The sequence below is a fragment of the Quercus robur genome, chromosome 3 (genome assembly GCF_932294415.1).
Source record: "Quercus robur chromosome 3, dhQueRobu3.1, whole genome shotgun sequence".
In the NCBI taxonomy this organism is placed as follows: domain Eukaryota; kingdom Viridiplantae; phylum Streptophyta; class Magnoliopsida; order Fagales; family Fagaceae; genus Quercus; species Quercus robur.
In genome coordinates this window covers 18,628,881-18,773,059 of record NC_065536.1, presented here as the reverse complement: position 1 = coordinate 18,773,059, position 144,179 = coordinate 18,628,881, and the positions used below count along the sequence as shown (strand labels likewise).

The 144,179-nt window shown below is 35.0% G+C and overlaps 7 protein-coding genes, 2 long non-coding RNA genes and 2 pseudogenes across 16 annotated transcripts in view; 7 read left to right on the top strand and 4 right to left on the bottom strand.

Annotated features, from left to right (window-relative positions):
• LOC126717388 (probable aldo-keto reductase 1) overlaps window positions 1-3,195 on the top strand; it is a 5,702-nt gene extending 2,507 nt beyond the window's left edge. Inside the window, exons 2-7 of the mRNA XM_050419071.1 lie at window positions 51-218; window positions 422-625; window positions 822-994; window positions 1,252-1,348; window positions 1,921-2,074; window positions 2,814-3,195. Coding sequence (XP_050275028.1) covers window positions 51-218; window positions 422-625; window positions 822-994; window positions 1,252-1,348; window positions 1,921-2,074; window positions 2,814-2,992 — 975 coding nt within the window. The 3' untranslated portion in view covers window positions 2,993-3,195. The remainder of the gene's footprint in view (window positions 1-50; window positions 219-421; window positions 626-821; window positions 995-1,251; window positions 1,349-1,920; window positions 2,075-2,813) is intronic.
• Window positions 3,196-13,479: 10,284 nt separating this feature from the next.
• LOC126717375 (disease resistance protein RUN1-like) lies at window positions 13,480-18,367 on the top strand. The gene is made up of 5 exons (XM_050419050.1): window positions 13,480-14,102; window positions 14,923-16,024; window positions 16,238-16,507; window positions 16,605-17,393; window positions 17,474-18,367. The coding sequence occupies exons 1-5, from the start codon at window positions 13,621-13,623 to the stop codon at window positions 18,248-18,250; spliced, it is 3,420 nt and encodes a 1,139-aa protein (XP_050275007.1). The 5' UTR covers window positions 13,480-13,620; the 3' UTR covers window positions 18,251-18,367.
• A 1,734-nt stretch (window positions 18,368-20,101) lies between these two features.
• LOC126719353 (protein FAR1-RELATED SEQUENCE 5-like) lies at window positions 20,102-22,300 on the top strand. The gene has a single exon (XM_050421920.1). It carries the CDS (start codon window positions 20,102-20,104, stop codon window positions 22,298-22,300), a length of 2,199 nt encoding a protein of 732 aa, XP_050277877.1.
• Window positions 22,301-27,870: 5,570 nt separating this feature from the next.
• LOC126717390 (uncharacterized) lies at window positions 27,871-29,321 on the top strand. The gene is made up of 3 exons (XR_007652542.1): window positions 27,871-27,891; window positions 28,230-28,335; window positions 28,979-29,321. It is a non-coding gene; the product is annotated as an uncharacterized LOC126717390 (long non-coding RNA).
• Window positions 29,322-33,180: 3,859 nt separating this feature from the next.
• On the top strand, window positions 33,181-135,789 carry LOC126717382 (probable aldo-keto reductase 1). 8 transcript variants are annotated; one of them, XM_050419067.1, is made up of 7 exons: window positions 33,181-33,307; window positions 34,702-34,869; window positions 35,088-35,291; window positions 35,418-35,590; window positions 35,935-36,031; window positions 39,313-39,466; window positions 40,144-40,546. In XM_050419067.1, the coding sequence occupies exons 1-7, from the start codon at window positions 33,248-33,250 to the stop codon at window positions 40,320-40,322; spliced, it is 1,035 nt and encodes a 344-aa protein (XP_050275024.1). In that variant the 5' UTR covers window positions 33,181-33,247; the 3' UTR covers window positions 40,323-40,546. The 8 variants fall into 8 exon arrangements, with proteins under 8 accessions (XP_050275024.1, XP_050275022.1, XP_050275018.1 ...); XM_050419065.1 differs by lacking the exons at window positions 34,702-34,869; window positions 35,088-35,291; window positions 35,418-35,590; ... (1 more) ...; window positions 39,313-39,466; window positions 40,144-40,546 and adding exons at window positions 132,391-132,558; window positions 132,761-132,964; window positions 133,147-133,319; ... (1 more) ...; window positions 134,584-134,737; window positions 135,407-135,789 and having other exon boundaries at window positions 33,226-33,307; XM_050419061.1 differs by lacking the exons at window positions 33,181-33,307; window positions 34,702-34,869; window positions 35,088-35,291; ... (2 more) ...; window positions 39,313-39,466; window positions 40,144-40,546 and adding exons at window positions 92,352-92,559; window positions 117,010-117,177; window positions 117,382-117,585; ... (2 more) ...; window positions 119,325-119,478; window positions 120,238-120,701.
• On the top strand, window positions 43,844-79,329 carry LOC126717389 (UDP-D-xylose:L-fucose alpha-1,3-D-xylosyltransferase MGP4-like; annotated as a pseudogene).
• Window positions 62,582-64,983, bottom strand: LOC126716475 (probable RNA methyltransferase At5g51130; the record flags this gene model as incomplete). Its single annotated transcript, XM_050417297.1, has 4 exons — window positions 62,582-62,743; window positions 62,899-62,986; window positions 63,516-63,777; window positions 64,929-64,983. Coding segments are annotated over 4 exons (552 nt in total), but the record flags the coding sequence as incomplete, so codon positions are not given.
• On the bottom strand, window positions 66,681-67,190 carry LOC126717391 (uncharacterized). The gene is made up of 3 exons (XR_007652543.1): window positions 67,150-67,190; window positions 66,956-67,048; window positions 66,681-66,810 (listed from the first exon to the last, which is right to left on the bottom strand). It is a non-coding gene; the product is annotated as an uncharacterized LOC126717391 (long non-coding RNA).
• Window positions 67,268-69,218, bottom strand: LOC126717377 (serine/threonine-protein phosphatase 7 long form homolog). The gene is made up of 4 exons (XM_050419052.1): window positions 68,914-69,218; window positions 68,723-68,813; window positions 68,148-68,546; window positions 67,268-67,905 (listed from the first exon to the last, which is right to left on the bottom strand). Exons 1-4 carry the CDS (start codon window positions 69,213-69,215, stop codon window positions 67,534-67,536), a joined length of 1,164 nt encoding a protein of 387 aa, XP_050275009.1. The 5' UTR covers window positions 69,216-69,218; the 3' UTR covers window positions 67,268-67,533.
• LOC126716474 (mediator of RNA polymerase II transcription subunit 27-like) lies at window positions 70,816-72,309 on the top strand (annotated as a pseudogene).
• Window positions 135,790-135,849: 60 nt separating the features above from the next.
• Window positions 135,850-139,809, bottom strand: LOC126717376 (protein ECERIFERUM 2-like). Its single transcript, XM_050419051.1, has 2 exons — window positions 139,206-139,809; window positions 135,850-136,920 (listed from the first exon to the last, which is right to left on the bottom strand). Exons 1-2 carry the CDS (start codon window positions 139,626-139,628, stop codon window positions 135,961-135,963), a joined length of 1,383 nt encoding a protein of 460 aa, XP_050275008.1. The 5' UTR covers window positions 139,629-139,809; the 3' UTR covers window positions 135,850-135,960.
• Between the last annotated feature and the right edge of the window lie 4,370 nt (window positions 139,810-144,179).

Below are 144,179 nucleotides of genomic sequence, written 5' to 3'. Positions count from 1 at the left end.
TATAATTTTTTGTTCATTTCTCTGTAATCTTTGACTCTTTTTTTCCCCAGGTCTCAAAGTTAGGGTTTGGATGTATGACCCTGAGTGGATTGTACAATTCCCCACTCCCTGAGGAGGATGGAATAGCAGTAATAAAGTATGCTTTCAGTAAGGGAATCACTTTCTTTGATACATCAGACATTTATGGACCCCATACTAATGAAATTCTTCTTGAAAAGGTAAATGACACCAATTTTAATTTGACTAGCTCCAAAGTCAAATGGCCATTTTCCCATCTGGTAGTAAATCTAAAGATGGTCACTGATATGGAAATGTCTTTGTCAAACTATTTTCTATAAGTTCTGTTGTTAGTGAACTGATTACCAATCTGGACCATGTGAAAACTCTGTTATATTAACTAAGAGAAGTTCATATTTTTCAGGCCTTGAAGCAGTTGCCAAGAGAGAAAATTCAAATAGCCACCAAATTTGGTATCAAAAAAATTGGATTTCCTCAGATGGAAGTGAATGGTAGCCCTGAGTATGTTCGCTCATCCTGCGAGGCTAGCTTGAAGCGTCTTGATGTGCAATACATTGATCTGTATTATCAGCATCGGGTAGACACAAATGTACCTATAGAAGAAACTGTAAGTCATTCTCTTGCTCTTTCAACCACATGACAGCAATGGTTGGCCCTTTTTGAATTATTTCTTGTTTTTAACTTGAAATTGTCAAATTCTTTGCAAGTCTAATTTGCAGAGAATTTCAGAAAAGATTATTTCATTGTAGTGATGGTGAGATCTTGGTGGCAAATTTAATTAGATACATCCTATTGGAATGTAGGTTGGTGAACTTAAGAAATTGGTAGAAGAGGGAAAGGTCAAGTACATTGGTCTATCTGGTGCTAGCCCAGACACAATAAGGAGGGCACATGCTGTGCATCCCATCACAGCTTTACAAATGGAGTGGTCTCTCTGGAGTCGTGAGATTGAAGATGAGATAATTCCACTTTGCAGGTTTGTTCAGTTCAAAGACGATGTTTTTCTATAAATTTTGGTGTCTTCAATGCTTCCATGTATCCTATATCTCTCTCCATTTTTTTTTTTTTTAATTCTTGCGTTTGCAACACTACTGTTCTTTTTGAATGATTGTTGCAACCAAAAAAAAAAAAAAAATCATCCATTTTGTGTAGATTTGATTTCAATATAATTTAATTATCTTATCCAGAAGCATGAGTATGCTCTCTTGAATTTTAATATTTTTGTACATGTAGGGAGCTTGGCATTGGAATAGTTCCATACAGTCCTCTTGGTCGTGGTTTTTTAGCTGGCAAAGGAGTTGTGGAAAACTTGGCTCCAAATAGCATATTGGTACATATTTCACCAATATTTTGTGTCATTCATTTGTAAGATACAAAGATTTTTTAGGAAACAATGATATTTTTCTTTGAGCAACGATTCATCAAGTTCATTGAATAAAACAGTACCTATTTTAGTCCTTGCAGTTTACAAGAAGTTCCAATTTCATCTATAACATTTGAAAAATTGCAACCAAGTCAAATTTTGAAAATTTAGCTATCAAGCTTTTCAATTTGCCACATTATATTCCATTCAATATTTATTCTGTTTGTGCTTTAAAAGAGTTACACAGTGTAACATCTACTATTGAATTTTTTTCTTAAAAACAGACATCAATTAAGAATGTGACAGATTTTGGATATGACAGAATATCAAAGAAGAATACACAGACAATCGCAATTAGTTTGTTAAGGATCCATAGCCAACTTCAAAGTTTTGGGGTTAAGCCTTTGTTGTCATATTTTAAGAACCATCTGCATAAGGATTTCAAGAATTTTGGCCTTTCTCCTTAATATTATCAACAATAGTAATAATAACAATAAAGATGCTTTAACTAAACTGACAGCCGGCTCTTTTTGTTTAAGGACAAGCACCCTCGGTTCCAGGGAGAAAATTTGGACAAGAACAAGGCCATTTTTAGTCGAATAGAAGGACTTGCAAGAAAGTACCAATGCACTCCTGCTCAACTTGCACTTGCTTGGGTTCTCCAACAAGGAGATGACATTGTGCCCATACCTGGTAATTGCCTTTCTTAATCTTTTCTTTTTCCCTTATTAATTGCATCGGTTTAAATGAGCCGCATATTTAAGTTTTCCTCATCTCATCAAAAATATTGAAATTTTCCTCACAAAAAAGAGACAAAACAAGTGGCTGAAGTTCTACTCAATGTTATTAATACTATTTTCATTTTTGTGCTACAAATTAAAATTAATTTGATTTTAATTATGAAATGCTCTTCTCCCTATTAAGCTGCAACATGTAGAATGAAGAACACCTGCATCTTATAGAGACAAAACATCAAATTAGTCATGAAGGGAAAATGTCAAAAGTATACGGATCCAATTTCCATAAGGAGTTCCTGCCTCAAGTTTCAAAGTTTGTCACATAAATAAACAACCCATTTCATGGCTGGAAAGTATATAGATAATGCCTCCTATAATGTCATAACAGCCTTAGAAAAACTCAGATTTTAGTTAGTATTACATATTCATAAACAAAGTGTTAGGTTGCAGTCATAACTAAATAAGAGCTTAGTTTGGGTTCATGTTTGTGGCATAATTTTTGAAAGAGTGGTAGTTTGGTTTCGTGGAATTTGAAAATCAATGTTCACTAATATGCTCATATTCTCTCAAAGTATCTATGTAGTATAAAAATTTCCTTTTGATTTAAGATCCCTTTGGAATTGTTTTGCCAGATTTTATTTTCCAATGTGCCAAATCTTGTATATTGTTCATTCATTTTCCTTGAACTTTTGCAGGGACTACTAAGATCAAGAACCTGGAGAATAATGTTGGCTCTTTGAAGTTGAAACTTACGGAAGAAGAGCTCAAAGAGATATCTGATGCTGTACCAAAGGAAGAGGTAGCTGGCAGTATAAGCTTTCAAAACATGGATCATTTTCACTGGAAGTTTGCCAACACTCCTCCAAAAAATTAATTCTCTACTTACACATGGATGATGTCCATTCCACTTAAATAATGCTATGTTTTGGTGAAATGAACGGCCAGATTTATATTAAATAACTAGCTATGTCATTCACACTGCAAAACTAGCAACATTATTATGTAAACCTTTTTGAGAATGGCACCAATGTGCTTTGGCAGTTTGTTCTGTTAGGATTAGTGCCTTTAAATCCTATTGTATGACATTATGTATGATTTAATGTTATGATTAATAAAGTTTTTTATTATTATCTAAAATAATGGTAACATGAATATTTGGGCATTATCATATAGTTCATGAGATGTATAGTATGTGATTTACGTGATTTAGTTACAGAAGATATGGATCGCAAGTTCTTTGTAAACTCAAAATTTTAGTTCGTAGTCAGTAATAAAATTCGACATTTCATCTGCAAAGACTATAACATATTAACTAAGATGATTTGCCTTAATTATGGAAGTGGAGACTTCTAGTTGATATGTTGATATGTTTTAAGAGTTAAGACAAATTGAACTGGATGGTTGTGAGATTTATTATTCTTTTAACGACTGTCAAATGAATAATAAATCTCACGACTTTAATTTATATAAACTCTCAATCCTGAGAGGATAGTGATCTCGATCATGAAATGTAGGCTGTTTTGATATATCAGGAATGAGATCTAATTCAATGGTCAAAACTTCAGTATGTTGGACAGCCACACGTAGTGCTAAAAGAACATATATCCTTAAGATGGAATTCATTGTCTCTTTATAGAGATATAAAATATTCCCTTGAGATAATTTTAATGAGTTTGGTTATTTAGAGTGTTAGGCCTAACCACTTTAGTAAAGAGTTACTAAAGTTTATATTTTATGAAATTTGATTTCATAAATAAATATATATATATATATATATATATAATTTAAAGGATTAAACAGGGTACTCAAGAATTAAAAGGTAGTAATTTTCAAAGTGGCAATTATATATTATGACTTTGTATTATTACGAATATTTTCATGAATGGGTTAATTGTTTAGATAATAAAGTCTTGAGATTTAATTTTATTAATAAAGCCTGGAGTGCAATTATATTTATAAAGTGGTATTAAATATAATTAATGGTAGTTTTGAGTTTGTCAAGAGTTGACAGATAAGTCCGAAACCCATTGGAGCTAGAGTCTTATTTGTCTCTTTGGTCCCATCCCAAGTCACACACTTTAGCCCAATTGGGCTGGCCCAAAAAGTTAATCCAATTAGATAATCAATTATTTATTTAATAAGAGTTATTAAATAAAGTAACTACCAAGACAGTTAAAACATATGTATGATTAAAAGGAAGATAAGTCAGTTTTTTTTTTACAGAATCTTGTAAATACACTTTTCCAAAGGAAAATCAACGTACACAATAATTGATTGAGAGACCACACGTCTTGGGCATCTGTGGAATTGGGGTGAAGAGTAAAGGTTTTCCCAAGTTCGTTCTTTTGTTTTGAATTTCACTCCATCAAGGTATGCATTTCTATTCTTTGTTTCTAAAATTCTAGATATTACATATTATCTTATATGAATGAACAAGATACTTGTGTTGCTTCCGCCGTGTGTTTTGTATGAGACGCAAAACCAGTTTTTCCAACATGTTCATTAGTTTTCGTTATTAGAATTTTTTTGGAGTTTGTTCTTTAATTTTTATTTATTAATTAATCTTGTCACATAAGGCTTCTTCTTTGTTATTATAATAATGTTTTTCCAATGTGTTATAACTATTAGAAAACAGATAGAAAATTTTTTCCAATGCTCACAAATGTTTAAATATCATATCAAGTGGTACAATGTTTGGCCATTAAAGGGTAAACACCCCCTATTTTTGCATAATCTTGCATGACACTCACTTGAGCGAATTATGCAAAATCTCAAGTCCAAAAAGTTCACCCCTCACTTACATGGTATCTCAATTGAGCAAACTTCAGACATAGAGCAACAGAAAGACTCACCTCTCGTCTCGATCAATCCAATTCTTGCCTAACTCTTGTGTCGACCCTAATTTCATGCCAACTTCAATGATCTTGTTTTTTCACATGATTATTTTTTTATTTCAATTTTTTTTTGTTTTTTTGTTTTGGTTTCTTTGACTCTAACTATACTAAAGAGATTATAACACTTTTTTAACTTTCTTTCAAAGTGGGATTACAAGGCAGAACCAAACCACTAGACAAACTAGGTAATTACCTAAGGCCTATGTGCAACAAGATACCCAAACCTTAACCAATAGAGCCTCAAGTACTAGGTAATGGATAAAATTAAAATTTTTATCAAATAAAAAACAGAAAAAGTAAAAAAGAAAATGCTAAAACTATTATAAATTTTACTGCATAAAGCAAAGAAACTAACGTGGCAATAAATGAGATTTGTGAACTTCAATAATCTAATAAATGCATATTTTAATTGTTTTATTATGATTTGTGACAAATCAATTTATAAATTTTATGTAATCCAATTTGTAATATATCTTCCTCTCAAAAAAAAAAAAAAAAGGGTAATATCTCTAATATCAATATATCACTCAATAGAAAAAATTTCTCTTCATGAGTGTGCTGATGGCTCGTTCCTGCCACAAACATAAACAAAAAAGATCTCTCATAAAAGTAGGACTTTTACTTTGATAAAACCTATAGAAGTAGTACTTGGAAACAGCTACTCCTTTTTATTTTCTTAAAATAAAATTTTACCTTCTAAATTTGCTAGTTGCTATATGTTTATCAACAAAAAATTAAGTTTCGTGTAAAAGAAAACATAAAAAATATATATATTTATATATATACACAACTAATTACTACAAAATAAAATTATAATAAAAATGTATGTAATTTCACTGAAAAATTCAATCATAATTTTCTTGTATTTGGTTGATTAACCCATTATATAGCTTTTCTTTTAGTTGTATTGTGTACTTTTATCCAATTTATTTAGTAATCCACAAACAGCATATCACTGATCCAAAGAAATCCTAGTTTGAGATAGAGAGAATGAGATTTTTTTTTTTTTTTTTTTCCTTAAATATTTGCTGTTCATCAAAAAGAGATATAGAGATGAGATGGGCATTGTATGAAATCATTGAAGTGTCACGGGTGGATAAAGATTTCAATGAGATCTAGTTAATGTGGGTTAACCCAAATAGGTCCAACTCATCTTTTTTAAACTGGCCTAAACTCGGCCCAATTTATTTAAAACTACCTAGCCCAGTTTATTTCTCTAACACGCCCAAGGCCAGCCTCACTCAAATCTAAGTCCAATCATCTACACAGCAAAGCCCGTCAAAATTCTTAAGCCCAACTCAGTTACACCGAGTCAATAACCTAAACCCAAGCCCAACTCCCAACTTTACATATTTACACTGACAACCCCTAAATCCCAACAACTACACGAACACCTCCTAGCTATAGACAATTACATAAACCCATACAACTTACAATGGCTACATAAATCCCCCATAAATTTATACATTTACAATACCCCCTCTCCATATCTTACCGAAATAGCTTGAATACCCTCAAAACACCCAAAGTACCAAAATGCCTCCCAAGAACGCACATAGATCACTAAAATACACCCAAAGTACTCTTGGAAGCTGGAACATCCAAATGACCCCAAACTTCCAGCAAATGACCACAAATTCCTCCAAGATCCTAGGAAATATTGTAGGGGGGCCAGGTAGCTTCCATGAGTCCAATCAAAGGCACACAACTTGACTTGGAGCATCCTACTCTTCAATACTATAGTAAGCCCAATAATAGACCAAAATGATAGGAGCATGGTATTGCTTTGTAACTAATCCCATCACACCTTACCATACTTATTTAATAATAGAATGTCTTGTGAACTGTTATACTTATAGAGGATAAGTAAAATAGAGGTGCTACATTCACACAATTTTCATAATATTTTCAATACAAATAATAGATAGTAAGTTGTTATTGGTTTTAATTTGAATTCACAACTTAAATTACTTTTTTGCTCACCCATAACAACAACTAACAACCTACCGCTTGTGATTTGTTTTGAAAATATTATGGACATAGCATTTCTCTAAGTAAAAACACGGTAAAAATGAACCCCCCCCCCCCCCCCCCCCCCCAAAACCTATTTCATTGGTTTGTTAATGTTTCATTGCCTAATTTATTAGGATAGGAGACCTCACATGCTCTTAACCCCAAGGCTAGATATAAAATCAATTAGACGTAAAAATAAAGACTTATCTTAAAAAATATATTAATAAATAGGGCAACATTGGTTCATGTTTGATGCGTGATAAAACTCAATATGAAATTCTTGCATATGGTAGAGTTCTGGAATTTTGAAAAATGAATGAACCATCCGAGAGAAAAAATGATAATCAACTTTATGAAATTTCTTAAAAAGATACTTAGGGAGGGTCATTTGCAATTTTTGGCAGGATAGATGGACATTTGTAAGAAACTCTTTTGTACAATAGATTGTCAACTTTAATAATCTAATCTCTCATATGACCACAAACCAAACAATCCTACACTAAACAGTCCTTTTTTCCTCCTCCTCTCAACAACAGAATCAAAAGTGAAAATTTGATTTTAGCTTTCTTTTCATTATGCATTGTCTTACCTAGATAAATTAAAATTCTAGTTTAAAAAATAATAAATTTTCATAATATTTTTTGGTTAAATTTTATGCTTGAATCATAATATTTGATTTTCTACATATAAAATAAATTCTTGTGTAGTCAATATTAATTCATCAAATTATGTGTTAAATCTTTTTTTTTTTTTTGGGTTGATTGATGTTGATGGGTGATTTAATGATTAAGTAGGTCACTATAGTGAGTTTGTTACTTAGATTCTGTTGTGCTACATGTTAATTTTATTTTATTCTTGCCATATTATAGTTTTATATTGTAGATGATATTTCTTTTATTTGTAAATATCTTTAACAATAAAACCTTACTAAAAATAAAATTTTGCATATGAAAATCTTAAGGAAAAAAAGAAAGGAGTAAAAAAAACATATTTTCAAATAAGATTTCTTGATAAAGTTATTACTAGGAAATTAAAAATATATCATAGAAAATTAATATAAAATCTCAGAAATGAAAGAGCAATTCATCAAAAAGACATGGTAGATAATGAAATTGTACAATGGAAAGATAACAATTAAAATAATTAATAATGTTCAAAAATATTATATAAAAATGATTTATTATGGTTCCTGCTCAGGCTCTTTTGGGGATCAGAGGGCATGGTTTGGTGGTGGGGAGAGGGGAAAAATCTATTTTTATGGTTCCTGCTCAAGCTCTTTTGGGGAGGTGTCCTGCTGGGATGGCTTACTACCCAAAAGAGACAAGCTGAGTTGGAACCATTAGGTACATGCCATGAGGGATAGGGAGAGAGAAACAACCCAGACCGTGGCAGGAAAGGGTGCTACGGCAGACTAGCAAACAAAATACTCTTCCTTGTTTGGCGATAGGAGGGCAACACACAGACGGAACAGTGATGGTCGGCCAGTACACCCAGACCAGACAAAGGGAATTAAGGGTTAAAACAGTAAAATCGGGTCACGGCAAGCACTATAAAAAGAGGATCTTGCCGTGAACAGAGGGGGAGGAACAACGGAACTTAGGGAAGGAAATAGAAAACTTAAAAGAAATAGCAAGGAAAACAAAGTGAGAAGAAAGAAAAAGAAACAGTGAGAAATAAAAAGGTGGGCATGCATCGGTAGATTAATCTCTTCTCTCCCTCATGAAATCCAGCCCTTTGTAAGAAAAAACTCGAAAACACCTACGTAGAAAACCACTCAGGCCCGTTTCCCTCAGAGCTGTTAACTTCTACAGCAGGACTCTTTCCTGAGAGATTGACGGCCTTGAGGAGGGACGTTCTCCCCTTTATGGCTCTGCTCTCGCAGATTGAATTTCCAGTCGATTTCCTCCAGTATTCCGATTAACCTATGATTATAAACATTTGATGTTTCTCTGTTATTCTTTTTCCTTCTCTTCCGTAAAAGGAAAACAAATAGTGTTGTTATTGTAATTGATGTTAAGGGCTATTCGGTCAATTCTCGATTTAAGTGGCTAGATATTTTCTGTTTATTCTATGATTATTATGTCTGCCTGCCATAATTTGTCTGAAACAGTTCTATCTGCCGTGAAGACGTTCCTGGCAAACTTGGCCTAGTTTGCGCACAAGCCGGACTACCTTAAGTTGAAGCTGGACCGGTCCCGACTCCTTTATCCAGAAAACTTGGGAGTGCAGTAGGAGGCAGCCCAATACCACTAGCACAACCCACCCCCTTACAATTGGTGACTCCATTGGGGAGCTGGGAAGCAGATAGGGGCAAAAAGAAAAAAGAAAATAGAGCTCCTCACAAACAATGCCACCAAAGTCCAGGACGACACGGAATATGAGTGTCGTATCCTCACAAGTAGAATCCAGGCCAACAACGCCTCACCAACAGCAACTTAACCAAATGCAAGGTGCCAACAGAACGGGGGCTAATCCTCAGCCTCAGACAAGAGTCCCCGCAGACAATGTTAACACTTTCATTGAAGTATTGCAATCACTACAGCACTCGCAGCAACAAATGATGGAAGAGATCCGTCAACTAAAAGCAGACAAAACAAAGGAAAAAGGCAGCCAGCATGACCCAGATCAGGCGGCAGACAGAGAGGAGACACTGGTAGGAGGTGTCCCAGGGAACGCTGAACAGCGCTTCATTACTATGGCTGAAGTAACGACTCTCCTGGAGCAAGAGAGAGCCAGAACACCAAAGGAGAGGTTTTACACACGAAGACCTCCTTACCCTCTAAAGGTACTCAGCAAACCATACCCCGAGAGGTATGAGCCAAGGGCCTTTGCACAATACGATGGTAGGAAGGGAAGTACAGTAGAGCATGTGAGCAAATTTATTGATACCCTTAGCCCTTACGCAGTAGACGAAGACTTATGTCTGCGGGAATTTTCAAAGTCACTGTGTGACCGGGCGTACATCTGGTACATTGGCTTAAAACCAGGATCAATCTCAACTTAGGATGACATAGTGGATGTATTTTGCACTAAGTACTTCCATGGAGAAGAAACGGTAACACTCGCAACTCTGCAAGTGACCAAGCAAAGGAATGGCAAATATTTGATGGAATACATCAAACGGTTTAGGGACATAGCACTTGATTGCTACGACCACTGTGAAGAAAGGACTTAAGTAGAAATGTGCATGACCAAAATGATTAGAGAATTCAGAGCTGTCCTAGAAAATCTAGAAATTTCCCAGTTCGCACAGCTATTGCAGAAAGCTAGGAAGATAGCTCAATCCGTGAAGCCTAGTTCAGATAAAAGAAACGCCCCGCAGGCTATGGCGGTGTCCACTGGAAGATGAAGAATCTTAGGTTGCTTATAGTTCGCAATGTACACATTTGTGGAGATCTTGAATATATTCCTAACGCATTAAGGTTGCTTGATTGGAATGAATATCCTTCATCTTCCTTTCCAACCACTTTTTGTCCTCAAAAAATCATTGCACTTAAGATGCCACAGAGCAACATTAGATTGGACAAGCTTCTCAAGGTATGAATGATCATTAGTATTTCTAACATAGTATTTTTTTTTAACTATATCTTAAAAATTGTTGAAGCTGAATTTGTTTTTATTTTCATTTTTTACAGAGCTTACAATCCAAAACCCTGAAATATATGGATTTTCGTTCTTGTGAATACATTACGAAATTACCTGACTTATCAATGTCCACCCTAAACCTAAAAGAATTGGTTCTTTCTGATTGTTATAATTTAGTGGAGGTTCATGAATCTGTTGGACGTCTTGATAAGCTTGTAGTATGGGACCTCAAGGGTTGCTCTGAACTTCAATTTCTTCCAGATTGCCTCATGATGAAATCCCTTGAATATTTTAATGTTTTATACTGCTCAAAGCTTAAGAAGTTCCCTAATATTCATCCAGCGATGAAAAGTTTAAAGTATTTAGAAATGGGAGAGACTAGTAGTAGTGTGTTGCCACCATCATTTGGGAATCTCAGTCGGCTTAAGACCATACTCTTCGGTTCCTATGACCATTCGTTACATCTTCCAAGTAGCATCTATGAATTGCAACATCTTTGCGATCTTGGTCTTTATGGCGCTGTCGTATTTCCAAAGGATTTCAGATATATGTTTCCAAGCTTGATCAAACTAACACTAAGCTTTTTTGAAATTCGTTCAGAAGTAGATTTTATTTTGACTTCGTGTTGCACCCACACATTGAAATATTTATACATATACAATAGCAATGTTGTTACCCTCCCAGAAAGAGTTGTCGATTTTACCAGATTACATACACTTCATATTGAAGGGTGCAAATTGCTTCAAAAAATTCCAAGGCTTCCACAAGGCATAACAAAAGTACATGCATCAAACTGTTTATCCTTGGATTCAAAGTCATCAAGTGAATTATCGAATCAGGTCTCTTTCTCTCTCTCTTTCTAGCTATGAAGAAACAAATTTGATTACCAACTGCAATTTTCTTAAAAACTTACTAATTTTCATGCAGTTTGGAAAAATGTTAGGGTACAAAATATTCGACGGAGTCCGCTGGTACATCTTCCCAATAGATGTTACCCAGTATATTGAATTTAAAAAAGCGTACTTGAATTCTGATGAAGATGAGTGTAACGGATTATGTCTCTCCTCCTCTGACTTCTCTGTTCATGTAACTGAGTTCCATAAACATGAAACTAAATACTTGAATTCTGATCTTGAAGACAATAGATGTGGCTATGAAATTGTTGTACCAGGAAATAAGATTCCATTGTCGTTCATGTATCAGATTGGAGGGTCCATATCAATTTGGATTGGATCAGAATTTAAAACACTTGCTCTCTGCTTTGCTTTTGATCTGCTGATGGGAAATACTTACAGTTATGTTTGTGATGTCCGCATGTCCATCAATGGTTTCAAACGGGAGCTCAAAGTGCAACTCTTTGAAGAAATGAGCATTGATCATCTGTGGTTTTATTATATACCTAAAAGCTCATTGCAGCAGCTATTCAAAGACTTGAATCTAGGTTCCAGGAATTTTGTTAAGGTTTTATGTAGAATCTCTTGTTGGACTAGTGAAAGCACAAAATTGCGTCCTATCATTAGAAGGTGCGGGGTTGGTGTAATCTGCAGTTGCAGTAGATGATATTTATGGGGAAACGATGACTTCTGACTTCAATCCATATCCACAACCTCTTAATCGAATTTTGACAAAAATGCCATGGTACTAATATTACATTGAAACTGTTTTCTTTGCCATGACAAAATGCCATGACAAAAAAAAAAAAAAAATATATATATATATATAAAGGATGTTTCATTTTGATGTCATAGAATTTTGATTTTTATGAAAACCCAAACAGCATATAATTGAATATTTTCCCCTTCCTTTTCTATTGGTTTTCTTGGGAAACAGGGTGTTAGTATGTAGAATTTGAGCCGCCATTGTACATGTCCTCTTTATTAGCTTCACTTCTATTACTGACTTGCATTTGAATTTTTATTTTCAAATCATATAATTTTTAATTTAGCAATAGATAAGAAAAAAGTGCACATGCTTTGTCAATGAATCCTTGGGTTTTCATTTTCTGAGAGACCCCCAAAAATTTTATAATATGTAGGACTCCAAATCTTTATTTCTTTTCACTTCAGCTTTCTCAGCAACTAAACAAAGGCTAACATTTAGCCTGTAGAACCTTAGCTCAGATTGGTATATGCATTGTATTTGCTTCTGTTTGAGTTTAATTTATTAAACGAATTGGAAAAGGTGTGCTAATCTTTTTAATGGGTTTCAGATAATTTTGTTGAATTTGAATAGATTTGCCACGTCTATAACTAAGGACTGGGTTGACTTATTGTTTATATCTTTTAAGCATAGCATGACACTATGATAGCATGTAAAGGACTCTTGCTAGAATGATAGTCCCAATGTTGTAGGGGAGAAATGGGCACCCAAACGCCTGCAAGTAGTGATCGCACAAGGACAAACCGGACACCAGCAATGGAGTGCTATTTTATTAATCTTTTGTTAGATAAGGAGCATTGAAAGAATAGGCAATGGGCAACATTTTCAACAAGAAGCTTGGACTCATAAGCTGACCATGTTCAGTGCCTATTTTGGATCCCCATATAATGAAAAGGTCTTGGATGGTCATTACACTAATTTGTGGACTCAAATCAATGATGTAAAGAGTCTGCTTGGATTTTCATTGGATGATACTAAACAAATGGTGGTTGCCAGTCATCATGTTTGGGATGTCTACATCAAGGTGCATTAGTTTTTCTAATGTTTTGATTTGATCTAAAGGTGCATCAGTTAGGTGTACAGTCTCTTCCGAAAGAAACTGTACACCTAACGTTCTTCCGAAAGAAACTGTACACCTAACTGTACACCTAATGTTCTTCCAAAGTTGTCGGTCACTTTACTAAGTCATATATTGACGATCCAGGTCAATGCGTCATTTGCGTCTAGGAGTTATCTGCGTCCAAATTGTTTCCTCAACATTCATCGATCTCTTCCAAATTTTCATCTCATCTATATTTCTTTCTTTCTTTCTTTCTTTTAGCTCTTCTCAACTATCTACTCAAAAATCCTAATGGCTCTTATGACCAGCAAAAGAGTCACCCACCAACGCAAGAACTTTGAAGTCTTCTTAAGTTTTAGAGGTGAAGATACCCGCCTTTGTTTTACAGGTTATTTGTATCAGGCTTTGGATCGTAATGGTATTAATACCTTCATTGATGATAAACTCCCAAGGGGAGAAAACATTTCTGAGGAACTTCTCAAGATTATTGAAAACTCAATGATTTCAATAATTGTATTTTCTGAAAATTATGCATTTTCCACCTGGTGTTTGGATGAACTTGTCAAGATTATCGAGTGTAAGAAGAATGACCAAATAGAGGTGCGACCAGTTTTTTACAACGTGGATCCATCAGATGTACGTAACCAAAAGGGAAAATTTGGGGAAGCCCTAGCTAAACATGAAGAAAAATTTAAGGATAATAAGAAGATTCAGAGGTGGAGAGAAGCTCTACATGAAGCAGCTAATATAACTGGTTGGCACTACAATCAATGGTATGTGTTTGACAAAAAGATTATATCCCCTCCAATTTTAGCCACACATGAGATTAATGGCATTTATTAATTTTTTGTGGTTTAATTATATGACTTTTTTAAATAAATAAAAAATCGTTAATGGATTTTTTTTTTTAATTTAAATGTCATGTGTTCTAAATTTTGATTAACATGGGAGAGGTGTGTTATGAACACCAATTTTATGTGTTTTTTTTTTTTTTTTTTTTTTTTTTTTTTTTTTTTTTTTTTTAAGATAATTGGATTTAAAGGCAACACTTGTGCTTTGATGAGTTTTACTTTTAGTGGCTTGTTATGCTCATTAATTTTATTGTTAAAGAACAGCTTCCACTAATTTTTTAGGACTATTTTTTTTTTTTGGCTAAATTATGAACGTATTATTATTTATTTATTTATTTTTTATTCTTTTTAGGCTTCTTACTTTAAGAGTACACGGGTTCACTGCACAGGATGCATTAGACCCAAGCCTATCCCAATATATTATTTTACAAATTACATGGAAGTTTCTCCCAGTTATTATTTATTTAAAAAGCTTGTACCCAAAATATCTTAATGACTTCTAAATTTTCGTTCTAGTAAATATAGGTTATACACCTAAGGAACTATGCCTACCCAAATTATATTCCCAAAAAGATAAAAAGTGCAAATGTAAGCCTAAAACTAATTTTTCTTGCCAAAATAAAAAATAAAATGCAAACTTATTGGTATTTAACAAACTTATGAATTACTTCATGCCATATGCTTTCATTGATAGTACTTCAAATTTAATGCACAAACTGAACCTCTTGAATTTACTTGGCAGCGACCCTGAATCCCATTTTATTGAAGACATTGTCAAAGAAGTCTCAAATGCTAGATTCAATTGCTCGCCATTATTTGTTACTAGATATCCAGTTGGAATAAATTCTCGTGTAAAAGCCATGCTTTTAGATATTGAGTCAAATGATGTTCACATGGTAGGGATCTATGGCCCTGGTGGAATAGGTAAGACCACAATTACAAAAGCTATTTTTAACAGAATTTATGATCGTTTTGAAGGATTTAGCTATCTAGAGAACATCAGAGAAAAGTCAATGACAAATGATGGCATAATCAAACTACAAGAGACACTTCTTTTTGAGATCTTAGGGGATAGAAATTTGAAGGTGGACAACAAAGATAGAGGAATCAATGTTATAAAGAAAAGACTTTGTTGTAAGAGGATTCTTTTAGTTATTGATGATGTGGATAATTTGGAACAAATAGAAAATTTGCTTGGAGAATCTGATTGGTTTGCTTATGGGAGTAAAATCATTATAACAACAAGAGACAAACAACTGCTATGTAGTTTTGGTAAAGGTCATTCAACCCACAAGGTTCAAGAACTAAATGATGATGAAGCTCTCGAACTCTTTAGTATGTATGCCTTCCGTAAAAATGAACCTAAGAAAGGTTATTGGGAACTTGCCGACCAATTTATACGCTATGGCGAAGGTCTTCCATTAGTTCTAAAAATAATGGGTGCTGATTTATGTGGAAGGCCTAAATGTGAATGGAAAAGTGCATTAGATCAGTATAAAGAAATTCCTAACAAAGAAATTCAGAAAAAACTCAAAAGAAGTTATGATGGATTGGGTGAAACTGAACAAGATATTTTCCTTGATATTGCATGTTTCTTTAAGGGACTTGATAAGGATTATGTTGTAGATATACTAGAAGGTTGCAATTTATACCCAATTTATGGTATTAAAAAACTTATTGATAAGTGTCTCATAATTGTTGATCGATTTAACAAATTGATGATGCATGGCTTAATTCAACAAATGGGTTGGGAAATCGTTCGACAACAATCACCAAAAAAGCCCAAAAAATGTAGTAGGATATGGCGTTATGAGGATGCTGTTAGCGTGCTAACTGAAGATGAGGTATAAGTAATTTTGAATCAATTTTTCCTTCTTTTTTTTTAATACATGGTAGATGCAATGAATTTTCATCTTCAATGTTTTTTAATTTTTATTTTATTGTGGATGAAAATTCAAGTTTAGTAGTATGATTTTTTTTGGGTCTAAAATCAATAACTACTATAATTTTGGTCAATTCTATTGTAAGATGTGATTCACTTAGCTTTGTCCAACTAGGGATCGGATGAAATTCAAGGCATAATGTTGTGCTCGCCTGAACCGATAAAGAAGCAATTCAAAGTTGGATTTTCTAAGATGAAGAATCTCAGGTTGCTTATAGTTCGCAATGTACACATTTGTGGAGATCTTGAATATCTTCCTAACGCATTAAGGTTGCTTGATTGGAATGAATATCCTTCATCTTCCTTGCCATCCACTTTTTGTCCTCACAAAATCGTTGCACTTAAGATGCCACAGAGCAACATTAGATTGGACAAGCTTCTCAAGGTATGAATGACCATTTGTATTTATAACATAGTATATTTTAAAACTATATCTTAAAATTTGTTGAAGCTGAATTCTTTTTTTTTTTTTTTGATTACAGAGCTTACAATCCCAAACCCTGAAATATATGGATTTTCGTTCTTGTGAATACATTATGAAATTACCTGACTTATCAATGTCCACCCCAAACCTAAAAGAATTGGTTCTTTCTGATTGTAATAATTTAGTGGAGGTTCATCAATCTGTTGGGCGTCATAATAAGCTAGTAGTATGGGACCTCAAGGGTTGCTCTGAACTTCAACTTCTTCCAGATTGTCTCATGATGAAATCACTTGAATATTTTAATGTTTTATACTGCTCAAAGCTTAAGAAGTTCCCTAATATTCATCCAGAGATGAAAAGTTTGAAGTATTTAGAAATGGGAGAGACTAGAATTAGTGTGTTGCCACCATCATTTGGGAATCTCACTCGGCTTAGGACCATACTCTTCGGTTCCTATGACCATTTGTTACATCTTCCAAGTAGTATCTATGAATTGCAACATCTTTCCGATCTTGGTCTTTATGGCACTGTCATATTTCCAAAGGATTTCAGATATATATTTCCAAGCTTGATCAAACTAACACTAAGCTTTTTTGAAACTCGATCAGAAGTAGATTTTATTTTGACTTCGTGTTGCACCCGCACATTGAAATATTTATACATATACAATAGCAATGTTGTTACACTCCCAGAAAGAATTATCGATTTTACCAGCTTACATACGCTTCATATTGAGGGGTGCGAATTGCTTCAGAATATTCCAAGTCTTCCACAAAGCATAACTAAAGTACATGCATCAAACTGTTTATCCTTGGATTCACAATCATCAAGCGAATTATCAAATCAGGTCTCTCTCTCTCAAGCTATGAAGAAACAGATTTGATTACTAACTGCAATTTTCTTAAAAACTTACTAATTTTCATGCAGTTCGGAGAAATTTTAGGACATCCACCACAACCAGAAAGTTTTTCAAGGTTCGGAGGGTTCAAGAAAACCTGCAGGCACTTCTTCCAAGAATATGCTTTCGAGAATGTTAAATTTAAAAAAGAGGATTTGAATTCTGATGAAGATGAGTGTAACGGATTATGGTTCTCCTCCTCTGACTTCTCTGTACTTGCAACTGAATTCCATAAACGTGAAACTAAATACTTGAATTCTGATCTTGAAGACACTAGATGTGGCTATGAAATTGTTGCACCAGGAAATATGATTCCAGTGTTGTTCGAGCATCAGAGTGGAGGTTCCATATCATTTTGGATTGGATCAGAATTTCACACACTTGCTCTCTGCTTTGCTTTTGGTATGCCGAAGGGAATTAATTACAGTTACGTTTGTGATGTCCACATTTCCATCAATGGTTTCAAACGGGAGCTCAAAGCGCAACTCTTTGAAGAAATGAACATTGATCATCTGTGGTTTTATTATATACCTCAAAGCTTATTGCAGCAGCTATTCAAAGACTCGAATCTAGGTTCCTTGAATTTTGTTAAAGTTTTATGTAGAATCTCTTGTTGGACTAGTGAAAGCACAAAATTGCCTCCTATCATTAGAAGGTGCGGGGCTCGTCAAATCTGCGGTTGCCGTAGTGAGGACTCAATTATTGTTGTTAAGCCTGCTAATCATCCCTTGGACTCAATTTTTTCTGATGAGGATGAGCTTGATATGGATATGTCTTTAGCGGATCATCCCTCGGGTAAACGATGACTTTGACTTCAATCCATATCTACTATCAAAGAAAAAGAGAACCTCTTAATCGAATTTCCAAAATAATGCCAATGTACTAATATTACATTGAATATGTTTTCCTTTGCCTCGTCTTCATTTGATTTCTTTTGCATTTATTTTTTAAACAGGTTTCAAAAAAATAAATAAATAAAATAAGAGGATATTCAGACCTCTTTGAGTATCTTACTATTCCCTTGGGCATGTATAATCCCCTTGTCTCACACACACCAAGTTATTACAATAAATAATTCCTTAGAGGTGGCCCCTAGGTGTCGGCAAATGGTTTTGAACCTAAGATCTCATGAATATCATGAGACCTTAGGAACTACTAAACCAACCTCTTAAAATTTCTTTTGCATTGTTGAATGCCAAAGTATGCCCCCCTCCTTAGTTACTTTGCTCTATTGGCATCTTTGGGTGTGTTTGTCACTTCTCTATCACTCTTTCTCTCTATTAATAGGCTTATTCATGTGGGGGAATAACCCAGTTTGAAAACGTAGTAATGCAAACAAAAAGCAGAATAATGCTACAATTTGGTCATTTGATCTGTTGCTGATTTCAATTTCTTTTGATGGTAAAAACTTTCTCAAATTTTTTCAAGAAAAAAGAATTAAGTTGTACAAGTTAATGATTAGTATATGGAAAAGGCAAATATTGTGATTTGAGGCAGCAGAACAATAAAATAAAACATTTACCCAAGACAAAAATATTTAATTTTGTTTGGCTGATTCCAAGCCTCGTGAACAATATGGATTACAACCACTCACAAACAAAAATTCAAACAAAACCTGTCACAAACACAACTAACTTATAAACCTCACTACATATAATGTTTTAGACCAACAAGATCAACATCTAATTGGTCGTACTCAAAATATTACTTGACTAAATTAGAATTATTGGATGTTTAGTTGAACATATTTAATGGGCAAAGTGGGATTAGTTTGATATAGCTAGCTTGAGTGAATGTAGCTGGGAATATACGGGATGGGCTCCTCTCCCGTTTCTTTTTCTCCCGTTCTCTTCAGTTTTTAAATGGATGCTTGACATCTGGCAGTTAGATAATCTAAGGATGTTCATTAAGCCACGTCACATGAGCAAAAATTTATCTCATTTAACAGAGATTAGTACAAAACTCTGCTTCCCGCGCTCAAAATTTTCACAAAAAGCCATTGCGCTAAAACCTTTGAGCAACCCGCTAAAATATCTTACAATTGCAAAATCTTCCAATCATTCGAATTCCAACCCAGCAAAGAAGATTTTCTTTCTACTGAGTGTACCCAAGATAAAAATCTTTACATCATTCCAACTTTAGTGAGACCACAAAGCAATCCCCTGTTTAGTGAGACCACAAAACAGAACCGTTGTTGATTTTAACAGCTTGACTGGAATTGAAAGTTCTGAATTCCAATAGGTGCTCAATCATTCTTTGCATTATTTATTTGTGTTTTTTTTTTCCTCCGTAGTTTTTATACTCTTTCCTAACAAATAATTGAATTCCCTGTTTGATTTGGATTTGTTTTTCTTTTTGCTTCACTACTATTTTAGCTTTTAGACTTTGAAAATTATTTCCTAAGTGATCAAAACAATTGCAATCAGTATTCTTAAATCTGATTTGACTTCCTTATCTAGTATTATCAAGTATTTGTTCAATACTAGTAATTCAATATTTAGTAATGCAGCAAGTAAACATGGGTATTCAGTTTCTTATTATTTGTTTTAGTTTTATATCATTGACTGTTTTATCAACAACACTAACTTGTTTTGCTTTAATTTGGTTTTTGAATTTCTCTTTAGGTGCTCCTCTTTTCAAAGTTACTAGTCAGTATAATGCCTATAATTAGTGATGAACAAATATGCCTTGAAGGTGATAAAGAAAATGAAGATATTTATGCTAATATTATGCAGAATTCTGATTGTCAAGAGAAAATATCTGTTTGGAAAATGGAGTTTGACTCAGAAGAACATGCTCACCAATGGTATAATGAATATGCTAAAGAAGTTGGATTTAGCATTCGAAAGCAATGGAAAAATGAGGATAGATTTAGTGGAGTAATATCAAGTAGAAGATTTGTCTGTTATAAGGAAGGCTACAGAAAAAAAGACAAGCGAGTGGTTGTGAAAAAGCCGCGAAAAGAAACTAGAACTGGTTGCTTAGCAAGACTAACCATTTCTCTTCAAGCTAATGGAAAATATCGGGTCATTGATTTTGAATCAAATCACAATCATGAGTTAGTGGATAAGTCATGTGTACACATGTTACCTTCTCAAAGAATTATTACTGATGTTCAAGCTATTGAAATTGAGTTGGCAGATAATTCAGGTATACCACCTAAATTGGCACATGAATTGATGAGTCGTCAAGTTGGAGGTAGAGAAAATCTTGGTTTTACTAAGCAAGATCATAAGAATTATTTGAGGACTAAGAGGAAAAGAGATTTGCAGCAAGGTGAAGTTGGGGGTCTTTTGAATTATTTTCTTGGTCAAGTATCAGAAAATCCATCATTCTTTTTTCGAGTTCAATTGGATGTTGAAGACCAAATCACTAACATATTCTGGGCTGATGCTAAAATGATTTTCGACTATGGTATATATGGTGATGTGGTATTCTTTGACACAACTTACAGGACCAATAAAGAGTGTCGACCTTTTGGAGCATTTGTTGGAGTAAATCATCATTATCAACTAGTCGTATTTGGGGCCTCTTTGTTATATGATGAAACTAGTCAGTCATTTGAATGGCTATTTCATACATTTTTTGAGTGTATGTCTGATAAAAAGCCAAAGACAATATTTACTGACCGAGATCCTGCAATGGCAAAGGCAATATCTTTAGTGATGCTAGAGACTTATCATAGATTGTGCTTATGGCATATTTATCAAAATGCTCTTAAAAATCTTAATCATCTATTTAAGAGCCAAAAAACCTTCAATGCTGATTTTAGAAGTTGCATATATGATGGTGAGTATGAAGAGGAGTTCATTAGTGCTTGGGAGAATATGTTGGAAAAATATGATCTTCAAGAAAATGAATGGTTGCAAGATCTATTTAAAGTGCGAGAAAAGTGGGCTATGGTGTATGGGAGAAATACATTTTCTGCGGGTAAGAAAAGTACACAGCTTAGTGAGAGTTTCAACTCTCTTTTAAAAGATTATTTGAAGTCTGATTTGGACATAGTACAATTTTTCAAACATTTTCAAAGGGCTGTTGATGATGTCCGTTATAATGAAGTTTGTGCAAACTATGACATGAGCCAAAAAATTCCCACTTTGAAGGTTAATGTTCCTTTGTTGAGACATGCCAGAGATATCTACACAGGAGCTGTTTTTACTATGTTCCAAGATGAGTTCGAAAAGTCATTGATGGTGGTTGTTGACACTTTTCATCAAAGTGGACCAGTTTCTACATATAAAGTTCATAATTGTGAAGGTTCTAGGCAACATACAGTTACATCTTCAAATGGTTTGATTACATGTAGTTGTAAAAATTTTGAGTTTGTTGGAATTATGTGTAGCCATATTTTGAAAGTACTCGATGAGATGAAGATTAAGTTGATGATCCCTGAACAATTCATATTGAAGAGATGGACCAAGAATGCAAGGGCTGGAACTGTCTTGGATATTCATGAGTGTGAGGTACAAAGTGACCCTAAGCTAGAAATGCGAGCTCGTTATAGAAATTTATGCACCACTTATGTTAGATTGATGGGTAAAGCTGCTGAATCTAAAGAGGCATCTGATTTCCTTCTAAGTCTTGCAAGTGAGTTAGATGCAAAACTAGAAGAATATTTAAAGATTGAATCCCCGTGTGAGACCCTTACGCCTTCCTCAATGTCTTGTGAAAATCAGGTCATCAAGAGCACATGTACCATACAAGCAAAAGGTTTAAAGAGAAGGGAAGTTTCGCGTGGGAGAAAACGGTTGAAAGGATGTCTTGAAAAGGGAAATAAAAAAAATAGAAGCAAAAAAGTCCAAACTCTCACATCTAGCTTAACTCCTCCAACCACATGTTCCACCACCATGACATAAACCTCAGGTACTTATTGTGATTTTATATCCCATTGTTGAATTTATCACTAGAATTGTGTGTGTGCAAGAAACTATTGCTCACTTGATACCACAACATAAATTTTATCTTTAAAAAACATAACATTAAAAAAAAAAAATCAATATGGAATTGAATTTTTGGACTGTCTTAGATGCTACCATCTCATACTTTTACTCATTCAAGTGACTAATAAGAGGTTGGATGATTGCAGGGAAGGGAGTGATGCCCAAAAAAAAAAACTCCTTTTTTTGTACAGCCATGAGCTCCATCTCCTTCAACTTAGAAGCTTATGCTGTAGCTAGACTGCTTGCATCTTCTGGCTACCTCAGATTGCTTTTCATTGTTTTATTATCTTTGGTAGAAGTAGGACATCACAACCAGTGGTGCTAAGTTTTAAGCATGAGAAGTAATCTATTTTTGGCATTGCTTATAATATAGCTTTTGGAGAAACTTTGATAGCATCCAAGTTGAAGAGATCAAATGACCCATTGTTCTCTTTCTTGTGTCTTAAGAGAAATTTCTTTAAATTTTCCTACAAAAATATTCCTTTTCTTATGCTCTCTTGGAAATTAATGGAGTATTAGCTATATCTTTAAGTAATTTTGTAATCAATTGCTTAACTCAGCTTTAAGCCAATATGAGATAAGCAATTGTGTGTAGAAAAGTGTAATATTCTAGTTGCTATGATGTGCTTATCTTGTAGCTCACGCAGCAAAGTATTTCCCAAGACTTGCACTCAAAAAGGAAAGCAAATACAACATCACTGTCATAGTGATGACTCTAGAGAGGCACAATGAAGAAAGTGCAAGATTCAAACACAAAGTCTAATGCATTTGTAATTCTTGAAGCAAACAAGTTTTGTCAAATTGCTCCATAAAAATTTCCTGCAATTCATATTTTTATACTATTCTATAATATCTCACGCAAGGATACAAAGAAAAAACAAATATAGAGAGACCCCATTTGTACTGAACTCCAACAAAAAAATTTCATTAATCAAGATAATGTACAATGGTTACATGAGCAAAAAATACAGAAACAAGCCTTGCATTCACCCAACAAAAAAAAAAAAAAAAAAAAAAAGACCCTACAGCCTTGCATTCACCCTTGTTGATGAGGTACTTTTACAAAAAAAACAAGCTACCACCGGCCTAAGCATTTTCACAAACACCTTCACAGCATTTCAAGGGTTACTATTGCTTCTCTTCACAAGTTGCTCAACTTAGTCCTCAAGGGTAGTACATTTCAATCAGAGAAACGAAGCTTTCAATACAATTGTTGTGCTACATAGTAATGCAAAATGAAGGAAGTCATAAGTATACTCAAATTTTTGCCACATGTGTACATGGCAAGATGTGCACAGGGAGCCATGCCACTGGCTGTGCCTCTTGCATATCCAAAGTAACTTACACTAGGTACATGGTTACCAACTGCTGTGGATGCCGTGTGTGTGCCATGACCATAGAAGTCTCTTGAAATTAAAGTCTTCTACATTGGATATATTCTTTCCTATGCCTTGGAATCCTTTGCTAGCCACATGTATTCCACCACTATCTTTTCATTCTCTATAGAAATCATTAATAATTTAACACAATCTGAAAAAAGAGCTCCAACTTTAGCAAGAGATGACTTCTTTGATCAAATTTCTCCCTTTCGGAAGAATACACGATGCGCCCAGTAGATTGATGAAAACTGGTTTTGGGAAGAATTCACTATCTTAGATCTTCTCATTTCAAAAATTAAGGAAAGGAAAAAGTAAGAAATACCATGCAAGAGTGATGTTGAAGCTGAATCAAAAATCTGAGAGAGATGGAGAGCGATATTACAGGATTTAGTGGGAATGAGATGATGGAAGGCGGCAAGGAAAGCAGTGAATGTGTTTTAGTGGGAAGCAGAATCAGCAGATGATGGAAGGAGTCAAGGAGTCTTTGTGAAATATGACGTGGCTTGATAATTAATCCTTAGATTTAATCTTGACAGATGTCAAGCATCTATTTAAAAACTGAAGAGAACGGGAGAAAAAGAAACGGGAGAGGAGCCCATCCCGGAATATACAACTCCATAGGACCCATTGACAAATACGATAGCAATTGCAGACCAACACATAGAAAAAGATTTCCCAAATTTCAAACTTCAAAGAACTAATATATTTTCCAAGAGCCTTATAGCTCATGGATATTAGCTGGTCTCTTTTATGAGAAGAATTAGAATTTGAATACTTCTCTTCCACTTGTTGTAACAACTAAATTATAATCAAAAAAAGAAAAAAGAAAAAAAGTGCTGATATATTCTTGAACTGGTGCTGGTTATTCCTATTCATTGAAAAGTTGGCACTCAAAACATCCAAACAGCCTCCACGGGGTTTTCCTGGGAAAAGAGTATAGGTTGTTGTTCTGCTTGCTTACTGAGAAATAGTAGGACACGCCGAAACTGAAAAGGAACTTAAAAAAAAGGATGTTTCATTTTGATGTCGTAGGATTTTGAATTTATGAAAACCCAAACAGCATATAATAATATTTCCCCCTTCCTTTTCAATCGGTTTTCTTGGGAAACTGGGTGTTAGTTTGTAGGATTTGAGCTGCCATTGTACGTGTCCTGTTTACTAGCTTCACTTCAATTACTGATTTGCGTTTGAATTTTTATTTTGAGATTATATAATTTTTAATTTAGAAATAGATAAGTGAAAAGTGCACATGTTTTGTTAATGAATCCTTGGGTTTTCATTTTCTGAGAGACCCCCAAAAATTTTATAATATATAGGATTCAAAATCTTTATTTCTTTTCTCTTCAGCTTTCTCGGCAACTAAACAAAGGCTATCATTTAGTCTGTAGAACTTTAGCTCAGTTTGGTGTATGCATTGTATTTGCTTCTGTTTGAGTGTAAATTGTTAAACGAATTGGAAAAGGTTTGCTAATCTTTTTAATGGGTTTCAGATATTTTTGTTGAATTTGAATGGATTTGCCACGTCTATAACTAAGGATTGGGTTGACTTATTGTTTATATCTTGGAAGCATAGCATGACACTGTGATAGCATGTAAAGGACTCTTACTAGAATGATAGTCCTAATGTTGTAGGGGAGAAATGGGCACCCAAACGCCTGCAAGTAGCGATCGCACAAGGGCAAACCAGACACCAGCAATGGAGTGCTATTGTATTGATCTTTTGTTAGATAAGGAGCATAGGAAGAATAGGATGGGAAACATATTCAACAACAAGCTTGGACTGATATGCTGACCATGTTCAATGCCTATTTTGGATCCCCATATAATGAAAAGGTCTTGGAAGGTCATTACACTAATTTGTGGACTCAAATCAATGATGTAAAGAGTCTGCTTGATCAGTATGGATTTTCATGGGATGATACTAAACAAATGGTGGTTGCCAGTCATCATGTTTGGGATGTCTACATCAAGGTGCATTAGTTTTTGCTAATGTTTTGATTTGATCTCTACCTTTGGTGTTACAGGGAGTAGTGACTTGACATAATATACATGCAGGCTCATCCCGAGGAACAATTCTAGGGAAAAAAAGCATTGATGAACTTCAATGATTTGTGCTTCATATATGCACATAACACAGCAGATGAAAGATACAGCCTATCAAGTCATGATATAGACTTTGATGATGACATTCAAGGAGTGAATATGGGTGTGTTTTTATATCCTGTCATGGATCAGCAGAAATGATGCATTTGTCATTGTCATTGGAATGTATGCTATTGGTTTTTTTTTTCTTAAATTAAACCTGTTTTGCATAGTGAATGATTTCATTTTGCTATCTAGTTCTTTAATTATTTTATTACTACTATTTTTATTCCAGAGAGTGTGCATAAAACAAGAAAGAGCCAAAAACAACCCCCCCCCCCCCCCCCCCCTCTTTCTTATGAGTATGTCCAGAGATAGATGGACTCTATACCCCATAGAATTTGATAATTTTTGAAGTAAAAATGGCCTTTTACTATCTTCAAAATTTGTATACCGAATCTCGCTTATAGCCAATCTCTGGGCAGTCAACCATTGTCTGTTTCCACAAGAATGAGTCATGTGCTTACAGCTGATTCTGAACCTAATGATAAGACATGTTGCTGCTGCTTTACAAACTTGTCCAGATTATAGGAGAAATAAGCAGCTTTACTCATACCCACACAAAAAAATGAGAACATCTTTCCCTTGGCTTTGTGAACACTTGATTGGGATGGTCCTGATGGTTAGTTTTCAGGAAGTGATTGTAATTTATTTTATATCTTCATTTAGTAGCTAGGAACTAGATGCAGTAAGATTGACTGAAATTATATATTTAATGAAAAAAAATACAGAGTGTTCAAGAAGTATAATCTATTTTTAATGAATAAAAATACTTTTACTGATTAGGTGTTGCAACAAAAGCCTTGTTCCAACATGTAAAGAGTGTTCAAAAACAGATTGGACACCAGCCATGGACCAACATTTTGTCAGGCTTTTTCTGGACCAACTTTAAAAAGGCAATAAGATCTGTAATGCATTCAAGAAACAAGCATGGAAAGGTATGCATACCTTGTTCAATGGAAAATTTGGCTCTAAATATGGAAAAAGTTTATTTAAACAGTCATAAGAAATTAATGAAGAGTCTGCTTGAGGTTAAGGGATTTTCTTGGGATGAAATTTACCCATTGAAATTAAGGTTTGAAGTTATTGATTTTTTTTAAACAGTATGAAACTGCATTATTGTTTTTTTTTTTTTTTTTCTTAGTACCATATGCCTCTAGAATAAATTCTCTCATGTAATGACAGTTATTTTTGAAGTTGTAGGTAAAGAGGATTACAAGTCCCCTGCTAATAATGATCCTTTGAGGATAAATTGGACAAGGGAAATGGACCATTATATTATGGTCCTTATATCAGAAAAGTTGCACAGAGGGAATAAGGTTGGTTGTACATACAATGCGCAAGCTATATTATCTGTCAGTGAATTGATTAATAATTGAGGACCATGTCAAAACTCTATGATTTTAACTGAAAGAATTATACCTTTCAGGCCTTTAAGCAGTTGCCAAGAGAGAAATTTAAAATAGCCACCAAATTTGGCATCCAAAAACTAGAATTTCCTCATTACAATTGAACATTAGCCCTGAGTATGTTCACCCATGCTGTGGGGCTAGCATGAAGCGTCTTGACTCTTGATGTGCAATACATTGATCTGCATTATTAGCATCAGGTAGACACAAAAGTACCCATAGAAGAAACTGTAAGTGATTCTCAGGCCCTTGCAATCACATGCCTGCAATGCTTATCCATTTTGAATTATTTCTTGTTTGTAAATTGAAAATATCAAATTCTCTCCAAATTTATTATTTCATGGTAGTGATGGTGGGATTTTGTTGCCAAATTTCATTAGATATAACTTATTTGAATGTAGGTCAGTGAACACAAGAAACTGATAGAAGAGGGAAAATCAAGCATATTGCTTTATCTGAACCCATCCCAGATTCAGTAAGGAGAGCACATGTTGTGCCTCCCATTACAGCTTTACAAATGGAGTGGTCTCGCAGACTGGAATCATGATATCAAAGAGGAGATAATTCCACTCTGCAGGTTTGTTCAGTTCACATATGATGCTTTTAAAAAATTGTGTCTCTTGAGTGCTTCCATGTTTAAGAAACCTTCAAAGAATACACCACAGACATGTTTTATCAGTTCTTGACGTGACAATGTGAAATTTTTGATTGAGAAATTGGATTGCATGTATCCTAAATATCTCTCCTATTTTTCTTCTATTCTTTCTTGAGTTTCTAATAACACTATCTTTTTTAAATGACTGCTACAATAAAGAAAATTGTTCACTTTGTGTAGCTTTATTTCGATATATTTAATTATCTTATCCAGAAGCATGAGTATGCTCTCTTTGAACCTTGATGCTTTTGTGCATGTAGGGAGCTTGGCATTGGAATAGTTCAGTTCAATCCTCTTTATCCTGGATTTTTTTATTTTTTCGCTGGCAAGGGAGTTGTGGAAATTTTGGCTGCAAATAGCTTATTGGTACATATTTCACTAATATTTTGTGTCATTTATTTGTTAGTCTTTCAAATTGCCTGCATAATTTCTCAGGCAACATTGATATTTTTCTTTGAGCAATAATTGATCTTCAAGTTCATTGAATAAAAATACGTACAAGAGAAAAGTCCTTGTAATTGGCAAGCTCCAATTTCATCACTAATATTTGAAAATTTGCATCCAAGCCCCTGAAATTTTAAAAATTTAGCAATTTAGCTTTTCTGTCTGCCTCGCTAGTCGCTAATACCATAGGTGACATTTCATGTTAAATGGTTAAAATGAAATGACTTAGTAAGATGAACTACATTTCATGCTTTATTTCATAAAGAGTTTGATCTTCGCTGATGTTTATTCAATTGGGGCTTTAAAAGAATAATGCATTGAAACATCAAATATTGGAATTTTTTCTTAACAGATTCTTCTCTAAACAATTTTTCATGCACTTATTATTAAGTTATTATAAAAGGAAAATTAGGGTACAAAAATGAAATTCATTTAAAGCTAAGGAAGAGTCACTTGAGATGGTTAGTCATTTGCAAAAGAAAGTGATTAACGCATTAATGAGAAAGAGTGATGATTCAACTCAAATCTCATATATCATTTGTTCATTTGCCATGGACTTTTACAGCGACAACTAAGATCAACAACCTAGAGAACAATATTGACTCTTTGAAGGTGAAACTTACAGAAGAAGACCTCAAGGAGGTATCTGATGCTGTAACAATAGAAGAGGTGGTAGCTGGTGGTATAAGCTTTCAAAACATGGATCATTTTCACTGGAAGTTTGCCAATACTCCTCCAAAAAATTAATTCTCTATTTACACATGAATGATGTCTATTTCATATAGACAATGTTTTGGTGAAATGAATGGCCAGATTTATGTTAAATAACTGGCTAATCATTCACACTGCAAAATTAGCAACATTATTATGTAAACCTTTTTGAGATTAGCACCAATGTGGTTTCTCTATATCATGCTCTATTAGATATTTTGGCAGTTTGTTCCTCACTCTTCTTTATTAGATTTTTTTGGGAGTTTGCTCCACCTTCATTTTTTTTTTTTTTTTTTTTGTTGTGAAAACACCATTTTAGTTCTTACATTTTAAGGCTACAATTAATTTGGTCTCTACTATTTTCAACTTGCACTCAATTTAATCTCTACTGTTAACTCATTAACAGAAAATGCTTACATGACAAACAGTTTGTACAGTTGACATGCCTAATATTAAAATATTAAATTAGATGCTAATGTGTCTAAATTTGATTGGTTAATATGGCCACGTCAACACTTAAATGATAAAAAAAAAAAAAAAAAAAAAACTACATCAGCTTTTAATAATAATAATAATAATAATAATAATATATATATATATATATTTTTTTTTTGGGTAAATTCCAAAAACCTACCCCGAGATTTGAGGAAATACCAAACACGTCCAAGAGTTGTTGAAAATGGCCAATTTGCTCCTTAAAACAGACGGCGTGTACTGCCGTTTGTTCACTCTCTCCAAACGATTTTTTTTTTCCATGTTCTCTGTCTGTTCACTTTCTTCTTCGCGCCATAACATAAACGCCTCTCTCCGAAACTCAAACCAGTTCAACAGATATACACAAAACATGTATTTTGAGAAAGATTACAGAAAAAAATCACTAAACCAATACCCATTTTTCAAATCAAAACCATACATTCTCATTAGGAAAAATAAAAATTTACATTACATTCCAAAAACAAAAATCCTCCCTTCATCAAACCAAGATCAACCCAATTAGATCCAGTATCACACAAGGCAATCAAATAGACCCGTTTACATCACACCTCAAATAGATCCAAAAAATAAAATAAAATTCAAAACAAAACCCAAACCCATTGGTGAGCATCATGTGACCCAGCAACTGCCGGCCACCACAGCACCATCCATCACTACCCACCCATCAATTTCAAACCCAAACTGTTCCTACCATCAAACATCACATGATTCACACCTCAAACCCAAAAAAAACCCAAATTATTAAAAAAAAAAAAAAAAAAAAAAAACCCACTGTTGAGCATTGTGTGACCCAACCACTGTCCACCACAGCACCACCGTCCAGCACGGCACCACCCATCACTACCCACCCATCTTCCTTAAACCCAAACCGTTCCAACCAAACATCACATGATTCACACCTCAGACCCAAACAAAACCCAAATCAAAAAATTAAAAAAAAATAATAATAAAAAAAAAAAACCCATACCCATAACGACTACTCCACCAGACTAACCTTGCAACCACCATCTCCACTCATCGTGACCCAGCAATCGCCATCTACAATTCATCATGATTCATAACCCAACCACAAAGTTTTTAACGGCGGAGTATGGCGTGAGATTTGTGGTTAAATTGGCTTTGAAACCATTCCGGTGGAGGAGTTGTTGCTCCCGAGTCTGAAAATTTGGCTTTGAACATGAGAGAGAGAGATTTTTTGGTGTAAAGAAAAGAGAGATTTTCTGGGCGTGAAGGAGAGAGTGATTTTCTGGCGTTATTCGTGAAGAAGAGAGAGAAAATTTGGTTTGATATATGGTTCTCAAACGGCGTTACACGCCGTCTATTTTAAGGAGCAAGTTGGTCATTTTCAATAACTCTTGGACGTGTTTGGTATTTCCTCAAACCTCATGGTAGGTTTTTGGAATTTATCCTTTTTGTTTTTACCAATTTTTTTCCTTTTCTTTATTTTTTGCTTTTTCTTTTGGAAATTCACAGCCTCACAAAAACTGAATCAACCCAGATCCACCAAGCCACTCCCCTTCATCTCCATTGAATCAACTACGTCTACTTCCACCATTCTCTGATCAAAATCTCTCACTTTTTCTCTTACAAAGATCCATCCCTTTTCTGTTAAAGCTGATCTTTGTGAAAGTCCTAACCGGCAAAGACCATCCACTTGGAGGTGGAAAGCTCCGATATGATCGACAACGTGAAGGCCAAGATCCGAGATGAAGAAGTCATCCCCCAATCAACAGCGGTTAATCTTCGCCCGAAAGCAATCAGAATGTACTCTCGCCGATTACAACATCTAGAACAAGTTCACACGCAATGCAAGAAAAGAATTAGAATGAAATTCTGTTTGGTTAGCAAGAAATTGCAAGAAACCAAAATAATAATATTCAGAAATAAAAACGAAATTCTGTAGAGCCATTTGAACTTCTGCACTGCAGTAGATCCATGGTTAAACCACAATGTGAGAAGGCGAAGTATATCCTGTAAACTATCATCAACACCTTTAGCCTTTGCTGCACATGCTATTGAATGAAAATATCCAATGACTGCTGCAACAATAAACTGTCAACTGTGCTGTAAGCCTGTAACATTTGGAACTTTAATATAAAAAGATATCACTGCGGTATTGAATAAAAAGATTGTAAGAATATTAAAAATAAAGAAAAGGATAAAAATTGGTACCAAATTTTTAATTTTTTTTTTTTTTTTTTTTTGAGTGCCCAAAAAAATTATTATTAAAAGTTGATGCGGTAGTTTTTTTCCATTTAAGTGCTGACGTGACCCAACCGACGGCCCAAATTTAGACATAACAGTATCTAATTCAATATTTTAATATGGATTTTACTAATGTGTGTCTTTAGTTTCCATTTTTGGAAAAAAAATTTCTTGAGAATTGAAAAAGTAATGACAGCCTTTTTAATTTCCGAGAAAATATTTTCAAAAATAGAAAGTAAGGGCACACATTAACCGAACCCTTTTAATATATATCAATTTGTGTTAGAATCTCTTTCTCTCTCTTGTTTGTGTGTTTGTTTCTTAAAAAAAAATATATATATATATATATATGTCAACTGTACAAACTGTTTGCCACGCAGGCATTTTTTTTGTTAGTGAGTTAACAGTAGGAACCAAATTGACTGTTACCAAAATCTAAAGATCAAATTGATTGTGGCCCTAAAATGTAGATACCAAAATGGTGTTTTTGCCTCTCTTTTTTCTTATTTTATATATAATTAATCTTGTGAAATAAGGCCTTCTTTGTTGTTATTATAATAATTTTTGGTCAAAACGTGGGCAAATTAACATATTCATAATAAAAAAAAAATGAAACGTCACTTTCAGTAAATATCTGAGTCGCAAGATAACGTTAATTAATCAAAATTGCAGACCATCAAAGCACGAGACACCAGTGTTCTAGTAGCAGATTAGTGCCATGACATAAGCAATGACGAAGAGAGACTGGCAAGTAAAAACCAAGTCCCTAAACTTTTTCAATACATCCGAAGAACATTAGAACATGAAAATGCATGCCTAAAAATAAGGGTTAATGAAAATGATGCATAATGACATAATCAATGAAAGCTTTTTTCTTTTTTTAGATAAAATAGAATTTCAATCTACGGTGTTTGCTTTCTGATATAAACGAGGTTTGAATCCTAGATTTCTCATTTAACGACAAGAAATTTTATCAGTTGAGATAACATGAATCTACAAATAACACTATTTTTTTAAAGTGAGTAATTAGTGTAAACTAGTTCCTATCAAAGCAAAATTAAGGATTAATTAATTTTGTGATGATCCGCTTAATCTGCAATCTGCTCAAAATGATCCGGTTTGTTATTTGTGCCATGCAGGATAACTTATTTTGAAATGAATTTATTTAGTCCACATGAAAAATTGAATCCTTACATGTCACTATAATCCTTCAAACTTGCCAGTGCCATCAGTGATGACGTTTTGAGCTTTGTTTCAAAACGTCCATATACTTTTCTTTGCCTAGTGACCTCACAGTAGCTTGCTCCCAGTGATCTTTACCTCTACTATATTACTATATATATCTGAGACTTTAATGATAAATGGAAAGGGAAATCATCCCAGAAAAAGATTCAGACAAACAGAAAAACACAAAATTTGAAAGATGGCAGAAGGGAACAAACTCCAAATTCCAAGGGTGAAACTGGGCAATCAAGGCCTTGAGGTAAAACCCAAATGGCATTCCTTATATATATATATATATATATATTTTCAAGAAACTTCCACTTTGTATATGTCCAATTCACAATTTATTTGAAAACCCATCTACATAATTTGATCTATTTCGAGATTTTAAAGTTACAAGTATCCATCTACACTAACTCAATATTCATTAACCATTATTTTGAGTCTCAAATCATGCATATTTATTATCTATTATTGTAAGAATATTCACAGGTAAGCAATGTAGTTATGTTGAGTAGTGAAACCCCTCAAAAAAATGTTGAGTAGTGAAGTCACACATTGGATGCTAATAACAAAAATGAGTGTTTAACAAAACATAACTAGGCTCATACCCATAGATTTAAGCTTTTAGGTTAAGTAATATCTCTATTGTTAATTTGTTATATTAACTACACATTCGGCAAGTGTTCAATCCCCCATGTACACTTTTTGTATGATTCAGCCATTTAGAAATCCATTATCCTATTGGAACTAGAAATCTTAAGCGGTGGGAAACAAAAAAAGGGTCTAACATGTAGCATTAGTTTAGACTATAGGTCAATAAAAAACAGAGAGAGAACTTTTAACAAATGCTACCACAACTTTTACAAAGCTGTATTCATTCTATATTAAATTAACTTTTCTATTTTTTTAAGCCAAGCCCAATAAATAAAAGACTGCTTAAAAGTTTACTTCTCAACAATTGTTTTTTTTTAAAAAGGTCCAAGTGCTACCACAAGTCCCTTATAAGGTTGTTGGATGAGTTTTTATTCTAAAAAAAAACCAAACCACTAGAAGACTTTTTTTTTTTTTTTTTTAAATATAGTAAAAATAATGTACTCCGCAGTGTGGGTTGCAGGCTGGTTTGAATTATGGGAAGATTAGAAGAAAATTAAACCAATTTTGGGAGTTGCAAGTAACCTTTTTGTGATCAGAAGAATTAAGGTGCAATTATAAATTTGAAACAATTTGTATGAAGCTATTTAGTTTAGTCACATGCTACATTGAGAATGAGTTTGTAGAGAAGTGCTAAACCTTACCTGTCTTGAGATGTTGTTGCAATGTTGATGTCTTCTATGTTCATTTGTCACCCTTCAACAACACCTTCCCAGTGCAGCAGGAATTGTCTCATCCCTAAGGAACGCAATTCTATAATCAAAGCACAAGCAGCTCATGGCTGCGGTTCTGTAGGTGCTTTTTAATTGGATCAACCTCAAAAAAAGAGGTATCATTTAATAGGAGGCAATCTATGAGCATTGGCATAGTGAGAAACTGCTATTGGAAGCAAGTTTAAGTGGAAATGAAAAAACAAGAGTTTAGAGAAATTCGGATACTTATAATTGCATTGTCTTTTTGTTGTTCTGTTCTTTGTAATTGTTGATTTTGTTTTCTCAGGTCTCAAACTTGGGGTTTGGATGTATGAGCCTGACAGGAGTCTACAATTCTCCTCTCCCTAAGGAGGATGGAGTTGCAGTAATAAAGTATGCTTTCAGTAAGGGAATCACTTTCTTTGATTCATCTGACATTTATGGACCCCATACTAATGAAATTCTGCTTGGAAAGGTAAATGACACCAATTTTAATTTTACTAGCTCAAAAAATCTAATATTTTTGTTGTTAGTGAATTGATTTATATCTTTGTGATACTAAAGATGGTCAATGATGTGGAAATATCTTTGTGATACCATTTTCTATAAGTTCTTTTGTTAGTGAATTGATTTATAATCAGGTACCATGTTAAAACTCTATAATATTAACTGAAAGAAGTTTATATCTTTCAGGCCTTGAAGCAGTTGCCAAGAGAGAAAATTCAAATAGCCACCAAATTTGGTATCCAAAGAATAGGATATCCTCAGATGGAAGTGAACAGTAGGCCTGAGTATGTTCGCTCATGCTGTGAGGCTAGCTTGAAGCGTCTTGATGTGGAATACATTGATCTGTATTATCAGCATCGGGTAGACACAAAAGTACCCATAGAAGAAACTGTAAGTGATCATGACCCATTAATCACACGCCTGCAATGGTTGACCATTTTGAATTATTTCTTGTTTGTAATTTGAAATTGTCAAATTCTCTGCAAATTTCGTTAGATACACCTCATTGGAATGTAGGTTGGTGAACTTAAGAAACTGGTAGAAGAGGGAAAGGTCAAGTATATTGGTCTATCAGAAGCTAGCCCAGACACAATAAGGAGGGCTCATGCTGTGCATCCCATCACAGCTTTACAAATGGAGTGGTCTCTATGGACTTGTGATATTGAAGAAGAGATAATTCCACTTTGCAGGTATGTTCAATTCACGGGTGATGTTTTTTTATAAATTTTGGTCTCTTGATTGTTTCCATGTTTAAGAAACCTTCAAAGAATACACCACTGACATGTTCATCAGTTCTTGATGTGACAATGTGAACATTTTAATTGAGAGATAGATTGCATGTATCCTAAAATTAAATCTCTCCATTTTTATCTTCTATTCTTTCTTGGGATCCCAATACTACTATCATTTTTGAACGACTGCTACAACAAGGAAAATTGTCCATTTTGTGTAGCTTTGATTTCAATATATTGAAATTATCTTATTCAGAAGCATGAGTATGCTCTCTTGAATCTTGATGCTATTGTGCCTGTAGGGAGCTTGGAATTGGAATAGTTCCATACAGTCCTCTTGGTCGTGGTTTTTTCGCTGGCAAAGGAGTAGTGGAAAATTTGGCTGTAAATAGCATATTGGTACAAATTTCACCAATATATTGTCATTTATTTGTTAGACTTTCAAATTGCTTGCATAATTTTTCAGGCTACAATGATATTTTTCTTTGAGCAATGATTCTTCAAGTTCATTGAATAAAAAATACCTACAAGGGCAAACACTATTTTAGTCCTTGCAGTTTACAAGAAGTTCCAATTCATTTCTAATATTTGAAAAATTGCAACTATCCCTGAAATTTTAAAATTTAGCAATTAAGCTTTTCCATCATTTCACCTTTAATAGCTTACATGAAATAATTGAGATGAACTATTTTACATGCTTTATTTCTTAAAAGAGTTTGATCTTCACTGGTGTTTATTTAGTTAGGGCTTTAAAAGAATTATTGATGCGGGAGATGCAAGAAAATTATTATTTAATATTATTCATATTCGCAAGTCAATTGTATTTTTATGTTTTAAGTCCTAGTAATTTATTGGGCTATTAGTATTTTAATTTGGGAAGTAAGGTTATTTTTGTAATAAGGCAATTAGAGTTTCCTAGCCAATTAGAACTAGGGTTTAGGAATCTTTTATAAGCAACCTATTGTACTCCTTGAAGAGACAGTTGATATTTTGATTAATGAAAAACAATGGCTGTTTGGTCTCTTTTGGTATGGTGTTGACTCCAGGTCTACCCTAGGTGCTGACTTCTAATGGTTTCCTACTTGGTGCTGACTCCAAGCAAGTCCTAGGTGCTGATTCCTAGGTCATATTCCTTTATTTTATTGTTATTTCAATTTTGTTCTAGTTGTCTTGCGTCAATTTAGGTATCAGAGCAAACACCTATCCGTTGAAGTATCACCGCAGGAAAGAATTAGAAAAAAATCACATACCAAAAAAAAAAAAAAACTGCTGTCCTATAGTTGTGCTACCCATCAGAAGACTAGATATTCAAGCCAACCAAAGACTCCAATCCAAAACCCACAATCAAGTTTCCAAATCCCTTGCAATCACGGATAGAGAGAAGAGACCCACATTGGAACCATCGGCAACCTCGACCAACCACCGCTGATATTGACCCATCAGCCGCCGAAACCCACAGATCATCACTTAGCCGCTGCCAACCCACCAACCACCACTGCTGACACTATCAACACACACGAAAGCCATTGCCGCCGACACCATCATCACCACTCCTCCAAGTCTTGTGCTGCCGCTGCCTTCCCTGTTGTCGCACCGCCATGATGTCGGTTTTGCCCATTGTCACGCCGCCGCAATCTCATCAGTCTCCATCGATCCAATCTCATGAGGTAACCCCCTAGCCTTGTCTAAACCCATCCTTTAAAAAAAAAAAAAAATCAAAATCAAGCTGGTCTGACCCACCTTTATAACCCAGACCATTTCCAAATCAAAACCCATTAAACTGCCCAGTCAAAACAACAAACTCCTTGTACACAGTCACTCAAGCCCTTGCCTGACCCATTTGTTAACAAGCCCAAAGCCCACATTTTACAACACCAGTTTTCTTAAAAAAAAAAAAAAAAAGACCCAGCCCACAAAATCCAAACCTGTCAACCAGCCCAGCCCCAGCAACTATTTGAGATAATAGTCTTAGAAGCCCATTCCAACGACCTGTCCAAAGAACATCACAGCAACCCAGGTTCTTGTTCCAACTTCCAACTATTTGTTGAAGCACTATTTTAGAGAATCATGGTAGTATTAGAAGCACCGTACTTTGATGGTTATGAAACTTATCCACGAGATTTTGTCAACTGGATGAATGGGATGGAGCAATTCTTTGAGCAAGCAAATTTTGCAGATAACAAAAAGATTAGGTATACCAAGTCGAAGTTAATAGGTAAAGCTCAAAGGTTTTAGGAGAATCTTGAATATTTCCGCTATATGAATTATGAACCTGCTATTAGTGTGTGGGAAGATATGAAAGAAAAGCTTTGTGATGAGTATTTGTCACCATACTATCGAGCTAAGTATCTACCCCAATCTCAGTGTGGTACTTTTCAAGTTGAAGCAAATACGATGAATCCTCATCCTCGTCCCATTTCATGTCCTCAGTGCACTTTTGGACAATATATCAAGGAATTATCTGTAAAGCTCGTGAAAGATGTTCAAGACATAATTGCTCAGATGAAGCAAATGAAGACTCAAACCGATTCAATTGGGAAACCAAGGATAATTGATCACAATGAACTTATTGCTGCCCCCATAGAAGACAACATTGATGGTAATATCTTGGTCGTGGAGAATCCTCCAGCAACACCAAAGCCTAACGTTGACACAGATGTACATGCCTCGACAAGTGTTGCTTTAACATGCGTGCAAGGAAATGAATCTATTGAAGAGCAGCAAGGTGAAAAGATGGTGCCTAAAGAGAGTATTAGGTTAGAGGGTGCACATGATGTGAAAGTTGAAGTTGTTGAATGTGCTTCTAATCAACCCTCCACAGTCCTTGAAGATCTACATCTTGGTGAAGTCGAAAAGGTTAAAACCACAGTGCTTCCTATGGTTCATAAGGTTCAAGAAGAGATTATACTGATTCCACACATTGATTTTGTTATTCCAAATGAGTTTGATGTGGTGGAATTTAAGGTTTTTCTTTTCCCTGTGCTCCCTAAGGTGATTTCGGACTTGAAGCAAGTGTTATTTGTCAGCATCCTAATCCTTCAATGCTTTAAAACTCGAGATCGAGTTTTCTCCAACAAGAGGAGAATGATAAGGGAGATGCAAGAAAATTATTATTTAATATTATTTATATTCACAAGTCAATTGTATTTTTATGTTTTAGGTCCTAGTAATTTATTGGGCTATTAGTATTTTAATTTGGGAAGTAAGGTTATTTTTGTAATAAGGCAATTAGGGTTTCCTAGCCAATTAGAACTAGGGTTTAGCAATCCTTTATAAGCAACCTATTGTACTCCTTGAGGAGACAGTTGATATTTTGATGAATGAAACAATGGTTGTTTGGTCTTTCTTTGCTCTGGTGCTGATTCCAGTTCTACCCTAGGTGCTGACTCCTAGTGGTTTCCCCACTTGGTGCTGACTCCAAGCAAGGCTTAGGTGCTGACTCCTAGATCATATCCCTTTATTTTTCGTTCTTTCAATTTTGTTCTAGTTGTCCTACGTCAATTATGCATTGTAACATCTACTATTGAAATTTTTACTTAATAGAATTCATGATCAAAAATATTAAAAACATTGAGTTCATGAAGATGAACACAAAAGGACAAAGATCAAAAGGCTAGTCTAAGGGAAACAAGCAACTCTATGCTTTAACTAAACTCACAGCCTGCTCTTTATTCTATAAGGACTCTCACCCTCGCTACCAAGGAGAAAATTTGGACAAGAACAAGACCATTTTTAGTCGAATAGAAGGACTTGCTAGAAAGCACCAATGCACTCCTGCTCAGCTTGCACTTGCATGGGTTCTCCAACAAGGAGATGACATTGTAGCCATACCTGGTAATTGGCTTTCTTTTTCCTTCTTTATTCCCTGATTAATTGCATTAGTGGTAATGAGCTACATATTTAAATTTTCCTCACAAAAATAAGTGGCTGAAGTTCTATTCACTGTTATTAATACTATTTTCTTATGTGTGCTACAAATTGAAATTAATTTGATTCCAAGTCTATAATGCTCTTCCCCTATAAGCTGCAACATGTAGAATCAAGATCACCTGCATCTTATAGAGACAAACATCAATAAGTATCTGAATCCAATTTCCATAAGGATTTCATGCCTCAACTTTCAAAGTTTGGCTTATAAATAAACAACAATCCATTTCATGGCTGGAAATTACATCAATAATACCTACTATAAAGTCATAAGAGCCTTAGAAGAACTCATATTTAGTTAGTGTCAACATAGCCATAAACAAAGTGTTAGGTCGCTGTCATAACTAAATAAGATTTTACCATGGTTCAGGTTTTTGATCACAATGTCTTCATGGCATCATTGGCTGTACAGCTGGCGAGTGGCTAAATTTTTGAGAGAGTGGTAGTTTGGTTTCGTGGAATAATAAAATCATGAATGAATGTTCACTAATATGCTCATGTTCTATCACAGTTTTGCAAGATTTTATTTTCCAATGTGACAAATATCTTATCTTTTTTGTTCATTTTCCTTGGAACGTTTACAGGGACAACCAAGATCAAGAACCTGGAGAACAATATTGGCTCATTGAAGGTGAAACTTACAGAAGAAGACCTCAAAGAGATATCTGATGCAGTACCAATGGAAGAGGTAGCTGGCAGTAGAAGCTTTCAAAACACGGATCATTTTCTCTGGAAGTTTGGCAACACTCCTCCAAAAAATTAATTCTCTTTTTACACATGGATGATGTTCATTTTACTTAAATAATGCCATGCTCTGCTTCTGGTGAAATGACTGGCCAGATTTATGTTAAATAACTAGCTAAGTCATTCACACTGCAAAATTAGCAACATTATTATGTAAACTTTGTTAGAATGGCACCAATGTGGTTGCACTATGTCACACTCTATTAGATATATTGGCAGTTTGTTCCTCACTTCTTTTTTTAATTTTTTGGGAGTTTGTTCTTCACTTTTTTTTAAAAAAAAAAATTAATCTTGTGAAATAAGGCCTTCTTTGTTTTTATTATTATAATTTTTGGCTAAAACATAGGAGAATTAACATATAAGGAGCATTATTGGTTCTAGACGCAATATAGCTTGGTCCTCGCATAGCTCAGCCCATTGCTTCTTAGGCAAAGTCACCAGCACTGATGTTGCAAGCCCTTCTTCCATTGAAAGCATTACCACAATCAACCCTTTTCCCTCCACATTCCCTACCTGATACAACACATGAACCGGCTTTACATCCTTGTCAAATGCTGTCGCATACTTCAACGATGACATATTGGGGCTCCCGGGCCACCTTGCTAGGTACAAGCATGTGTTCCAAGCTTATACATGTTAGTTCAGGGCCATACATTCTAAAGGGTGGTGCAAACTTCCCTCCCTCTCCCTTTTGTGGTTCAAATCAATTCATAACTGACCAAAACTCTTCCTCCTTTGTACCAAACACATGGCTGTTCACCAACTCCACATGTCCTAACTCACATTGGCCTATCTCTCCTCCCTTCAATGATAGTTGTGAAATATGCTATGCATTGCCAAAATACCCAATTAATTGGGAGTGGAGCTTGCAATAGCCTCCAAGAGTCTATACAAACTGAGAGGAAATGTGTAGTGTAACTTTTAGGACCTTTCAAAGGTGTGAAACGTGACCAAAAGAGTGCTGCTAGCAATTCAAAAGGAGTGGCATTAGGACAATATTCCTGGATGCTTGAGATGTTGCGCTTTGTGGAGCCTAGTTTTGTTTGATCCGGTTTGACGACCTGACCCGACCTGAATAATGTTGCATGGTTTTTAATGGGAGATTTTTTGAGGCTTAGTCCATGGAGTAGAGGCTTGGGCCGAGCCCCCAGGAAAAATTTTTTGGCCCGTTTTGTGTATAAAACACAATTGTGTGATTAGGGTTTGTGTTGGTTGCCGTGTTTTTGAGAGAGAAAAAAAACTATAACTGCACTTTTGTATTTTTTTTCCCTGATAATAGTGAAATCCTTGCAACTCCGTGAATGTAGGCAAATTGCTGAACCACGTAAAATATTGTCTTGTGCGTGTGATTGTTTTCTTTGGTGTGTGTTTTCTCTATTTTTTTGTTTCTCACAAGTTGGGATTTCAATTAAATTCCCTTCATGAGAGGTATTGTTTGATCACTGAATTGGAAAATTTGATTGTGGTTGTGGCCATTTTGACTAAGAGAGTCTGTCATTCGAAAGAAGCACCAAAGCAACAACATGAGAAATTAACTTCGTAAAGTCATAGGTAAAACTCGCCCTTGAAAACCAGCTTGCAAGAGGGGAGTACGTAAGAGCTTATTACATATGTTTAAGCTTACACTTTAGTCACATGGGACATAGGATTAAAACATACTTCCACGCTTCACAGCCAACGGCCACAACGGCTCGTTCTATCGACACTGACCTGATGGTAGACTTTTCTCTTTTTTGGCGATTGCACTCACCTATCAGTTATTCAATGACTTAGTAAGACATTTTAATCTAGCCTCAACGTAGCTCCCTTCGAGATCCGACCACAAAACTGTAACTCATTTGATCATATACTCAATGAGCTGTGTTCGATTACTCGACGTGGTGGTCGACTCTAATAACAAATGAAAACTGACTTACAATGGTGAATTATACCCATGGGTTTGTATCACTTTGTGTATAATGGTGCCAAAAAATTCATATATTTTAAGTTTATTACTTTAAAGGGTGGTTTAAGTTGAAAGACAAGTTTCTTTATGCATGATAAAGAGTCAACTAAATTGGATATGAATATTGTTAAAAATCAACATTAATTCTATTTTCTATAGAAATTTCTAGAGTTTCTCTTAATCTCTTTCTTTCCAGAATTCTCTAGACATTACAAGAAAAAACCTATATTGCAACAAAAAGGAATTTTAGTGGCAATAAGAACTAATTCACTTGTAAAGCTTTTTTGTTGCAATAGGACTTAAAAAGTATTAATTTATTGCAACAATATTTTTTTTGTTACAATAACTTGTAATAATTTTGTTGCAATAGAAAAATCAATGCCTTATAAAAATCCCCAAATTTTCATTACCGCTATTTTTTAACAAGTATTGATGGTTTGCATTTTTTGTAGATTTTTTTTTTTTTTTTTTGATTTTGTGAAGATATGGTAAAATATGATGTGTTTAGTGGGAAAAAAAATTAAAAATATATATAAAATTTATCGCAACAAAAATTATTATTGCGTAACTTATCCCATGTGAGTTAACCGACTTCATCCTATGTATAAATATGAAGAAGTGTCGTGTGTATGAAGTAAAGTGGTGTGAAGTGAAGTGTGTCATAAATCACCAACTAATGTGAAGTGATGCGAAGCAAGTGTGTGTCATAGGCAGCAAGTTTGTAGAGTGATGAGTAGAGTGAAGCAAAGTAAAAAGTGTTAGAAGGTGTCTTTAAGTGTTGTGTGTGCAGTGCACTAGTGTCGGTGTATGTGAGTCAAGCATTAGTGTTTGTTAAGTTTTGTAGTTTAAATAGTCCAATTTTGAATATAAAAGTGCTTGTTCACGTGTTTAACTCAACAAATATTACAACCTTAGTGTGGGATCGTTGTATATGGTAGTATATACTTGTAACATGTGTGAGTAAATTTACTTTGAAAAGTAAAGAAATGGAGAGAATTGATTTTGTTATGTTGTTTAGTGGCACTTACAGAAGTGCCAATGGTGCAATTGGCACTTTTGTTTTTGTGTAAAAGTGATGTGAACAGAAATGCTGATCAGCGCTTCTCTTTGTGTGAAAATGTCGAGAGAGAAAGATATGGAATTATGTCTATTATTCTAAGGATAAAAATGATTCCCTCCACCAAAATCTTGCCTTTTATCCTTGAGAGAGAGATGAATTACAGTATTTTTAATAATTTTTTTTTATAATTATTTTATATATATATATATAAAGTTTGTTTATTTAAAAATTATTACACTTACTAAAAAAAAATTAAATATTAAAAATTTGTTACTATTTTAGGGAGAAATAATTATTCTTTATTATAATTATTCCTTACAACAGTATTTCTCTTTTTTTCTCTCTTTTTTAGGCATGTTGTTAAGATGAAAATTGCAATACTGCATAAATGATTAAAATCCAAACATACTCTCATGATCTGCCACCTGGGCTGGGAAGCACCCAGATCCGATCTTCAAAGATCTCTCAGTAAACTCTTCAGGAAATTCCCCTCCTAGTCCTAGAAATCTCAAAAATTACACCAAAGACCAATTGACAACCCGTTTTCGTTTTCAGGTCCAAACCCATTATTATCCCGACGCCAACTGCTCTTCTTCTTCTTCTTCTTCTTCTCTTATCTCTTCTCATCATTCTCGGTGTCTTCTTGCCCTGGTCTGGCAATGGCATGCCCGACTTCCTCTTCTTCCCAGGCCCACTCCAAATGGCGTGATTACACGCTGGCCCAAGCGGCTTCATTTGTGGCCAAGAACGGTACAGTGATCGTCTGCGCTGTGAGTCACCCTTACTTGCCTTTTCTTAACAACTGGTTGATTAGCATTGCCAGCCAAAAGCATCAGGACAAAGTGCTTGTCATTGCCGAGGACTATGCCACGCTTTTTAAGGTTAATCAGCGTTGGCCTAGCCACGCCGTGCTCGTCCCACCTGCCTCTGATTCTCAAACTGCCCATAAGTTTGGTTCTCAGGTATGTATTGTATCTTATCTTTTAACATCTGGGTTTCATTTATATTTTATTTTTGCCCAAACTGTACGTACGTTCCTAGACTTTAACAAACTTAAAGTGATCCATTTTGGTTCCTTACCTTACAAACTTATATTGGTTGATTTTAGTTTTAAACATCATAGACTAAAATCGCTAATGGGCTAAATTTTCAGGAACAACAATGTATTTAAGCATTTGTTATTTTATATGTGAGTTCAAATGCTGTGTTTTTAAGTTAAAAAGTTGGCAATCTAAAGTCATTGTAAATTGGAATTGCAAGTTGTGCTACATGTGTAGTTATGTAATATGTGTATTGATCCTAACCTAAGTTATTTTATAGTTTAGTTTGCAACTTAAGCCCATCAGCAATTTAGTTCTTTTAATGTGATTGCTTTATTTAGTTTCTTAAAAATTACCATGTCATCACTCTGTTAGACACGTTGGACAAAAACCAATTAATTTAAGTTTGTTAGAGACTAAAATTGATCACCTTAAGCTTTTTAGGGACTAAAGGCAATCACTTTAAGTTTGTTAGGGGTTAACAATGATCTCACTTTGAACTTCAGGGATTATATCGCTCATCAGTTAAAAGTTTAGGGACTAACAATGTATTTTGGCTTTATATTTTCTTATTTTATGTGTGAGTTTAAAGGTGGTATTTTTATGTTAAAAGTTGTCAATCTGAAGTCTTTGTGATTGTAAGCAGCATTTGTTGTGCTTAACTGTTTATACATATCATTTTTGTTAGTTCTTCTAGAACCTAGGCTTTTGTGCTACATTTGTAGTTATGTAACGTGTACTGATCCTAACCACTTTTTGTGAAAATTGAATTGATTTGTTGAATTGAAAACTACTTTTCTTGCTACAACCAAGTTTTATGCCAATGTCATTGCCTAAATCATGAAAAAAAAACCACATATAAATCCTTTTTACCACATCAATCATGTTGTATTTTTGGTTTGCATCAGTGCAACAAGGAGTTTGGAATTTAGATGTTTGCTTTACTAATTTGTTGTCCTTTTGATGTTCCTTGGTAGAATAAACTACAGTGTCATTTCACTTGAATATTTCCTTGTTTTCCTGCCAGTTAGTATACAATGCTTGGAAATTTTTATCTCCATTTTTTTGTTGACTTCATTGCAATTTGGAAGCAATCCTAATTGGTTTCATATGTACAGGGATTCTTCAATTTTACATCCCGATGGCCACGTCGCCTACTTCAAATTTTGGAGAAGCATCATGGCAGCTAGTGAGAAATTATTGAGAAGGGGTCAAGGTGGATTGTTGGAAATGGTAGGAAAGTGGACATTTGGCGAGATATAGATGGCTTCCAACTCCAGACTCATTTAAGGTTATCAGCCCCCAAAGGCAGAATTGGAATCTGGAAAAGGTCGCCCAACTTATAGACAGTGAGACTGGAACATGGAAGGCAGGTCTGGTAAAGGAGACTTTCATCCCCCACGAAGCTGATGCCATTCTCAGTATTCCAATAAGCCCCAGACTTCCGGAGGACTCCTTAATTTGGGCTTGGTCAAGAAATGGATTATTCACTGTTAGGAGTGCTTATGGGGTGACTCTCAAGTTGCTTAAGGAGACCAGCACGACAAGGGAACGAGGAGATTGTTCAGATAAATCAAAAGCAACCGAGTTCTGGAAGTCCATATGGAAGCTCAACTGCCCAAACAAAATAAAGCACTTCCTTTGGAGGGCATGCAAAAACATCCTTCTAACAAACTTTCACCTGGCATTGAGGAAAGTGATCGCAGATGGTGGCTGTGGTTTTTGTGGAGAATGTGAATCTTCAGGCCACATATTATGGGATTGTAAAGTCACCTCGGATGTTTGGAAGGAAGTAGGTCTCTCTTTCACTGATTTGGATCATCCAACTAAGGAGTTCATTGATGTGGTGTGGACACTCAAGGAAAGGAAGGGGGTCACGGACTGGGAGTTGTTTGCCACCACGGCATGGCATATATGGAACAACAGGAATGCCTTTAAACACGAGGGCCATTGTAAAGAAGCGAAAAGTATAGCAAAAGAGGCTCGAGAGTACATGGAGGAAGCACGGCAAATGCCATTGCCTCCAATCCGTGGCCTTGCCCCTGTTAGAAACCAGTGGAGACCATCTAGACATGGGCGGTATAAAGTTAATGTGGACGGGGCAGTGTTTGCGAGTATTGGTTGCTGCGGAGTCGGGGTAGTCATCAGAAATGGGGAGGGTCAGATTATGGGAGCAATAAGTAAGAAAATTTCCCTCCCCCTGGGAGCCCTAGAAGTGGAAGCGAAGGCAATGGAAGAGGGGATTCTGTTGGCTAGGGACCTTGGTCTAATGGACATCATCTTAGAAAGCGATGCGCAGACAGTGGTGATGGCATTTGCAGGGTCTGACCCGGGTCCAAGCTCGATCCAGAAGGTTGTGGAGGGAGCAAAACTCTGGCTGGGTTCCTTCAACTCCTGTAATGCAAACCATGTTCACAGACAGAGCAATATGGCAGCTCACCTTCTTGCTAGGGAAGCTATAAATGTTAATGACTGTGTAATTTGGGTAGAAGATGGAAGATACTCCCCCTGTAATAGCGAACCAAATTCATATGGATGTAATCTCTTTGGACAACTGTCCTAAGTAATGAAAGTTAGTCATGGTTTCACTATCAAAAAAAAAAATCTACTCCATATTTTGGAACTTGGATATAGTGTAATGTACAATGATGTTGATATGGTCTGGTTGGCTGATTCATTTCCTTATTTGCAAGGGAGTCACGATGTGTACTTAACAGATGATATAGCAGCAGTAAGTACACCTACTTTGCTTCTTGCCTTTGCTGTGTGCCATTTATGGAAAATAGTGCCAAGTGTTGCATATAAGCCACCAAAAACATTATATTCTATACAAACTCGATTTGTAACCAAATCTAAATATGCTGGTCGTTTGTTTCCTCATAGCCATTTATATTTGTCTATCATTTGATGGCCGTAAATTGGGAAATAGAGGGACAAATCATGATCTTCTCAGTTACTAGTTGAAATGTTTTTTCAATTTTATTTATTCTGTTTTTGTCTTGCAACATAAGAACATCACATCAGTGAACACACCCAAGTTCCATTCTACTGGAGCCTGCCTCAGAATGTTGATTTCTTGAGATGTTTTGGATGCCTTCCAATTCCAACTGAACTGCTGCTTTTGTGTCCCTTAGTCAAAATTTTTTATTTTGGCTCAAAAAAGAGGAGAAAGAAAAACTGAAAAACAAATGACATGTCAGCCTTGAATTTCAAAATCAATCTAGATCACTGCCCCAAAGAGGGGGGGTGGGGGGTGTGTAGGCGTTGAGTGGAGGAGTGCTAGTGAAAGTTGTTTGTGGATTTAAGCTGAGTCAATATGATGATGTTCTCAGAATTTAGTTATTGAATGCCTCTAGCATTGCCATGGATCTAACAAGTAAACCAGATCTGAATGTTCTGGCTTTGAGGCTTCTTGAATGTAAATTTATCTTGAACTTCCATGACTGACCAAGTTAAACCACTGAATCACTCTCATGATTTGCCACCTCCAGGGAAAAAAGGGCGCCCTTACATATGTAGCTGCATGATTTTCCTTCACCCTACTAGTGGAGCAAAACTGGTTATGAAGAAGTGGATTGAGGAACTTCAATCACAACCATGGTCCAAAGCAAAGAAAGCAAATGACCAACCTGGTTTTAATTGGGCATTGAATAAAACTGCTGGAGAGGTTTTTTTTTTTCTATTTGCCTTCCTAGTTTATTTCATAGTCCAGAATTCCCTAGTAAATTTTTATTTTTAGGAAAGCTTAGTCATCTTAATAGTCCCTTTAAAGCAAAGTCTCAAAAGGCCTGTGGGGATTTTATGCTTCTGCTGAAAGTATTGCAATTTGGTGTAGGAAATAAATAATCTGGAAATCTTGATATATTGGAGTTGTCTGCGTAATCTGGTTGATTTAGGTTGCATCTGGTAACTCTACTTTAGGAGCAAAATGGATTCTTCTTCAGTATTCTGACAATTTTCTTTTTCTTTTTCTTTTTTTCCTGAAAAATTGTGTTTGGTATTATGCTGAAACTCTTACTAAAAAGTAATTATACTATGTGAAATTGCGTTTGGTTTTAAGAAGTGCTGAGTGCATTTTTTTTTTCCCATTTAAACCAAATTTTAATAGGATCGCAATAGTAATCAATCAATATAATACTAAAAGCTGAAGCGTAGCATTTAATGTTGCTACGCTCACGTTGAACCACGTCAGCCGCCACGTCATTACTTTTTTTTTTATATTTTTTTTCATAATTTTATTATACTATTAAAAAGAAATTATTCTCAACCTATCTCGACTTTAAAGGCCAATCTTTATATATTACGGTTAATGCTGACCACTGTAAAGCCCCAACCAAGCACAATAGTCTTTAATGCTAACCCCTCTCTGTCTTCCTGTCTTTCAAGCTTACAAAACTTCACAACCTTCCTGTCTTTCAGGCTTACAAAACTTCACAACTTCAGCTTTCTAACTGCCTCCCTGTCTTTCACGCTTTCAAAAATTCATAACTTCAGCTTTCTAACGCCAAACTCTCTCTCTTCCCTCCTTGGTCTCTTCCTCTCCTCATTTAACTGAATCACTCCTTCGTACCTACTCAATTGCCACTATACTATAAAAAAAAAATAAAAATAAAAAAAAAAAATCAGAGTCCATATTAGGTACACATTATCCCTTCCTTTTGTAATTAATATTTTGCTATTCTTTCAACTAATTGAGCATTAATTCGGACCTTCTTCAAATCTATCTTGATTAGTGGTGATTCTTCCTATTCTCGATCAAACGGTTTTTCAAAACGTTCAATTGTTGCCTATTGGAAATAGAAGACCCATTGCTTTATTTTTTCTATATATATCTACAATCTCTCTTCCTCCATGGATAAAGAGCCTATCAGCCTAACTTATGCCATTGCAGAATCCAATCCTTTCTAGCAAGGAGTCCCCACGAAATTATCAGATTTGAAGCCATGGATATTTGTTGTGGGGTTCTTAGCAAGCAAACAGACCCAAAAAAAAAAAAAAAAACACAAAAACAAAAGCTTTTAGAATCAAAGCCCTTGAACCTCCAAACCAAAACATTGTCAACATTAAAAAAGTGCTTGAACAATCTGTAAACATGGTTTTGAAACCTGGATTTGACCATACAGTCCGACCGGGTTAACTGTGAACCGTTCACCAAAACGATTCTTTTAACCCATAAAACTGCCCTATGCAAGAAAATCAGTGAAATCGCCCTATCACAGGTTCAGATCAGAGATATTTTTTTTTGGGTACTTACAGCCATTGTTGAAGCTTCAAACACCATGAGATGCTGTCAAACCATGAGGTTGCATTGCTATTGCTTCTTATTCTTCTTCGCTGTCTTTGTCTCTCTCGCTTTCGCTGCGTTTTCACCATTTCGGCAGGTCTCTTTGCTTGACTGTCACAGTGAAGGTCAAGTTGTTGTAGATGATGGACGGACAAACCCAGAGGTATTGTGCAAATCAGATTCGTTCAACCATTCAAATTAGTTAGTTAGGCACGTTTTCAAACAATTTAGAAAACTAACATCTCGAGTTTTTGAAACTCGAGATTCAACTTAAAAACCGAGTCTCATAAACTCGCTTTCCATTAGTTCTGCACTGCTGAGGTGGCAAAAATTGCCACGCGGATCTCGAGTCTTAAAGACTCGAGTTTTGCTTGGCACAAACCGAGTCTATAAGACTCGAGATTTAATTATAAGAATAATAATAATTTCAAGGGATCTCGAGTCTTATAGACTCGAGTTTTTCATGGCACAAACCGAGTCTATAAGACTCGAGATTTACTTATCCAAACAATGTAGTTAACTTTGAACAGAACTCGAGTCTATAAGACTCGAGTTCTGGTGGAACTATTTTACAACTCCATTCCGTCCACAGTCAAAAACAGATAACAGTAGTTTTCAAAGTTATTTCCTGGGAATAGATTATTCAGTCCACACTCAGTATCTTCAAACTCTCACCGAAAAACAAAGCATCCTCAACTCTCACCCATACACTCAGCCTCACTAACTCTCACACCTCTCACTCTCACTCACCACATTGCCTCTCTCACTGCTCTTCCCTCTCAAGAATTTCATATTTCAGGTATGGGTTTTTTGATTTGATTGTTATTGTAGTTGGGTATTAGTTGTGTATGGGTTTTGCCACTAAGAGAACTTCCCAATGACTTTATGGTTTTTCCAATGACTCCATGTTTTTTCCTAATATAAGATGTTCTTCTTGTAGTATCTTTTTGTTGTTGATTTCAATTCCATGTTTTTATTGGCTTGCATGTCATTTGAGCTATATATTATTTGTTATATTTTCTTTGATTTATTACTAATTCATGTGATTAATCTTAACCATCTTGATAAAAATATGTTTTTGCATTAGCCATTTTGGTGAAATAAAAAAAATTCTGTTCTCATTGACTTTATTCTTTTTGAGGTGTTTCCCTGCATTAATTCTTCTTGATCAAATCTACCAACTAGAACAGAAGTAAACTGTAATTGTTTAATACCATCTATAACCTGATGCACGTACTCTGTCTTGTTTTATTTCACCCAACAATAACGTTTAGTACAATTCATACCACCAAATGATCACTTGTTGTCACCACATCCACCATTACAACCATTACCACTAGAAGCTATTACAACCTCCAATGCTAGAAACTAAAGCAAAAGACTATGGTTGTCTCAATAGAACCTTGGCCTAAGCATGAGCACAATAATGAGAATTAACATTGGCAGCTGAAGTGAGGGTTTCACTAGAAAGAATCTGCTCTTTAAAACCATGTAGATCAGAATCTAAGGCAGACAGTAATGTAGTAATCATATATTCCTCTCAATATCGCTTATGTTGCTTCAAATCATAGCGTGTGTCCAAACTAAATAATTTAAACCATTTAATTTATTTAAGGTAATTGATGTAGGCATTTATTTAAGGTATTTAAGGTAATTGATGTAGTTAGCACTTTAGCCACAATCTTATAGACGCCACCAATAAGGCTGATCGGCCTATATAATCTTTAGCATCTGAAGCCCCGATATTTTTTGGAATAAAAGAAACTTCAACAATCAGGCATCCCTCTTCCTCCATTCATTTAGCACCAATAAATGTTTCTTCCATACTGTCACATCTCCAAAAGTCTCCTTACTCCTATTTCTCATATTGTCTTCCAAGGAGTTGAGTTTCGAAGCCAATATATAACTAAGAGACCCATGGTAGTGATAACTCCCCCACCAATTTCTCACTTTATCCACAAAGCCCTCAGTTCTTAACCGCATATTTTCAAATGTAAATAAGCCCTTGCCCTTGTTGATATCATTACCATCAAGTAACATGGGAAAACAGTTTGAATATGATCTTTGAAGAAATCTCTGATTCAAATAGTGAAATTGTTCTTCCAAAGCTAGTGAGATCAAACATTTGTCCAACCTGGGCATTGATGGGTGACCATGATCGTTTGACCAAGTTTAAACACCTTCCTCCAATGGTAAGTCCATTAGGCTATGTTCTGAAATAAACTCCAGAAAAATGCCACATCCTTACCATTGTTCTTAAAGCTCATCCTTTTGCTTGGAAAAGGAATTATGTTGAAAGCCTCCCCTATGCACCAACCAACTATATACCCTTGCCCATTCTTCCCAAAGCTGCTATCTATTTGCATCTGCATTAGGATCATACACTCCAAAAAAAGTCCATTCAAAACCATCAACCACATTTTGAAATCAAGAATAAACTGAAAAATCACTTACTGCCTCTTCAAGTTTATCTATGACTCTTGTATCCTACATCAGCATAATTCCACTTGATGCTCCAATCTCTAAATGTATTGTCAGCTGTCTAGCATTTATTATGTGTCTTTGACTAGTCAGGCATTGCTTCTCTTATAAATAAGTAATAATCTGAAGAAAACTGGCTATTTTTGACAGAAAATTAATCTTATTTCTGGGGTTACTGACTCCCTTTTCTGCCTTATAGCCTTTATCTGCTGTTTACAGCAAACACGTCATCTTTGCTGCCTTATTCAGGCTGCATCACTATGGTACAAACTGTGGGTGAAAAGATACAGTCTGCCCTCTTGATCAATTTATTGAGAGATGAAACACATCTTTCCACAATTTCCCTAAATTGAATTCTTGGATGTGTCCTTGAGCCTGTGACACAGAAGGGTTCATCTGGCACTTGAGTATTTGTGCTATTCTCTAAAAACAATTGCTTAGGGAACCTTTTTCTAACCTTTTAAGCCTGTAATAGTAACCTAGAGAGGGGCAGTTACAGTCTTCTCTCATCTATAATGATAAAGAAGAAGAAAATTATTCTCATGAAAAAATGAAGATAAACCAAGCCTTCCAATGTAACAGCCCTTGATTATGATAAGTTAGTAACAGGTAATAAAATTATGATTGAGAATCTTAAAAGATCAAAGAAAATGTTACAGCTCCTCATAGAATGTAAAGGGAAAAAAATGCAAGTATTACATGACACTGGAAACTACATCCATGTGGCTGTGTTTGTGTTACAATGATATATCTTTTGCAATTATTTAGTCCCCCATTATGTTTTGCAATTTTGTATGTGTTAAAAAAAATTGCGTTTGCAATTATCTTTTGCTTTATATGTGTTTACCTCTCATACCATGTTGCTGTAATTAGCCTCTTGTATATAGGAAGGATAGATGGATTTGTATATGTTCAATTGTTAAATATAGTCGTACTACACTAACAAATGGCACGAAAAAATGTTCAGTTTGTATGTATGATGAAAAGCAACTTATAAAAGTTTCTCGGCCGCATCTTTTTATTAGAAAGTTAAAGACCTACTAAAAAGTTTCTTTTAGATCAGGGAACTTGAAAATGTTTGTTAACTAACATAGTAACTTGACTGTAACAGGTTCACAATGCCTGAAATTGATATAATCATATACCACGGTGGTCCGTTGAAGAATGCCAATGCGAACAAGGGATTGCCATTTGAAGGGCCGGGTATAAAGACCTATTATACCCAAATTGATCGTAGGTTGAAGACCCTTGATCAATTGAAGATGATGGTTATGGAAGAGTTGTGTGAGAACCCTACTGTGCACAACATACACATTACTTATCGCATGCCAAATGAAATCCTGAAGCACCGGATTAATTACAAGTACATAGCGATAGAATCAGACAAACATGTGAAGATCATGTTTGACAAGTTGGAGAGAATACCTGAAGTAACTAACATTGAGTTGTACATACAGTTGGAGCCACGTGCAGAAGTTGGTATTGAGGAAATCCAACAAACACAAACAAGTTTACAAGTTACAGTTCCAGATGCTCAATACCAGTATTTTACACATGTAGAGCATGCTGATGTTCATGCCGATGAAGATGTTCATGCCGATGATGATGATGATGATCATGAGGATGAGGATGAGGATGAGAATGATGATGATTATGATGATGAGGACGAGGATCAGGATGATGATGATGACTATGTTGATGAAAATATTGCCATTAATGGTGAAGATTTTGGCGATAGAGATGAGATTGAAGACAGGATTGAACAAGGGGACTTTAGGGACTTTGAGAGAGACATTGATGACGATGAGACATTGGACGGTAGTCAACCTGATGCATACAATGTTCTTAGTGTCCAAAACATTACGGACACAATCCCTGTGTACTCACCACCTACCTTGTCATTTTATGAAAATACTTGGGAAAATTTTGTTGATCCTTCACATATTGAGACACCATTTGTGTCTAGTTGGATTGAGGGGATGAATTTGTGCAAAGGCTTGACTTTTGCCAATAAAATGGAGGTGCAACGCGTATTAACAAAGTGTGCCCTCAAGGAAAACAAACATTTTTTGATCAGTAGGTCAACCACGACAAAACTTTGTGCGAAATGCGTTGATGAGTCATGCACGTGGTATGTCTGCGTAGTCAAGAAGCCCAAGTTCCACAATCTATGGATAGTCACCGTGTACAAGGGTCCTCACACGTGTATACGGACTGGGGTGCGAAATGATGGTAGAATGATGAGTTGTAAATTTATTGCAGATGACATCCTTAAGAAGTTATGTGAGGATCACACTACCCCAATTAAGCATCTCAGATCTATGATAGAGTCGAAATATGAGGGACAAAAGCCTTCTTACTACAAGGTGTGGGATGCGAAACAAAAGGCGATTGAGAAGATGTTTGGGAATTGGGAAGAGTCTTATCAAAGGTTGCAAAAGTTGCTAATGGCATATATTGATCAGGATCCGACTACCCAGGTGTTCTATCGTACCACATCCACCGGTGAAGATGACACAGTATTTTTGAATTATGTGTTTTGGTCTTTCGGTCCAAGTATTGATGGATTCAAATATTGCAAGCCGGTTATCAGTATTGATGGGACTCATCTGTATGGTAAATATCAGGGAAAGTTGTTGGTTGCAATGGCAACCGACGCTAACAACAAGGTATTCCCTCTTGCCTTTGCTATTGTGGATTCTGAGTCAGGGTCTAGTTGGAGGTGGTTTTTACAATGTCTCAGAGATGCGATTGGCCGCGTGATACCTAACGAAGGCATTTGCATAATTTCTGACCGACATCTCGGTATCAAAAACGCCATTGCAAACTGGCCTAGAAGGGATGATGGAAGAGCACTGGTATTTCATAGATATTGCCTTCGACATGTTGCTAGCAACTTTAACACACATTTTCAGAACTCGACTCTGAAGTCAGCGGCGTTGAAAGCTGGATATGCTAGTCAGGCAGTGAAATTTACCTCCATAATGGAGACCATTAAGCAGGCGGAAATTGAGGCCATTAGAAATAAGAAGAAGTTGACGGGGAAGGATGGCAAGGAAAAGAATCAAGATTATCTTCCATACACATACCTAATGGGCGAGTCACTGGATATGTGGACCCAGTCACATGATGGTGGGAGACGTTTTGGGGCAATGACAACCAATATATCAGAGTGCTTCAATGGTGTATTGAAAGGTGCACGGGGCCTTCCTATTGCCGCGTTGGTTGAGTTCACTTGGAACAAACTTGTCAGTTATTTCCACGACCGTCGCAAAGAATACCTTTTTGAGTTCTCAGAGGGTAAGAAATGGAGTAAATATGCCTTCTCCAAGTGGGATGAGAATAAGAGCAAATCTGAGAAACATTATCTCAAGCCATTTAGCAATGAAGAGCTGATATTTCAAATAGTTACCCAAATCAACACGTGTAGTGCAGGAGGGGGAAACCACAGTTATGAAGTTCGGTTACAGGAAAGAACATGCAGTTGTGGGAAATGGCAAAACATAGGGATCCCGTGTTCACATGCAATCAGAGTATGTGACTATTTAAATATTGATTCGACCACATTTATTCACCCGTGTTATGGTTTGAACAATGCCATTAACACTTATGAGCATGCATTTGTGGTTCCTAAGTCGATGGCTTTGTGGAGGGATCCCATAGGGCCAAAGTGGTTGCCTAATCCAGCATTGTTGCGGGCCAAAGGTCGACCAGTGAAGTCGAGAATAAGGAATGAGATGGATGGAGTGAGGAATAAGGTTCGAGAACCGGGATGGCGGAGGGAGGATGCAGATTTGATAGAAAGTCAGTCCAAGCAAACATGTGGACTGTGTCATGCTTCCGGGCATAACCGCAGAAAATGTCCGCAGTCCCGTGGCGCTTCCACAAGCGGTCATGTTCCACACTAGGTAGGTAGATGGCAAATACTTATGCATCGGTTAAATATTTGTTGTTCATTCCATGTTGACCTAATGTTTACTATCTTTTCCCCTAATGTGATTACTCTACGTTTTTCAAGCATGCTTCCAAGGACGATGTTTTTGTTGTGTGGACAGCCGATGTTAGGAAAAGTGACTACGTTGTATTGGGTCTATGTGAACTTTTTGGTTTTTGTTGAATGTACTTGTAAATCTCTATTGAATGTATGCCTATGAAGATTGTGATTTCAATAGTATGGTTAGAACTGCAAATTAAGCGTGGTTGGGCATGTTTAGGATGTTGATATTGAGAATGCCTTTTCTTGCGATGTAATTGCATTTTGCATTGTAAAACCATGTTTATACAGAGAGCGTAGAAGTTTCAGTAGTTTCGTTTGATGTAATGTACGTGTATTTACATTCTTAGCTTCTTTGCCTCTAAATGAGGGTTTATGGATTATATTCGTAGCTTGTTTATCTTTGCTTCTTACCTGGTGCATGCACACGTTTCAGTTTCTGGTTTGTCTGCATAACCAGGAAAAAAGAAAAAAAAAATTCCCCAGTGAATGATTCCTGGAATGAGCAGAGGAAAACAGAGCAAAACAAAAAAAAAAAATTTCCATAGAACTCGAGTCTATGAAACTCGAGTTCTACTGGAAAAAACAGAGGAAAACAGAGCAAGCCTCTTGGACCTCTCTGAGTAAACAGAGCAAAACCAAGAGGAAAAATTTTCTACTGGAACTCGAGTCTATAAAACTCGAGTTCCACTGGGAAAAACAGAGGAAAACAGAGCAAGCCTCTTGGACCTCTCTGAGTAAACAGAGCAAAACGTAGAAAGAAATTTTTCCAGTGAAACTCGAGTCTATGAAACTCGAGTTCCACTGGGAAAAACAGAGCATCCTATTGGGCCTCTCTGAGTAAACAGAGCAAAACCAAGGGAAAAATTTTTTCCAGTGGAACTCGAGTCTATGAAACTCGAGTTCCACTGGGAAAAACAGAGCACCCTATTGGGCCTCTCTGAGTAAACAGAGCAAAACCAAGGGGGGAAAAAAAAATTCCCAGTGGAACTCGAGTCTATGAAACTCGAGTTCCAGATGGTTCGCGAGTTTTATAGACTCGAGTTCCACTGGAATTTTTTTTCCTCCGTTTTGCTCTGTTTACTCAGAGAGGTCCAATAAGGTGCTCTGTTTGCTCCACTGGAACTCGAGTTTCATAGACTCGAGTTCCATGGGATTTAAATTTTTTTATTTTATGTATTTAATTTTTTTAAAGGTCACAATTGTTGTTCTTCTCTACAAATGAGCTTTTTATAACTGTTTAAGGGAAAAACTTCTGAATAAACTATTAAATATGAGTAACTTATAGATGCATTGCATTGAATAAACTATTCCACTCCATAACACCAAATGAGTGCTTTTCACAATATAGTGAAATGATCTTAACTCCAAATAATATGAGACACAAGGTTTTGATCCAAAAAATGTATCAACTACATAGTTCTCTCTATACAAAACATAAAATTCCTGCCAATCAAGGCTTAAATATCCACATCTCAATACATTGTTCGCTCTATACAAAATTTGCAATCACACTAAGAAATGGCACGGAAAAGAAAGTCATCCACCCTTTTAACTTCCAACTGTCAGGCATTGGGGATGGCTTTACTCGGTCCTTTGAAATCGTCATGATGGTACCTAATACAAATCACAAACAGAATAATTTTATCACATTTCCCATATAATGCAAAAAACAAAAATCTATCATTCATTATTTATGTCTTTATCAAATGTAAATCCAACTTACATTATTTATGTCTTTATCAATTTTTCCCTGGTCGATGCATGTTCTGGCGCTCATGCATACGGTGCTGAAGCAAATGCATCTTCTGCATCGAATGTTGACGAGCTTCATCAAGAAATCTCAGTTCGTTCAGCAGTAGTCATTATTCCATTGATTATTGTGTGGACACACACACATATTCGTTGGAGTATTTTCTAGAAAATACATAGAGGAGGTACAAGAGAAGAAGATGTTGCTGGAAAAGCTACAAGTCAGAATGAATGAAGCAGAAGCAAAGGCCAACAAGCTTAAAGTGTCATTGGAGAATCTATGCGGTATACTAACAAGGTTTTTACATTTCATATTTTGTTTTTATTATAAATAATTCCAATCATTGAAGACATTTTTCTTCCATAAGGGTATGTTAGAGCGCAATCAGACGATGGGAAATATATATCGTAGGAAAAAGTAGAACATGATCTGATAAAGCTTGAACAAGCCCTGCATATTGCAAACTGCGGTCTGCCTTCTTTTCCTGGACTCTTCACCTTCCAATGCTTCCAGAGGTTTGATATAACAGTGATATATGTGCCTACAAATAACGCAATCATTCTAATCAAAACCCAATGCAATTGAAATTTTGAATATGTATGTCATAATAGTTTTTTTTTAAAAAACATTGAATCTAATACTTGCCTAAAACGACTATGTTTCTCAATGAAGGAATACAACTGGCTGCAACGTCGTAGTACTAAGTGCACAAAACTTAGTTATATTTGTGGGGTTTTTCAGTGGTTAAGGTTGAACCCACAACTACTTTTGGTGAAAGGCACTTGTCATTGCAACAAGGCTTGACCACTAGTGCAACTGCTAATTCAGACCACTAGAGCAAGGCTTGATTCAAGGCACGATTTATATGTGCAACTGCTAATTCTCACTCTTAACATTTTAAAAACGCATTATTAAAAGAAATTAATTTTAAAAGCCAATCAACCATACCTTAACCCTTTTCAAAAGATCTTTTGCATTATTGTCATGCTTGAAGTGTTCTCTTACACGCTACAAATAGACAGAACAAAGATGGTAGAGCACAGAGTTAAGGAATTTAGGTGTTGAATTCAGTATCATTATGCTATGCGCAACTAATAAAGAAAACAGTATGTAGCCCCCTATATGGCAATTTGATACCCCTATACATGCACCCTACCTCGTCATCTTCCATAAAAGTTGAAGATAGTGGATCACTTTTCGACATCTTCTCCTGACCTTGTTGTAAACTGGGTAACATGTTTGTAAATTACGAGTAAGCAAAACAAATAAAGACCACACATAAGCACATTGCATGCGTGGGTAGAACATTTGTGCTGCAGTGAACTCGTCCTCATCACTTCGACCCATAATGTGACCACACCTGCAGCAAAATATAATAGAAGTAAAAATAACGACTACATCACCAGCATATTAAAGTAATAATAATAATCATCATACCATAATTCACGTTTTTATCCTTGAAACCGTATTCCTTTGTGCTATATCCATCACAAGAGGCTAGTACTCATGAGCTTGATTCGGTTTATCTCGTTCCACGACCGCAGAAACTCCACCTTCCCTCCATCAGTATCCATCCCAACGGCCTTCCAAATCTGAATGAGGTAGCGCCCAACAACATCAATTTTCCTCAACTGACCTCCCATCTTATTGGTTAGCTGGGCAAACCAATCTACAATCCATATTTTCACTCTACACCCAGCAGATCTCAACTTGTTCACATTTATTTATAATAAAAACAAAATATAGTTCGTAAAAACCTTGTTAGTATACCACATAGATTCTCCAATGACACTTTAAGCTTGTTGGCCTTTGCTTCTGCTTCATTCATTTTGACTTGTAGCTTTTCCAGCAACATCTTCTTCTCTTGTACATCCTCTTTGGATTTTCTTGAAAATACTCCAAGGAATATGTGTGTGTGTCCACACAATAATCAATGGAATTATGACTACTGCTGAACGAACTGAGATTTCTTGATGAAGCTCGTCAACATTCGATGCAGAAGATGCATTTGCTTCAGCACCGTATGCATGAGCGCCAGAACATGCATCGACCAGGAAAAAAGTGATAAAATTTAAAGGACCTTCATAGTCGAGCCCATAACAGACCTACAGACTCTAGCCCATAAAGGACCTGCATTTGGGAAGTTAAAGGAATAAAGTTTAAAACAAATTTATGCAATAGGTCTTCCATGCAATAAGAAAAATCAAAATAATTTAGTTATTACATAATAATGCAATAAGTATGGAATAAATTTTAGGATTTCAGATTCTCTAGTAATGGCCTACTAACCAGCACAGTTTCCCATTATTTACAAGTAAAATAAATAAATAAAATGTTTTAGGATTTTAGAATCCTAAATTATCTGTGTTTTACATTTATTTTTTAACATTCGTTATTATGTTCCACGGTTGAGATTCAGGATTTTGGAGTTGTGCAATATTGTTAAGGATAAATTGCTATGTTTAAGGATAACAATATCCAATAGAGTTTTGGTGAAAAATAAATGCATTACTTTTATTGTTTCAGTTAATCAATTGTGATCCTTGAACGTTGCGTTGATAATTTTTTTACAATTTCAAGCAAAAAAAAAAAAAAATTAAAAACCCATGTTTAGGTAATTTTATTCCTAAAAGTTTGCCTATTATTTAGAAGCCATTTTGGATATGATTTTATAATTATAACTTTAAAGAGAAGAGGAAAAAAAAACGTTTTTACCTGGTATTTTTATTCCTAAAATTTTGTCTATTATTTACAAGCAATTTTCTCCATGATTTTACAATTTTATCTTTAAAGGAAAAAAAATTTAAATAAAAAAACCCCCGCGTTTTAGGTTTTTACCCGTAGAAGTTAGTCTATTCTTTAGTAATAATTGTTCCATTTTTATCTACTTCCGGTGTGCCTATTGTGGTGTATTTGGAGGGAGCGTAATTGGCGTACTTTTCAGGATAGGGACAAGTCCGATGACTAGTTGCTCGCTTATTTTAGTGGCTCTCTTATTGATTGGTCTAAGGCTTGGGGACTCACCTCTAGTGATTCTATCCCTATATTCCGTAGTTATCTTCTCTGTAATTAATATGCTCTTTGTTGTCTCCGTTTGTTTTCTTGTTTCAGTTATCTCATTGTCTCTATTTTTTGTTTGTTTCCTTCTCTGTATTCTCTGTTCTGCCTTGTGTTTTCATGAGGTACCTTTTAATATATATCTTTCTTACTTATCAAAAAAAAAAAAAAAAATTTCTTCCATTTTTCTCAATCTGTGGCAATTTATTTTTTATTTTTAATTTTTTTTTACAAATCTATTAGTAATATGTATATAATGGTCAATCACTCTCCTTTGCCTATATATTGTATGCTTCGAAATAGAGGTCACTGCAATATAATTAATTGATACGTGATACTTATCCAAATTGCACAATTTGTATTTCTTGTATACAAGATCATACTCATCCAAATTCCACAGTTGTTGTCTGATAATATTGTAATCAAAAAAGTCACAGTAATATTGCAATAAAAAAGATCTCGAAAAGCAATGACTAAGCTTTAACCTACAATAAAAACAGGAAGTAGTTGATTTGGAGGGAACATTACACCTTCGCCCAGGCTCTTCCTGACCAAATTCTTCGCGAAATTCCCTAAACAACTTGTGTTGAATTCTTTTTTGTTTTCAGACTTGGAACCATCACCCATCATGCCGTAGTCGATGAATTTGACTGCACGACTGGTAAATACGTGCTACAATTCGTCCAGATTGGGTTTCTCCATTCTCTTCTTCTGTGCAAGATAAAACCATTAGCGAAGAAAAGTTACCGACCTTAAAATGTCAAATGCTTAAGAGCATAACTAACATAACTAACACAAACGTAGTAGCACATTCTACAAAATTGCATGATAAGGCTATTACAAGTCCAAAACACGTAAGGTAAGAAAACTTAACAATTGTTTTTTCCTTCCCAAATCATGAACCCTCTTGAACCCCACCCTGAATACACCTCATTTCAAGTATTGAAATACAAATCGATTGATAAAAAAAGTACATGGAAAATTGTCCTGCAATTACCCAATGAGGTAAAGATCCTAACATGAAAAGGCAAGGGATGTATCATACCATAATCCCTTTGCTACTACATATCAAAGAGGTTGAGCTGTTCATGTGCTAGAAGGCCCAGAATGAAAGATTCCAATACCATTACAAACATGCCTGTTGATAAGGCTATTCCATACTCCAAATCAGACCATCAAATGGCCATAAACTCAACAACATATAGATTAGATGACTTAGTTGTTGATTAAACAAAACCCTAAACATAAATGGATTTGGTTCAATGAAATTTCAGGAAAAAACAAGCAAGACCATCCATAAAAGATGGCCCCAAGATTCCGAAGAAGCGAGTTTTATATACAGAGTCTTGTGTCTGAAGGAAATCAAGAAACTCTCCGTTTTTATGATGGACAATTTTGAGACACTAATAGTACAAACAAAATAAGATAAAAGGGGAAAAGTTTGAGATAAAAGGAAATCCACATACTCTCCATATTGTGGATGAACAGGCTTAGATATGCTCATTATCAGAGCATGAAGAGAAGAGAGTTGAAGAGCTAATGCTACAGCCTAGTAGCAAATGATTAATAACAGACAAAAGGAATCCCATGACATACAGCCTCCTGTGAGGCTCCCTTGTCATAACTATTGTGTATAACTGTTGAATGCAACAGTCTAGGGTTTACAACACCTCTTATGATTACATATTAATAAATAAACATTTAATTAGTTGTCCATATATAAAATAGCTATCATTTAGAGATGCAAAAACAATGATTACCTCAGACACAAGACGATTGTTTTCATATGACTTCCAAGGTTGAGGTTCCAACACAAGAACACCACCCTGCTTAAGAAAATAATAACTCCTGAATATATTGTTCAAGATACCATTTCATAAAACAAGGGGCAGTGCCATAAAACCACAACCATCCTCAACCAAGACCCCATCAATAATTTGAAGAAAATAAAATGTGCATAATAAGAATAAATAAATATTACCGGACGAAGCAGTCTCCAAATCTTTGAAAATAATGTAATCAATCCATCATCACCCCAATTCAGATGAACCCATTTTGTTACACTCAAGCTGCATTACAGGAGACAACAAATCTTACCAAACAGAGCATTAAGGTTAAGCAAAATATGAACCATAAATGAGTTTTATAATAGCATGTAAAATGTAATAACAATACATATTAACTATCGATATAATAATTGTTTCCATTATTTGTTACAGATGTTTAGAAAAGCTATTTTTGAACTGGAAGAGGCCCAAATGCTTTTAAAAAAGAAAATAAAATGAAGCTGTTATCAAAAAACTCATGAATATATTTATCCACTAGCTAAAACAAGAACTTCACAAACTTTTACATTCAGAAAATTGAGGCACATAAGTGCTAAATGATTGGAGAGAGGTTAGTAGCATTAAGTTATTTAGGTAGTTTATAAATTTTTTTATTTTTATTTTTTTCTGTAATGAAAGCAAAGCAAAAGGATTAGGTAGCATGAAGTTTTTGTAAGAAAGTTATTGCTTATTCCTGAAAAGAAGATTCTCTTATCTCTTTCTTTTACTTTATACTAGACACTAGACATAACATAGCCAAGAAAAAACTTACCAAAGGATAGTATCATATTTCTTCTCCGGTGGACACCTACTCTGAACAAAATTTTCTTGTTGGAATGAGACCATGTGAAACAGATTTGTTTCTGTAGAAGAACAGTCCCTAGAAATTTCCATCATCTCTTCATTTGGTGATGCAGCAACACTCTGCTCTGAACCATTTGCACTCCTTGAAACCTCCAATTTTGAAGCCTTTGCATGTGTCTTCCCAGCACGTTCAAATTTGTTGAGATGCCAGTTTGCATCCTCTATTCGATCTGGCACATAAAGAAGATTACATTAAGCACAATCCCTGATTTCAGGTCCATTTCAACCTTGAAAACTTCAATACTTGAGCACACCTTTGTCTCATACTGGTAAAACCATACTTTTAAATGATATGAACAACAATCGTTAAGTTTCAACTAACCCAACCTGAAACAATGTATGTTTGGCTAGGATTTGGCCTAAGGTTTTCAAAAATAAAGTGTTCAAGCTAGGCATTGATTCTAATCAGAGTCAAACACATACATCCAGATCTTAGCCTAAGAGACTCATCAAGCTTGGGAAACAGACATGTCAGATTATCTTTATCTAGGGGCTATAAGGTCAATATATAACCAAAAACCAGAATGTGGGCACTTTATATGCACTTATTTCAATATTGCACATGCCTATAGATTAAAAATATGCTACTAAAGCATTCATTCTGCAGAAGTTTTGACAGCTCTAGGGAAAAATGCTAGAAAGTAATACTAGAGGAATGTAGAATAGCTTGTGTGAATGCACCTGAGTGTAAAGAAGGGGTATTCATGCGGGAGACACAAAAAAAAAAAAAAAAAATCTTAATTTTAATTTAGTTTTATTTTATTTTGCAAGTCAGTTGTATTTCTTATGGTATTTTATTTTAGGCCTTATTATTTAAGTAGGTTTAGGAGTGTTTTTATTTAAAGTTGGTTATTTTTTGTAATAAGGCAATTAGGTTTCCTACGCCTGTTAGAACAAGGGTTTTGTATTCCTATAAAAACAAACTATGTACTCTTATCAACGGGACTTTGATGAAATGAAATTTGAATTGGAAGAATTACAATTGCTTGGTGTTGATTCCTAGCAACTTAGGTGTTGATTCCTAAGTTTTCGATTCTTGGTGATGACGTTAGGCAAACTCCTAAGTGCTGATTCTTAGGGTTTATCTTTTTTCCTTTTGTTCAATTTCCCCCTTTATCCCCCCATTGGATTATTTTGGCACCAGGTATTAATAATGTCAGTGCCCTTTAAAGCTCATTTCAAGCACAGATATCAATATTTATTTTTCCATTTTTTACCCAAAGCCTGAAAACATGAAAGAACAGAATCATAGAGAAAAGAGCTTAATTTCAACTTACATAGAACTTTGGAGCAAAAGATATTATGATGAATAGAATCTTACCAGAATCAATGTCAATTCCAAGAATGCTTCGGCAGCGAAACTTTTTTGCTGTATAAAGGAAATGATAACATCAGTCTGAGTAAAGGCATGGCTAAACCTGATATTATATATCTAACATATGTTGTCAACTTAATTCTCAAACTGCACCACACACACAAAGCAAAACAACCCAAAAATAAAAATAAAAGTAAAAACAAAACAAAAGGAAGGCATAACTTGAGATAAACATGACTTTTTTCAAGATTTCACAAGTCAAACAATCAATACACTAGATCTTTATCAATGCGATCAATCCTACTCCTTTATTGATTTAATTGTTCTTTTGGGGGGTTGAAGGTTGATCATTCATAATCCCCTTCTCCCCATTCCTATTCTTTTTATCGCCATTGCAAACTGGAGGTCTCTATTTCAGAATGAATCTACTAGCTCTTCTCAATTGCAATTCTTTGAGCTAAAAAGTATCAATGGGAAAATAGTTGTTCAACCACCTAGGGAGGCTGTGGATGAGGGCATTGCTAAATGGGAATCAAGTTTAATTGGGAAATTCTTTAACAAGGCTCGTTCATTCCTGTTGGTGAAACATTTTGTGGAGGATCCATGGGGTCAATATGGTCTTGTGGAGGTATTTGCTCTGGATAATGGCATGTTCTTATTCCAATTCCCAGATACTCGAAGTACAGACTCTGTTCTTGAAGCTCGACTTTGGCATATTGCAAACAAATCCATCTTCTTGCGTAAGTGGCAGCCAAGAATGCAATTTCCTGATCTTTCTTTAAGGAAAATTCCTATTTGGATAAAAATTTTCATCTCCCTGTGGAGTACTAGAATCACATTTGTTTAGGGCATGTGGCCAATGGGGTTGAAAGGCCTTTGTACACTGATACTGTAACTGAAGTGAATCAAAGGCTCAGTTTTACTCAGGTTTTTGTGGATGTTGATCTGGAGGCTGAGTTTCCTAGGGAGATTTAAGTTGATATGGGGAATGGTAATTAATTTCTTGTTGGGATTGAGTACCCATGGATCCCTATGAAGTGTCCAAAATGCAAATTTTTTGGACACTCTGCTGCCAATTGTGGTAATACTGAAATGGTTGATCCAAAGAGGATGACTAAGAGACGATGGGTTCCTATGGCTAAGGAGGTTGTAGATGAAGTGAAGACTGATAATTCAAGGAGAAAGCAAGCTCAAGTGAAGGTTACTAATCCTAAGGTAACTCCGAAGCCTCCTTTCTCAAGTAATAGGTATGCTGTGGTCTAGGTAGATGTGCTATTAAAGCAGACCTAAGGAAAGCTTATGACTCTGTAAATTGGAATTTTATTACCATGTGCTTGATAGCTACTGGTTTTCCAGTGAAGTTTGTAATGTGGATAAGGGATTGCATCACCAATCCAAGGTTTTCTATATCTTTAAATGGAAGCATCCAGTAAAGAACAATACTGATTTATAGAATTATTCCTAAAACATGCAAATCAAACTTTCTTTAGCACAAAAATTAACCAATGCTTATCATATTAAGAAATTTCTTGAGCATCATATTTGTCATAAACCAAAGCAAGAGTAGATCTCGATTAAACTAAAGCTGAATTAGAATTGAGATATACGTCTACAAAAAATATATAAGATGCCTTAAACTACAAACTCAAGAGGTGGACCACTACCAAACAGAATGTCTATTCTTCAAATGCATTTACAAAGGGGAAGATCCATATCAACTACATTGACCTAACAGAATGTCTAAACCTTTGAACTAGATTGACAACACATAATTATAGGTCAACAAGCTTGAAATAAGTAATGTGCATAATAGTTGAGACTTACCCACAAACTCTCGACAAACTTGAAGATCTAAGAAATTTTCAAACTCAAAAATGTAACTTCCACCCTGGAATAACACATAAATAGAAATTTGCATACATCATCAAATGAGGGAAAATAACATTTAGTACAATGGTAATGTATTGAAAGTCAATTAAAATCCTAAAGTTTCTAATATGTAAAGTATGAAACATAATTTTCAAGGCACTTACTCAAGGTTCACCAATTTTGTGTTTTTTAGCCCTCGTGTAATGTTTGGGTGGGGGAGGAGGCTGCGGGGCATCAACCTTAGGGTCATCATCGTGCTGCAAATTCCATTACATGCATGCAATCAATATTCTCCATAATGGTAAGAGTAAAGTGAAGTAGAAAATATATTATTACATTCAAATTAAAGTTATCATACCATAGCGGGGCCTCGGTGTCCTATTTTGTGTCCACCTGTCCCACATATGGGTGCTCTTCTACTGCGTTGCGGTCTACCTCGTGGGGGTGAGGGCTGATGAGGAGGATTAAGGTCCGGTACATCAATATGTGGCTCTACAGTGTCAATCCCAACCGGAGGTCCTAGAGGGTCAGATGAGGATGTGGTAGGTGGGTAATCCTGCTCTATGTAGAGGCCAGGAGTGGGTGCACTAGAGCCAGTGTGTGGGTATGAGGGTGTCTCGGGGAGTATAGGAGGGGTCACATTTTGGTCAATACTGACATCGAAATTGGGCTGCGAAGGTGGGCTGGGTGAAGGGACCTCGGGCTGAGGAGATGCATATGGGATGGGTGAAGGGACCTCAGGCTAAGGAGATGCTTGCGGGATGGGTGGAGGCATCTCAAGAGTAGTTACAACCCGAGGGGTTGTTGCACGCCGACCACGGCCCCTAACTGCACTTGTGCTTGGGGTTGCTGTAGCAGGCCGAAGACGACCCCTAGCTGCGCTTGTGCTTGGGCTTGTAGTAGCACGATGACCACGGGTCGGTGTACTTACGGGTGCTGCACTTGTGCTTGGGGTTGCAGCAGCTGCTAGTTCAGTCTCATCCCCATTGTTTGCATGCTCATTTACTGCAGGACCACCACCAAGGCCAGCCACATTATTTAGGATACGCCGGACATGGTTGTGAGCTTGGCTGCCTTCAGGAAGCATCGCCAACAGCGCTAAATGGCTTTGAATCTGAAACGGAGAAAGAACCATGAGACATTTATGTATCAATTAATGAATGAATAATATAATACTTATGAATCTACTCAAAACTAACAGTTCTATTAGAATACTATATGTATCAAAAACTATTTCATTACATGTCAGTCAAAGCAAACCAGATTTACTGAGAAATTCATAGAAATTGATTCTATGTTCATACATGTAATCAAGTAAAACGAAGTAGGCAATCAAATGTAAGTAGAACACATTACCATAATATCTAATTTAGCGCTGTTGCGGTCGACATACTTTCGAGTGACCGAACGGTACCAGACGTAATAGGCATGATTGCGGGGCATCTCACCAATCTGAGGAGGTGCATGACAAACTTGTTGTCGTCTCATTTCCCAAGAAATGATATACGGTCCATGCTCCTCCCTCCAATTCCTTTCCACCTTCCCACGTAAGTCGATTTTATGCAGCCTATCATCGTAGACAACATGGTCAGGCCGCTCCTGCGCCAAGCCAAACTGTCGAAGGACACGGTCTGGGTGGTGTCTCTCTACTATGCAAAAACACAGAAGCGGCACCCTTGCTGTCCACATATCCCTCCCTGCAACGCAGAACTCAGGAAGGTGGCTGAAGTGTGCCTCGTATGGCTGCCACACAATCTACGATAGAAAAAAAAAAAACAATTATCATAGCATCTTCAAATGTGAAACAAGGGAAAATACATATATAAAGGGTAAAAAAACTAAAATTATAACAAAAGATATGTTAAAGGATGAAGCAATCATATTATTAACGAAAATGATCATAACCAAACAAATTTTTTGAATATTATTACCTGCTCTGGCTGCATTGTAACTAATAGCTCGCGATAGTGGACCAAGGTCATGCCGGATGGTCTACTCTTCGGGCTTGGCACCCGCACCCACCTACAATTACAAGCAAGCAAAAAACATAAGAACAATAATACAATTTAGTTACTAAGAAGAGTACATTGCAGAACACACTTGGTATCAAGAAAAGACTTACTTAAATGCAAGTGGAGCATATGGCCATGGGCCATAATCAAATCCAGGTGGGGGCTCTATCCTCGGGCACAAGAATGGCAACCTTGCCCATGCCCAATACTGGACCAAGGTGCACGCCCCACCAATCTGCGATGCCCCTTTCTCGCTTGCCCGACACAACTCCCTATATAACCAGGCCAGGCAACCACTACCCCAACTATAATGTGGCGGATCACGAAGGTTACGCATGAAGTCCAGGAACATCAAATGCACCCTATCTCCTGACTTGTCCATGAAAAGTTTGTCCCCTATTAGCGCTAACATATAGCACCGAGCATACCGGTGTATCTGCATCTCCGTTGCGTCATGAGGCAATGGCGCTGCAACGGCCTCAATAAGTCGGTTGATGAGAATTCTTTGCCCCACCAATGTTTTATTGTCATTCGGCGGACTAAAACCCAGCAACTCCGTACACAATCGCCTCCAACCCCCATCATCCACCACAGCAGTCGGCCCAACCAAGACGTCACCGTCTATCGGAAGTCCAAAAATTACCTCCACATCTTCTAGGGTGATTGTCATCTCACCATGTGGAAGATGGAAAGAATGAGTCTCCGGCCGCCATCGCTCAACTAGGGCCGATATTAGGCAATTGTCTATCTCTCTTGAAGGGGCTCTAAACAATCCTTCTAGCCTTAGCAATTTGATAATATCAATGACTCGATTATCTTGCATCTGAACGTTTGCCATCTCCTTAGTGCGACCACGGCACGTAAGTGGGCCCGAGTCCTACAAAATCGATCAAAATTATAGCGGTTGTTAGAACTAGAAATACAACATTGAAAGAACTTGCTAACTAACAATCAAAGACAACGTAAATATTAAAGCAGTTGTTAGAACTAGAAATTTCACCTCGCCATTCCAAATGGCCTCTGATCGATGATATGGCTGTCGTGTCAACAATGACCTCTCACGCGGACCGGGGTCCAAGACCTCTAACTCCTCATCAATCCGAGGCTCCATACTGCAAACAATGCAACTGTGAGATCATTAATAGTGTAGGGGCAAAGGAGTGCTACTGTAAAATAGAATTTTCTTCAAAAAACGTAAGTTCGCAATCATACCAAAAAACATGCAAATCGATGATGTTTACGCAATCAAAGAAATTAGAATTGGTAAGTTAGAAAAAAACATAATGAATTTTTTGGAGTTGGAATAATTTTGTAAACTTTTACAATTAAAAGAAATTGAATTCTGTACCAAATAAAATGACTACTTTCATTAATTCTGCTTTGTGTTGGTTATGAACTTTTAGCATGCTTATTTATCAATTGGTTGAACATATATGGACTGTGTGAGTATCATGTTTCCTGCCACTTATGACATTATAAAGATAGAAACCACTATTAAAACTTGTGCATAGGACTTGCTATCCCACTTTATTGTTGTTATCCATCAATCGAAGAAGATCCATAATTCATAAAAGTTTGGCTGTAGTGCATGCTCTACTCCTGCTGGCCGAAAAAAAAAAGAAAAAAACAAACCGTGAAAGAAAGACCATACGACAAGGCCGCATTCTACCAATGCTGCGTTTGGTCTGAATCAGTTAATCAATTGGGGAATGGGGCTTCTGCCTGGAGACTTCTTGGTTCATAATGCTATTGCATTAGGTTTACATACAAGATACAACTACATTGATCTTGCTACTTATCAAAAAAAAAAACTACATTGATCTGCTCTTACATATTTTCTTGAGGATGTAGGAATTTATATTTTTAGTCATGCCATGCTCATACTAAAGGAGCAATTGTTTTAAGTGTTAAACTGATCAATATATTGTTATTATTAATATATTACTTAGCACATACCCCTTCTAGTCTTAATAAATTGCCACTGCATGTTCTTCAATGGCCATGCACCAACTGGTTACTGATTAGTTATGCTTCTGAATATTTGCAGGTTAGCTCTCAAGGCCTTCACTGATCAGAAAAGACGATTTTTTCCTCACCTTGATGATGGATTACATGATCAGGATGCCAAATCAGCTTCAAAGAAACTTTGTGGTCCCCAAGTACCGATGGAAAATCATCAAGAAGAGCTTAGCGGTTTTAAGACACTATCAGATGTTCTAATGCATTTGGAAAAAGAAGTGCCAAATTTGAAAATTTTCACTTATGAGTGATTGGACTGGTTGAAAAGAGCTTCTTTGCTGCCCTCTTCAACTAATGAGGCTTCCATGGAAACATCTAAAGAACATAATTATCACAGTTCAAATAAACTAAGAGCAGGATCGTTGAGTGCGGTTGCTGTAGAGAAGATTGCTGTAATTGAGTTGCTCTTTCCATCTGTCTTCAGAGCAGTTGTATCTCTGCATCCAGCTGGTTCTATTGACCCTGACTCAGTTGCTTTCTTCTCTCCAGATGAGGTAATCTTGTATATCCAGATATCTTAATTTTTTAACTAAATATCATATCATGCTATTCTCTGTTTACTTGGAGACCCATATGATTCATTGTTCCATTCCTCATCTCTGAGATAATATCCAGATCACAAGTTAAGATTGATTACATTTTATGTGACTATTCTGATTTCTCCTTTAAGTGCCATATGAGATTTTACTTGAAGATTGTTAGATTTGTGGGCTAAACGGTAAACTGACTACTTGTCTTCATGGCAGTGGAAGTGTGGATATCTTTTGTCCTCCCCTTTATTTTGCAAAATCTTTATCTTTTTACATATTGTGATCTATTTTGTCTTCTATTTTGAAGCTTTTAGTTTTTCCCTGGCTTTCATATTGTAAATGCTTATGTTTATGTTGTCTTTGTACTTTTTTTATTTTTATTTTTTATAATTATTGAGCCTTATTGTTTTACTATTATCTTTTTCCTTTATTATTGAGGGTGCTTAGCTGCAATGTATTTGATTTCTACTGTATTTAACAGGGAGGCAACTACATACATTCTAGAGGTTTTTCAGTTTATCATGTATTTAGACGCATCACGGTAATAGCCTTTGCTGGTCATTTTATCTTTCTCCTAGTTCAGGTGGTTAAAACTTCCTACTTATTTTAGCATTTTCCTATTGCAGGAGCATGCTGCTATGGCTCTGCAGTATTTCCTTGGAAATCAAGCTGAAACAGCTCTACATTCTCTTCTGGTACCATCTCTTTGAGTTTATTGGGCTAATTATATTGTCTACTATTTTTTTTTTGTACAATCTTATCATACATATTTCAGATTTATAACTTTCTGCTTTTGTTTTTGTAGCATTGGATCTGTAGTTATCAAACTTTATTTTCAAAAGTCTGCAGGTGTGACTCTGTTTCCCACTTTTTAAGATTTCTTTGATGGTGTTTGACTTCTAAATTTTATGTTGTTGGTGGTGCAGTAAGTGTGGACAGCTAACTTCTAACTTCTAACTTCTAATTTCAGCTTAGTGTTACCTCTGCACAATCACCCCAATGCATCAACTTCTTAATGTTTAGTTACACATGAGGTTCCTAACCTTTGGGTGGTTAAGAATTGAAAAAGACTTTTTTATAATCCTCGTCCTCTTCTTCTTTTTTTCCCTCCCTTCCCCCAGATAAGTAAATATAAATTAAAAATAAAAATGTAATTGCAGAAAACAGATTTGTGGACCAATGTTATATAAGATCCATAGGTTCCGGTTCATCCTGAGATGCAAAACACAGAATCGCTCTTGGTCCAAACACTCCAAACACAAGTATAATCCTCTTCTTGAACTAATATTTTTTTATCTTTCGTTCCTTGGCTTGATTTGAGTATTTTTAACCCAATAAAAAAAAATTCTTAGATGTATTGTTTTGTTGACTCCATTTCCTTCCATTATTTTTCAGGTGTAAGTTCTCATTTTTTTCAAATGAATATTCTCACTTATTACTTCACAACTCATACACCGTTCATAGAACCATTTCATCAAACCCATAATTTGCTTTACAAACCCACAAACGAAAATACAATCAGAAAATTAAAACAAACCCAAAACAAATCAGTGAAAATACCATGAAACAAGATACACAAACAAATCAAACAAAACCCACAAACAAATCAAATGAAACCCCAACAAACTAGATTAAATATCAATGTAATCCAGATATTAACACTTTTTACACTAATGAAACCCAATCAAATGCTCAATCAGTTTTGCTAAAATTAATTTCCCAAACAATCAAACAGAATAATATACATGCATTCACTGAAATGACATGAACCACCAAAACCCAGAAAGATCCGAAATTGAAAAACGAAATAGGAAACATCATGAAATTCCAAAACCTAAGATTGGAGTTCGAGAAAGAGAGAGTACCTTAGGCGCACGGTGGTTCAATGGGAGCAGTACTGACTTTGAGTGCCTCACTGACAATGGGAGCAGAACTCAGTTTCGGTGGCTGAGTCTCAATGGGAGAACCACCTTCGGCACGGCGAGTTTGACAGAGTTTCAGAGAGTTTGAGAGAGTGAGTTGATTTTGAAATTTTCACAGTGAGGGGAAGAGTTTGAGAGAGTTTGAGAGAGCGGTGTCTGAGATTGAGAGATTTTGAACGGGTCTCTGTAGATTGTTTTAAGTGGGAAGGGAAAAAAGCGTTAAAGCGAAAGCGAGTTTATAAAACTCGATTTCCAAAATCGAGTTTTATAAACTCGCTATCCAAGTGGAAACTTTCGCCATGTCAGCAACTGAAAAACAACAAAAACGAGTCTTAAAAGCTCGATTTTTAAATTGAATCTCGAGTTTAAGAAACTCGAGATGCTATTATTACAAATTGTTTCGTAACAGGACAACTAACGAAATACTTAGCATATTACAGTTATTTAGCAACGAAATTCGACAAACCCATGCTTAGGCAAGCTTAGCTGTCATCCACTCGTACCAAATGCTAGCAAGCCTTTAAGGCTTTAACCACTTATTTCTTTCTTAAATTGGCTTGGGCTTCTGTATGTAGTGTACTTGATCAATTAATGGGCGGACAAACCAATGTCAGCCCTTCTTCCAGTTTTTGTATTTTTATTTTTTAATTTCATAAATACTAAATGGTATTGGGTAATCAAATGGATGATTTAAGATAATTTAGATGAAGACTTGCCTAGAATATTGAACTCTAACAAAAAAGTTTAAGTATATTAATTTCTCTCTCACACATATATAAATATATATATATATATATATCCATTGATTGAGAAACTCAATATTTTTTTATATTTGATTATGATTTAATATTACTTATTTGTCTTATGAATGTTATGATATGAAAAATACATTTGAAATATAAACATTTATATTTATTTGAATTATTTTGGCCAATTTTTATATTTTTACTAATTTAATATATATTTTTAATTAATTATTAAATTAATTATAATGTTATCACAGTATGACTTTAGTTTAACTTTAGTCTGACTTTAAAAATCTTGAACATTTCCCTTTTACAATCCTTTGAACAATCCAGGTTTCAAAATTATGTTTGTAAATGATAATATCATAGACAATCTCTACCCACTTGGTGTCACGGATTTTATTTGGCCCCTCAAGACATTGTCTTTGCTTGCATATATGTCATTGGTATAACAAATCAGAAAGCAAATTATGGAGAGAGTTCACAACTTTTCTTTTCTTTGTTTCTCATGAAAAAAGCATATGGGAAATGGTTTTTTTTTTTCCAAATTTGGTAGGTTGTGGTTGGGAAGGATTATTGAGAGTTGGAGTTGTTTGGTTGTTGACGATAAATGGGTCAAGAATGTTTTTATGGTTTGATAAGTTAGTTGTCAGTTTGAATTTGTGTGTGTGTGTGTGTTTTATTTAAATTATTTCACACTTTGTTATTGGAACAGCTGTTACGTTGTAGATATTGCATATATTCACCAATTATAGGAGATAAGGTCCCAAATTTTACAGAATTAATTTTTAACTTGTCCCAACGAAAAATTATGTATTTCTTTTAATAATTAAAGAACTATACAAAGGACAAACAGAGGACTTATGATATTGTATGTATTTAAATTAGGGAAATGTTACTCAATGCCCTTAGGGCGTTGGTTTAGGAACTATTTATAGAAATCTTTTATTAGGAGAATGATAAAACAATAAATGTTGTTGACAACTTTTTATAATTCCCATGAAAATGATGTCAAAATTTTCCTATTATGGTTTATTAACAATTTCCCTAAGGACACCTATTAACATAACCCTTTAAATTATAGGTGGGTGATTTTATCCAAAAAAAAAAATCTTATTTATGGCTTTGTGCACAAAAAATGTAATGTATTCAATAATTGTAGCAAACATGCTCTTGCAATCCTGCTTTTTTTTTTTTTTGAGTAGCTGTTTTTTTATTTTATTTTAGCCATACGAGGAATGCAAATTGCATCAAAGTGTGAATTGCCATTTGTTGTTGGACTAATACGTTTTTCTTATAAGGTTTTGTAGTTCTATTTTAAAGATCAATGACACTAGCCTTTTTAGATATTGAATTTAGACTTCCAAAGATATGCTTGCTATTTTTCTACTTGAAGTTTCCAATATTGTATGAAATTGGTACTTCTCTTTAAGGAGGTGAATGAACAGCCAGCTAAGAAAAGACAAAACTTTGCCTTAAGCAAGAGAAGATTGTTGAACCATTCAAAAGAAATTCATAAGGATAAATATTTAATACTCACAAATAAAGAGAAATACAATATTAATAAATGCATTTATTTCATTCCATATATGAGCTCCATAACATTTGGCACATACATCTATATCTATGATAAATGATATGTCTACAACATTTTTACAACAAATTCTAAGTGGTAGGTTGGTACTGGTTGTTATTATTAGAGCAAAAAAGTAATCTTAGTGTTAGTTTCAAATTTGAACCAATAACAACTAACCACATGTGATTTGTTGTAAAAATGTTATAGACGTAACATCTCTCTCTCTCTCTCTATATATATATATATATATATATATCTAAAAGTTGAAGCGTAGCATTTATTGTTGTTATGCTCCAGTTGAGCCACATCAGCGTCCACGTTATTATCATTTTGCTTTTCAATTTTCCTATAATTTTTTTTAACATTTACTCATTTTTTTAAAAATATTTACACTTTCTTCAACATTTCTATACCCCTTACCTTTTCATCTCCCCACTACCATTTACCTTACTTTTTCATCTCCCCACTACCCTCTACCATAATATCACTATTCATCTTTCTCTTCATCTTCCTTTTTTTTTTTTTTTTCTTTCTTATTCACAACCTTTTACTATAAATTTATCACTCTCTTCCATTGTTTACATACTTTTTCCTCACAAAAAAAAAAAAAAAAAAAAAAAAGGGTTCTCTCTCTCTCACTCTCTCAATTTTGTGGTGGATTTTTTTTATTTTTCTTTCATCTTTGCTTTAGGTTGATAAATTGTTGTGTTCTTTAGAACTTTATATTAAGCTGATACGATTTAGTTTTGTGATTTAAGTTTTTTTTTTTCTCTCTCTCTTTAACTGTTAATTTTATTACATGTGTTTTTCTTTAAATTTTAGTTTGGGTTGCTTTGAATTCACCTATGTAGTTGTTCTATATATGTTATTTTTGTACAACATGACATTTGTTCTATGAAATTCCTTTTAGACTTGATACTTTATCTTTTCATTTGATTTTTTTTTTCTCTCCTCATGTGTAGAGTGATTGGCTTCTAACCAAAATTATTCTATTTATATATTTAGAAATCTATTTCTTCTTAATTCCAATAGTTTAAATTTTGTATGGGCCATAAGGAACAAAGGGGTCCATAATGCATTCATGTTCTCCTCATGTCGTGATAAATCTGAGTAGTTGAATAGTATTGTTTAATTTACCACTATTACATATTTTTCCCTAAAAGCTACATACCATCGATCGTAACACCAAATGGATATTTCAAAGTTCATTTGCGTGATTACTTTGCTATGTGGTGAGTTGAAACATTTTTGGGTAATGATGTACGTTAGATTGTATGTATAACCTCTTGACTTGCAAAGGGTAAGTACTGATTTATACTAATTTTTTGTTTTTGGTATTCTTTAGAGCTCTAATGGTTGATAAGTCTAATGAGGCTCCATTAATTTATGCGAGGCTTCAATCTCACCAAACGACAAGCAATAAAACAAGAAAATTCATGTTTAGCTTTCAGGTTTATTCTTTCAAAAAAAAAAAAAAAATGATTAGCTCTCTGGTAACCACCAATTCGTTTTGTTAACTCATTATCATAAAGCAACTTTAATTTAGTTATATGGATAGGGTTTATCATTTTTCATGTTGCAATATATATATATATATATATTCAAGCTAAAATCAATAGCTCTATAACAATCGACAATTTTAATTCAGCCATATCCTCCATATCATTAAATTATTAATATTTTCTCTCATTTTTTTTTAATTTTTTAAAATTAAACATATAATGTTTTAATTAAATACAAATAAATAAATAAAATTCCTTATAAAACCGTACCCATTTTTTTTAACATTTACACTTTCTCCAACATTTCTCATTCCTTTCACATTTTCATCTCCTCACTACCATCTACCTTAATATCACTCTTCATCTTTCCATTTCTCTTCATTTATTTTGTTTCTTCTTATTCTTATCATCTTATTATAAATTTTTTCATTATCTTTTCTATGCTATATTTCTCTTCATTTATGAAATAACTCTAAAATAATTATCACGCGCAGCGCGCGGGTCTGCGACTAGTATCTTTTTAACAATTATAAATTTTACACAAAAGATTACATGCATTTTTATTGACATCCATTACATAAATCCCAACATTAAAAATGTAAAATTCAGTGCATAAAATTGGAAATATCTACTTAAATACAATCACCATAAGTAATAGAAATAATAATAACATAATGCCAGTGAAATTCTAATGGCACAACAACATATAATCCACCCTTGCTGTCCCTTACAGGTTTCTGAATATGATGTACTTGCATCATGTGTGCGTGTCCAATGTTGCTATACATGTCCCAAAATGACTGGTAGTTGTTTTAAAAACGTATGATGACCTGCACATATAAATTATGAACTATTCATGATAATTGTTTTAAAAACGTATCATGCTATACGCAGTATCTTTAAATTGATAACACAATACCAGAAAGAATTAACAAATAATGTTGTGTTAACATGCTGTACCTGTCAAATCAAGAACTCAAAGAATCACAATCCTTTTGAATTTAGATCAAACTCAAGCACTGTCAAATAATCAATGGATGGTATGTCAACAAGATTTTCAAAATAACAAAAGAATGTGATAATTATCCCAAAATAAGAAGGCTGGAAACCAATTGAGGAGAAAAGAAAGGAGGAAAAAACAACAATTGTGTCATGGAATAAAAACAAACAAAAAAACCTGATTCCAAGACGCATGTCAAAATTTCAGTAATTCCTTTTTTCCCTTAAATTTGTCATGCTAGATACTTCAATCTTGTAACAAGGACGACTTATCAGCCTCTCTCTCTGCTGGTACTCTTCATAGAAGACAATCACAGGGCACTGTCACAATGAATCCTCCCTGAGACACACTTATTGTATTGATATTGGCCTGTAACACGCAAATAATTTTTTCTTGCCTTGTTATGAATCCTTTAAGCCAACCCCAAAAAATTTGTGACTAAGGCTTTGTTGTTGTTATTGTTATGAATCCTTTAATATTGAGGAAGTTTAATGACAATGAGTAGATACTAGGAAAGCCCAGGGAGGGAATCCTTTGAGGATGAAATGCAAATGAGAATTTGAGGATTCTTCCTTTGCTTCATAAAATGAGAAATGGAAAATGCATTCTCAATAAAGTGCATTCCTTGGAACCCAAAATTGCATACCAAAAGAGGCTTCCTTTTTTTCATCTTTTTTTTTTTTTTTTTTTTTTTTTTTTGCTTAGAGAGCTGTGAAATGTATCCTCTCTAGAGATGCCAAACACAGCCTGAGTTGTACAGAATATGTTCTAGGTGGATTTTTATGTGTTTCAGAGCTATTCCTTAAGAAGGTCTTCCTTCAAGTCTTCTGTAAGATATACTTCAATAGTATGAGAACAAATCCATGCAGCCTACAGTGAGAACTAGTGGATTTTTGAGCTTCTGAAATCTCTAACATTGTCTTCACAATTTGTATTGGTTGGAATCTTGAGATATTTAGATGTTGAAGTTTTTTGTGCAGGTGGATCTCTACTTGCTTCCCCAAGCTGCATTCCCAACAGGTGGATTATACTTCAAGAACAAGACATGGGTGCAAGAGACCAAGGGAATGCATGTTATAATCCATAATAATTATATCACAGGTTTTGAGAAAAAGATAAAGCGCTTCCATGACTTTGGCCTTTGGTTTGTCGATGATCACGCCCTTGAGTCCCCTCTAGGCAGATTATGATAAACCAAAAGACCATATAGCTCCCTGTAGGACCAAGCAGACTTGTTGGAGACTGTTGGAAATGCTTCCAGCCTACTTGGACTTCTTGCAAAATGACTACTCTTAAGAAGTCTGTGAAGAACATGTGTCATCGCAGCTAAACATTATTGTGCACTGATGGATTCTTCAAGAATTGAAAAAGAATATCAGGCATTTTACGGGGCAGATATTTCCATTTCTTTGGTGAGGTCCTATTAGCATAAAGGAGATGTCAACCAGTGGTAACAGTTGGGATAATGCCTCATTGCCCATCACTCTCTTTTTCAACAAAGTTTATTTTTTCTGTTGAAGTTCAATTTTGTTGACAGGTCTTCCTCAATGTTTCTATTCTTTTTGTGTAATGCTAACCAAATAAGTCATTAATCGTGCTAGGAAACCTGTTCATAATAAGTAGATCAGAAATCTGGCCTTTCTTGTACAACAAGGTATTAAATATTCACGGTATATTATATTAGAATATAATATTCAAATTGTGGACCGTCAAAGCACCAGCCTCCAGTGGTCTAGTAGAAGAAAAGTGTCATGACATGATCAATGATCAAACAAAGGGTTAATGAATATTTAATCAAAAAAAAAAAAGGGTTAATGAATATTACTCATAATGACATAATCAATGATGAAACAAAGGATAACTCTGACCAAAATGCTTGGTATAAGTAGTCTGATTTTTTTATGTTTCGAAGATGCCACTTTGACACAGCACAACACTAATTTTTTTTGAAGTTAGACTTAGTACGTAAATGAGGTTCCTATCAAAACATAATGGATAATTAATTAATTTGTGATGACCTACTTTATCTACAATCAATCCAAAATGATTCGGTTTATTATTTGTGTCATCATGGGATAATCCATTTGAAATTGAACCTATTTAGTCTATATAAATGAAAGTAATTTTTTATTCAATATAGATTTAAATTTTAAATATAAAATTGAGTAATTATAATAAAGTTGATGTTATATTGATCTTTTTATGAAATGGAATTTATAAAAATAAATAAAATTATTTGTTACTATTACTGCTTACAAAATATTTTAAACAAAAAATGTTAATCATGTTATTATTTGATCATATTTAGAAAAGAGTAATGATTATCACACATTTGATTATCACAAGTGTAAGGGTAAAACCCCCAAGTCGAACAATGGGCCTTGGGCCCCATGCAGAGCCCAGCCACGACCGAGGAGAAAATGGGGCACTAAAAAGAATTCCAGCCCAACTCTGATAAGTCCAAGCTTATTTAAAAATACGTCCGAGGAGGAATGTCTCCTCGGACGTATCAAATATGGGCCTAACGTGCACCATATCCATAATGAGGAATCACTCCAAACGAATATTGGTAGCAAGGATGAGCCTCACAAAGTCAGGAGAAGGAAATGAATGTAAGACATCCAGAGAGAAACCACAACTGCCGCATTAAATGCAAGAAAGCTACTTTTCTGGCCGCATTAATGTGGAGAGGACAGGCAAACAATGTTACCTTGGCCACTGCAACTCATAGAAAGGTAGGGTGGATGTCCGATGGGACAGGCACTCAAGTGAAGGTCCAGATGATCAACAAGTGTAAGGCTCTTATTACTTTAAGGATGCTATATAAGAGAAAGGCATCCCCATGAAGAAGGGATCGAAAAAAGCCATAAGAAAGAAAGAAAGACTATAGCCTTGAATCAAGAACGTAGGTGCACCCACATATTTCCTCGGATCGAACACTCAGTGGATATAAAGGAGATATTCTTACGTTCAAATCGCTGCATAGCTCAAAATTAACTAACTTTCACTTCGTTGAATCCTAGTTCTGTAACCCGCTCTCTACAAATTCATTGTCTAGGGTTCTTTGGGCCAGAATCACCAACTTGCTGGGCCTGGGCCCTAAAAACTGACCCTACAATTGGCGCCGTCTGTGGGAAGAACTTGTGTCTTGACAAGTAAAACCATTAGAAATGAAAGGATCAGGTCCGCGCCAAACCAGACACGCAGACTCCCATCGACAAGACAACTTTTTGAATCTCAAACGGGGGAAAGATCAAGACAAGCAGCGAGAGGGCAGTGTGAACACCTCCCACAAGGGCAGAAGTCGCTCGAAAGGGAAAGGTCACGCATCCCACAAGCGAAATGATCGCAAGGCTTTACAGCAAGAAATCGATGACTTGAAGAAGAAGCTGCGCCGACCGCAGCGAAAACGTCCTTCACCCGGCTCGGACACTAGCAGTGAGGAGGACAATGAATATAGACGGAGATCAAGAACCCCTCCAAGCGAGACTTTTTCCTATGAGGAAGAGCAGCCTCGTAAACGCGGCCACAAGAGCCCATCATACCAAGGCCTGACCAACGATGCCATGAGTAAGGCCCTGGACCGCATCTCCCAGTTGCCTTTCACGCGTAGAATAGAGGGAGCAGAACTTCCTCGGTGCTTCCATCAACCAACCTTTGCTATATACAATGGTTGGACAGATCCAGTAGAGCATGTAAGTCAGTTTAATCAGAGGATGGCCGTCCATTTCAAGGACGAGGCATTGATGTGCAAGGTGTTTCCGTCCAGCTTGGGACCTATGGCGATGAGATGGTTTGACGGCCTTAAGCCAAATTCCATAAATTCCTTTAAGCAACTGACACAGGCTTTTGGCTCCCGCTTCATTACCAGCAGCAGAGTCCCTCGGCCCCTAGACTCCCTCCTGTCCCTGTCCATGCGAGAAGGAGAGACACTGAAGGCCTATTCAGACGGGTACTGGGAAATGTAAAATGAGATAGAGGGAAATTACGATGACGTTGCCATTAGTACGTTCAAGAGGGGCCTGCCGACAGAGCATGGCTTAAGGAAGTCCCTAACTGGGAAGCCGGTCACTAGTGTGCGCCAACTCATGGACAGAATTGACAAGTACAAAAGGGTTGAGGAAAACCAGCAGACGGGAAAGGGCAAAGCGAAGGTTGTCCCTTAGGAGAGAAGGGACTTCAGGTCGGACCGTATTATCAATAGTAACAGGCCGAGAAGAGATTACTAGGAACAGTCTAGATCCACTAGGGCACAGGCAGTCCATGCTGTGTTCCAAGAACCATTACACAAGATCCTAGAGAAGGTAAAGCACGAACCGTTCTTTCAATGGCCAATCAGGATGGCAGGTGACCCCTCGAAACGTAACCAGAATCTATATTGCGCGTACCACCAAGAGTCGGGTCACACCACCGATGATTGCAGGAATCTGAAAAACCATTTAGACCGGCTTGTCCGAGAAGGGAAGTTGAGGCATCTATTACATCACCCTGTGGGATGGCAGGAAGAGTCAAACACCGAAACCAGACAAAGCACATTAAGGCCACCCATTGGCACAATAAATGTCACTCTTGCCACACCTAGAAGGACCGGTTCCAATCCTTTCAGAGTGATGTCAGTGGGCAGGCTCCCGGCTGAAGCGGACGACAGGGAATCCAAGAGGGCCAGAGCAATTACCACGCCCTTAATCGGATTCTCGGATAAAGACAAAAAGGGAACTTTTCAACCCCACGATGATGCCCTAGTCGTCACGCTCAGAATTGGAGGCTATGACGTGAAGAGGGTGCTAGTTGATCAAGGCAGCGCCGTGGAAGTAATGTATCCCGACTTGTATAAAGGATTGAACCTGAAGCCAGAGGACCTGTCGGCATACGACTCCCCTTTGGTCAGTTTTGAAGGAAAAACCGTCACCCTGAAAGGCATGATCAGGCTGCCTGTACAAATAGATTCAGACGTGGTAGAGGTGGACTTCATTATGGTAGATGCATACTCCCCCTACACAGCCATCATGGCCCGACCGTGGCTTCATGCACTAGGGGCTGTGTCATCAACCTTACACCAAAAAGTGAAGTATCTGTCAGGAGGTCAAATGAAAGAAGTAATAGGGAACCAGGCAATGGCCAGGCAATGCGTGGTGTCAGCAATTTCACGACGACCAAATAGTGAACCTTCCACCTCAGCCGAGAACAGCTTATAGCAATTAACGACCCCGATCCCAACTTCAGGTAGTGGAGGACCAGCCATGGAGGTGAGTTGCGAGGATCTGGAGAAAGTACTTGTCGGATCATACCCAGAGAGGTTTTTTCAGGTCGGCTCAGAATTACTGCCCCAAGAGAAGTCAACACTAATTGATTTTCTCAGACAGAATGTGGAAGTATTCGCCTGGGACGCCTACAAGGCCCTTGGGATTGACTCGGATTTCATCTGCCATCACCTTAATGTTAACCCGGCTGTAACACCTAAGAAGCAGCCTCCTCGGCGACCGTCGAAAGAACATGCAGATGCCGTGAGAGAGGAGGTCATAAAATTGAAGAAAGCGGGGGCTATCAAGAATGTATTCTACCCCGAATGGTTAGCCAACATAGTTGTGGTAAAAAAGAAGAATGGGAAATGGCGGGTCTGCGTAGATTTCACGGACCTAAACAAGGCCTGCCCGAAGGATCCCTTCCCCATGCTGCGGATAGACCGATTGGTGGATTCGACCGTCGGACACCCCCGAATGAGTTTTTTGGACGCCTTCCAAGGCTACCATCAGATACCCCTGGCTGTTGAGGACCAAGAAAAAACTGTTTTTGTCACCCCCATCAAAAATTATCATTATAAGGTGATGCCCTTTGGCTTAAAGAATGCCGGGTCGACCTACCAAAGAATGATGACCAGGATGTTTGAACAACAAATGGGTAAGAGCATTGAAGTTTATATAGACGACATGGTAGTAAAAAGCAAATTAGTGGCCAACCACGTCAGAGACTTCGGCGACATCTTTCGAACTCTGAGAAAGTACAAGCTGCGACTTAACGTGTCCAAGTGTTCATTTGGGGTGGGATTAGGAAAATTCTTAGGTTACATGGTGACCCACAGAGGTATCGAAGTTAACCCTGACCAAATTAGAGCTATACATAGCCTATAGCCCCCTCAGAATCCCAAAGAGGTCCAAAAGCTCACCGGCATGATCGCCGCTTTAAACCGTTTCATTTCCCGCTCAGCGGACAGATGTAGACCTTTCTTCCTCCTATTAAATAAGTGGAAGGGCTTCGAGTGGATTGAGGAGTGTGCTTTAGCTTTCCAATAGCTTAAGGAATACCTCGTCCAACCACCAATTATGTCCAGTCCTGAGGCCGACGAGGTGCTTTTCGCCTACATTGCTGTAGCCTCTCATGCAGTGGGCTTAGTGCTCATCCGAGAAGACAATGGCACGCAACGGCCCGTCTACTACGTAAGCAAATCGCTGCACGAGGCAAAGATCCGTTACCTCCCCCTCGAAAAGGCCATCTTGGCAATCGTGCAAGCCACGCGAAAGCTCCCCCACTATTTCCAGGCACATACTGTAGTTGTGCTAACCCAACTTCCATTGAGAGCCATTCTCCGGAGCGCCGACTACATGGGTAGAATTGCAAAATGGGGAACGATTCTAGGTGCCTTTGACATTAGGTACATGCCTCACACTGCTGTGAAGGGTCAGGTCCTCGCAGATCTGGTAGCCGAATTTGCAGAGCCCACACTAGAAGGAGGGGGAGGGTCACTAAGCCCTGACGGGAAACTGATCAGCGCAATCACTCAGCAAGAGCCCAGTTGGTGGAAAGCACACATCAACGGTGCAGCCAACCAAAGGGGCTCAGGTGTGGGGCTCGTTCTGGTCTCCCCCGAAGGGATCACCATCGAAAAATCGCTAAGGCTTGGTTTCTCGGCCACGAACAACGAAGCAGAGTATGAAGCACTATTGGAAGGAATGTCAATGATCTAGAAATTGGGTGGAAAATCCGCGAACATGTTCTCGGATTCGAGACTCGTTGTGGGACAAGTAAACGAGGAGTTGGAGGCAAAAGATGAAAGAATGCAAGAATATCTAGTCCAAGTTAAACGCCTGCAGATCCATTTTTGTCACTTCAATCTAGAGCACGTGCCCAGGAGCGAGAACACCCATACTGATTTTCTTGCAATGCTAGCCACCTCCTCGGCCCAGCCACTTCCCCGGGTTATTCTAGTAGAGGATCTCTACCGCCCAACGACGGCGAGAACCAACAAAATGCGGGTCCACAACGTTAGGGCTGGACCTAGTTGGATGGATCCTCTAGTATAGTTCTTAAAGCACGACACCCTACCAGACGATAAGACCAAGGCCGACAAGATCAGAAGAAAGGCCTCTCAATTCTGGTTGTCTGAGGACTCCAAACTGTACAGGCGCTCATTCTCATGGCCGTACTTGCTGTGTGTGCACCCAGATGCCACTGAACTCATCCTGGAGGAATTACACGAAGGAATTTGTGGAAGTCATACGGGGGGTAGGTCCCTGTCCCATAGGGCCATAACACAGGGTTACTGGTGGCCGAGCATGCAGAAAGAGGCGCAGAAATATGTGAAGAAGTGCGACCAGTGTCAAAGGTTCGCCCCAAATATACACCAGCCGGGCGAAAACCTTAACCCGCTGTCCAGCCCTTGGCCATTCGCACAATGGGGCCTAGACATCCTAGGGCCATTCCCCAAAGCAGCAAGGAACAAGAAATTTCTTCTCGTCGGTACAGATTATTTCACAAAATGAGTCGAAGCCGAGGCGCTGGCAAATATTAGGGATGTTGATGCCAAAAAATTTGTTTGGAAAAATATCGTCACTAGATTCGAAATCCCTCATACCCTGATCTCGGAAAACGGCCTCCAGTTTGACAGTAAAGCTTTCAGAAGATATTGCAGCAAGCCGGGAATTACCAACAGATACTCCACACCAGCTTACCCGCAGGGTAATGTGCAGGCGGAAGCCATCAATAAAACTATAGTGAATGGGCTGAAAAAGAGGCTGGACGACGCGAAAGGGAGGTGGGTTGAAGAGTTGGCCCATGTCTTGTGGACATACCGCACCACACCTCGTAGGTCCACAGGGGAAACCCCCTTTTCGATGACCTACGGGGCCGAGGCTGAGGCTGTCATTCCACTGGAGGTAAACTTCCCAACACAAAGGACCACTGCATTCTAGCCCAGTGCCAACAACGGACTTCTGGAAAAAAGCTTGGACCTCATCGAGGAAAGAAGGGAAAGTGCAATGGTCCAGCTTGCCCACTATCAGCAAAAGCTCAAGCAAGGTTACGATGCCAAGGTGAAGCTAAGGCCCTTGGCGCCTGGGGATCTGGTACTGAGGAAGGTCCTGGGCACTGCGAGAAACCCTGCATGTGGAAAACTCGGACCAAATTGGGAAGGCCCATATCGTATCACCTCCATAGCCGGCATAGGAGCCTACTTTTTGGAAGATTTGGATGAACGTGCAGTGCTACGCCCTTGGAATGTAAATAACCTGAAAATGTACTGTTATTAATGAAAGACATAATTCTTGGCGCCACACTACTGTACAGCTACTTGGACTAAGTGTTAAATAGAACCCAAGTCCTGCCTGGCTCCTCGGACCATAGGCTTGGGGGAAATTAACGACTCAATCATTTTCGCTAAGTGTTAAACAGAACCCAAGTCCTGCCTGGCTCCTTGGACCACAAGCTTGGGGGAAATTAACCTCGAAACCATTCTCACTAAGTGTTAAACAGAACCCAAGTCCTGTTTGGCTCCTCGGACCACAGGCTTGGGGGAAATTAACAACTCTACCATTTTCACTAAGTGTTAAACAGAACCCAAGTCCTGCCTGGCTCCTCGGACCACAGGCTTGGGGGAAATTAACGACTCAACCATTTTCGCTAAGTGTTAAACAGAACCCAAGTCTTGCCTAGCTCCTTGGACCACAGGCTTGGGGGAAATTAACCTCGAAGCCATTCTCACTAAATGTTAAACAGAACTCAAGTCCTGTCTGGCTTCTCGGACCACAGGCTTAGGGGAAATTAACCTCGAAGCCATTCTCACTAAGTGTTAAACAGAACCCAAGTCCTGCCTAGCTCCTCGGACCACAGGCTTGGGGGAAATTAACGACTCAACCATTTTCACTAAATGTTAAACAGAACCCAAGTCCTGTCTGGCTCTTCGGACCACAAGCTTGGGGGAAATTAACGACTCAACCATTTTCGCTAAGTGTTAAACAGAACCCAAGTCCTGCCTGGCTCCTTGGACCACAGGCTTGTGGGAAATTAACCTCGAAGCCATTCTCACTAAGTGTTAAACAGAACCCAAGTCCTGCCTAACTCCTCGGACCACAGGCTTGGGGGAAATTAACAATTCTACCATTTTCACTAAGTGTTAAACAGAACCCAAGTCTTGCCTGGTTCCTCGGACCACAGGCTTGGGGGAAATTAACCTCGAAGCAGTCTTATCTAATTATTGACTATCATTTTTTACATATTCATTCATGCTTGGTTCTCAACAGTTAGTGGCAGAATAAACATTCGTTCATGATGAAAGCAAAAAAGAAAGCAGAACAACAAAATTTAAAGGAAAACGACATCATTCATTGAAATCCAAAAGCGTTCTTTTACAAACATTAACGGAACAAAATGTAAAGGGTAAAGAAAGCAGCTACAAATAAAGTCCTACACTACTTTCCTAAGTCTAAATCCTGAGTAGGCTCAGGTTGATCATCTCTTGCCTGAGGTCCTGGAACAGCCTCCTTAGCTTGCGCGACAACATCCCTGATTGAGAGACTGTCCTCGGGCGATTTGTCTTTCGCGGCCGGCTGCGTGTCCTCAGCTTCAGGCATAGGGGAGTCCGAGGCTAAGGCCTTCGAAGAGATAGGCTCCTCAGGGGCAACCGAGTCTGGAATCTCACGAATATCTTCCAGAAAAAAGATATTCTCAACTTTCCGAAGATCGGAGTCCGCAAGAACTGTCGCCCGATCCAAAGCTACACCCCAAGACATGGTGATGTAATCCCTACATACGGCGGCCACCTCCTCGATCAGCCTAACCTCAGTATCCTTGACTCCACGATCGTATAAGGTCACCACCGCAGACTCGACCGCCTCCCTGGCCATGCGAGCTGCTTCCTTGACCTTTGCCAGCTCGGCCGTGAGATCTGAGACCGTCTGCTTCTCTGTCGTGAGTTTTGCCTCGGACTGATGGAGCTGTTGGCGCAGATCCTCAGCCTACTTGGTAGTATTTTTCAATCCGGCCTCGGCGCTCGCGCGACCCTTCTGCGCCTCCTTGACTTCGCTACTCAGGCGATCCTTTTCCTGCCTAAGGTCGCCGGCAGCCTTCTCAGCAGCAAGGCGGGACTGAGCCTCACTGTTCAGGCTCTCGCGAGCCTTCTTGGCCCACTCCTCGACAACAAAAATTTGTTGAGTGACCAGTGCCAAAAAATGGAGGCCTAGTTAAAAGAAAATAATGAGTAAACAGATACGGAATAAGAAAACTAGATGAATGAAGTCTTCACTTACCATAGCCATGTCTCTCTTCAGCGACATGAAAAGGTCCGGTTGCCGAGTAGCCCGGAGACCCTCCATATTGCGAGGCAAAAGAAGGGGCTGTTGCAGGGCCTCAGCCAAGAAGGACACCTGTCCTCATTGGGACTCCCATAGAGTCGCGTCCCAGGAAATTGGAGCGCCGTCCAACTCAAGCCGTGGCAACCAGGTCCGCTATTCCCTCCGAATAGCCGCCTCGCCTCGGCTGTCAATGGACCTAGTCCTCTTATCCTTAGGCTCCTTGCCTTTCTTCTGGTGCTTGGCCTTTTCAGGGCCAACCTCGCCCTCCTCCAATTCTTCCACGGGCCTTTTCCGCCTCAAATTGGGCATAGGCTGTAGTGCTGCATCAAACGTGGGAGAAAGAGGAGGAGGAGGAGCCTTGGAGGTGGCCTGTTCCTTTGGGGCATCCTTGGAAGACTGCCCCTTATTTCTGTTAGAAAGGAGGCCCCTGAAACCAGACCTTGGTTTCAGATCCATGCCTTCTTCCTCGATCTCTTGGCTGGTATCGACTTGGGCAATTACCAAACCAAGATTGGGGGCTAGCGAAGCACGTTCTGAGTCTGAATTGGAGTCCGAAAGTTCTACTGGCCTGGCCGACACCTCTCCCTCCTCGGCGAAGTGGAACTGGTCTATCTGATCTTCGAGGGACGAATGCGAGGAACCAGCTTCTTCACCTGGGACAACTGCTGCAGGAAGAGCACGCTGAACAGGCAGTCGGACGGGAGGTAAGTCTTTGGAAGCGAGAAATCCTAGTATGGAGACGTCGATGCGTGCTAATCGCGGACTACCGGCCCTGATGGCTTGACCAGCGTCCACTAGAGAGCGCGAAAGGGGCTCGTAGTCCAAGATTAGGGGAGCAGCCCACAGTTGCCCGTCCGCGTTCATGAAGATTTCAGACCTCAGGTTGAAATTGAGTACCGGAACGTTGACCAAACTTAGCTGAGGAGACGTTCGCTCCTTGTCTGCGAAGCCTAAAAGAAGGGTTACGTTAGTCCGAGGAGGTAAATAAGCAAAACCAAAACTGAAAAAAAAAAAAAAAAAAAAAAAAAAAAAAAAAAAAAAAAAAAAAAAAAAAAAAAAAAAAAAAAAAAAAAAAAAAACTCAGGGCTAAGGTCCCCTCTAGGGAATCTAATTCTACGGTGCCCCACCTGGCGTCCCTGCCTTGACCGGGCAGTGAATACCGTCGTGCCATGATCCGGAGACGATCAAAAGGTCATCCTTCAAGCCTTTGTTAGACTTGGGAAGGTAGGATATCAACCTCACCTCTTTGGACCTGGATTTTAGGTAATATGACTCGACGAGGCTATGTCATTCATATAGATGAACCACGTCGTGCCATGAAAGGCCGAGGTTCATTTGATCGTTCAAGGCATCTATACACCCCAGGATCCGGAACATGTTCGCGACGCACTGGTGAGGGGCCAACCTATGACCATGTAAATAATCCCTAGTTATCCTCCCCATAGGGATCGTCATTCCTCCTTCCATAAAGGCTATCATTGGAATGGCGACCTGCCCCGTCCTTCTCTTAAGCAAGATTTCCTCCAAAGAGCAATACTCTAGACCTACTTCCGGCGGAATACGGTACTTAGCCCTGAAGCCTTCCATACTGGTCGGAGAATCTACCATTTTCTCAAGCTTACCCATCCCCCTAATCCTAGGTGACGTGAAGACGATTTACTTAAGGAAAGACGCCGGGAAAGGCAACGGAAAGGAAATGGGCACTTACGGGTGAGGAACTCGCTGGGAATCTTCAAGGGAATGTCTGCGGAGGTTTGAACGCTTTGAAAGAGAAGGTGCTCGAGTGCTCTGAGTGCTCGAGTGCTTTTCCAAAAAATGGGAGTAAGTTCCTTTAAAAATCTTATATACACGGGAGAAGCTAAACGAACTTACTCCCGCCTAGAGAAATGGAAAGAATATCAACCATTGATCTGGTGCCCCATCGTTGGATTGAAAGAATAAAAAGTCGCTAAGCGCAATAATTAGCGCCTCGTGAGTTACGAAACGCATTTAGCAGTAATGAGGCACGTGGGGAGCATACCTCCGCATGGGTGAAGCAGGAATCCCCAATAAATGACCCTATGAATATCAAAATCCCGCATTTTCTCCTCGGATAAGAGAGAAAGAACCGGAATTTTGAGAGGCTATTGTAAGGGTAAAACCCCCAAGTCGAACAATGGGCCTTGGGCCCCATACAAAGCCCAACCACGACCGAGGAGAAAATGGTGCACTAAAAAGAATTCTAGCTCAACTCTGATAAGTCCAAGCTTATTTAAAAATATGTCCGAGGAGGAATGTCTCCTCGAACGTACCAAATATGGGCCCAACGTGCACCCTATCCATAATGAGGAATCACTCCAAACGAATATTGGTAGCAAGGATGAGCCTCATAAAGCCAGGAGAAGGAAATGAATGTAGGACGTTCAGAGGGAAACTACAACTGCCGCATTAAATGCAAGGAAGCTACTTTTCTGGCCGCATTAATGTGGAGAGGACAGGCAAACAGTGTTACCTTGGCCACTGCAACTCACAGAAAGGTAGGGTGGATGTCCGATGGGACAGGCACTCAAGTGAAGGTCCAGATGATCAACAAGTGTAAGGCTCTTATTATTTTAAGGAGGCTATATAAGAGAAGGGCATCCCCATGAAGAAGGGATCGGAAAAAGCCATAAGAAAGAAAGAAAGACTATAGCCTTGAATCAAGAACATAGGTGCACCCACATATTTCCTCAGACAGAACACCCAGTGGATATAAAAGAGATATTCTTATGTTCAAATCGCTGCATGGCTCAAAATTAACTAACTTTCACTTCGTTGAGTCCTAGTTCTGTAACCCGCTCTCTACAAATTCATTGTCTAGAGTTCTTTGGGCCAGAATCACCAACTTGCTGGGCCTGGGCCCTAAAAACTGACCCTACAACAAGATAGTGTGTGTAGAGTGTGCAATAGAGAGTGTGTAACAAGATTTTCCTTTTATTAAATAAGTTGAAATGAGTTATATTTGTGTCAACTTAATCTGTTTATCAAATGAATTAAAACGAATCGTGTTGAATATATGCATTTTTATATGGGTCATATCGTGTCAATCTATTTAATAATTATGTTTTTTTTTTTTTTTGGAGAAAAATATGATTATTAAACAGATCATATTCATGTCAACTTATGTAGTCATATATCCCTAACTCAACACAAACAAAACCTGCCAACACAAATTGTTATCCATCAGTGCAATGACGTGATTTTTATTGGATTGATAGCCTAATAGTAACTCTATATACTTATTTCCAACGAGGACACTAGGGGTTCAAATCTTCCTCTCCTAATTATCAAATTATTCAAAAATATATATTTATATACATATATACACTTTTATTTGGACAAAACTTAGATATGATACCTTAAATTTCTAATCAAATTCAAATAAATGATTTACTTCTAAAAAAAATTCAAATATATGATTTAATTGAATTTAATTCACTTTGGAGAAAATAATATTATTTGTATTATATGGGTCCACACAATCATACGTTTGAATTTGTTTGGTAGAACTTTCCTTTCCTAGATTTTTCTATCAAAGGAAAAAGAAAACATAGAACTGTACGTCTGAACATGTCGTTAGAATTCTCTAATTGCCGTCACTGATGACGTTTTGAGCTCTGTTTCAAAAAGTCCAACATTACTTTTTATTATATGCATAGCCATCTCACACTCACAGCAGCTAGTTCCCAGTGGTCTTTACCTCTACTCGATCTGTTACTATATATATTTCTGAGACTTTATTGAGAAATGGAAAGGAAAATCATCCCAGAAACAGATTCAGACATTGAAAATCTTGCAAAGAAAAACACACAATTTGAAAGATGGCTGAAGCGAACGAATTCCAAATTCCAAGGGTGAAACTGGGCAATCAAGGACTTGAGGTAAAACCCAATGCCATTCCTTGAATACCTTTTCATTTTTTTTTTTTTTTGAAAGAAACTTCCACTTTGTATATGTTCAAGTCACATTTCTTTGAAAACCCATCTGCATAATTTGACCTATTTCGAGTTTTTAAAGTTGCAATGATCCATCTACAGTAACTCAATACTCATTAATTACTAGTTTGAGTATCCAATCTTGCATATTTATTAGCTATTATTGTTGGAATATTCATGGGTAAGAAATGCAGATAGTTGAGTAGTGAAGTCACACATTGGATACTAATGACAAAAATAAGCCGTTAATATAACATAACTGAACTCAAACCCATATGTTAAGCTTTTAAGATAAGTGGCATCTTATATGTTATATTAACTACTCATTGGGCGATTGTCCCCGATAAAATTTTTTTTAAGACTCTGTCATTTAGAATCTATTATCCTTTTGGAACTAGTAATCTTAAGGGGTTGGAAACAGAAAATTGGTCCAACATGTAACATTAATTCAGACTTTCGGACAATGATTAAAAATAATAATAAAAGTTTGTTTCATATCATTAAAAAAAAAAATTCCCCTGTAGTTAATCACTGCATGACCTCAATCCAAAAGGAAATTAGAACTCCTAGAATCAAGACTATTGCATCAATTTAAGGTGCAATGCACTAGATAGGTTGAGGAGATATGATAAATTCTAGGATAAATTAACCTTTTTTATTTGAACCCAAGATATATTAACTTTTTTTTCAGCCAATAAATAAAAGACTTCTTAAAAAATTTACTTCTCAACTATTTAATAAGAAAAAGGTCCAAGTGCTACCACTACTCCCCTATAAGATTGTTGGATGAGTTTAACTCTAAGAAAAACCAAACCACTAAAAGACTTTTAAAAAAAATATATAGAAAAAGAATGTACCCGCAATGCAAGTTACAGACTTGTTTGAATAAAGGAAAGATTAGAAGAAAATTAAGACCGATTTCGGGAGTCGCCAAGTAACCTTTTGTGGGATCAGAAGCTTTAAGCTGCAATTATATGAAAATAATCCTATTGCATATGGTAGCGTGTATGTATAGTATATTTTGTAAGAATATCATGGGGACAAGTTTGGTATGTTAGTTAGAGACAAGGAACAGTGCATCATAAATTTGAAACAATTTGTATGAAGCTATTTAGTTAGTCACATGCTAGATCGAGAATGAGTTTGTAGAGAAGTGCTAAAATTTACCAATCTTAAGATTTGGCCGCAATTATTATGTCTTCTATATTCATTTTGCACTCTTCAACAAGAACTTCCTACTGCCGCGGGAATTGTGTCACTGCTAAGAAACACAATTCTTAAATCAAAGCATAAGCAGTTAATGGCAGCGGTTCTGTGGGTTATTTTTTTGATTGGTTCAACCTCAAAAAAGAGGAATGATTTAATAATGGGCAATCTATAAGCATTGGCATAGTGAGAAACTATTCTTGGCAGCTAGTTTAAATGGGAATGCTAAAACAAGAGTTTTTGGATACTTATAATTGAAATGTGTTTTGATGTTATGATGCCCTTGAAACTCTGTTTTATGACACCAATGCACCCATCTGTATACCGGAAAACCAAGCTCAACATGATGAACTGAACAGATTAAGGTGATTGTCAAACTGTTAAGGTAAGTTTAAATCCAAAGAGATTTGTTTAATCTTCTGAAGACAGCAGTAAAGAGTAGTTAGAATTCTCTTGCCTAGTATACTAAGAAATTTTCATATAATTGATACAAATACACCAATTTGATTTTGTGGATAGGGGGAAGTTGAGTTTTAATGTCATTTTTATATTTTTATATTGGGTAATCATCTACACTATATAATAGAGACTACAACAAGATTAAGGAATCAACAAAATCCTCCTTCATCATTTCTATTTTCAGAAATTAATGTTTTTATGTATTAAAGTCCTCCAAATCTTGTGTGCTTCATATCTTGTCATATGGGAGGCTTCAGAGGAATTAAAAATGATAGAAATGATGGAGACTTCAGATATATGTAGTCCTGTTCCTTTCTTCTACAAAGACTCACGACATAAGGTTGAACCTGCATAGATAACCTATAACCATGAAAATTTAGTAATGCATTTAACTAAAACTATAAATTCTTCAAATTGTTTTCAAAATAGCAGTTGATCTTTCCCCCGTTCAAGATGCACAGGTTCTAAAGGTTTTAAGGAATAGTTTCCTCTACTAAAATAATTCGTTGTGCTTTACTTTCGTTCTACAACATATTTGTCAATTTTTTTTTGTTCATTTCTTTGAATTCTTGACTCTTTTTCTCAGGTCTCAAAGTTGGGATTTGGATGTATGAGCCTGACTGGAGCCTACAGTTCTCCTCTCTCCGAGGAAGACGGAATGGCAGTAATAAAGCATGCTTTCAGTAAGGGGATCACTTTCTTCGATTCAGCTGACATTTATGGACCCCATATTAATGAAATTCTGCTCGGGAAGGTAATTAACACCAATTTTAATTCTTCATTTCTACTAGCTCAAGAAGTTAAATGTTTTAATTCCTATCTGGTAGTAAATCTAAAAATGGTCACTGATGTAGAAATATCTTTTTGATACTACTTTCTATATCATCTGCTAGAGCATTGATTAATAATTGAGGACCAGGTTAAAATTCTGTGTAATTATCTGAAAGAAGTTTATATCTTTCAGGCCTTGAAGCAGTTGCCAAGAGAAAAAATTCAAATAGCCACCAAATTTGGCATCCAAACACGGGAATATCCTAATGTAAAAGTAAATGGTAGCCCTGAGTATGTTCGCTCAAGCTGTGAGGCTAGCTTGAAGCGTCTTGATGTGGAATACATTGATCTGTATTATCAGCATCGGGTAGACACAAAAGTGCCCATTGAAGAAACTGTAAGTGATTCTAATGCCCTTTCAATCACAAGCCTGTAATGGTTGGCCTTTTTGAATTATTTCTTGTTTGTAATTTGAAATTGTCAATTTCTTTGCAAATTTATTATTTCATTGTAGTGATGGTGGGATTTTGGTGGCAAATTTTAGATACATCTTATTTGAATGTAGGTTGGTGAACTTAAGAAACTGGTAGAAGAGGGAAAAATCAAGTATATTGGTCTATCTGAACCCAGCCCTGATACAATAAGGAGGGCACATGCTGTGCATCCCATCACAGCTTTACAAATGGAGTGGTCTCTCTGGACTCGTGATATTGAAGATGAAATAATTCCACTTTGCAGGTTTGTTCTGTTCATGGATGATGATTTCTAATTGACTGATCAGATTGCATCTATCCTAAAAATCTCTCCTTTTTTTTCCTATTCTTTCTTGTGTTTCAAATTCTATTTTCTCTTTTGAATGACTGCTACAATAATGAAATTTTTATCTTATCCTGAAGCATGAGAATGCTCTCTTGAGTCTTGATATTTTGTGCATGTAGGGAGCTTGGCATTGGACTAGTTCCATACAGTCCTCTTGGTCGTGGTTTTTTCGCTGGCAAAGGAGTTGTGGAAAGTTTGGCTGCAAATAGCTTTTTGGTACCAATTTCACCAATACTTTGTGTCATTTATTTGTTAGACTTTTAAATCGCCTGAATGATTTTTCAGGCAACAATGATATTTTTCTTTGAACAATGCATTCTTCAGGTTCATTGAATGAAAAATTCCTACAAGGGCAAACACTATTAGTCCTTGAAGTTTTCAAGTTCCAATTTCATCTCAAATATTTGAAAATTTGCAACCAAGTCCCTGAAATTTTGAAAATATGCAATTAAACTTTTTCATCAACCTCACTAATACCATAGATGACATTTCTTAAAGAGTTGGATCTTCGCTAATGTTTATTTAGTTGGAGATTTAAAAGAATTATACATTGTAACATCTACTATTGAAAATGTTTTCTTAAAAGAATCTTCCCTAAACAGTTTTTCATGCAAATGCATTATTTATCTCATTTTTTAAGTTATTATACAAGGACAAATAGGGTGCAAAGTGAAGAAACCCATTTAAATATAAGGAGATTACTGATAATAAGATAAGGGAGAGTTGCTTGAGATAGTTTAGTCAATTGCAAAAGAGAGTGATTATTGCATTGATGAGGAAGAGCAATTTGATTATGGTCAAGGGAAAAAAAAAAAGAAATAGGAGGAGGTCTAAAATAACATTAGTAGAAGTAATTAAAAAAAGGCATATTAATTAAAAACGCAACAAAGAATATGATTTTGCATATGAAAGAATATCAAAGATAAATACACCTGGCCAATCCCAAATTCCTGATTAGTTTGTTGAGGATCCATACCTGACCCTAGAGTTTTGGGGGATAAGGCTCTAAAAAAAAATACTTTAGAACCATCTTATATAAGAATTTCAACAATTTTGGCCTTTCTCTTTAATATTATATAGTAATAATAACATTGAAAATGCTTTAACTAAACTGACTGCCTGCTCTTTCTTCTGTAAGTACATGCACCCTCGGTTTCAAGGAGAAAATTTGGTCAAGAACAAGGCCATTTTTAATCGAATAGAAGGACTTGCTAGAAAGCACCAATGCACTCCTGCTCAACTTTCACTTGCATGGGTTCTCCAACAAGGAGATGATATTGTACCCATACCTGGTAATTGGCTTTCTTTTTTCTATTTTGGGTCCTGATTAATTGCATTAGTGTAAATGTGCTACGTAATTAATTTTTCCTCATCTTTCAAAAATATTTTTAAGTTTTCCTCAGAGTCAGAAAAGTGGCTGAAGTTCTATTTAATACTACTAATACTATTTTCTCTTATGTGCTGCAAATTGAAATTATGTTGACTCAGTGTGTAATGCTCTTCCTCTATTAATCTGCAACCTGTAGAATTAAGATAAAGTGCATATTATAGAAACAAACATGACATTAAACGTCAAGGAAAATGAGGAAGAGAGCTCTCAAGTAAATATGACGTTAATGTTGTGACTTGGTGCTATTCTTAGGATTCAAAGTTTGGCATAAAAACAAAAAAAGAAAAAAGTCCATTTCATGGCTGGAAATTACATAGATAATGCCTGTTTTAAACTCATAATGTCATAACAGCCTTAGAAAAACTCAGATTTTAGTTAATGTCAACATATTCATAAACAATGTGTTAGCTTGCTGTCATAACTAAATAAGATTTTCTTATGGGTTAAGGTTTGTGATTGCATCTTATGGCATCATTGGCTGTAGATCTGTCTAGTTGCTAAATCTTTAAAACAGTGGTATTTTGGTTTCGTGGAATAATAAAATCATGAATCAGTGTTCACTAATATGCTCATATACAGTTGGGTCTGATTTCAGATAACTTTGGAACTGTTTTGCAAGATTTTATTTTCCAATGTGTCAAATCTCTTATATGGTTCATTCATTTGCATTGAACTTTTATAGGGACAACTAAGATCAGGAACCTGGATAACAATATTGGCTCTTTGAAGGTGAAACTTACAGAAGAAGACCTCAAAGAGATATCTGATGCTGTACCAATAGAAGAGGTAGCTGGTGGTATAAGCATTCAAAACATGGATCATCTTCGATGGCAGTATGGCAACACTCCTCCAAAAAATTAATTATCCTTTACGCATGGATGATGTCCACTTCAATTGAATAATGCTGTGTTTTGTGAAATGAATGGCCAGGTATATACTATATACTAATAACTAGCTATTTCATTCACACTGCAAAATCAGACAACAGTATTATGTAATCTTTTTTAGAATGGCACTGATGTGGTTGCTTTATGTCATGCTCTAATAAATATGTTGGCAGTTTGTTTCTCACTTTTTTTTATTTAGATTTTAATTATATTTTCAATGAGTGCGCTACATAACCTAATGCCTCTCCTACCTAAGATCTCTACTTTATTTATATATATATATATATATATTAACATGTAGTAAGTAACCCAAAGATTGCTGCTAGCAATTCAAAAGCCTACTTTATTTATATATATATATATATTAACATGTAGTAAGTAACCCAAAGATTGCTGCTAGCAATTCAAAAGGAGTAGCATTACGAAAAATTTTCATGGACTTTAGGCATTTTTTGATCACTGAATTGGGAAGGTAGTTGTGACCATTTTGTGTGGGAGAAGAAGATTCAGAATAAAAGGAAGATGAAGGGGGTGATGGAATTGTAACGCCAAGATATAGTGTAGTGAGGAGATAAAAAAGTAAAAGTGAGTGGTAAAGGCGCACAAGGGTCACAGCAAGATCTCTTTCTTCTGTTTTCTGAACTCACAAGTTCCAAAGGTGGAGGCTAGGGTTTCGATAAAAAAAACCTTATGAAGCATTTCAGTTAGTGTTCTCTTTCTCTACCGCCTTGTTTAAATATGTGCTTAATTGGCATTTTAAATGGGCTCTCCTATTCCTATTAGGTTTACACAAACCCATAAACAAATAGCCGATTAGAATACATTGTAGGCTATATCAGAAATCTCTCAACGCAATAGATCGAGATAGGTACCGAGGTTCATTAAATCTCGATAGATCAAAGGTGTCGAGATAGGTATCAAGGTTCATTAAATCTCAATAGATCAAAGGTGTCGAGATAGGTATTGAGTCTTTTTGTTTTGTCTTCTCTGCACTATAGGTTGAGTAATCTTCATGTCCTCAACAATACTACTTGTTATGTTGTTCTTGAAACCACTTAGAAACTACCCCACTACAAGCATAGTGTGTTTTGTCATAGGATATACGAATTACATAAAAATATGACCCTTACAAGTTGTATCCTGAGAAAAGTAACCTTGTAGCAATATTTGTGTAGGAGCAAATATTATCTAAGGACAACATCAATGTGTGCCTCTTAGCCATTGTTCATCAATCGTTTAATTGTTCTCCTTGTTGACATAAAATACAATCAAATGATTTAGAATTGACTAGAGCTAACAAAACCTTAGCGACCAAGCATGACTGAGATGAGAGTGCCACATAATAGAGGTGTGCAACAACAATAATGGTCTCCTCATAGTCAATGTTATACTCTTGAGAACTGTTTAGTAACAAGCTGGCCCTATAACAAATTCATCAAAGAGAATCTTGATGTGATACAACTACTTGTATCTTACAGTAGGCTTCCAAACAAAACAAAACAAAACAATTAGATCCCATGTGTGAGACCTGACAAGTTTGTGATCACAAAATAATGACAATGAACAAACTTTAATGAATTTAGTGTAGGATTCTGTTGAAGACAGACCTGTACAGAGGCCACGACAGAGGTTGAAGATTTCTGAGGATCAAAATGACAGTGTTTAGTATTGCGCTAAACGCATCGTTTCATAAAAAGAAAGGTATTGCGCTAAACGCGTCGTTTCATTAAAAGGAGCCTTAGTTGTGAAACGGGTCTTTTTACTCAGTTCAAAGAGCAGTTGGTTGGCGCGAAATTCAGTTAAAGCCACTGATCAGAATTCCCTAGGTTTATGGGTTTAGATGTGTATAATGTTGAAGATTAATTAAGTAGTTATGATTATTGTGTACTATAAATACAGAGCATCAAGCTCAGTTGTTATTATGAGAAGAATTTCAAATAGTTAGTACAAGTTTTCTCTCCTTTCCTCTCTTTTCTCTTACTTTCTCTCACTTTCTCACACTTTCTATCTTTAAGTTTCTCAGATACAATCCTACCTTCATTGCTAGTAACGTTTTCTTGATTTGTTAAATCAGTCTTGTTATTGAAAATTTCTTCAGATTCATCGTCACCAACTTTAGTTTGGACGGTGAAGTATTTTTCATGTGTTATGTGTTATGTGTTTGCATATTAGGGACAATAGGTTAGTCTAGGTGAAGAGAAGTGTATTTCCATGTGTTGTTTTGTGTTTGCATATTAGGAATAGGGACAATAGTTTAAGGCTAGGTGAAGAGAAGTTCAAGATGCAAACGTGTTGCCTTTCTTGACTTTTCATTTTGCCATTTTTTTCTAACTTTTAGTGCAATTTTATTTTCACTAGTCGGTAACCCGTGTAATGCACGGGATTCATTAAAAAAAGACAATAGTACAATTATCTATTAGATAGTGACTTTCTTTGAATATGATGTTTGCTTCAAAATCACTTAACATAGTACTTCAACAATCTTCCATGATAAGTATATCTAACATGACCACAATCATCAATTTGCATAATTTGCATATTTTAGAAAGTAACATGCAGCATAAACTTGACAGTTGACATCACACATAATGTTCATAAATTACTGTTAAGAAAATTCTAGTGCACCTATGTTCATAAGAAACTTACCATGATACATACTGTTTTTTTAGGCAACCAATCATGGGTAGGAGGCCATGCAAGCAAATCCATCCGCCAAGTAATTCATTACATTATAATATGTTGGGGATATTATACAAAGTAATAATGGAAGAACAAGGTTAACACAAAAGACAAATAGAAATAGATAACTTGGAGGCACAATATTATTTTCCTTAGACAATATTTGCCCCCTGCACTATTGTTGCTAAAGGGTTATCGCAAATTTGTCCTCAGGATACAACCAAGATTTTGGGTTCTACAGATAGCAATTATAAAGAATGACCACAGAATTTCTTGTGTTTCTCTCTAACTTACTATTTTTCAAGTGAACATAAGCCTCTATTTATACACATAGGGTTATATTTCATCAAAAGGCACGTGTGGAGAGTTAAAATGTTTTATAAAACCGTTCATAAGGCTTGAAACCTCTTCAAACTCTCTGAATAGTCACCAAAAAATTCTGCAAAAAAATCCTGTTTCATGATTTTCCATCGGAAAATTACTTTTGATCGATCGAGTGCTCTTTTCAATCGGACGAACAAGAAGCAGCGATCGAGACATCCAAAGATTCCAGGATTTTTTCTTTACCATTTCGATCGATCGAGCCAAAGTTTCGACTGATCGAAAATGTTGTATTTCAAATTTTCACTTAGAAAATTTCAAAACTTGAATTTTCACTTTATGAAATAATATTCTCCAAACTCAAACATTATTATTACAACCTATCCATGTATATACCTATATATACAACATAATAAACAAAAAATTTATATCTCTCATAACTAAAAAGCAATGCTACATCCTGTTTTCGAATCAATAATTGTAGTGCTAGCAGTCATGATGCAAGTGAGCAGAGAATGAAAAACCTTGTAAAATATGTCATAGTAAGAACATGGAAACACATAAGAACATGGAAACACATACTTACAAAGATGCCCTTAAATCAATGTCATAACTGTGAAGCTAAAATTTTCCTAACAATGACTTATGAACAATTGCGAAGCATAAGACATATATTTATCTTCTTAAACATAATACTTATTAGTGAAGTATTTCATTTTACCCATAAACAAAAAATAAATCATTAAGCAAATTTTTTTCCAAAATCAACCACATAGATAACAAATACTCACAGAACTCTAGAAATATCGTTTAAGAGCTTCTCAAAATCATCAAAGAAAATAGAAAATCAACCACAAAATTTGGATTGTTCTCATTTTGAAGCAGTTTTTGAAGTTGTTTAAATTGGTCATCCAAATATCCTTTTTTATCACCAAAACCCATAATTAGAATTCCTCTACCAATCCAAAATAAATCAATTAATAAACCAGTACAAATTTTGTTTAATTCAGTGGAAAATAGGCTAGTTTTCCAAGAAAGTAACAAAACCAAACAAATACAACATAAATATCCTTTCAAAAATAACAAATCCCAGAGGAAAAAGAAACATTCCCAAAAAAACAAATAAATGATTAAAGAGAACAAAATCCACCTAGAGTAGAGATCCATTTCACACCCAATTTTTGAACAATCTCTCAAAAGCAATTATAACCCCACCAAAAAACGATCGCCTCATCTAGATAAGCAGTGTTTCAGCCACTATCTCCAGAATTGAGTCATAACATTGATGGTGGCTTCTCTTTCTCAATAGTGTGAGCTTTTATCACTCAGCAAGACTAACCCACAAAACAAAGTGCTGGATTGAAGCAAATCTTATTATAATCTCAATGGTTAGAGAGGTTTTGACTAAATAGTTACAATATGCATAATCTCCAGAGTCAGAGATAATTCAATAAAATTTTAATCATATAAACCCCTAAACCCTGTAATTTACAAAAGTAATGCAAGCTGAAAATTAAAAATTAGATATAAAGCATAAGTTTGAGGAATGGCCTTTTGCATATACATTTTGAACATGGCTTGCAAAAGATTGGCCTTATAAAGTTTGCTTGCTATTGGGGTTATCTATTCTTTTTATATTGCTGCATCTACCCTCAAGTTGATTTCTTTTCTTTTCTTTTTTGGTGGAGCGTTGGGGGGGGGGGGGGGGTGTGTTCTGTAGATAAACTATATCAAAAGGCGAAGGACAAATGTCCTTCAGTTTCTTTACACCAAGGTTATATTGTCCTACTATACTAAAAGATGTACACCTTCATTGCATTCCTCAGGTGCCTCATTTAAGTCCAATAGATATGTAAATGCAAATCAACACATATTGAAGATTAAAGCCCACATCTATATATTACCAAAAGCTGAAGCGTAGCATTTAATGTTGCTTCGCTCTTGTTAAGCCACATCAGCCGCCATGTCATTTCCATTTTTTTTTTCTAAATTTCTCGTATAATTTTAAAATACTTTTACTAAATTTTTCCCTAATTTTAAAATACTACTAAAAAGAAAATGATTTCCAGTCATATCTCCACCATAAAGCCCAATCTTTATAGCTTTAATGATGATGACCATAAAGCCCAAAAAATGAATATTACGTTGCTTTGCACCATTAAGCCCAAACCCAACCCCTTATTCTTTTAAGCCTCCGTTTGGGAAGCGCATATTGCACGTTTCCCAATGGGTGCGTTTTAAAGAAGTGGGTCCCGTGCACTATTCACGGGACCCGCAAGTACTTTTTTCAACAAAAACGACTTTAAAACTGAGTCCCACGATACTATTCACATATTTAAAAATTATTTTGCTACTGTATTTTCAATTTTCAGTTTTTAGTTTTCAGCAATAAGAGGTATCCAAACAAACCCTAAATGCCAACCCTTTCTTCTTCTTCTTCAGACCTTTAGTATGACTAATGCCAACCTCTCTCTCTTCCAAATACAGATTCAATAGATACTTCAGACCTTCAGCTTTCTAACTCCAACCTCTCTCTTCCCTCCTTCGTCTCTTCCTCTCTTTATTTAGGTGAATCACTCCTTTTTGCTCTTCCTATCTTTCACGGTTTCAAAACTCCTCATTTAATTGAATTAGAAAACAGCATATTCATAGAAGAGCTCAGAAATTCTGACAGAATGTGGATGATTCACTTCAGGTATTTCACCTTTGTTCATGTTTCGTTTGGGAGTGTTTCTTCTGAATGATTTGCTTAGATTGATGGGTTTGGAGTGCTGTAGTGGGTTTTGCTAATTTCAATTATTGGACGTATTGCTCTCTCTTTTGTATTTCAGTAATTCAATCAACACTTAGTTTCCTATCCGTATCCTTTTGCGAGAGGCAAATTGGTCAAACTACAGGCCCAGGTTCAAGGCCACCATCAACTTTAATGGCAAGGAGTTGTAGCTGCCTCCTCTGTACGAGTCGTCGATATCTACATCCGCCACAAGGTCTGTATATCAAGTTGAGGTATACTTAAATTTTATTTTCTATGTATATTTAAAATTTTTAGGGTTAATTCTTCTGTGTTTTCTTGTTTGGGTATTGAGTTTATGGTCTACAATTTTTTATATTTTTAGTTGTTGCCGTTGGCTGTAAAGAAAAGTTCAGAAATTAGGGTAAGGAAAATTACCCCAATTTGTGATTATTTTTATTAGGCTTATATGAAGTTGAGGTTATACAACTTCAAGGAGATCAGAGGAAGAATGTTTCCACCTTCCTTGTGCTGGCTGGCATTGTGAAGAAGGAACATATCAAGATTCATTGTTTTTGAATAGCTACAGCCTGCAGGTCAATCTCCATATGTGGTTTACATTATTCTCATCACGCTATAGTGGATAGTTTATGATCTAAACGTTAGATTGTAGCCATAATACACATGACTTTGTTATTTGTATGTCTATCTTCTGTGTCAATTTGGTAGTTTTGCTACTTGCTGAGTTGTGTGGGAGGGTCATTATGGATTGTACTGAAGCCTTTATCCATACCTTAATCAATAATACTAATTTCCTGTTTTATATAGATGAGTGTGCATTGATTGGACGTATTTAAATGTCTAATTGATTTAATTGTCACGTAATTAGATATTGCCACATTCAGCTATGATAAATTGATAATAAAGTAGATAAACTAACAGAAAAGGCCAAGAGTTATTCAAACAAGAGATGAACACCTTAATAACTTCTTCTTTCATTGCAGATGCTTGCATTTTTTTTATTTTTCATGTTTGTAGCTGTACAACATTAAGCAGGGGTTACATATGATTCTTTATTAATTGTTTTTTTTTCTTTTTTTTTTTTTTTTTGGTAGTAAGCTTAATTTAATTACTGCATTTTAAGTTTTTTTTTTTCTCTTTCGTTCTTTCTTGTGTTTTTTTTTTTTTTTTTTTTTGCTCCAAAAGAATGTACTACTATATATGTAGTATGTTAGTTGGAGAAGTTAAATATTATGTTATACTTGGTTAAATGAGATTTTTACTTCTATTTTTTTTTTTTTTGGGTTTCAATTTTTATAATTTTTAGCTATATGTTCCGCAAGGCTTGAGTTTCTTAGGGATTTTGTGCACGATAAATCTCTCTCTCTTCCTCTTAAATTTGCTTATTTTATAGAGTTTACCCAAAAAGGTTTTAATTTTTAAATTTTAAATTTTGAGCATGTTATTGGGGTTTTAGTTCATAAATTTTGCAGTTAGAATATTGTTTCAAATTTGGTGAATTTTGGGGAATGTAATAGTGTGAAAATTTTATAAACTTTTACTGCCTAGGAAGCCAACTTGAGTCTAACAAGAATGCCATGAACAACTTAAGTCCAGCATGAAGGCCATGAACATCCTGGTAGTTTGTTGGCATGTTTTTGTTTCAATTCTTTTCCTTCCCCTAATATAGCTTTGCTGTTTGATTTGTTAGTTGAAATTGAAATAACACAATTTTCTTATTCTAGATGAAATTGTTTATGGGTTTTTATTTTATGTATAGTTTTCAATGCAACTAACATCAATTCAATACACAAACATGAAGGTGTAAATGAGAGTTCTTGATGCTCTTTTTTAAAGCTCTCTCTGATTTATTAATTTTCATTACTTACTGTTTCAATGTTAAGGATTCAGTGACAAACTTATTTTGTATTTGTACTATTGTTTTACTTGTGGGGAAAATTTGATGAGTATTATATGTTTGTGTTTTGTAGTTCGTATTGATTTGCTAGATGTGAATGGTGATGTGGGGGGACTTAGACGAAGATAATGAGCTACCTGTCTTCTATCTCTAGGTTTTTGTTTTTCCTTTATATCAAGCTATAAATGCATAATAGTTTCTTTGAAATATTATCTAAATTCTATTTATAGTCATAGGTTCAACATAATATATTCAAAGAAACTCTTATTAATTTTTTTTTTTACTGAGTTATTAAATCAAGCATGCATCCAAAATCTGTTTTAAATGGAAATAATTCAACTAATGATTATTTACCTTTTTTTTTTTTCTAGACTAGAGACGAATGTTTACATTGAATTGTGTACCTAATGGTGCACTCCCACACATAGATAGAGTGGAAGAAAACCATAAACTAGAGTTTTTGAAAACCTGCCTCAAGTTATGATTAGGAGTTCTATGATGATTGAATTTAACTTATTATAGAACATGGTGGAAAAATTGAATCTAAAGGAAAGAGGAATCATTTTGGATTAGTGCATGTTGACAAGTTTGGGATTTGATGGTGCCATAGAAGTTTTAGTGGAAGTCTTCTCTCAATTGCTAAGCTATCATGTATGTAAATTAGGTTACTTATTGAAAAAAAAATTGTAAATTAGGCTAGATATTGAAAGTTCTTGCTGAATGCTATAGTTACTAAAAGCTATGTTAGCTACTTGAGATGTTCCTTAAAATTTTGGGATATAAGTTAATAAGAAATGTCTTTTACATTATGCTTTCAGATACAACTTTTATTCAACTTTGATATTGGTTTTTATTCCCTTTTAGATTTTATAGAGAAGTAGGAACACAAGATTTGTATTTAATTTTGTGTGTTTTTGTGTATGCATATCCACATTCCCGCACACAATATATACACTATCAACTTATATAGTTGCATGGCTAGATAGTTTAGCAAATACCTATTAGTCTTAAATGGGATTTTGCATTTTAATAAAATTTAATGAATTCAAAGTGGAAATTTGTTAGATAGCACTGATTGTGTTTTCAACCAGTTGAATTTTCAAGAAACATTTGACATTTTTTTTTTTAATGAATTAGTTTGTATAACATGCCTCATTAAATAGATCAATCTTCAAATATTTAGAAACAAATTATAAGTAGTATGTAACTTTGCAATATGAACTAAACATTAGACTTGCATATCTCTTTTCCAACTACAAAATGTACCAATACTGAGAAACACTATTTGAAAGGAGATTTAATTAGAAAATAATTTTGCTTGCTAAAGGAGGAGTAAAGATTCATAAATTTACTTTTGTACGTCTGGAATGAAGTATTTTTAAAGGTTATGATTATGGATTCATCAAACTTGCAACATTTAACCATTTAAACTTGCTGTTTAAGTACATGAATAATAGGAATTAATGTTATAGCTTTCATCAATCTAGAGAAAGGTGAATTTAAAAAAAAAAAAAATGAATTTCTTGAACATTTTTTTGAATTTTCCTGTGCATCGCACGGGTTAGCGACTAGTTAGCTCTAAAGCTTGGAAATTTAGCTCTCGAAGATTAATTCTTATACTCCTATAATTATATTGAAAATGCTAACTATATACTAAGTCTTTATCCTCTTAAGTATGGAATTTCTTATCAATCTAACAAAGAATAGGACCCTCCTTTAGGCCTTGAAGAAATACGATAAGGAGTGTGAACAGCCGCAAAATAACATAATTAAGTCCACCTTCAAAATAACATAATTCTTTCCTCTTTCCATTTTAGAAAGATCTAAAATTCCAATCTGCACAATCTGGTTCTTCTTCCATCCCCAAGAAACTCATATACACCACTCCATACCTAATCCCTACCAGTTTTCCCTCACCATACCCAATTCTATGCATATTTAATATCACAGAACCTGATATGAATTCCCAAAAACAAATCTGATTTCCCTAAATCCAAACAACTCCATAAATAATTTGGGATACATCTCAAGGCTAAAAATGACTAAGACAGACAGTTTACCACTCAAGGCACCATTTGAGGGACTTTGATGGAGACATATAGCTACATAGGGCTGATAGAACATTTGATAGTAGTGGAGTCAAACAACAAAGTAAAAACTTTAACCCAATTACCTTGGGTATCAATCTACACTAACAAAAAACACTTGATAGAAGTGGAGACAAACAACAAAGTCAAAACTCTAATCCCACAATCACAAAGGAAAACTGCTACAATATTCAAAACTCCAATCGAATTACCTGCGATATCAATCTACAATGATATAGATATTTGATACAGTTTTTTTAAAATTGGAATACATACACAGATTCCTCATCACACTATCACAAAGGAGATTTGCTACAAGATTGAAAACTCTAATCGAATGACCTTGGTTTCAATGCACAGTAAAAAAAAAAAAAAAAAAAAAAAAAAAAAGATCATCAAAATTAAAAACCCAACTCAGTTAAATAGACTAAAATTTTAATCAGTCACGTGCAACTAAACAAGCCTAAGAGATGTGCCTAATGAGGGAAACATGCAAAGAAAAATCCATTATCAACTCAAATGTTACTAACTATCAAAAAATACACTTGTACAATAGTGATCATGTAGTTAGCTCGTGACTTGGAAGACTTTAACACCGTAGAGTTAATTGTACTTTGCAACCTAGTACGACGGGTGTGTTTCAGTGTTTGGTTCTCAAAGCCACACCAAGGAATATTCTAAAACAAAACTAAAGCATTCATAGATCCAAGATGGTATTTAACATCAAGAAAACTTCAAATTAAAAAGCTTCCCAAACTGAAATATAAGAATTGCTACATCCCGTAACATAGCCAACAAAAAATTAAAAACCATAACCAAAATCTTTTTTGTTTGGACTTAATTTAATAATTCTTAGTTTTTAAAACTAAGAATTAATGAAGGTACCACTAAAAGGTGGAGTTGAACATGTGTTAGTCAGAAAATTCTTATCTCAATCAGCAAACAGAGCTTCCAATACTGATAAATGCTTTGGCAGGGTCAGACATGGTAGACCGTAACACATGGAACATCAAAATAATAAATGTTCAGTTAAGGGAAAACAATTCTTAAGAGACACCATTCCTCTTATCAGCAAGTAACCTTTTTTTTTCTTGGTATTCCTAACGCCATGTGAAGCCTTCCCTTTTTTATTGGGGAGGGGGGGATCAATCATGTAGAAAATTTGATACATACGTAGAAGAGATCTGCTACAATATTTGGCATTGTAATAAATACACAGAAAATTATTTCAGCTGCAACAATATTGTCTTATTTTGCACAGACTACACGAACTAATCTGAGTCACATCACAATACTTAAGAGGCAGTAGGTAGTAACAAAATGTAGGAAGGGAATAAAAAAACATCAAGCAATCAAGCAAAAAGAATAGAGCAGAAAAACAAACTGGGATTTAGAGAAACCTAAACTGAAGCATCCAGCTTCTGTTAGTATTTATATACTATGAGGAGAGGAGTATGGAAGACAAAGAGGCTGCCGTTAGAAGGTGGGGAAGGGGAAGGAACACGTTTTGCGCAAGAAGTCTGCAGTTAGAATGTGGGGAAGGGGAAGTCACACAGTTTGCATGAGGAATCTGCCGTTAGAAGGTGGGAAGGGGAAGGAACACGTGAGAAACAATAGGGAAGGAAATCCAGAGGTTGTAATCATGGTTTTCTAAGGGTTTTCAGTTTAGAAGGCTTGGGTTTGGACTTTAAGTTAGAATTAAGTTTAGAAGAAGTAGGCTAATGGAATTAAATTAAAAAGAAGTGCGCTTTATGGTGGAGATAAGCTGGAAATAATTTTAGTTTTATTAGTATTTTAAAGTTGATAAAAACTATTCTAAAATTGTAGGATAAATTTAGGAAAGAGGATGGGAATGACATGGCTGCTAACGTGACTCAATGTGAGCGTAACAACATTAAATGCTATGCTTCAGCGATATAGATTTTTTTTTAGGGGGTTGCATTTAATGCTTTCTTTTCTTGTCTCTTTTGTAATCTATATAAGGTCATCTACGGAATGTATATTGTATAACAGTAAGGCATCCAATAAGAAAGAAGTGATATAGCTATCTGTTGCTCTTTCGCTATCCAAGAAATGTGTCGTAGTCCATTAAATGTCATTTCTACAAAGAGTATTATTCAACAAGTGTAAGGGTTCCTCAAAAAAAAAAAAAAAAATTGTAAGGGAAATAGCAAGAGAGAAATAGTGAGAGTGGCGTGTGTAGCAAAGTGTGTGTAATGTATTAACAATGGCATCTCGCGGAAATTTTTTCCCAATGTGGTTATTAAGAAACTTAAATTTTACAAAATCTAATAAAAAAATAATGTCATATATTGACAACAACAACAAAAAAAAAAACACTCAAATACATGAAGTCTTATAATTTCCTTCTACAATTTTTTTTTTAAATTGTTGCATGATAATCTCATTATCAATACTGCAATCTACATCTCTTTCAAAATTTTAGTTAAATAACATTTTTCTTGTATTTTTCTTTTTGTTTGTAAGAGTCTAATATATTGTTAAAATGACAAAGTTTAACTACAAACTTAATTGTAGCCTAAAACTACAACTTTCACTAAACAAATTAATATAACTACATATTTTGAAAATCTAACCGTTGAATTTTATGTTCTTTATATTCTTAAAACATATACCAAATTTCATACCAATCGGATGTTATTTATTATTTGATTCATTGATTTATTTTTTGCGTATTATTTTAGACTACAAAAACTCAAAATTTAAACATTTTATTGATGACATAAGTTATTGACATTTGATTTTCTTTAAGTTTTGCAAGCATGAAGGATATAAGGAAAAACAAAATGTAATCCAACTGTTGATTTGTCAAAACTCTCATCCAATAAAAAAATATTGAGTGGAGTTGTAGTCTTAACCAAGTTTGTTGCCAAACAACCCCAACTTTGTCCAAAGTTTAATTATATTGGGCCTAAAAAAATTTAGAGTAGTCACACATATTTTTAAGGATTGAAAAAAAAAAACATAAAGTTTTCAAAATTTATATATAATAAATTTTTTTCAATTCAAGGTGGTCCTATGACCACCCCCTAGCTGGTTGGCTCTAACGAGGAGCCGCCCTTGTGTATTAAGCATCAATAAAATTTCTATTTTATTGATAACTCCTTTGAGTATCCTACTTGAGTATGGTGAGATTTATCACAAAATATTTGACAAGATACTTATCTTTTTGAGTGACAAATTTACTTTGATAAAGTTTCTACTGCAGTAAATCTCTACAATTAGTCCTTTAAATATCAAAGTTGCACATGTTGCCACTTCTAATATGATGCCAAGTGTTTTCTTTTTCAAGAAAGCCACTAAAAAAACATATTCATTGGTCATAAGGGCCATGACTAGAGTACACTTGCTATACCATCCTTTTGTTTTTAGGGAAAACAATCAAAAATTAACTCGTTTTCTTATGTTCGATGTCAGGGACGTTTTTGTGACAAGGGCCAAAAATGTGATATTAGCCCAAATCTCCCTTTGGGTTCTTTAGAAATGTTTATTTGTGGAGAATCAAGCCCAAAATTCCAAATGTATAATGAACAAAAGGCTAATTGTGCTTTAACAAAAGAGAAATCAAAATGTCATAACTGAAATATAAGAAATTGCAGAAAAAGTACACAGGTCCGAAACTTTGACCCACAGTCAGGGAGAAGAGGAAATTGAGAGAGATTGTGAGGAAGAGGGATTCAGATTCTCTAGATTTCCTAGGGTACTCTACCAATAAATTTCCTTAAATCCTAACAATTCTTTAATGATTTAATGATCTAGATTCTGCCATGTCAACATTCCACTAACAATATTTTTAAAATAATAAAATAATATTACAAACAAAACAATTAAGAATATTGTTAGTGGAATGCTGACATGGCAGAATCTAGACCATTAAATCAATAAAGAATGGTTAGGATTTAAGAAAATCTATTTGGTAGAGTATCCTAGGAAATCTAGAGGATCTAAATCCAAGAAAGAGAGAGAAGGTTCCCATGTACCCATATCTCCACCCCTAAAGTTCAAAATTGTGAGAATGTTTCCTGACTAAGTGGGCTTTTGCTCTCAAGTTTCAACTCTATGGGGGAAAACGTAGCTGGTTTATTTTGAATCTGATTAGGGCATTTTGTATTATTAAAATGCTGACGTGGATGCTAACGTGTTATTTTTTATATTATTTTACTAGCCACGTAGGAGGTTTTCGTTAGTAGGTTAACGACAAGGACCAAAAATAATATCGATTTTCTTTTTTTAGGGATTACATTAGTAGCAAAATCAATTTAGGAACCAAAATGAAAATTGGCCCAAAATGTAGAGGCCAAAAGTATATTTTCACCAAAATTATAAATACTCAAAATCATTGTTTCTAAATACATTAAGATGCAATCATTTACTAACAAAGACAAACAAAAACAAAAATAATGTCTTTTTTTTAATATTAGGTTGGCTAGGATTTTTCTTTTTTTGTTGAAGTTAGAGTATTCACGTTGGTGATGCTAAAAATGTTAGCATTTAGCACCTCAAAAAGTTACTTTATCTATTTACCACCTCACTTTACTATACACCCAATATCAAATATTCTTTTTTTATAATGTCATTTAAAATAATATAAACAATTCATTAAAATAATAAAAGAAGCGAGAGAATTTAAGTTTTTTTTAATTGAAGGAAGAGATATAATTTTAATAAAATATTTTATTTTATTTTATTTTTAACAACTTGCTACAGTCTATTGGTATTTATACCAGTTTACTATAGTTGCAAAATTTTTATATTTAGCTTCTCCAATAAGACATGATTTTTTGGCTCTTTGGTGGTAAAATAGTTTTTTTTTTTTTTTTTTTTGCTAAAATACAATCACCATTGTGAATATTTTTATTATTTTTGTTAAATTTTTTGGTTAGATGGTTGTCATTTAGGTGAGGCTAATTAGGTTTATTGTGGAAAATGGGGGCCTAACTACAAAAATGAAAAAATTATAACTAAAAAAAAAAAATTGGACCCTGGGGTGTCCGGGCTCTCTTGGACCCCACCTGGGTCTGTCCCTAGTTTTTGTAATACCAAATTGCCTTACCATGAAAAACAATCACTACACATCGCAACCTTAACTAGTATTATTACTCACTTTTTTTTTTTTTTTTGAGGGTGCTTTTATTACTCACTTAATCGAGCTGGGAAACCTGTTCATAATAAGTAGATCAGAAATCTGGCCTTTCTTGTACAACAAGGTATTAAATATGCACGGTCTATTATATTAGAATATAAGATTCAAATTGTGGACCGTCAAAGCACCAGCCACCAGTGGTCTAGTAGAAGAAAAATGTCATGACATAGTCAATGATGAAACAATGGGTTAATGACAATAACTCATAATGACATAATCAATGATGAAACAATGATTTCAGCAAAAAAAAAAAAAAAAAAAATTATGAAACAATGAATAACTTTGACCAAAATGCTTGGTAAGTTGTCTGATTTTTTTTATGTTTAGAAGATGCCACTTTGACACAACACAACACTATTTTTGGAAGTTAGTCTAAGTGTAAATGAAGTTTTTCCCATCAAAACATAATGGATAATTAATTAATTTGTGATGACCTCCTTTATCTACAATCAACCCAAAATGATTCGGTTTATTATTTGTGTCATGATGGGATAACCCATTTGCAATTGAACCTATTTAGTCCATATAAATAAAAGTCTTTTTTTTTAATTCAATATAGATTTAAATTTTAAATATAAAATTGAGTAATTATAATAAAGTTGATGTTATATTGATGTTTTTATGAAATGGAATTTATAAAAAATTAAAAAAAAAATTATTTCTTACTGTTACAATCAATGTGCTTACAAAATATTTTAAACAAAAAATGTTAATCATGTTATCATTTGATCATATTTAGAAAAGAGTAATGAGTATCACAAGATAGTGTGTGCAGAGTATGCAATAGATGAAAAATTATTGAATATTTCAGAAGTAATATAAATATATACTCCCCCTCTTACATGAATTGTGGGTCCTACTATAAATTTAATTAGTAGGATCCTATATGAGAGGAAGGAATACGCAATTATGGTACTTCAAGATTACCTAATAATTACCCAAAATAGAGAGTGTGTAACAAGATTTTCCCTTTATTAAATGAAAAATGATATGTCAACAATATTTTCACAACATTTTTACAATAAATCTTAAATGGCAGGTTATTACTGGTTGTTATTGTTGGAACAAAAAAGTAATCTTAGTAGTAGATTCAAATTTTAACCAATAACCACTAATTATCTATAATTTGAACTAGGACTAAAATAGTCCCAAAAAAAAAAAAAAAAAACTTTACGTCCGAACATGTCGTTAGAATTCTCTAGTTGCCATCACTGATGACGTTTTGAGCTCTGTTTCAAAAAGTCCAACATTATTTTTTATCATATGCATAGCCATCTCACACTCACAGCAGCTAGTTCCCAGTGGTCTTTACCTCTACTCGATTTGTTACTATATATATTTCTGAGACTTTAATGAGAAATGGAAAGGAAAGTCATCCCAGAAACAGAGTCAGACATTGACAATCTTGCAAAGAAAAACACACAATTTGAAAAATGGCTGAAGGGAACGAATTCCAAATTCCAAGGGTGAAACTGGGCAATCAAGGACTTGAGGTAAAACCCAAAGCCATTCCTTGAATACCTTTTCAATATTTTTTTTGAAAGAAAATTCCACTTTGTATATGTTCCAGTCACATTTCTTTGAAAACCCATTGCATAATTTAATCTATTTCGAGTTTTTAAAGTTGCAATAATCCATCTACAGTAACTCAGTACTCATTAATTACTAGTTTGAGTCTCCAATCTTGCATATTTATTATCTATTATTGTTGGAATATTCATGTTTAAGAAATGCAGATGGTTGAGAAGTGAAGTCACACATGAGATACTAATGAAAAAAATGAGCAGTTAACATAACATAACTAGGCTCAAACTCATATGTTAAGCTTTTAAGATAAGTGGCATCTTTTATGTCATCTTAACTACTCATCTCATTCTCCGATAAAAAAAATTTAAGACCGTCATTTAGAATCTATTATCCTTTTGGAACTAGTAATCTTAAGGGGTTGGAAACAGAAAATTAGTCCAACATGTAACATTAATTTAGACTTTTGGACAGTGATTAAAAATAATAATAAAAGTTTGTTTCATATCATTAAAAAAAAAAAAAAAATTCCCTGTAGTTAATCAACTGCATGACATCAATCCAAAAGGAAATTAGAACTCCTAGAATCAAGACTATCGCATCAATTTAAGGTGCAATGCACTAGATAGGTTGGGGAGATACGCTAAATTCTAGGATAAATTAACCTTTTTTATTTGAACTCAAGATATATTAACTTTTTTTTCAGCCAATAAATAAAAGACTTCTTAAAAAATTTACTTCTCAACTATTTAATAAGAAAAAGGTCCAAGTGCTACTATAAGATTGTTGGATGAGTTTAACTCGAAGAAAAACCAAACCACTAAAAGACTTTTAAAAAATATATAGAAAAAGAATGTACCCACAATGCAAGTTACAGGCTAGTTTGAATAAAGGAAAGATTAGAAGAAAAGTAAGACCGATTTCAAGAGTCCCCAAGTAACCTTTTGTGTGATCAGAAGCTTTAAGGTGCAATTATATGAAAATAATCCTTTTGCACATGGTACCGTGTATGTAGAGTATATTTTGTAAGAATATCTTGGGTACAAGTTTTGCATGTTAGTTAGAGACAAGGAACAGTACATCATAAATTTGAAACAATTTGTACGAAGCTATTTAGCTAGTCACATGCTAGATTGAGAATGAGTTTGTAGAGAAGTGCTATTTTTTACCAATCTTAAGATGTGGCTGCAATTATTATGTCTATATTCATTTCGTGCTCTTCAACAAGAACTTCCTACTGCAGCAGGAATTGTGTCATTGCTAAGAAATACAATTCTTAAATCAAAGCATAAGCAGTTAATGGCAGCGGTTCTGTAGGTTATTTTTTTAATTGGTTCAACCTCAAAAAAAGAGGAATGATTTAATAATGGGCAATCTATAAGCATTGGCATAGTGAGAACTATTCTTTGGCAGCAAGTTTAAATGGGAATGCTAAAACAAGAGTTTTTGGATACTTATAATTGAAATGTGTTTTGATGTAATGATGCCCTTAACAGACTGTTGTTATAACAGCAAAGCCGCCATCTGTGTACCTCATAACGGAGTTCAACATGATGAACCAAATAGAATTGGCATAGTGAGAATCTACTTTAGAGCAAATTGTTTATACTTTTATTTGAATAGTGTCTTGAGGTTTTGATGCCCTTGAAACTCTGTTTTATGACACCAATGCACCCATCTGTATACCTGAAAACCAAGCTCAACATGATGAACTGAACAGATTGAGGTGATTGTCAAACTGTTAAGGTAAAGTTTAAATCCAAAGAGATTTGTTTAATCTTCTGAAGACAGCAGTGTGACAGTCTGACAGATGCTGTCTGTTAAACTTAAAGAGTAGTTAGAATTCTCTTGCCTAGTATATAAGAAATTTTCATATTATTGATACAAACACACCAATTGGATTGTGTGGGTAGGGGGATGTTGAGTTTTAATGTCATTTTAATATTTTAATATTGGGTAATCATCTACATTATATAATAGAGACTACAACAAGATTAAGGAATCAACAAAATCCTCCTTCATCATTTCTATTTTCAGAAATTAATGTTGTTATGTGTTAAAGTCCTCCAAATCTTGTGTGCTTCATATGTTGTCATGTGGGAGGCTTCAGAGGAATTAAAAATGATAGAAATGATGGAGACTTCAGACCTTATGTAGTCCTGTTCCTTTCTTCTACAAAGATTCACGACATAAGGTTGGACCTGCATAGATAACCTATAACCATGAAAGTTTAGTAATACATTTAACTAAAACTATAAATTCTTCAAATTGTTTTCAAACTAGCAGTTGATCTTTCCCACCGTTCATGATGCACAGGTTCTAAAGGTTTTAAGGAATAGTTTTCTCTACTAAAATAATTCGTTGTGCTTTACTTTTTACTAAGTTTTTTGTTAACTTTTTGTTGCTCAGTTCTTTGAAATTCTTGACTCATTTTTCCCAGGTCTCAAAGTTGGGGTTTGGATGTATGAGCCTGACTGGAGTCTACAATTCTCCTCTCTCTGAGGAGAATGGAATTGCTGTAATAAAGCATGCTTTCAGTAAGGGAATCACTTTCTTTGATTCGGCTGACATATATGGACCCCATATTAATGAGATTCTGCTTGGGAAGGTAATTGACACTAATTTTAATTTTACAAGCTCAAGAAGTCAAAAGTTTTTGTTCCGATCTGGTAGTAAATCTAAAAATATGGTCACCAAGGTGGAAATATCTTTCTGATACCATTTTCTATAGTTTCTGTTAGTCAGTTGATTAATAATTGTGGACCATGTTAAAACTCTGTGATTTTAACTGAATGAAGTATATATCTTTCAGGCCTTGAAGCAGTTGCCAAGAGAGAAAATTCAAATAGCCACCAAATTTGGCATCCAAACACTGGAACTTCCAAATGTACAATTGAATGGTAGCCCTGAGTATGTTCGCTCAAGCTGTGAGGCTAGCTTGAAGCGACTTGATGTGGAATACATCGATCTGTATTATCAGCATCGTGTAGACACAAAAGTACCCATAGAAGAAACTGTAAGTGATTTTCATGCCCTTTCAATCACACGCCTGCAAGGGTTGGCGTTTTTGAATTATTTCTTGTTTGTAATTTGGAATTGTCAATTTCTCTGAAAATTTATTATTTCATTGTAGTGATGGTGGGATTTTGGCTGCAAATTTTATTAGATATCTTATTTGAATGTAGATTGGTGAACTTAAGAAACTGGTAGAAGAGGGAAAAATCAAGTATATTGGTCTATCTGAACCCAGCCCAGATACAATAAGGAGGGCACATGCTGTGCATCCCATCACAGCTTTACAAATGGAGTGGTCTCTCTGGACTCGTGATATTGAAGATGAAATAATTCCACTTTGCAGGTTTGTTCTGTTCACGGATGATGTTTTTTAAAATAAATAAATAAATAAATTTTGTGTCTTCAGTGTTTCCATGTTTAAAAATCTTCCAAGAATACACCAGTGACATGTTTTATCAGTTTTTGATGTGACAATGTGAACAATTATAATTGACAGATTTCATGTATCCTAACTATCTATCCTGTTTTTTTTCCTATTCTTTCTTGGGTTTCCAATACTGTTATCTCTTTTCAATGACTGCTACAATAAGAGAAATTTAATTGGGATGTGTCCAATATGTGTACTTTGATTTCAGTGTATTTTAATTATCTTATCCAGAAGCATGAGAATGCTCTATTGAGTCTTGATGCTTTTTGCATGTAGGGAGCTTGGCATTGGAATAGTTCCATACAGTCCTCTTGGCCGTGGTTTTTTTGCTGGCAAAGGAGTTGTTGAAAATGTGGCTGCAAATAGCTTATTGGTACAAATTTCACCAATATTTTGTGTCATTTGTTTGTTAGACTTTTAAATAGCCTGAATAATTTTTTAGGCAACAATGATAATTGAATGAAAAATTCCTACAAGGGAAAACACTATTTTAGTCCTCCCATTTTACAAGAAATTCCAATTTCATCTTTAATATTTGAAAATTTGCAACCAAGTCCCTGAAGTTTTGAAAATTTTCAATTAAACTTTTCTACTGGCCTCACTAATACCATAGATGACATTTCACGTTAAATGGCTAACATGTCATGACTTGGATGAACTATATTAATATTCCACACTTTATTTCTTAAAGAGTTGGATCTTCGCCGATGTTTTTTTAGTCTGAGATTTAAAAGAATTATACATTGTAACATCTACTATTGAAACTTTTTTCTTAAAAGGATCTTCTCTAAAAAGGTTTTCATGTAAATGAACCATTTATCTTATTTTTTTAAGTTAACATACAAGGGAAGATAGGGTAGAAAATAAAGAAACTCATTTAAAGATAAGGATCTTGCTGATAATAGGATAAGGCACTTCAGATGGTTTAGTCGTTTGTAAAAGAGACTAATTATTGCATTAATGAGGAAGGGGATGAAAAGAAATAGGAGGAGATCTAAAATAATATTAATAGAAGTAATAGAAAATGGCACATTAATTATAAATGTAAAAAAAATATATGATTTTGGATAGGAAAGAATATCAAAGATTAATACATCTATAGTCAATCCCGAATTCCTGATTAGTATGTTGAGGATCCATACCTTACCCTAGAGTTTTGGGGTTAAGGCTCTAGAAAAAAAAAAATACATTAAGAACCATCTTATATATGAATTTCAAGAATTTTGGCCATTCTCCTTAATAATATTAATAACAGTAATAATAACAATAAAAATGCTTTAACGAAACTGACAGCTTGTTCTTTCTTCTATAAGGAAATGTACCCTCGGTTCCAAGGAGAAAATTTGGACAAGAACAAGGCCATTTTTAGTCGAATTGAAGGACTTGCTGGAAAGCACCAATGCACTCCTGCTCAGCTTGCACTTGCATGGGTTCTACAAAAAGGAGATGATATTGTACCCATACCTGGTAATTGGCTTTTTCTTTTTTCTTTTTTCTTTTTCTGAGTCCTGTAAATGTTTTAAATAATTAAGCTTTCCTCATCTCATCAAAAATATTTTAAGTTTTCCTCACAAAAAAGAGAGAAAGAAAAGTGGCTGAAGTTCTCTTCATTAATGCTACTAATACTATTTTCTTGTTTGCTGCAAATTGAAATCAAGTTGAGTCCAAGTGTGTAATGCTCTTCCCCTATTATGCTGCAACATGTAGAATCAAGATAAACTGCATCTTACAGAAGCAAACATGACATTAAAAGTCAAGGAAAAAAGCCAAAACTATCCCGATCCAATTTCCTGCCTCATGTTTCAAAGTTTGGCATAAAAATAAAAACAGTCCATTTCATGGCTGGAAATTACATAGACAATGCCTGTTATAAACTTATAATGTCATAACAGCCTTAGAAAAACTCAGATGTTAGTTAATGTTAACATAGTCATAAACAATGTGTTAGCTTGCATTCATAACTAAATAAGATTTTATAATGGGTTCAGGTTTGTGATCATCATGTCTTTATGGCATCATTGGCCATAGCTCTGTCTAGTTGCTAAATGTTTGAAAGAGTGGTAGTTTGGTTTCGTGGAATAATAGCATAATGAATCAATGTTCACAAATATGCTCATAAACAGTTGGGTCTGATTTCAGATAACTTTGGAACTGTTTTGCGAGATTTTATTTTCCAATGTGTCAAATCTCTTATATCGTTCGTTCATTTGTGTTGAACTTTTATAGGGACAACTAAGATCAGGAACCTGGATAACAATATTGGCTCTTTGAAGGTGAAACTTACAGAAGAAGACCTAAAAGAGATATCTGATGCTGTACCATTAGAAGAGGTAGCTGGTGGTATAAGCTTTCAAAACATGGATCATCTTCGATGGCAGTATGGCAACACTCCTCCAAAAAATTAATTATCCTTTACACATGGATGATGTCCACTTCAATTGAATAATGCTATTTGTTTTGTGAAATGAATGGCCAGATATATTTCTAATAACTAGCTATTTCATTCACACTGCAAAATCAGGCAACATTATTATGTAATCGTTTTTAGAATGGCACCAATGTGGTTGCTCTATATATGTCATGCACTAATAAATAGGTTGGCAGTTTGTTTCTCACTTTTAATTTATTTATAATTTTTGGAGTCTGTTCTTCACTTTTTTATAATAATAAATCTAGTTTCTTACTTTTTTTTATTTATATTTTAATTATCTTTTCAATGAGTGCACCAAAGTACCTCATGACTCTCCTATTGGGGATTAGGATCCAGTGCAATACCATGCAATTCACCATTTTCACTCACAAATTTTATTCACTTTTCACCATTTTAACTTTCACTTTTTACTTCTTTAAAATTTTTCTTAACTTTTTTGAATCAATGGTTGAAATTGAAAGTTACTTTTTATAACTATCAATCTCAACCATTCAAAGGAATTACATCAGGTGAAATACCTTCCCTCCTGTAGGACCTTTCAAACATGTACTACGTAACTTTTAGCAGCATTCTTAGCAGCACTCTTTTGGTTACGTAATAGGTGATTGTTTGAAAGGTCCTAAAAGTTAAAATACACGTTAATTAGGACCTTGCAAACATGTACTGCATAACCAAAAGAGTGCTGCTAGCAATTCAAAAGGAGTAGCATAACAAAAAAATTTCATGGACTTCTTAGAGGCATTTTTTATCATTGAATTGGGAAGGTAGTCGTGACCATTTTGTGTGGGAGAAGAAAAGTACATTTTGTGTGGGAGAAGAAAAGTCAAAATAAAAGGAAGATGAAAGGGTGATAGAATTGTAAAGTTAAGATATAGAGTAGTAGAGAGATAAAAAGGTATAAATAAGTGGTAAAGGTGCACAAGAGTCACCACAAGATGTTTTTCTTATGTTTTTTGAACTCACAGGTTCAAAAGGTGGAGACTAGGGTTTCAATAAAAATAATAAAAAAAAAACTTTATGAAGCATTAGGGTTAGGGTTTTTTTTCTTTACCACCTTTTTTAAATATGAGCTTAATTGGCCATTTAAATGGGCTCTTCTATTCCTATTAGATTTACACAAACCCATAAACAAATAGCCAATTAGAATATGTTGCAGGCTATATCAGAAATCTCTCAACTCAATAGATCAAGAGAGGTAACGAGGTTTATTAAATGTCGAAGATCGAAGGTGTTGAGATAGGTATTGATGATACTTTTTGTTTTGTTCTTTCTACACGGTAGCTTGAATAATCTTCATGTCTTTAACAATACCACTTGTTTTGTTGTTCTTGAAACCACTTAAAAACTACCCGACTACAAGCATAATGTGATTTGTCATAGGATATACCAATTACATAAAAATATGACTCTTAGTTGTATCCTGAGAAAAGAATTGCAATAACCTTGTAGCAATATTTGTGTACGAGCAAATATTATCTAAGAACAACGTCAATTCGTGCCTCTAAGCCATTGTTCATCAATCGTTTAATTATTCTCCTTGTTGACATAAAATACAATCAAATGATTTAGAATTGACTCGAGCTAACGGTACCTTAGCTACCAATTAAGCATGACCGAGATGAGAGTGCCACATAATAGAGGTGTTCAATGGTAGGCATATCAATGTTATACTCTTAAGAACTGTTTAGTAACAAGCTGGGCCCTATGACACTTAACAAATTCGTCAAAGAGAATCTTGATCTAATGCACCAATTTTTATCTTACAGTAGGCTTCCAAACAAAACAAAACAAAACAATTAGATCCCATGTTGGCTTCCAAACAAAACAATTAAATCCCATGTAGGCTTCCAAACAAAACAAAACAAATAATTAGATCCCATGTGTGAGACTTGACAATTGTGTGATCACAAAATAATGCCTCAAAATCAAGAAGTGTGCTATGAATCTAAGCACCTAAAAAAAAAAAAAAAGGACAACTCCTCCACAATAAAATGACAATAAACAAAATTAAATGAATTTAGTGTAGGATTCATTGTCACCAGCTTTAGTTTGGAGGGCAAGGCTTGTCTCCAGTGAAAATTTTCATTGAACACAGTAAAATTTGGACACATGTTCAAGAGTGAACACGTATTCAAAATCCAACATGTCCAGTGAAATTTCACTGGACACAAGCCGGACCCTAGTTTGGACAGTGAAATATTTTTCATGTGTTATGTGTTTGCATACATATTAGGCGAAGAGAAGTATATTTCTTGACTTTTCCTGTTGCTATTTTCTCTAACTTTTAGTGCAGTTCTATTTTCATTTGTTTTTAGGGGGTAGCATTTAATGCTTTGTTTTCTTGTCTCTTTTGTAGTCTACGTAAGGTCAGCTACGGAATGTGTAACAGTATAAGGCATCCAATAAGAAAGAAAAGCAACGGAATGTATAAAGGTATCCAATAAGAAAGAAGTGATATCTCTATCTGTTGCTCTTTCGCTATCCAAGAAATGTGCCGTAGTCCAATAAATGATGTTTCTACAAAGAGTATTATTCAACAAGTGTAAGGGTTCCTATAAAAATAGAAATAAAAATTAAAAAAATTTTAAGGGAAAGCAAGAGAGAAATAGTGCGAGTGGCGCCTGTAGCAAAGTGTGTGTAATATATTGTCTTTAGTTAAATAAATTTTTTTTGTATTTTTCTTTTTGTTTGTAAAAGTCTAATACTCTCTCCGTCCCACTTTGTTTGTCCTGTTTGAAAAGTCAAACTTTTTAAGGGAACATCATTTATTATCTTGTCTACCTTTTAAAAATGTATAAGTTTCTAAAACTACCCTTAAATAACTTTATCAAAAAATTGAATTATTAATAAAATAGGGGTATAATAGGAACATTAGTAAATTAATGACTGTTATTTTTAGAAATAGGACAATATTTTGGGACATCCCAAAATGGAATAGAGGACAAACGAAGTGGGACGGAGGGAGTATATTGTTAGGAGAACTAAAGTTTGAGGATAAAGTTTGATTACCAACTTAGTTGAAGTCTAAAACTACAACTTTCACTAAATAAATTAACATAACTATATATTTTGAAAATCTAACCGTTGAATATTATATTATTTATATTTTTAAAACATATGTCAAATTTCATTCCAATCAGATATTAATTATTATTTGATTCATAAACTTATTTTTTTGTGTATTATTTTAAACTACAAAAACTCAAAATTTAAATATTTGATTGATGACATAAGCTATTGACATTTGATTTTCTTGAAGTTTTGCAAGCATGAAAGATATAAGAAAAAAAATATAATCCAATTGTAGATTTATCAAAATTCACATCTAATAAAAAAAATATTGAGTAGAGTTGTAATCTTAACCAAGTTTGTTGCCAAACGGCCCCAACTTTGTCTAAAGTTTAATTATATTTGGCCTAAAAAAATTTAGAGTGGTCACACATATTTTTAAGGATTGAAAAAAAAAAACATAAAGTTTTCAAAATTTATATATAATAAATTTTTTTTCAATTCAAGTTGGTCCTGTGACCACCCCCTGGCTGGCTGGCTCTAACATGGAGCCGGCCCTATGTATTAAGCATCACTAAAATTTCTATTTTATTGATAACTCCTTTGAGTATCCTACTTGAGTATGGTGAGATTTATCACAAAGTATTTGAAAGATACTTAACCTTTTTGAGTGACAAATTTACCTTGATAAAGTTTCCACAGCAGCAAATCTCTACAATTAGTCATTTAAATGTCAAAGTTGCACATGTTAATGGCAGGTGTTTTTTTTTTTTTTTTTTTTTTTTTTCAAAAAAGCTACTAAGAAAGGCTTATATTTTGGTCATGAGGGCCATGACTAGGGTACACTTGCTATACCATCCTTTTGTTTTTAGGGAAAACGTTCAAAAATTAACTCCTTTTCTTTTCTTTTCTTTTTGAGGAAAACTCGTTTTCTTATGTTCGGTAATCCAGAAAATGAGTTACAAAACATTTTTTGCTATTTGACTTTCACAAAAAAAACCATTAATATTTTTTGTAATTTTAAATAATTATATAAACAAAAATTTTCATTCTTAAAGACAAACTCCAAGTAGATTTCATTTTTGAGCCATTTATGAGCCTTAAATTGGAAAACAAGCCACAAATTCTAAATTTACATGGAAAATTAAGTCAAAAAGAAAAAGGTTGGTTTGAAAAAAAAAAAAAAAAGAGTCAACGGTTGGAAAATGGTGATCAACAATTGATGGAGAAAGAAAGCAAAGAGAAAATTTTACATTGGGAGAGCTTTTTTAGTGTGAAGTTTATTTGTAATGGTTTGTTAAGTATATAATACTAAAAAAAAAACATTTTCTGTTCTTTAAAAGTGAAAAAACATTTTCCACTTTTTTAGGCTTGTTTTCCGTTGATCAAATAAAACATTTTCCGTGATACCAAACTCCAAAATATGTTTTCTACCGAAACAAACAAAACGTAAGTTCCAGTACATTTCTGCTTTGCAAGATTACATTGATTAAAAGCTGCTTTTGTCATGCCAAATAGCCTTTTCATGGAAAACATTGTTCATTAGAATTATTAGTAACTTAATTCAGAAATCTTTCCTTTCTTGTACAACAGTGGTCTAGTAGAAGAAAAGAGACATAACATTTATTTTTGCTAAACAGCCATGACATAATCAATGATGAAACGAAGGGTTAATGAAATAGCTCAATGACGTATTCAATGATAAAACAAAGGTATGAATAACGTTATCTCAAAAAAATGCATGGATGGTACTACTTTTAACGCAATTCCCAAGTTTTGCTCTCTAGAATTATTTTCTAAACGCTTTTTTTTTTTTTTTTTTTCCCTTGCTGAATAAAGGACTTTATTAAACCACACCAAATACAACAGCTTGGGATGCCTCAACTGAGATAACATTAACAAAACTTGGTGGGCCAAATCCCAGATCAAAAGAACCAAACAAAAATTGGTTAAGGGACCAATTGGCTAGCACATGGGCAGCTTGATTAGCCTCCTTATAAACCCAATTAAAAAATACGTGGTCAAAGTCACTAATTACATTCTTAACTGAGTCAACAAAATTTAAAAGTCTCCTTAAAACTGAGTTCCCACCAGCTTTGATGGCATCTATACAAACTTTACATTCACTTTCTAGAACACATCTACAAAGAAATTAAGAGCTCATAATTATTGTTTTTTAATGCATCTTTTGTATATGTCAATTATACAAGTATGGTATAATATATAGCTTTGACTTTTATATAAGCATGGTTTTAATATATAGCTTGACTTCTTCATCAATATATACTAATGTGTAATCTCATTCATATGCACGAGTACATTTAAAAACGATCACAATTCTATATATATATATATATATATATATGATTTAGAATATAATTGGATCTAGATTTTTTTATTTTTGCATCCAATAATTCATTTGCCAAAAAATTAAAAATTAAATGGGACACATAGCGCAAAATTGAACTTCAATTTAGAATCTAATTGAATTTAGACTATTTGATTTTTGCACATAATAATTCACTTGACACACAAATTTAAAAATTAGATGAAACACGTGGCGCAAAATAAGACTCAATTTAGAATTTAATTGGATTTTCTCTTAACTTTGCCTATTAATATTGTGGGAGATTTTCCCGCGCACGCTCATTGTCCGCTTTGCGGAGCCAAACTCGCACGGTTTTATCCTCGGCCTCGAGTATGGGAAGACTTTGACTGCAGTCCCACATCGGTTGGAGAAGCGCCCCACGCATGCCTTATAAACCCTTGGAGGAAGGCATGGTGTACCAACCGATATGGGGTGCTTCTCCAACCGATGTGGGACTGCACTCAAAGTCTTCCCATACTCGAGGTCGAGGACAAAACCGTGCGAGCTTGGCTCCCCAAAGCAGATAATAAACGTGCGCGGGAAAATCCCCCACAAATATATATATATATATATATATATATCTTGACTTCTATATAAGTAATGCAATTTTTTTATTATTATTTTCTACATTTTCTTTATGTGCATTTTTTTTACTTCATATTTGTATTTAATTTAGTCAAATGGCATAACTTTAAGACATTAACTCTAAAACTTACATTACCATGCATCCTTAGCGCAATAGTCACTCTACAAGTATAAGTGCTTATAGGGGGCAAGGGACATGATTTAAGTTTCCAGGAGGGAGCTTCACATACATATACACTTAGATTAGGTATTTAGGTTAGAGTAAAATTTATATCTTATATAAATTAAGAGAGGAATTTAAAAGGAAATTAAACACTTAATACAAACTTTTATCTTGAAACTTAATTTCTTTTTTTAATTTTTTCTTTAAAAAATAAGATAATTTTATAGTTGTGCAATTGGTCAAACACTCTGAAGAAATGATTATTACAATAATTACCAAGAATTATGCTCATAATTCTATAACTAGTGTTTGAATAAAATTTCATTAAAGGAGGAATAAAAAAATCTAAGCAATAATTATTACAATAATTAGTTTAGAATTTTTGATATTATTGGAAATATATTCAAGAAGGAAATAAAATATATATTTTTGTTTAAATTAAAAAAAGATCTGACCCTAGACCCAAATTTTCGGGTTGAGTTGGGTTTCCGCTAAGCAAAACCGATTTTTTATTTGAATGGGTTGTGGGTATTTGTGAACCCAACCCGATATCACTCCTAGTTAGTAGTCTGGTTTTTTTTTTAGAAGATGCCACTTTGACCCAACACAACACTATTTTTTTTTTTTTTTTTTTTAAGTTAGTGTAAATGAGTTCCAATCAAAACATAGAAAAAAATTGGACAAAGTTTAGCTACAAAATTAGTTGTAGCTTAAGACTACAACCTTACCTAATAAAATAAATATTATTACATATTTTGAAAATTTAACCGTTAAATTGTATGTTATTTACATTTTTAATACATATGTAAAATTTTGTATCAATTGGATATTATTTACTGTTAAATAAAATTATTATTAGCAACGCGATGTGTTATATCATATTGTGTATGCTAGAGTGGATGCGGAAGGAAAAGCATAGAATAGGAACACTGAGAATACGAGGGTTACGTGGTTCAGTCTTGTCAGCCTACATCCACGGAAGAATCCCTTAAGGGCTATATCTTTATTATGTATAAGAGTATAGTACAATAACCTATGTTACAATGAACCCTAACATGAGTATATATAGGCGACTAAATCTAGACTATTAGTACAAGCAGGACTGGGCTTAGGCCTATTACATTGGGCTAATATGTCTAATATATATCTCTAACATTTACTATATAATCTATAAGTTTATATTTTATGCATAATTTTAAATTACAAAAAACTTGCAATTTAAACAATTTATTGATGAGATAGCTATTTATCTTTAATTTTCTAGAAATTTTACAAGCATAGAGGATATAAGATGAAGATTTAATCTAATGGTGGTGTGGGTACCTAGCACTGAAGCTAATTTTTAGCCTTTGGCTTTTACACAGCATCCTCGGAGTCCCACATCGAAGAGAATTTCCCCCACTTTCTACCTTATAAGCTTTGAAGCGAAGGAGTAGTGGAGGAAGTTCTGATAGTACACTACTCCTTCACTTCAGAGATTATAAGGTAGAAAGTGGGGAAAGTTCTCTTTGATGTGGGACTCTAAGGATGCTGTGTAAAAGTCAAAGGCTAAAAATCAATACATCCAAGGTACCCACAGGTGGATTTGTCAAAATTCATTTCCAATAAAAAGATATTGAGTAAGGTTGTAATCTTAGGCTAAAACCAATTTTGTAGCTAAACTTTTTTGAGAATAAATTTTGTAACTAAATTTTGTCCAAAAAAACTTAAACAGTGTAAATAAGTTAGTGTAATGTTATATTGGTAATTGTTATGTAAAACTTTAAACAGTTTTAATCTTTTATTCAAATAAAGAAAAAAACTTGCATTACAATTTTTTTTTTTTTTTAGATTGTGTATTTAATTTTTAAATTGCATGGAATTTCATTGAATTGAGTATAAAAACTTTAAGGTTGTATTGTTAGTATTTTAATTGATGTGCTTGCAAAATAAATAAATAAAATGTTAATTATTTGATCATATTTATTAAGGAGTGATGATTATCTCACATTCGCTATTACACACTCCTTTTGAAATCATGTTTTAAAATACAATTTCAGTTAAAATTGTGAAATCATGTTTTCAAAACATGATTTCAAAGGAAGTATTCATGGAGTATGCAATAAAGTGTGTGTGACAAGATTTTCCCTTTATTAAATAGGTTAAAATGAGTTGCATTTGTGTCATCCTAATTTGTTTATTTTCTTCTTCTTCTTTTTTCTTTTTTTTTTGAGAAAACTAATATGCTTATCAAATGAATTGAAATGGATCTTGTTAAATATAAGCATGCACCTTGCTCGCTTTATCCATTGATGATCAAACAACTTTTCTTTGAATACTCAAGGAGATTTTGAGGACCAGCAAGGCGAGGGGAAAGAGCGATCGCAAATCTCACGAATCTATTCAAGAGTAAACGTATGTGGTGGCTCCTAGAAAAGCTTTTCTCCTACATCTAATCACAACTAGATATGTCTGGTCATTTTCTTCCTTCCCTACTCCTACTTTTTCTACATATGCGGTGGTGGGCGGAGCACTCTATATGACTGGCGGCGGGTTCACTAATGATTGGATTTGTCTACAAAGATTTTGGATTTGCTCATAATGATCAAATTATATCCAGCCTTATTTCTACATTTCCGGTCATTCTAGATACAATTTTAAAATATTTGATTTTCCATTATTTAAATTTTTCAGGTATACCCACTTAATAATTGTGTTTGTTTTAAGGTAAAATAATTTTACACAATTATTAAATATATCATATTTATGTCAACTTATGTAGTCATATATCCCTAACTCAGCTTTTATCACACAAAAATCCCTAACTTGACACAAACAAGACATGCCAACACAAATTGTTACCCATTATTGCAATGACAAGATTTTTATTGGATTGACAACCCGGTAGTAACTATAAGAGACTTTAAAAAGTTTACTTGTGTACAGTTTTATAGTTCAACTTATACTTATTTCCACATTCCAAAAAAAAAAAAAAAACATATGCTTACTTCCAACAAGGACATTTAATGTTCAAATTCTCTTTCTACCGACTATCATATTATTAAAAATAATAAATATATATATATATATATATAAACTTTTCTTAGGACAAAATATATATATAATACTTTAAATTTCTTATTTTTATTATTAATTCTCTTCACAAAATATAATACTATTTTAGTTTTTTTTTTTTTTTTTATTGGTCAAACAAACCTACTTTGCCTGGAAAAGCATGAACTGCAACTTTGTCACTTTCCTAAAAGTTTTGCAAGTTCAACCCCTACAGTTTTTCTATCAAAAATAGAAAAAAAAAATATTGAACTGTACGTTCGTTCATGTCGTTAGCATTCTCTGGTTGCCATCAGCGATGACGTTTTGAGCCACTGTTTCAAAAAGTCCAACATTACTTTTATTATATGCATAGCGATCCCACGCAGTAGCTTCTAGCTTGTTCCAGTGGTCTATAGCTCTACTCTGTTACTGTTTACTATATATATAATTATATATCTTAAGACTGTAACGAGAAATGGAAAGGGAAATCATCCTAGAAACAGATTCACACATTGAAAATCTTGAACAGAAAAACACGCAATTTGAAAGATGGCAGAAGTGAACGAACTCCAAATTCCAAGGGTGAAACTGGGCAATCAAGGCCTTGAGGTAAAACCCAACGGTATTCCTGGAATACCCATTTCAAATTTTTATCTCTTATTTATTTTTTTATTTTTCAAAAAACTTCCACTTTGTATATGTTCAAGTTACATTTCTTTGGAAACCCATCTGCATAATTTGATCTTTTTCAAGTTTTTTAAGTTACAAACTTACAATAATCCATCTACACTCTACAGCAACTCAATACTCATTAATTATTAGTTTCAGTCTCAAATCATGAATACTTGCAGTGAAGTCACATATTAGATATTAATGACAAAAATAGTAGTTAATCTATAACTGGGCTCAAACCCATAGGATTAAGTTTTTCAAGATAAATGGTATTCTTTTATGTTATATTAATTACTCATTGGGCAAGTATTTATTCTCCGATGTAAATTTTTTTTAGGATTAGAATCTATTATTCTGTTAGAACTAGGGATCTTAAGCAGTTGGAAACAGAAAATTGGTCTAACATGTAACATTAGACTTTTGGACAAGGAATAAAAAAAGAACTTTTAAGAAATGTTTGTTTCTTATCATTTAAAATTATTTTTTCCCTATAGTTAATCTATTGCATGACATCAATCCAATAAGAAATTAGAACTCCTAGAATCAAGACTCTATGGCATCAATTTAAGTAGCAATGTACTAGATAAGTTGAAGGAATATGCCAAATTCTAGGATAAATTAACTTTTTTTTATCTGAAGCCAAGATAAATTAACATTTTATTCAGCCAATAAATAAAAGACTTATTAAAAATTTTACTTCTCAGAAATTCTATAGAAAAAAAAGGTCCAAGTGCCACAACTCCCTTGTATATAGTAAAAAAAATGTTCCCACAGTGCAAGTTACATGCTAGTTTGAATAAAGGAAAGATTAGAAGAAAATTAAAACCGATTTTGGGAGTCGCCAAGTAACTGTGTGATCAGAAGCTGTAAGGTGCAGTTACATGAAAATAAGCTGTAAGGTGCAATTGTATGTCCAGCATATTTTGTAAGAATATTGTGGGGACCAAAAGTTAAGCATGTTAGTTAGAAACAAGGAATAGTGCATCAAAAATTTGAAACAATTTGCATGAGCCTATTTAGTTAAGTTACATGCTAGATTGAGAATGAGTTTGTAGAAAAGTGCTACTTATAAGCATTGGCATAGTGAGAAACTACCCTTGGCAGCAAGCTTAAGTGGGAAAGAAAAAAAAAAAAACCAATTGTTTAGAGCAATTTGCATACTTATAATTGAAATGTGTTTTGTCGCTATGATGCCCTTAACAGACTGTTACAACAGCGAAACTGCTATCCATGTACCCCATAACCGAGCTCAACATGATGAACTAAATAGATTTGGCATAGTAAGAATCCACTTTAGAGCAATTTGGTTATACTTATAATTGAATGGTGTTTTGAGGTTATAATGCCCTTGAAACTCTGTTATGACACCAATGCAACCATCTGTATACCTGAAAACCAAGCTCAACATGATGAACTAAACAGATTGAGGTGATTGTCAAATTGTTAAGGTAAAGTTTAAGTCCAAAGAGATTTGTTTAATCTTCTGAAGACAGGAGCATGACAGATGCTATCTGTTAAAAAGAAGTTAGAATTCTCTTGCCTAGTATCAGTATACTAAGAAATTTCATATATTTGATACGCATACACCAATTTGATTGGGTTTGTGGGTTTCATTTTAATAATTTTATATTGGGTAATCATCTACACTATATAATAGAGACTACAACAAGATTCTGGAATCAACAAAATCCTCCACCTTCATCATTTCTATTTTCAGACATTAATATTTTTATGTATTAAGTTCCTTCAAATCTTGTGTGCTTCATATGTTGTCATGAGGGAGGCTTCAGAGAAATTTAAAAAAAAAAAAATGATGGAGACTTCAGACCTTATGTAGTCCTGTTCCTTTCTTCTATAAGGACTCTCGACTTAAGATTGGACCAGCATAAATAACCTATAACCATGAAAGTTTTGTAATAGATTTAACTAAAAATATAAATCCTCAAATTGTTTTGTAACTTGCTGTTGGTCTTTCCCACTGTTCAAGATGCTCAGGTTCTAAAGGTGTTAAGGAATAGTTTTCTCTACGAAAATAATTCGCTGTGCTTTGCTTTCATTCTACAACATATTTGTCAATTTTTTGTTCATTTCTTTGAATTCTTGACTTTTTTTTCTCAGGTCTCAAAGTTGGGGTTTGGATGTATGACCCTGACTGGAGCCTACAATTCTCCTCTCTCCGAGGAAGATGGAATTGCAGTAATAAAGCATGCTTTCAGTAAGGGGATCACTTTCTTCGATTCAGCTGACATTTATGGACCCCATATTAATGAAATTCTACTTGGGAAGGTAATAAACACCAATTTTAATTCTACTAGCTCAAGAAGTTAAATGTTTTAGTTCCTATCTGGTGGTAAATCTAAAAATGGTCACTGATGTAGAAATATCTTTGTGATACTATTTTCTATATCATCTGCTAGAGCATTGATTAATAATTGAGGACCAGGTTAAAACTCTGTGATATTATCTGAAAGAAGTTTATATCTTTCAGGCCTTGAAGCAGTTGCCAAGAGAAAAAATTCAAATAGCCACCAAATTTGGCATCCAAACACTGGAATTTCCTAATGTAAAAGTGAATGGTAGCCCTGAGTATGTTCGCTCAAGCTGTGAGGCTAGCTTGAAGCGTCTTGATGTGGAATACATTGATCTGTATTATCAGCATCGGGTAGACACAAAAGTGCCCATTGAAGAAACTGTAAGTGATTCTCATGCCCTTTCAATCACAAGCCTGTAATGGTTGGCCTTTTTGAATTATTTCTTGTTTGTAATTTGAAATTGTCAATTTATCTGCAAATTTATTATTTCATTGTAGTGATGTTGGGATTTTGGTGGCAGATTTTAGATACAAAATTTTAGATACATCTTATTTGAATGTAGGTTGGTGAACTTAAGAAACTAGTAGAAGAGGGAAAAATCAAGTATATTGGTCTATCTGAACCCAGCCCAGATACGATAAGGAGGGCACATGCTGTGCATCCCATCACAGCTTTACAAATGGAGTGGTCTCTCTGGACTCGTGATATTGAAGATGAAATAATTCCACTTTGCAGGTTTGTTCTGTTCATGGATGATGTTTTATAATTGACTGATCAGATTGCATCTATCCTAAAAATCTCTCCCTGTTTTTCCTATTCTTTCTTGGGTTTCCAATACTATCATCTCTTTTGAATGACTGCTACAATAAGGAAAATTTTATCTTATCCTGAAGCATGAGAATGCTCTCTTGAGTCTTGATACTTTGTGCATGTAGAGAGCTTGGCATTGGGCTAGTTCCATACAGTCCTCTTGGTCGTGGTTTTTTTGCTGGCAAAGGAGTTGTGGAAAGTTTGGCTGCGAATAGCTTTTTGGTACCAATTTCACCAATACTTTGTGTCGTTTATTTGTTAGACTTTTAAATAGCCTGAATGATTTTTCAGGCAAAAATGATGTTTTTCTTTGAACAATGCATTCTTCAGCTTCGTTGAATGAAAAATTCCTACAAGGGCACACACTATATCAGTCCTTGAAGTTTACAAGTTCCAATTTCATCTGTAATAATTGAAAGTTTGCAACCAAGTCCCTGAAATTTTGAAAATTTGCAATTAAACTTTTTCATCGACCTCACTAGTACCATAGATGATATTTCATGTTAAACAGTTAACATGTCATGACTTGGATGAACTATGTTAAAGAGTTGGATCTTTGCTGATGTTTATTTAGTTGGAGATTTAAAAGAATTATACATTGTAACATCTACTGTTGAAAATGTTTTCTTAAAAGAATCTTCCCTAAACAAATTTTCATGCAAATGCATTATTTATCTCATTTTTTAAGCTATCATATAAGGAAAAATAGGGTACAAACTGAAGAAACCCATTTAAATATAAGGATCTTATTGATAATAAGATAAGGGAGAGTTGCTTGAGATGGTTTAGTCAATTGCAAAAGAAAGTGATTATTGCATTGATGAGGAAGAACAATTTGATTATGGTCAAGGGAACAAAAAGAATTAGGAGGAGATCTAAAATAACATTTGTAGAAGTAATAGAAAAAAGGCATATTAATTAAAAATACAACAAAGAATATGATTTTGGATATGAAAGAATATCAAAGATAAATACACCTGGCCAATCCCAAATTCCTGATTAGTTTATTGAGGATCCATACTTGACCTCAGAGTTTTGGGGGATAAGGCTCTTAAAAAAGTACTTTAGAACCATCTTATATAAGAATTTCAAAAAAAAATTTGCCTTTCTCTTTAATATTATTAATAATAGTAATAATAACATTGAAAATGCTTTAACTAAACTGACTGCCTGCTCTTTCTTCTATAAGGACATGCACCCTCGGTTTCAAGGAGAAAATTTGGTCAAGAACAAGGCCATTTTTAATCGAATAGAAGGACTTGCTAGAAAGCACCAATGCACTCCTGCTCAACTTTCACTTGCATGGATTCTCCAACAAGGAGATGATATTGTACCCATACCTGGTAATTGGCTTTCTTCTGTTTTAATTAATTTTTCCTCATCTTTTCAAACATATTTTTAAGTTTTCCTCACAAAAAAGAGACAGAAAAGTGGCTGAAGTTCTATTTAATGCAAATAATACTATTTTCTCTTATGTGCTGCCAATTGAAATTAAGTTGACTTGGTGTGTAATGATCTTCCTCTATTAATCTGCAACCTGTAGAATTAAGATAAAGTGCATATTATAGAAACAAACTTGACATTAAAAGTCAAGGAAAGTGATAAATATGACGTGAATGGTCCATTTCATGGCTGGAAATTACATAGATAATGCCTTTTTTAAACTCATAATGTCATAACTGCCTTAGAAAACTCAGATTTTAGATAATGTCAACATATTCATAAAAAATGTGTTAGATTGCTGTCATAACTAAATAAGATTTTATTATGGGTTAATGTTTGTGATTGCGTCTTTATGGCATCATTGGCCATAGATCTCTCTAGCTGCTAAATGTTTAAAAGAGTGGTATTTTGGTTTCGTGGAATGATAAAATCATGAATCAATGTTAACTAATATGCTCATATACGGTTCGGTCTGATTTCAGATAACTTTGGAACTGTTTTGCAAGACTTTATTTTCCAATGTGTCAAATCTCTTATATCATTCGTTCATTTGCCTTGAACTTTTATAGGGACGACTAAGATCAAGAACTTGGATAACAATATTGGCTCTTTGAAGGTGAAACTTACAGAAGAAGACCTCAAAGAGATATCTGACGCTGTACCAATAGAAGAGGTAGCTGGTTGTATAAGCATGCAAAACACGGAGCATTTTCGATGGCAGTATGGCAACACTCCTCCAAAAATTTAATTCTCCATTACACATGGATGATATCCATTTCAATTGAATAATGCTATGTTTTTTGTGAGATGAATGGCCAGAGATATACTAATAACTAGCTATTTCATTCACACTGCAAAATTAGTAGCATTATTATGTAATCTTTTTTAGAATGGCACCAATGTGGTTGCTCTCTGTCATGCTCTAGTAAATATGTTGGCAGTTTGTTTCTCACTTTTTTATTATTATATATTTTTTGGAATTTGTTCTTCACTATTTTTTTAATAATTAATCTAGTGATATAAGGCCTTTGTTTTATTATCATAATTTTTGGCCGAAACATAGGCAAATTAACATATCCTTGGACTCCATTATTGAATGTTGAACCATACAAAGAAACATGGACTATCTTTTCCCACTAAGGAGCATTGTTGGTTCTAGGCGCAGGATAGCTTGGTCCTCACATAGCTCAGCCAATTCCTTCTCAGGCAAAGTCACCAACACTGTCCTTGCAAGCCCTTCTTCCATTGAAGGCATTACCACAATCAAACCTTCTCCCTCCACATTTCCTACATGACACGACACATGAACCGGCTTTTCATCCTTGTCAAATGTTGCCGCGTAAATCATTGATGTCATATTGATGATTCCGGCCACCTTGCTAGGTACAAGCATGTGTTCCAAGCTAATACATGTTAGTTCAGGGCCATACATTTTAAAGGGTGGTGCAAATTTCCCTCCCTCTCCCTTCTGTGCTTCAAACCAATTCATAACTGACCAAAACTCTTCCTCCTTGATGCCCAACACACGGTTGTGCACCAACTCCACAACATGTCCTAACTCACAGTGGCCTATCTCTTCTCCCTTCAATGATAGTTGTGAAAAATGCAATGCATTGCCAAAATACCCAATTGGGAGTGGATCTTGCAACAGCCTCCTAGAGTCTATACAAATTGAGAGGGAATGTGTATTGTAACTTTTAGGACCTTTCAAACGTGTGATACGTGACCAAAAGAGTCCTGCTAGCAACTCAAAAGGAGTTGCATTAGGACAATTTTGATTGACTTCATAGAGGCATTGTTTGATCACTGAATTGGAAAATTTGAAGGTGGCTGTGGCCATTTTGACTGAGGCCTGAAACTGTTCTTCAGATTTGGTAGCATAGTACTTGCCTAATTGTGTATGTTTGTTTGGAACTAGTTGGCCATGGAGTGCTAATGAATTGAAGAAAGGTGGGTGCTCAATTGGTTCTCTTCGGCTAACCTCTGTCCATGATTTGAAGAGCAAGGTTGCACTGGTTAGGTCTGCAAGCATGTGTGAGCAACTTAGTCCAATAGCTACACCACCCCCTTCAAAGTCATTTATCTGCAAAAATTAATACAGAGGCCAGTTAGCCACCATGCTTCAGTACACATTTATTTATTTCAGATAATTTGATAGTAATAAAGAGGAGGATTCAAATCTTGGTTTTTCCTCGTAAAAGAGAGCTGACAATGTTAGTGAATTCTTAATCCATACAAAAAATTGTTGTTCGACAAATTCTAGGCCAAAATTGGAGGATACATTCAAACTATATTGATGTATGAATGTGGGACCTGTTACTAAGTGTCCTAAGAATATAAGTTAAAAATTAATAAATATTCATTTATAAGTTGTAATGCACACTTTTTAAAAAATAAAGTTAATAATTCATTGGTTTACATGCACGAGTTCTGTGTGCTTTTTTGGATACATACGTATAATTTAACTTTATTTTTAAAAAAAATAGAAAAATATTAAAAATATTCTTAATAAAGCATTAAATACATCCTAACCACGACTCTTAAGATATTCGTTAATAAAAATTCATTTTTTTATCATAAAAAATGATTTTGTTAATAAGGGCTCTTAAGGTATTTATTAATGAATCATTTTAGAAAAGTTTTAAAACCACTTTCATGAAAAATATAAAAAATTATTTTAAAAATGTGAATAATGGACCATGCAAATCATGCCAAAGTGGCCCATAAAGAATGTGTTGGCCAATCCACATTTTTAGCTTCAAAAACAAAAATACCGTGAGAGAGAGAGGAAGATGGAAATAAATACCTTGACTACACTGTGGCAATAATAATAATGGAAATAGACAACCTACCCTAGATGATGGTAGGACAACCGAAAGTGGCTTGAGCCACTTAATCAAAGTCCCATCTTTCTCGTAGTTGTAGGACCATTGCATGTAGATGTAGTAGCATTAAAAACAGGTGCCAAAGCATTAATAAGTTTCACATATTTATTACACCCACTTTGATTGTTACTACTACTACTACCCAATAGTACTTAGAAATTATTAATACTACTAATTATGTACCAAAATTTTGCTTTAATAATTTTGAATCACAGGATTTCAAGTTATCATACATTTAATAAAAATATTAACGAGTGTCCTAAAAATATTGGTTTAAGAACTATTTTTAGAAATATATAAAACAATTAATTTTGTTAACAACTTTTTATATTTCTCATAAAAGTTGTATCAAAATTTTCCTAACGTGGTTTATTAACATTTGCCCTTAAGGCATCCATTAACATGACCTAATTTTTAATTTATATTTTAGAGAATGTAGTTTATTTTTTCCCCTCTCAACTCTCAACAAGGTTGTTTATAGGTTTTTGAGAGTTTGACCATTTCTCAAATGCATGTAAGTTCCCGTCCACCATCCCATAAACACAAAGCAATTATAGGAGTATTCCCATGGCAAGGTTGTTTATAGCTTTTTAAGAGTCTGAATATTTCCTAGATGTAAGTAAGTTCCCTCTCTGCCCCATACACACAAACATTAAGAGGCTGGTTAGAGATTTCAACCTAAAATCTTAAGAATCTCATGAGTACCTAGAAATCAATATGTCAACCCTTTGTGATTAATGCAATTCTTAATTTTAATATCGTGTCATATGTCAAAAACATAAAGGTTAAAATGCAAATTACACATTTTAAGGGTGATTTAAGTCCTCTAATTTTACTTTTGTTAAATTCTCTAAGTCTTAAATTTATTTAGTTCAGTCCTTTCATCCAATTATGTTAAAAATTTGTCATTATAAAATTATTTTTCTCACTTAAAAAATATCTATAAAAATATTTTATAAATTTTTTATGTGAGATTTTTTTTTTCAAAATATATTTTTATGTGATATTTTATTATTGCTCTAAAATTACAAGAGAAAATAACATTTTTGAAGGAAAAAAATAAAATGAGTTAACATATGACACGGGGAAACCTACCATTAGATTTAATCTCTAATGTCAAACATATTATCTTATTCGACCCTAGAATTTAACTTCAAAGAACAAAACGTATAAATGATTCACACATACATATTTGATATTACATCAAGCAATTTGGAAAATTAAAAATCAATTCGTGAGTATTAGGTGATATTTTATTACAAGTAAACAAAAAAAAAAAAAAAAAGGTAGTATATTTGTTATATATTTAATCCTTTCTCATATATATTAAAAGACTTTCTATCTTCTTCTCTTTTTGGCAAAGAAAATACTTTTAACAAGATGTAAATACTAAACTATATAAGAGAACTCCTTAAAATTTTAAATTTTGATTTTTTTTTTCTCTTTAGGGAAAAATAAAGTGTGTATATATAAAAATAATAACCTGGACTCGAAAGGGTGACCATGTCTTGGGCTCCTGGGGCATGTCCTCCCACACCGTCAGATCTCTCTCCTCAGACCCATCAGCAGATCTGAGCCATTCATCAAGTGTGGCACTCACTTCGGCCCGTATGACCCGAACTCCAGCATCATGGCACTTCACTGCCCAGTTACCATTCTCCAATCGAGTCAACCGACCCGTAACATTCGGGTACAGGGAAATAACACCCGATAGGGACTCCCTTAACGGGTCCAACTCAAAGGACCCAAATGGGTTTTTCTTGTAGTAAAAGACCATGTGGAGAGAATGGAGCCCCATGGCATGATCCAGCGAGGATAACGGGTTGGTCTTGACCGACCCGGATGGTTTGCTGGGTACCACTGTTAGTTTTGAGTGGACACTCACTCTGCTCTTTTTGCTTGACATATTTGCCAATAGAGGAGAGAGTATAATAGTTTATGCTATGTGTGATTTCAGCTATATGGTACTACATATATGTTTGTATGTTGGTTGTTTGTGTGTATATAGAGAGATGGGGAATGGGGATTGGTGGAGACAGAGACAGGGAATGAATTGTGGGGTGGTGGGAATTAAAGAGGGAAGTTGAGGTTTGTTGAGATACATAAATGGCTTGGTACTTGCAAATTGACTTTTACTTATCCAATTTTTCAAACCCAAAAAAAATAAATAAATAAATAAAATAATTTGAGATCTTCTAGACCACTCATAGTGAATGTAAAGTCCGCACTCATTTATTAATGCATGATTAAAAATTTAAAAATAATTACCCTAAGAATGGGTATTGTTAGAGATAATAGTACAAATTTTAATATATGAGGCTACTAAATCAATTTTTGGTACTAGTCACATGAAACTGATTCAAACATTCATTTCTATTATACTGTTAAGGCTATAGCGGATGAGTAGGGGAGATTGAGAGTATAGGTATCTATATAAAAAATAAAAAATAAGAAGAAGGTATGCATGTCAATCAAAAGTATTTGTCTTTAACTTTGTATATTTGATTAACATGATTTCTTTAACATTGAATGGTATTCTAGTTGCTCATCAAGTGCTTTAACAAGGAGAGGAACAAAATAATTGGGAGATTTGGGTCTTTTCTATTTTCCTACTATTGATGTTTTATTGCTTTTAAACCAAGATTCCTTTTGTGTTATAGATTAATTTCCAAAGGCATGTTTGGTATACTGTAATAGACACTATAATATAATAGATATTCATATAGTTTAGCTATTCTTTAATTTGGTTATATTTTTATTACCAAGAAAAGTCATTCCTTATTAGTAACTATTTTTCAAAATAAGGAATAATTATTCCTCTTTAAAATGGTTATATTAGTTATTTCTTAGTAAGTGCAATAATTTCAAAACTTAATATATTTCCAAATAAACAAACTTTCTATATACATATAACAATTATAAAAATAAAAAATCATAAAAAAATAACATATATCTCTCTTAAATTTAAAAAATAATAATTTTTAAGGAGATATAATTGTATGAGTAAGATTTTTCCTAAAATAAATTTTAAGTTTTATTCTAATGTTATAACTCACAACCAAACTTATGAATATGTTTAGTTATTACATTACAACACATTTTATTCCTAGTAATAAAGATTACAATTCATGTCGTAATCTCCATTCATGTCCTAGTAATAGACACTGTAATGTAATAAATATTCCTATAACATAACTATTCGGTTGTTTGGTTATGCTTTTATTACAATGAATAATTATTCTTTATGAATAACTATTCTTCAAAATGAGGAATAACTATTCCTTATCAAAAGTACTAAATATCTATTCTTTCACCTTATGTACTAACTTTTTAAAAAATTTTCCTAAAAAACCATTAGTTGCCACATCTTCAAAAGGAAATAAAATAAATTTTCCTTGTTGTTAATTATTAGCTATATTTTGAACACCCTAAAATAAGTGTATTTTAGGAAATTTGACTTAAAAATGATTTAAGTACACATTTTTTTTATACTTTACTAAATTGTGAATGCATATTCTAGACTCTATTCCTAAATGGTCACAAAACTAATGAATATTAATACTAATTACATTCTAACTTAATGTATTCATTGTAATACTTATTCCTATTTCCATGTAATAATCATTACAATGTACCAAACGTACCCTAAGGGTATTCACATTGGTAATGTTAAAAATTTTTGCTTTTAGTAATTTAAAAAGTTATTTTATTTATCTCATCACCTCACTTTACAATATATTTAACATCAAAAGTTTTATTTTTTTTACCACTTCATTTAAATATTCTTTCTTTATTTTTTTTCTCTCTCTCTCTCTCTCTCTCTCTCTCTCTCTCTCTCTCTCTCTCTCTCTCTCTCTCTCTCTCTCTCTCTCTCTCTCTCTCTCTCTCTCTCTCTCTCTCTCTCTCTCTCTCTCTTAAGTAAGAGCCATCAACAAATCCACACCACCAGGGACGTAGCCACTGTTGGACTAAGGGGGGCAATGGCCCCCCCTAATTTTTTTTAAAAAAATATTATTATATATATGTGGATAATTTTAGAAATTTTGATTTATAAAATTACATTTTGCTTCTCTTAAACAATATCATTAATTCTTTTAAGTATGTGTTTGAGTTAGGTGGAAAAATTAAAATTATTTCACTATTCAACTTATTTTTGCTACTATTTATGAGCCTCATTGCATTTTTTGGCACTATTCGTGAGCCTCACTATACTATTTCAACTAATTTTTACCTTTATCTGCAGTACTTTTAGTAATAATTTTTCAGTTTCAGTAAAATAAACGGTATCCAAACACATTCTAGGAGTAATGTTATACTCACAAACTTTTTTATAACATTTTTACAAACTATTTTGGTAGCAAATTCTTATTGGTTCGCATGTGGGCCCAACACTTATATCATATTTTTACTTACCAACAACCACTTATTACATTAGTAATTTATAAAATAAAATGAAAAGTTTGTAACTCTAGCATTTTCCTCATTTTAGTGACCATAAAAAAAATTTATAGATCTAAAATCTAAAACAAAATATACAAGCCTAAAAAAAATTAGTTCAACAACAAAAATTACCAATAGTAAAACTAAAAAAAAAATTAAGCACAATCACTAATTTTATCCAAAATAAAAAACCCTACCCTTTAAAAATTCTAAACAAAATTAATTTTGTTCTTACCCACCAAAAAAAAAAAACCCTTAGGAGTTAAGTAGTAGCAGAGTCAGAGATTGAAACTACCACACACAGCCAATAGTAAAGCCGCCCCTCCTAACTCAAAATTCTGACTTTTTCTCTGCACACCACTTTTAAATTTAGTGCATCCTTGTACCTTTAGAATATCAAAGAAACATAGAGGGAGAGGGTTAGTTTCAGTTGAGAGGGAGAAGAGAGGGAAGGGATGAGAGAAAAAAAAAAAAAAAGGCGAGTAGAAAAGACACGAAAGTCAGTCTAGAATAAAAAGAGAGAAGAGAGAGAAAATTTTTTATGATGTGAAGAGGAGAGAAAAACATAATAAATTATTATTATTATTATTTTTTTATCATTTGTTGCTAAAGTGAACTGCTAGAGATAGCAGTTTACTATAGCAAGTTGGTAAAATACAGTATAAATTTAGCATCATCAATGTAGCATGTTTTTTAGTGTTTTAGGTTAGCAATTTTAATACCACGGCTATTTTTTTTTTTTTTTTGAGTAATTTTAATACCACAACTATGAAAGCTCTAACAACACCACTACTCTTTTTGTTTTTTGAAAGGGAATAAAACTTCATTAAACAAATAACAGTCATACAAAGAAACCTGCTAAGCAGGACAGAGGACAAGCTAATTACACCAAATTAGAATGCAAAAACGGCAAAACAAAGGAAGGAGCAACGCCTTTCCAAATTTGATGGCTTCCAGTTCTTCGGGCATATTAAGCGAGCTCGTGAGCCACTGTGTTGTGGTTTTTGCTTAGGTGCTTGAAATGGCAAGACTCGAAAGAATCACAAACCTGAAAAATTCCCGGAATAAGGTGCCCAAAGGTGCTTCCCATAGCCTTATCATTGATTGCTTGAATGACAGCTAAAGAGTCTGATTCAAAGATAACCCGAGGCAACTGAAGTTCTCGAGCAAGGACACCTTGCTCTAATGCAAAGACTTTTGTAAGCTTAGTAGAATAATAAGACTGGAGTGGCAAGCGAAGAGCAACCACAACTTGACCATTGTTGTCTCTAATGGCAACTCCCACACTGGAAAAATTATCTTGTTCTGAAGATGCACTATCAACATTCACTTTGTGAATTCCAAGGGGTGGCGGAACCCATTTAGAGGGGACAGGTCTTGTTAGGTCGAAATCCCAACTGGCAGAGCAAACATAATCATCCACAACATTTTTTGCCATATGCCATACTTGAAGTGGGGAAAGGCTATCATCCTTGTGCACAATTCCGTTTCTATTGGACCATAAGCCCCAAGTCATGGCAAAGAAGAGCTCCAAGTCTTGAGGTGTTAAGTGAGAGAGGATAATTAATGTAAAGTCTAGGAAGGACTTTCCAAAGCCTTGCATTCGAAGAGAATTTTCAAGCCAAAGGTTCCAAACTAAGGATGAAAAATCACAACTAATAAGAGCGTGATTTATATTTTCAGCTTCATAACCACATACAAGGTATACCTTATTCTGAGAAATCCCTCTGCTTCCAAAGTAGGGAGACCATTGACACATGCTCTCCAAGCCAAAACCTTGATTTTTGCTGGTAGGTTGAGATGCCAAAGCCTTTTCCACAAAGGTTTGCACGAGTCCCCACTTGAACTTTCACCTCGATCATTTGACTCAATCATATTGTGGCCTATATGGTAGGCACTTTTAACTAAGAATTCTCCGCGTCTATTTCCAATCCAGATTATTTTGTCTTCTGGAAGGGTGTGACTTAAAGGAATCTTCAAGATTGTGTCAGCTTCAAAGGAAATGAAGGATGCTCTT

Bases quoted from the DNA above. Each gene is read 5' to 3' on its own strand.
- LOC126717375 (XM_050419050.1), top strand. From the start codon at position 13,621: ATGGCTCTTATGACCAGCAAAAGAGTCACCCACCAACGCAAGAACTTT. The intron at 14,103-14,922 runs GTATGTGTTTGA...TTTACTTGGCAG, and splicing joins GGTTGGCACTACAATCAATG to CGACCCTGAATCCCATTTTA. The intron at 17,394-17,473 runs GTCTCTCTCTCT...ATTTTCATGCAG, and splicing joins CAAGCGAATTATCAAATCAG to TTCGGAGAAATTTTAGGACA.
- LOC126719353 (XM_050421920.1), top strand. From the start codon at position 20,102: ATGCCTATAATTAGTGATGAACAAATATGCCTTGAAGGTGATAAAGAA.
- LOC126717382 (XM_050419065.1), top strand. From the start codon at position 33,248: ATGGCAGAAGGGAACAAACTCCAAATTCCAAGGGTGAAACTGGGCAAT. The intron at 33,308-132,390 runs GTAAAACCCAAA...TTTTTTTCTCAG, and splicing joins TGGGCAATCAAGGCCTTGAG to GTCTCAAAGTTGGGGTTTGG. The intron at 132,965-133,146 runs GTAAGTGATTCT...ATTTGAATGTAG, and splicing joins AAGTGCCCATTGAAGAAACT to GTTGGTGAACTTAAGAAACT.
- LOC126717377 (XM_050419052.1), bottom strand. From the start codon at position 69,215: ATGTTAGCGCTAATAGGGGACAAACTTTTCATGGACAAGTCAGGAGAT. The intron at 68,814-68,913 runs GTAAGTCTTTTC...TTGTAATTGTAG, and splicing joins TATGCTCCACTTGCATTTAA to GTGGGTGCGGGTGCCAAGCC. The intron at 67,906-68,147 runs GTAATGTGTTCT...TCTCCGTTTCAG, and splicing joins GCGCTAAATTAGATATTATG to ATTCAAAGCCATTTAGCGCT.
- LOC126717376 (XM_050419051.1), bottom strand. From the start codon at position 139,628: ATGTCAAGCAAAAAGAGCAGAGTGAGTGTCCACTCAAAACTAACAGTG. The intron at 136,921-139,205 runs GTTATTATTTTT...TAATTTTTGCAG, and splicing joins GGTCACCCTTTCGAGTCCAG to ATAAATGACTTTGAAGGGGG.